Source organism: Micromesistius poutassou, assembly GCF_964030765.1.
Source record: "Micromesistius poutassou genome assembly, chromosome: 10".
In the NCBI taxonomy this organism is placed as follows: Eukaryota; Metazoa; Chordata; class Actinopteri; order Gadiformes; family Gadidae; genus Micromesistius; species Micromesistius poutassou.
The window spans coordinates 8,866,586-8,991,142 of NC_140280.1; the positions used below are offsets into that span (position 1 = coordinate 8,866,586).

A 124,557-nucleotide genomic window follows, 5' to 3' on the forward strand; every position below is an offset into this window, starting at 1 on the left:
TTAGAATTATTATTTAGCATTCAACTAGAAAACTGTCACTTAAATAATTTGGCTAAATCGTCACCTAGGGTTCAGAGTCGTTTGCACTCAAAGTTTCCATGATGAGTGAAGCCTGGTTCTCCCCAAACAAACACATTAGTAAAAAAAATAGTAAAAAAAATGTTTTATCTCTAGCTAATCCGAGAAGACCAATGATTTAGCCAAATGAAGAAATTGCCAACACTCATATACGTTATTCGTCCTCCATGCCACCTCCTATCTGAAAATGCGCAGGGGCTTTTATTATTGTCCATTGCGCTCCTGTGGTGGTCGTTACGGTAGTGGTACTGATGATGAGGCTGGGCCAGTCAGGAGATGTGTGATGCTGGATGTTTTTCTTCTTCAACCGCTGCCATTTCATCAGCAGAATCTCACGTAAATAGCAGGGAACTATACGCCTTTAAAGCGTCAATTCGAAACAAAGGTCCTTCCCCTTTTCGCGATCAACATATTGATAGGCTGTTAATCGTCTGTGATTCCCCGGTGGATGAATTAATCGCTACAGCAAGAGCATCCCCGTACAAAGGCGAAAGTGTTACAATGGGGATTGTTTTTTCCAAGGACTGATAAATAAGCTGTATCGTACACGAAGCAAGGTGGGTTCATGTACATTAATCTAGGCTAAATGTAGAAAGAGACATCGAGTGCGAAACCCTAGCTGTAGTGCAGTTTAGTTTTTGTTTCGTTATTTGAAGGAGAAGCTAGGCTACACCTGTCGGACATGTGAACGCTGACCGTGTGGCACACAATTCGATTTAAACTTTAACTGTTTGTATTTGTCGTGACAACGGATTTGTGTCAAGTGATCTAGTGGTGCTTTATTGGGGAGTCGGTTGGGGTCTTATTTCTACACGACCACTTTCGGGTCCACATGGGGGCTGCTGTTGATCGGGTTGGAGAGGAGTGGCTTCAACCTGCTCCGATTTCACGTCAACCCAGTAAACATTGTGGGCAGTAAACTGGGCGTCGAGTCCCGACGAGCAGCCTGGCATGAGACGACACGCACATGGTGCTATGGTGCGCAAAATGGATCATAATGAATCCACTCGTCTCGAAGCGTCGTGCCGTGTGGGCAGCACACCGCCAGCAGGTTGATCCAGGGTGGTGTTGTCGCCTGTCGACCGGCGTCGTGTTGGTGGCTGCACCACCACCACGTCATCAGAACTCCTTTACTCCTGTACTCGTTTTAACAAAGTATCGCCTGTCTTCTCGTTATATAACACGCAGACCCGGTGAGTTATGGAGACCATATGGCTTTACCAGTTCCGCCTGATCGTGATCGGAGACTCCACCGTTGGCAAGTCGTGTCTGATCCGGAGGTTCACCGAGGGTCGCTTTGCGCAGGTGTCCGACCCCACCGTGGGGGTCGACTTCTTCTCCCGCCTGGTGGAGATCGAGCCTGGGAAGAGAATCAAGCTGCAGATCTGGGACACCGCCGGGCAGGAGAGGTTTCGGTAAGCTACACGAGTGAGATGTGTTTTTTTGGTTTTGTAAAGACAGCAAACCCATCTTGACTATAACGCCTGCCAAACCTGTTTCACATTTTTGATGTGGAGATAATGACACAAGAGGAACTGCTTTAGAATGCTTTTGCTGTTGGTTTCCTACTTTGCTGCTGCACTTTGACTCTTTTACTCAAAGATCACCTTTGGTCTTTGATCATTCTTTAGGTAGATCTAAGACCTTGAGGTGAGTCATAAAGGGACTCATTAACTCATTAACCCTGTTGTGACTCTGAAAGCCATTACCTCACACACATAGAGGGGTGGGGATGATCACTAGCATAGTAGCAAATAAAGTGTCTTCCACTGAAACCATGGAAACCACTTGAGAAGGAACCCTCTGGTTGTGTCTTCCAGTAGATATCACACCAGTGTGTGTGTGTGTGTGTGTTGTGGTTGTTGCTCCGTTGTCTCCTGCTCAGGTCCATCACCAGGGCCTACTACCGTAACTCGGTGGGCGGGCTCCTGCTCTTCGACATCACCAACCGCCGCTCCTTCCAGAACATCCACGACTGGTTGGAGGAGGCCAAGAGCCACGTCCAGCCGCACAACATCGTCTTCCTGCTGGTGGGCCACAAGTGCGACCTGGAGGCCCAGCGGCAGGTGACCCGGCAGGAGGCGGAGAAGCTGGCCGGCGTCTATGGCATGCACTACGTGGAGACGTCAGCGCGGGACGCCATCAACGTGGAGAAGGTGAGTCCAGGGGTTCTTCATTCTAGCTCCTCCTAGCTTGAGTGTCGAGGTCGTCCCCGAGCAAGGCCCCTAACCCCTAACTGCTCCCGACGAGCTGGCTGTCACCTTGCATGGTTGACTCCACCGTCGGTGTGTGAATGTGTGCGTGAATGGGTGAATGTCAGGCAATATTGTAAAGCGCTTTGGATAAAAGCGCTATATAAATTGCTGTCCATTTACCATATACACTTCACCTGTAAATAACGTGTTTGTTCTATGGTCAGCACCGTCCCCAGACGGCCGGACCAGGACCTCTAACCCTGTGACGGTTGCGTTGGTCCTTCTGACCGGCCCGGCTGTGTCTGTGTCTGTTCTTGTGTCCCAGGCGTTCGTGGACCTGACGCGGGACATCTTTGAGCTGGTGGGCCGGGGGGACATCCAGATCCAGGAGGGCTGGGAGGGCGTGAAGAGCGGCCTGGTGCCCAACACGGTGCACTCCTCCGAGGAGGTCACCAAGGGAGACCGCCGCTGCCTCTGCTGATCCCCGATCGCCGCCCAACCCCCGCCCCCCGCCCCCCCCCCCCCACCCCTCATCAGGACCACTCCACCATGATGTACTTTACGTCCAGGAGGATGGACCCCTAGAGCTCAGTCTGCTCTGTGAAAAGTAGAAACGGGTGGAGTGCTGTTGATGTTGTTTTTTTGGGGGGGTGGGGGGCAGGGTTCCAGAAACGTGGACATGCTACTGAGGAGCTCCTGTGGGGTTTTGATGGAGACCATTACACTAAAAGGGCCCCTTATGTCCACCTTGGCTGAAGGAGGGTTCGCGGAGCCCAGGGACCCAGCCTTCATGAGGTCTCTTAGTAAAGACTGACTTCATGTTTCCATGGCCGGTGTTTGGTACACGGCCTGCATGACTGTGAACAGCAGCCCTGACCAGACAAAGAACCCGGTACATCATCTCCTGCTTCAAATTATATCTCACCTGCTGTACAGGAACACCTGGAGGTCCGTGACTCCCTCCACCAACCCCTGCACCTCCACATTCCAGCCCCATAGAAGTGAATAGAATTGATTGTACAAAATGTCCATACAGATAACCTATGATCGTGATTCAATTTAGATCTAAGCGCATCAAGATAAAGCCATGCTTCTGCCCACACACACATTAAGAATCAGATCAGTGTTACCACTTGTAAATATCTGACTGTTCTCTGAGATCAGGGTGGCTAGGCCCACTGAGCGTCATGAAGAATGAAGAACACCTGGGGTATGGATAGCGTCTGGAAAGGCTGCTGTAAGAAACACAACAAGGAGAGATATGATCCGTCTTGACTGCCTACCTGGTCAGTGCATGTGCATCCTAAGTATAGTACACATTCCACCAAGGTGTGTGTGTGTGTGTGTGTGGGCTGGTAGGAGTCGGGAACTGGTTCCGAATGCATTGTGAACTTGCCCATCATATTTGGGCAACATATTAGATAATAAAATGCCCATATTATAACTCAATATGACAATTGATGTTCCACTTCTGCCCCCCCCACCCCTCTCCATACACAAACACACAGACACAAACGGTTGCCTGTGTTCTGTGCTGTCTTATCATTGTACATTTACATTTACTTGTTTGTCTGATAGAAATCCAGTTATTGTATGCATAGTGTGTCCTTCCCCATAGATCCCAGTGTGTGAACCAGTACAGAAGTAGTAGCCATGGAAACCCTTGATGCTTCTGTTGCCCTGGCCTGTTGCCCTCGTGTCGGTGCCTTGCTAATTTTGCTCATCAAGTATCAAAGCATAGTCCCCTGAATTGTCACTTTTTAAGAGATTTGATTCTGATTCTCTGGGCATCTCTTCATGCAGATAAATTAATTAAGGATGCATTTAAGAACATGGACTTCAAAGCTAAATGAAAAAATAATCTTGATTAAACACTGCAATCTAAACCTAGATACTTTTGGTTCACCTCGCCCCTCCTCATTGCATAACCCCTGAACACATTTAATTATTCCAAAGAGATATCTTGTATTTTTGATATAGCATTATAGATAACCTTTACTTGACCACTGACATTACACCCATGGAAAGGAATAGGTTGGTTTAAAAGCGAGGATGGTTAATTTGTTAGTGTTGGACAATATGCTGACTGAATAGAGATTACAGATGAAGCTCACATCTTTGTGTATGATTTGAACTATGAATCCAGCATGCAGCTTTCCAGTGAGAAGGACGACTGCCTGAAATCCCAGACTTTTATCTGAAATAGTTGATGTGGTTTCATACAAATTGTGTTATTGTTTTTAAATTCCTTTAAAGGTACAACTCTGAAGCACAATGGGTCTAGTGATCCAGCACTGGGGAGGACTTGGTATTTATGCAAAACAGTTCCATTTAAATCGCAATAGAAACCGAACTACTAATAATAGGCCTAATTCAAACCAATTTATAATGCTTGTTATAAATCTGGAACCATACGGATTGATCTTTTATTGTTATGGCTCTGGGACTCGGACTGTCATACATATAGCACAAACTGTTACTAATAACCATAATAGATGCTTGGAAAGACTATTAAAACATGTGCATCGTACAAAAAATCCGGGGGGAATCCTATTATTGTGTCCTATAACTTCCACCGCACATTGAGTAGCGTGTTATGTAGGCGAGGGATCAGGAGGATGACTAGCCATTTTGAGCTACATCGCAATACATCCATGTGACGGTGCATTGCAGGACAGTCCACTAGCTGGAGGTAAGGTAGGCCGGATCAGATGTGAGGCCGGAGTTCATCTGCCATCATTGTGACGTCCCAAAGGAATATTTTGTACACATTTACACAGATATGTAAAGCGCAATCGGACAACAAACCCACACCCTGTATGATCCATTCTGCATATGGTCGATTTGACGACAATGTGGTCAAACCACCACTAGACGGAAGAGTAACACAACCAAAAGGCATTTAGCCAAGATAAACGCAGATTGGTGGAGTCCCTCATGTAGCATGTGGTGCATCCATTTTCCTATAGAATGAGGAAATAACATGAATTCATAGTGAGAAACAAACGCGTTGAATACCATTTTTGTCATGGGCACATTAATGACAGGCAAGTAGGTTTTTCAAATTGTAAAACAGTGGCCTAAATTCCTCAAAAGCTAGACCTTCCTCCATCAGCATTCATCAGGGGGTTTTGTGGACTTGCCCGGAGCGGGTTGAGTTTGGACTCCTTAAGTCCAACAGCCAGGCGAGTGAGTTTTGGGGAAACGGTGGAGTAAGGTCTCGCTGCAGCCTGTAGGACATGGACATCCAACGTCCAAGTGCTACCGTCACTCACTCACGTCCAGTCGCAAAGCGTGGTTCACGGGCGTGGAAAGTTTCAATCTCTTCTTTCAATCCCTAACCCTAACCACTACTACCCTATCCCTAACCCTAACCACTACTAACCTATCCCTAACCCTAACCACTACTACCCTAACCCTGAAAGGGACATCATTTAATAAACATCATCGCTGGCGTAAAACGACTTTGACGGTAGCAGTTGGATGTTGATGTCCATGTCCTACAGGCTGCAGCCAGACATTATTGGAGTGGTGGACTACCTGGCAACCGATTGAGCGCTCAAAGCATCTGTCTTTTTTATTGTCGCATTTTTGCCGCACAAGGAAACACCTCTGCATTCCTGCTACGTTCCACAGAAAGGGTGTAACACGTGTCTCCATTCCTGGATGCCTCAAAATGTCGAAAGACTTGTATCGATTGGGTCTCACAGATGGGAGGTAGAAACTATATTCAACCATTCACCTTACAATGATTGCAAACCTTTATCTTCCCGTTGTCTTGTATTCATATTTAACGTTTAATGATGCATCCCCTCTAAATCGCTAGTTATTAGCCTACTAAAGGACGGTCCGTACCCTAAAGGAGACAAGAAAGGCACCATTGAAGCACCTTTCCTTGGCATATCTCAATAGCTCTTATCATGACTACCACTTAGAAACGTTCAGGTCCTTTCACTCAGTTAGGAACGTTCCCAAGCAAAAAAGTAGTAGGCCTAAAGTAGTAGGCCTAACTTCGGGCACATCTGTCAAAATAAATGTTTTTGTCTCCCGAGGTGTTTACGATCTTTATTCATTCCTTGCGATGCGGCGGGGAATGCCGTATACGGACGGGCGGCGGAGGGGCTGCTCCGGTGGAAGAAAGATGTTTTCAGTAGACAGCTGTCAACTCACTTCGGATAGGCAATTTATTTAAAAAGCTGGCGCAGAAGATGGAGGAAGCCGGTGTCGTGCCAATGTAGTTACCCCCTATAAGGAGTGTATCATCATCAACATGCATTCACTACACACTACGCTTAGATTTCACCTAAGGCTGAATTAAAAGTACATGTTTTTCTAAATGTTGCTCATCAATGAGTTTGTAAAGTAGTAACTACGTTCTTTATTCATTCATTGCGCCGCGGCCGAACTGACTGAAAAAAAAAAAAAAATCTAATTTTTTTTAATATAATTTTTTCTTAGATTTTTTTTATCATTATTTTTTTTCTATTTTTTTTATTTTTTATTTTTATATTATTATTTTTTATATAATTTTATATATATATAATTTATTTTTTATATACATTTTTTTAATTTAAAAAAGAATTATCTACATTTTTTTAATATAATTTTTTTGGGGATTTTTTTTTATCATTATTTTTTTTCTATTTTTTTAACTTCTAAAATGAAGGCATGTTTTTTTTTGACCTGCGCGTGCATGTTTTTTTATTAATGAAATAAACGTGAAATATACATACACAGACTAAACTGTTGTGATAAGATAAATAAACAACTTTATTTATCTTATAACCAAGTATCATATAAAAAATAATTATGGCCTTGCTTTTTCTTTGCAGAATTTTTTTTTTTTGCAAAAACACCAATGATGATTTGTCAATCAGATGCTTATTCGTTTTCTGGGGAACAGTCAGCCTCCTATCAACTGTATCAATCATTAAAACAAATTGCTAATCTGCTAATCCTGTGTGTACAATGCATTTTGCTCTGGCGTCCTCCTTGGTCTGTTGTTGTTCTGGGATGCACTAGCTTTATTTGCACTCAGTGCAATCCTTGTCGGAGGCCTTCTGTACCTGTGAGGTAGAATGGAGGGGGTCCGATTTTTCTGTCTCTCATCCACTCCCGTCTCTCACTCAAACAAACGCGTACACACAGCTCCAAGTTGTCTCTATAGGCCTACTATATTTCTGCTCCTTTTTCCCGTCATAACAACATTACTGTATGTAACCGTGGCTATCTGTTGCCTGGCTTTCTTTATAAAACATTAGTATTCATTTTTAGTGTTTCTCATGTCACAGAAACCACAGTGAATCCTGTGTTTCTGTGCCCCGCTGTGGTGTCGACAGCACAGAGCTCCGGTACCATTACAGGACAGCGGTGGTTTCTTTCAGCTTGTATTGTATTCCAATTTTAGCGCATAAAATTAGCTTGAAAGAAAAAAACTGTTTAAGTATGCTTATCTTTGCGTGAATTTCGGGATGACTCGTCTGCCAATGACTTCAAGTTGGTTGTGTTTTAACCGGTGATTGTTGCGCCAAAATGTTTACAAAGAGACACTTGCTTGCGACGCAGCAAGCGCCTGCTAGTTGACCTGCCGGGCAGGACGATCAGTACTTCCCCACATAAAGAGCTTAGTTCTGATTGGATCGGTTCCCAAATCGTCCCGCTTACTTTTTCGTCTCGTTTTTATTTGTTAACGAAAGTGTCAAAAGATTTCGTCGTAGTTTTTGTCATCCTAAATAGATTTTTATTTAGTTATCGTCTCGTTTTTGTCAGACTGTAGACCCCCCCACCCCCAATGTTTTCTCACTGGATCTCCACGAATCACACAAGTGGCCAATTTTGTTTAAAAAACGGTGAATTTTTCAGAAAGGTGACTAGTTTGCATGCCTGTCTGATATTATGAATCTTACAGACTGCGTCGGGTTCTCCGCTGGTAGGCTACTTCCACAACAAGTAAACACTCCCATTATCTCGCCCATGGTGAGAAGGAATTAGGGGAAAATAACTTTGGCTTTAACTCTCTGAAGTCCAGATTGAAACGCGACATGGAGGTGAAAGCGATGTTTTCAGTAGACAGCTGTCAGTTCACTTCAGGACCATATAATTTCTCAGACACTCCATTGTTCCGACCTCTTATGTGGACTCCTCTGCCGGCAGAGCCAGCCCCTCCAGCTGGAGTCGGCATACGACAGAGAGGTCGGAACAATGGAGCGTCGGAGAAATGAGTAAACTGACAGCTGTCTACTGAAAACATCTTTCTCGAATGTAGGCGCCTGAGTTTGTTGTTGCTGGTGACGTAAAGAGGTCAACCAGTGGCTCTATTACCACTAGTTGAAATGGGTACAGTGCCACCTATCATACCGGGGAATGACATGCTTCGGCCAATGAATCAATTTACTTATCGCCATGTATACTCAGACAATTGCAGTTGTCCAATTGCGCAGCATAGTCAAACTATGGCTTTAATCGGATTAAGCTGTATGTAAACGTACTGACGGTTCCATACTTATTTACAATATTTTTGGTTTTTCATTGTTGTATCGACATTGGAGTATTTTTCAATGAAGAACAGTGGAAGGTCATATTAAGTGATAAACAGAAGTGTTTAAATCCAGCATGGTAATTCCTAGTCTTTTTAGGTCATTAAAATTATCAATAGTTATCGATATCGATCAATATGATCAAGTTCGTGATGTCTTTCAGCCATATCGCCCAGGCCTAAGTGGGATATTTATAAAATTTGATAAAAGCCCAAGGCTACCCTTTATGCTGATTAAAGGGCTTGTGCTGCCCACACATTGGTCCTCCATCATGAAATAATAATGCACAATAATGCACAACTCATCAACAACGCCTCAGAGGTACGATTTGCTTATGAAAGGTTAAGGCATATTGACATTCCTGAGACTTTACAGAGTAGACACCCCTAAGTAGAATCAGGGACAATCCTGGTGTCTAACAGGCTGAATGGAGGAGGTCAAGGGAATAAGAACAATATAACAATTACCAGTAGCAATAATGAATTTGTTTGTATTTTATATATACTCCACCGTTCATGCATAGCTTTCAGGCAAAAAGGCCTATTATTCAAACATGCACCTTGGTAGCCCATGTGACTTTAATACAGGGATGCATGCAGAGCCGCTTTTTTCACGGCTGTTTGGGTGACTTGTGTGAATCGTGTAGATCCGATGAGTTTTTTTTGTTTTTTGGGGGGGGGGGGGGGTCTGGGAGGGTCTGAGGGTCTGATTATAATTTCATCAACAGTAATTCTGTATTGCATCAACGGTAGATGCAATACAGAATTAAAACTGCGCGCAGTGATGAACGGGACCTCGCGCCGGCTTGCGGCCGCATCACGTGCCGTCCTAACATGTGTGCTGGCAAGATGTGCACATGTTAGGACCGCACGTGATGCAGCCGCAAGCCGGTACGAGGTCCCGTTCATCACTGCGCGCAGTTTTAAAAAAGCGCAGTTTTAAAAAAAATTTGCGCCGGCTTGCGGCCGCGTCACGTGCCGTCGTAACATGTGTGCTGGCAAGATGTTCACATGTTAGGACCGCACGTGACGCAGCCGCAAGCCGGCACGAGGTCCCGTTCATCACTGCGCGCAGTTTTAAAAAAGCGCAGTTTTAAAAAAATTTCGCGAATTTATGTAATCTGTAGAAGCAGAGGTGCCCTGTGGTGTCCTACTGATTGTTTTGACATTAACATGTAAGACCACATTTAACTGAATTACATGTTCATTAACCCTACATCAATGACCCGATAAATTCCCTAGGAGGAGTTAGTTGAAATACAAGGCGAAAAAGTGAAAGAATTCCATTCAAAATGGCCAACTTTGACAGCACGCCACGGCCATGCCCTTCAACGTACAGTCACAAATAACACGGCGTTGGTTGAGCACCATGTTTTGACTGTACTGACTAATTGTGAAGCAGATCCGATAAATACCCTAGGAGGAGTTCGTTCAAATACAAGGGGAAAAAAGCGAAAATAAGACCACAGAATTCAAAACGGCCAACTTTGACGGCACGCCACGGCCACGCCCTTCAACGTACAATCACAAATAGCACGATATTGGTTCAGCACCACTTCATGACTGTACTGACCAATTGTGAAGCAGATCCGATAAATTCCCTAGGAGGAGTTAGTTCAAATACAAGGCGACGGAATTCAAAAATGGCCAACTTTGACGGCACGCCACGGACACACCCTTCAACATACAGTCACAAATAGCACGATTTTGGTTCAGCACCACTTCATGACTGTACTGACCAATTTTGAAGCAGATCCGATAAATTCCCTAGGAGGAGTTCATTCAAATACAAGGCCAAAAAGTGAAAAAAAAATCAAAATGGCCACCGAGAGTGAAAATTAAAAATGAAAATAGCCGACGTCCTGTGGGGTTTGGAGCATGGGTCCAAGAGGCTTTTCTGTAGGTATTGCCAGGTTATACGTGCCTACAGATTTTCATACATATTGGTGAAACGTGGCGCAGGGGCTGCTTTTTAAAGTTCCTGTAGGGGGCGCTACAAAAAATAGAAACACGAATTTTGGTATGTGAGCTAGAGGCACCAGTCTACACGTGACCTGTGAATTTCATATTCATAACTATTACGGTGTCCGCAGAGTGATCGACCCTCCTCTGGCGGCCATGTTGTTTTTTAAATCGACTTGAATTTTGGTGAGCAGTTAGAACTTTGGTACCTAACGGCCATTGAGTTGGTCCCGCTCAAATCAAACATTGCGTCTATGAACTGTGGCTATTTTAGTAACGGGCCACGCCCACTTCGATGCCACGCCCCATTTGAAAAATTGTTGACTTATTCTTGTTCAGAATTTGATTATGAACAACTTTAGTAGAGAGGTCCAACACCATAGGAGTCCAATTAATGTAGATATGTGCAATTTACTATTTTTGGGGTGAAAAACACACCCCTTTTTGAACTCAATGGCTCATGGGTACTTTGAAATTTATCCTACAGACTAATCCTTAAGTCAGATTGAAGATAATGGGCCATAGATGATATGTGCCAAAGGAATTTTGTCAAACCTGGGATCCTTGGGGAATTTACTGTTTTTAACTAAATTCAAAATGGCGGGAAATCTGGCTAACGGAAGTGCTAAGTTAGTATCTGCAAATTTCTTCATTATGAGGATTTGCATATGTGTGCAAAGATTCATGAGTTTAGGTCCAACCGGTGACGAGTTATGCTTGTGCAAACGTTGAAATTTTGGCATAGTTGGTATAGCGCCACCTAGGGGCGAATGTGAATTTGAGGGCTAGAATATCAAATTTTTCACCAGTCCCACAAAAAGTGCCAAATAAAAATGAGTTTTCGAATATGTGCAGGGGGGGAAAAATGCAGTCGAAGATGAGGTAAAATAATAATAAGAAGAAACACAAGGGTTTCAATAGGGACCTTGCCATGTTTGGCTCGGTCCCTAATTACTGTTGATGAAATTATAATCAGACCCTCAGACGCGGCGCCAAACTCCAGGGTCAGACTACGTGAAAATCCTTGCAGCGCGAGATACAGGTGCGCGCGCCCTGCCGAAACAACTGGCTTCGCGTGCGCAGCGTTCTGTTTTCTCATAGACTGTATCTATGCATTTACTTATTTGGTAGATGATCTACCAATCACGGGGAGGGGGGGTTATTATCGATAATAGAAAATGCGGATCATTTTCTTTCTCGTGTGTCTCGTTTTTCGCCCGTGCCTAAAACCGCCACTGCTTATAATGCTAAAGCCCAGTTCAGACCAAAGATTCGCGACGCAACTGCTTGCAACTCGCGACTCCTTGCGACGAGACGGGCTGAGACGTTCTAAAAACGGGGCAGTTCACACTGCTGCACCGGGCGGCGATTATTTTTATTTTGGTTGAGAGTAGGCTAGAGTTGCTGTGTTTCGTCATTCTCCACTACTTCTGCATTGTAGTAATTCGCTGGAGCTTAGTTTGTTTAGATCCCGCTAGTTGGATACATTACATTCTTTCGTAGTGGCGACTTCTCTACTGCAAGGGAAGCTCGGCTTCACCTAAAATTTCGAAAATTAAATGGTCAGATATATACTGTTGTGTTAACATTTCATTGATTAAAAATGCGTTAGAACACGTCCATCTCGAAGACGAGTCCGTTCAGAATCAGCTGCTTATCGCAGGTCGACTGACTCGATTTCCTTCTCATACACTTACGTGTTTAATTTGCGTCTGTTTAGACAGATGGGCGCGCACACACACGCGCACCAAGCATCACCCGCATTCATTCATTCTATTAAATACTCACTCGCGGTAAAACTGTTTTTTCCCACGATCAAATACTCATCAATCCTAAAAGTAATGTGCTTGTACACGATGTCTGGGTCAAGAACATATGTGTTTGCTGTACGGTGTTTGCAGATGCATTGATTTAAGTACAACTTACCGCTGTATCAGCTGTTCTTTCCCAAATAACTTAAAACCAATAATAACCAATAACCATTAATAACCAATCATTTACCCTAAAACTAGATTTTGTTTTGGAAGCCTGGAATATACTTTGCTCGAATGTATTATTGTTATTATTATTATTTTAACGGATGGCATAGCCTACTATACTTCATTCATGTTCATTCATGCAGGGAAAAAATGTTTCCACAATCCACACGCTATTTCTATACAGTTTCACACGTATGAATAATCTTTGACATCATAATATTTAACATGCAAGTGTAGTGGTGCCTGGTTGCTGCGGGGGAAAATCAGCTTTGCGCCGGGTGCAAACTAGCAATGACACATGCGTCGGTGTAGAAAGTCAATTGCGCCGGGCGCAAGATAGGGCCCTTCTTCTGTTTGGCGCACATGGCTAATTTGCATACGCGCACAGGACTGTCGGAATGGGAACACGTCGGACTGGCAGCATTACGGGGGCGCGATTAGTTACATTTAAAAATCGCGTTCAAGTAAAAATAAATAAGAAAAGCGGAATCAATTTGTGGCGCTCGTTGTTCAATATTGGCCTATGTGTGGGAAACACTGGAGTGGGCTTATCTTATCAACAGGCGGCACTGCTTTTTTAAGGATACTAAAATCATTTAATACATTTTAATTGAGTCAAATAGATTGCTGAAGGTGGCGCAGGGCACATTGAGGAAAGGGGGCTGAGTGAACTACTTTGCTCTCCGTTATGATACAGAAAGTCTAGGGTGATCAGACGTCCCGCTTTCAGACGTCTGGTCGCGTTATGCTACGGTATGGCTAAAATATTCAACTCTTCATTTGCAGAATGAGAGAATTTGATGAGAGTGCGGCACTTACTGTGCAACAAGTGGATAAAGGATGTAAAACCAGTTGGAAGTGGCCTTGGCTAAAAGTTGAAACTGCAATTCAGATCAAGGCAGTTGTGTAAGTTATCTCTCATAAAACAACGGGCAATGTTGCTTCAGGTTTACGCTCTTTATTTCTCCGTGCGTGTTTCACATCAGCAGTAACTTACAACTACCGGAACTCCTTTCGCTGCCGTTATCAGTACATGAACTTGGATCACTGCGCGGCTGCGCGTATACACAAAACAGTCCCCTGAATACCACCTCATATGACATCTCCCCTCTTTTGAGTCATAGACATTAATGTATGCAAACAATAACTAAGAAAAACTGCAGTGTCTCTTTTCCTAAGAATTGTACAAACGAGGCAGGTAATGATAAGAGAGAATAGCAATTAACTTAAGTATGATTAATCTACAGTGTATGTTAGTGGAACACTCTGTAACTTAATAACATGTTTTACTTGCCAGCCATTTATAAACAGGACAAGAAAGTGCTGTAACACAACAGGAAGAGTAACACTAACAGTGCACATCTGCATTCAGTCTCTTCTTTTATTCTTTCTCTATTATTTCCCTGAGGTTATGGGGTAGACTGCCCATTCACCTCCATAGCTGCCGGAGATTATTCTGCTCCATTGTTAGCTAGCTATGTGTTAAGTACAAAGTCTTTAAATCTGTCAGGTGGACGGATGACTCTTCCACTGGAAGTCACCTGAGCCTGATCCTGTCCCCCAGGCTCCGCTGGAACAGTCTCTCTGACAGGTGAATCTGGATGTGAGCACAGGGGTGATGATGGTTGTTCACTCGCCTGCTTGCTCTCTGTCTCGTCTGGCTGCTGAACAGGAAGGAAGGTTGGGCGCAGGTGGCGCCTGTTCCTCCGCAGTGTTCCACGGTCCGTCTGGATCAGGTAGGACCTTGGTGTTGTGTGTGGTTGTTGGACTGTACCTGCTGTCTCCCATTTTGACTCTCCATCGAGCTTCACCACTACTCTCTCCCCTTTTCTGAGAGGTGGGAGTGCTTTGACACCGTGGCGCCTGTTGTAAGTGCGTCTGTAGTTCTCCTTCGCCTTGGCGTCAGCTTTACGCACCTTTGTGAAGTCAGGCCATTTTGGGGCGAGGACTTTGTCAACTGTGGGCACAGTTGTCTTAATCTGGCGGCCCAACATGAGCTGTGCAGGGCTGGCACCCGTGGCTTGTAGCGGTGTGGCTCTGTAGCTCATAAGAGCCAGGAACGGGTCGGCCTGTCGAAGAATCTTCTTCGCCGTCTGAACTGCCCTCTCAGCCTCACCGTTGGACTGGGGGTAGTAAGGGCTGGAGGTGATGTGTTTAAAATCATAGGCAACAGAAAAGCTTTGAAACTCCTTACTAGAAAACTGTCGTCCGTTGTCTGTGTGTAGCTCATCTGGACACCCCCACCTGGCGAAGATGTTCTTCAGACGCGCACAGGTGGTCCCACTGGTCATGTCGGGTAAGTGCGCTATTTCCAAATAGCGAGAAAAATAGTCAATGACAATCAGGTAGTTTCTTTTTTTATACTCGCAGATGTCGGCGCCGACCTTCTGCCATGGCCTTTGAGGTAGCAGTGTTGTCATCAGAGGCTCCTTCCTCTGTGTTGGTCTGATTTGCATGCATTCAGGGCACTTTGTCACCAGTTCTTGGATCTCCTTCTCTAGTCCGGGCCACCACACACTCATTCGCGCCCTCTCGCGACACTTAGTGATGCCCTGGTGCCCATCATGCAAACGGTGGAGTATGTCACCTCTCATACTGTGTGGGACAACAATTCGATCTCCATACAACAGAAGTCCCTTTGAGGTTGACAGGCTGTTACCCCATTGGTGGTATGCTCTGGCCTGTACTGGGACGCTGCCCACATGCTTTGGCCACCCATGTGTTACCAGTTTACTCACTACCTGCAGGTCATGGTCAGTGCTCGTCTCTCGCTTGATCCGCTCCAGCTTGGAGGGCGACACTGGCCATGCTGCGTGAGCTGCATCTTCGAACACTGAAACATCACTGGTTAGTTCTGATATTTCACTCTGTATTACAGATAGTGGCTGTCTGGACAGTGTGTCAGCTACTGTCAGTGTTTTCCCTGGCACGTACTCTGCAGTGGGGTTGTATCTCATCAGACGCATAAGCAGGCGTTGGCACCTCAGGGGAACCATGTCGAGGTCTTTGTTGTTGATCAGTGGAGCTAGTGGTTTGTGGTCGGTGTGCACTGTGAAGCTGTCTAATCCGTACAGGTAGGTGGAGAATCTTTCACAGGCCCAAACGACTGCCAAACACTCTTTCTCTATCTGCGCGTAGCGCCGTTCCGCATCGGTCAATGTTCTGGAGCAAAAAGCTACTGGTTTCAGTCCCTCGACATGGCGCTGTAGCAGCACAGCACCCAGCCCAAAGCTACTTGCATCTGCGCTCACTATTGTGGGTTTGTTTACATCATAGAATGCAAGTGTGGGTGCTGTGGAGATGAGTTGTTTCACCTTGTTGAAAGCGTTGATTTGTGCTGCGTCCCAGGTCCATGCCGCGTCAGTTTTCAGCAGGTCGTTGAGGGGTTTTATTATATCTGACAGGTTGGGCAAGTATCTACCCAAATAATGAACCATACCCAGGAACCTCCGGAGGCCTGGCATGTCATCTGGTGGCTGTAGCTCTGTGATGGCACTTACTTTTGAGGGGTCAGGGCGGATGCCCTCTTCATCGATGAGGTGTCCCAGGTAGTTCAGCTGCTTTTGGCGCAGGCGGCACTTTCTGTCATTGAGCTTCAAGCCTGCACTCTCCAGGATCTGCAGGACATTCTGGAGTCTCTCTTCGTGCTCTTTCTCATCCCTGCCGTGGACGAGAATATCATCCATGTACACCTCAACCCCTTCCTGGCCTCTGAACAACACCGACATCTCCCTCTGAAAAATCTCCGGTGCACTGGAGATCCCAAACGGGAGCCGCTTGAAGAAGTACCTCCCCATGGGAGTGATGAACGTGGTCAGCTTGGCTGTTTCCTCCTCCAGCGGGATTTGCCAGAAACCGCTAGCTGCATCGAGCAGGGAGAACACTCGGGACTCAGCCAGCCGTGGCAGTATGTCATCTATGGTAGGTAAGACGTACCTCTCCCTTTTAACTGCCACGTTCAGTTTCTTTAAGTCAACACAGATTCTCACATCAGCTGTTCGTTTGGGGACCGGGACCATCGGCGCGCACCACTCCGTTGGTTCAGTTACTTCCTCAATGACGCCACATTTCACCATTCTCTCCAGTTCAGCTTTAACTTTGGGGAGCATGGGTGCGGATACTCTCCTCGCAGTGTTCACACTGTACGGTACAGCATCATCTCGCAGACGGATTTTAACAGGTTTTATCTTTAAGAGGCCCACATCTGTATCAAACGTGCCTTGGACTTCGTCCACTCTTTTCACTAGTCCCATGGCCACTGCGACAGCTCGGCCCAAAAGGTTACTGCAGCTGTTTGTTTTGACCACATGTATGATGAACTTGTATTGCCGGCCTTTGTATTTTGTTAAAGCTGTGAACTGTCCTAGACCATCAAGTTTCCCCCCCGGGCTGTCAAAGTCCATGTCGTCGCTTGCTAACTGGGGTAGGTATTTGAGCTTGTGGTAGGTTTCATCTGATATCACACTGGCATCAGCGCCTGTATCTATCTTGAAGGTCACAGGAGTGTCTCTGATGGCTAGTTTAACCGTCCATGGTGTATTAGTGTCTGCAATGTAGGTGTACTTTGTTTTGATCTCACCTAGAAAATGTCTGCCACTGTGATCAGCCTCCTGCCTAACTGTGGTTACTTCATTCACTCTTGCAGAGCGACACACAACAGCGAAGTGTCCAGTCTTCTGGCAGTTCCTGCACTGTGCATTTCTGGCAGCACAGGCTGCGTGTTTGGGGTGATCCTTACCGCACCTGAAGCACTTGGTCTGTTTCCCCTCTCCGCCGCGGTGTCCCGGACCCGCGGTGTGGAAACTGCCGCGTCTGTTCCCCCATCCTCTGTGTGGATGAGCGGGAACCCCGCGTGCATGCGGTCGAGTCACTTCGCTGAGGTAGCTAGCATCGGCCGAGCTAGCTTTAGCCTGCTGGCTAATTTGCCCCTTTACCTGCTCCGACTGTCTCACAATCTCCACTGCTCTTTCCAGTGTCAAGTCCGCTGTCAACTGTAGTTTTTCCGATAACTCCTTGTCCACAATCCCGATGACCAGTCTATCCCGAATGTTCTCTATTTTCGCCGGACCGAACTGGCAGGTCTCAGCCAGCTCGTAGAGGGTACGGATATATTCCTCCGCCGATTCACCGTGCTTCTGCGCTCTGAGATAAAAACGAGCCCTCTCGTGGATAACGTTCACTTTTGGAATGAAGTAGGTGTTTAACTTTTCCAACACAGTCTCATATTCGTCAGCATCTTCATCCTCCGCGAACACGAAAGTGTTGAACACCTGCTCGGCCTCCTTGCCGAGCGCATAGAGCAGCGTGCTAACCTGCACGTCCCCGTCTTCCAGGTTTAGTTTCGTAGCCATACGGTACCTTTGAAACCGCTGCCGCCACTCCGGCCACTGCTCCGGTCGAGTAAAGTCCAGTTTCTCGGGAGGACTAAACTTCGCCATGATCCACGTCCGAGTCGCTTTACTTCTGACACCATGTGTAAGTTATCTCTCATAAAACAACGGGCAATGTTGCTTCAGGTTTACGCTCTTTATTTCTCCGTGCGTGTTTCACATCAGCAGTAACTTACAACTACCGGAACTCCTTTCGCTGCCGTTATCAGTACATGAACTTGGATCACTGCGCGGCTGCGCGTATACACAAAACAGTCCCCTGAATACCACCTCATATGACAGCAGTCAACGCAATTTCAAACTATCAGACTTTTTTTTAAAAATTGAAAAAAATGGATGTGCTAAATGCACTCTCTGCGTTAAAGAGATAAATTATGGTTCCAGAGGGCTGCATGCCCTGTTGGAACACTGCCAGAGCACAATACACACACAGAGAGTGGCCTCCATCGTATCTACCCAAAGTGTGGCCCAGCTCCTCTGTAAGGACAATCCTTTACCAGCTACCAGCCAGAATCAGGCCTCAGCAGCCGAAAATATCAGGGAAAGTGTAGTAGGCTACTCCCGAATCCAATGTACAATCGGATTGCCAATGGAGAGGTGAGTGTGTGTGTTGAAGACTAGTTAAACAAAATTAACGTTTTGTGGATTTTCATTTTAAGAATTTCAGTTTGCACTTTGTCTGTGTATAGGGTGGGCCGGGGATGGCAGAGGTTGGTGGAAATGTCATTATTTGATATTTGCTGCGGGGGCGCGGGCTTCGAAAATCTCTCTCTTTTTTGACCATAGGTCTGTTTGCATCCCTGTTAATAATACAGTAGGCATATTGATGATGTCAAAGTTGACGATACAATCTCACCCTCTTGCTGCCAAACCTTGGCTTTGGTGAATTGACACCACTGATCCTCTGGAAGAGATCCTCCGGTTAAGATGGTCTTCCAGCTGAAGATGGACCCTAGCTAGGGTCTTCCCGTTTAAGATGGACCCTAGCTACTAGGGTCTTCCAGTTTAAGATGGACCCTAGCTAGGGTCTTCCTGGTGAAGATGGCCCTTAACTAGGGTCTTCCTGGTGAAGATGGTAGGGCCTGTCAGAGCCCCAACTGTGCCAATTCTGTTTAGATAGGTGAAATAATTTGACCTGGAACACGTTGCCCTGAAAACACTGGGAGATTGTGCCAAGGGGCATGACACCAGTTCATGATATGGCCAAGCTGATAAATGGCAGTTTCTTAAGACACTAAGACGCTGTAAGCTCTTATTATCTATAGTAACCATTTCACAGTTTGCACCGCTCTTATCGGCTTTTGGGGGTGGGGACTGAGACTGCCTCGGCTGGTTCACAGCTAAACCACGAGCCTCATCCTGAGAGGACGAAGGGAGTAGGGGCATCCCAATCTGCAGCTGTGCTCTCAAGGACGTCACCCTGCTTTAACACTGGAGTGGGCCCCCTGCTCAGGGCTCACTTCAGCGCTTCAACCTTTTTATGCTTGACATGCCGAGAGGCCACTCTAAGCAAGACTACTTTTATCTTATACCTTTTTTACCCTTTTGTTTATACTATTCAGAGTTATGTCATCAATACAGTTCCAAGAATTTCAACCACACAGTTTTTATAATTTAGATAAATGCATGCATCTATTATTCTGGTAATTTAATTATGTTGAAATTCTCTTATGGTGTGTTTCAAGGGCTACAGGTGGGAGATTATGGACTGACAGGAATAAGATCGTAGATGTGTGTATGAGTTGTAATTGTATAAGTAATAACAGATGATCAGTAAATTAATTCAAAACACTCACTCTATAGGCTAGTTGATGTGATTGGTTGATCCTAGTGAATACATGAGTGTACTATGTGTGATTCTCCCATCCTAGCAGACCTCAGTACAAGCCTGTGTAAGAGTCGAGGAAGATGTCTGCATGTCATGCATATCTGCATTCAAGAGGTGTGGGAAGAACTGGTTAGGCTCCTTCCTCAGAGGCACAACTGTCAACAGTGTTGAGTCATAAAGCTTGACATAAAACCCTCATAAAGAATAATATTTCAGTTATTGGCAGCTATTGCCAGCCAATGTAAAACATTGTAGGCATTTTGCATTTGTGACATTTTATGGACCAGATTAGAAATATATTCTAAATGGAAAACAATCTACATTGAAATATGAATGGTAAAGCCAGGACCCATTTTGTATTCTCCGATCATACAGCAGCCACAGGTCATAGGATTGTAATGAGCAAGGTTTTATTCAAAAAGAAAAAGTACAGCCCATATTTGAACATGACAAAGATATTTACAAGATATTAAACCTATTAAGAATGAGATAAGACAAAAATAAAAATCATGGTGTTAATTTAAAAGCATGTGTGTGAGATAGGATTGTTATTTAAAAAAAAAAAAAGGCACAGAGGCTGGGTACGGTTCTCCGTCAAGCGCTGAATCAAACTCATCAGTGAGAAGATCATGAGATCGTATTGGACCATGTAACTGCAGAGCTATGGAGACCTACCTCCACACGGTCTGGAGGCTCTGATGGAGGAGGAGGGAGCGCTAACGCCTCTCCTACCAGCCTGAGTGCCTTTCCGAAGAACAGACATCGTTTTAGTTTAGATCTCGCTCCAGAGTTGGGGTAAAATTTGTTTTTTGTTCCCGTCCTGTGGAATCTCTGGCAAAGCCCAAGCCCATATACAGCGACGCAAATGATCTCCTGGTTCAATTCATGTCCACACAAACTACTGGGGAGAACGGGAGTAAGGCTTATGGCTCAATGCCATTCTGTCGCCAAAATTGATTTCCCTGATATACCAGGAACTTCCAGATTAGAAAAAATATATATAACACAATAATAATAATAAATATCTATTATTATTATTATTATACACCCCAAGCATTATACAAAAATAATACAGCTATACACAAATACTGTACAATCTACAGTAAGCATGGAGCTAAGGTAAAATCACAACAATTAAGCTAATCAACATAAATTATGAAGGACATGAATGTACAGAATTTAGAGACCCTTCTTTGAGCGGTCTCTCTGATGGGAACCCTGTGTGCTTTGTTTGGTCAAGTTGGGTTCACTTAAGTGTCGCAAAATCTATTTAACGGAAACCACGGAAAAATACATGGGTACGGGTCGAGAGGAGGGAGAAACTGTACATGTAATGTTTGAAGCACTCTGCAGGTGTTGACAATTTTAAAATATATCCCACGTTGATTTGCAGCAAGTTAATATGAAACACCAAAATGTACAAACACCTCTGAGCCGCGATCTTTGTATGTTAAAATATAACCATTAAAAATATGAGCAACAACTAAACAAGAAGAAAAAGTGTAGTAGTGAGTAGTCAAGGGTCACGTCTATAGCAACATAAATTCTAAAAAGATATATACATCTCCACAATCCACGCAAAATAACCAACAAGACGTGGATAGAGACAGACTCCGGGTGTCCGGGACTCGGGGTAGGACGTCCACACATTGTGTGGATGTCAGGCCTAGCAGCTGTAACAGACCGGGGATGTAAAAAAGTATGTGTTGCAACAACACCAGTAAGAAGATAAAAATAAAGGCCAGGTTGAGTCACGAGGGCCACATTTCTCATGAACGTCGCAAGTCCATCCGTTTACATTCAGACTGCGCCTCCTCTGGTCCGTTGGATGAACTGCACGTCCTGCCCAGTGGGATAATGACTGTAGCTGATATGAGGTTGATTCTCAATACTTCGGTGGTTACAGGAAATGCTAACGATTAGCAGCAGTTGCCATTTCATCCCAATTCTGTCCCATATCTCGCTTATTAAAAAAATTAAAACCAACAAAATAACTGCGAGAATATTTTTCATACCATGCGAATGGTACGTCAAGAAAACTTGGTTGTTACATAAGTACATATATGTATGGTTTCTGGATCATTTCTAACATGGCTTTCTCGAGGGGGGTTAACTCTTCAGGAGAATCAGGTCTATTTCTCATGTCGGATGACTTATGTTTACATTTAGGGCCTTTAGCAGACGCTTTTGTCAGCGACAACCATTCACTCACATTCATACACCGACAGAGTCAACCATGCAAGGCAACAGCCAGCTCATCAGGAGCAGTAAGGGTAAGGCGTCTTGCTCAGGGACACCTCGACACGCAGCCAGGAGGAAGAGCAACCTTCAGGGTACAAGGCAACCCTCTGTACCTCCCGAGCTGGTGCCGCCCTACTTGACTTAGTATAAGTTAGGATTTGCCAAAAAACAATGTATTATTAAAGTATTATGCAATGCTTTGGACACAGGTTTAGATGATCAACATGAGACGTGGACAGCGGTATTAACCTGGCGTCAGCCTAAAAACCACAACAATGACACCCTGTGTGTCTCCACACAGCCCCGCCCACTCGGGAATGGACCAGGACATGCCTTTTGGCCAAGTTAGCTGATTGGCAAACAGGCCACCTCTTCTCTGACGTCACCTCCTCACGTCTGGAGGTGAGCCGGTGCTGCTAGCTTTAGCCTTAGCTCTCAGCAGGTTTGCTCCGGTGCCATGATTTAACCATCTGGCCCAAAAAACCAAAAGGCACGAGTAAACAAGTAGGCACTAAAACTGTTCCTCCTCCGCCAGCGGCCCCTCCTCCCCCGAACTGGCAGAAGAGCGAGTCTAAAAAAAACAACTTACCAATTAAAGAGTTCTACCTAAGTTAACAAACAGCAGATTAAACCAAGAGAGAAGAGAGATAAGAGAATGCAGCACGGCGTCACAGCCCTTTGTAACAGGTTGTTTATAGCTTCTGGTAAGAGTTCATCCACGCGGGCACCGGGCACCGGGCCCCAGGGTGAAACCCTCAGCAGTAGGAGGCTGGTCACTACGTCCCCTGGTCTCCGCCCCATTCCAGTTCAAACTGGCGCCACCCCGCCACACCCCCTCCTCCTGTCCTCCTCTCCTGTTCACATCCGGGGTGCAAACAGCGGCATCAGTCGAGATTTCTCACTTCCTGACGCCTTGTACCCCCCCGCCAGCCACCCGCCCCCCGTCCCCCCCCCCCGTCCCTCCCTTAGAGGGAGCTGCCCCCCTCTGTGTCGCTGTCGTCGGGGGCCCCCCGGTAGATGTGGCCCTTGGCCTGCAGGGCCGGCTCGTGTTTGCGTGGAGAGCTGCGGCCCCCCTGGCTGCTGTTCCAGATGCCATAGAAGAAGTAGATGGCGAAGCCTGCAGGTGGAGAGGGAGATGTAGTGGGCTGTAGGGTTAAGGGGTTCAACACTAGGTTACCAGCTGCTGTCTGAGTGTGTGCCTCTCAGACATGTGTGACCACAAGTAAAAGGCACATTTCGGATTCACTTCCCTTTTCTTAACTTCCTGCTGTCAACTTGGCTGACTGGCTGTTTCCCAATGTGAAGCATGATCAACGGCCACCCTTTTACGGACACTACGTCATAGAACGCCGACAAGCAAATTGTAGATGGAAAGCGACACACATTGCTTTACACAAGTGAAGTTATTTGAACGTTTTCAGAAATATTTTTTGCTCTGTATTGCTTTTTATAGTATAGGTAGTATTATGTAAATACAAAAAAAATAAGCTTAAACCTGTGCGATTTTTTTCAAACGTTTTTGCAACTTAATGTTATGACTATATATTTTGCATGGATTGATTTGTTTTAATATGTACGTAGCTGGTGTTTAAACAAACTACTGACGCCAATAACATTAAAAAAAAATGAAAATATTACAATATGGACAGTATTAAAAAGCGGAAGCGGAAGCGCTTCCACACAAGCAACTCTGAACGCTATAAACACTAGGCAGCACTCTAGCCAGCTCTCTTGCCCCATCTCCATAGGACGTGACTTGCAAGGAAGCGTTCTAGCAAGGCTGCAGCCTTCATGTTGGGAAACCGCCTATGGCTACACATTTCTTCCTCGAAATATCACCACCTCAAGACCTCCAATACTTTATAAGAAGCCATATGTAGTGTGAGTGACTACTGCAGACCCTTTGACACTCTGTGAATGCATGCATGTGTGCGCGTGTATGTGTCTCTGTACGCGTGTCTGTCTGTGTCTTACCGAGGACCATCCAGACTGCAAAGCGGCACCAGGTGCTGAGGTCCAGCATCATCATGAGGTAGATGTTGACGAACACGCTGAAGATAGGCAGCCAGGGCAGCAGAGGGACCTGGAGAGGGGCCACACCAAAGACTCAGCACTACTCTATCACACACTGGTCGGTTCCTGGCTCCTGCCGGGTCATTGGTTGGGGGGGGGGGGGGGGGGGGACGACAGGTGGGAGGTTACCTTAAAGGTCAGCGCCTCCTTGCTCTGGGGCTGTCGCCAGATGATGAAGACGCAGAGGCCACAGAGCAGCGCCAGGACGACGCAGGCCGTGACCACGGCAGGGTGCGCTGCGATGAGCTCGGGGAGGTAAGTGGCCAGCACCACACACAGTATGGTGATGAACACCGCTGCCGCACAGGGAAACAAGTGTTAACCTTAAGCAGCCACACATTGGTATATGGTGGCTGGACGATTAACACGCTACAAGATCCATGTCGGAAGAAGCACACGTGATTCTTTTGGACTGTGTGAGTAGCATGCATGTTAGAGTCCCGCTGGGCCCGCCAAAAACAGCAGGGATTAGACAGGCTGCGCTCGTTTGACTCATTTGCAACATGCGCCGAACAACAGGCACAACCACAAAAGCCACCGCATTCAGAGACAGAAAGAGCCGAGTAACCAGGCTGGTCTCAAGGAGATTCAGAATCTCTAAGAAGAAACCAGCCCACTAAGACGGTACTCCCTTCTCGCTGGGACACTTACAGATGATGGCGGTGGTGGCGTAGACGATGTTGCCCGAGATGCGGGTGGGGCTCTTGTGGCTGGGTATGAAGAGCAGCTTAATGGTGAAGGCCTCCCGGGGCCCGTCCTCCAGCTCCCCGCTGTCCTCGTCGCCGCTGTCGTAGACCCGGCTCACCGCCACCTTCTCCCCGCCCACCAGCTCCACCAGCTTGTCCGTCTGGCTGGAGGAGCCCGGCACGGAGGAGCCCAGGCTGCCCGGCTGGTACCTGAGAAGGAGAGTTCCACTTGGTTTACCTTCAGGGACCGTGTGTGCGTGCAGCGTTTTCTACATTTCACATGTTCGCTCCAAACTGTATTTGGTGCTTGGAATGCTACTCGCTTTTGGTTTAATTGTATTTCTGTTTTTACTTTCCAAACGGAGCAGAGCAATACCAATAAACAACTTAATTCAGGATGAATAAAGTACCCCAAAAACAGTACTTAGGTATAACCTGAAACTCGAGGGCGGCCCTGAATGTGTAGGCAGGTAAAGGCAGGTGATGCTGAGAGAGACGCAGGACTAACCGGAGGATGAGGACGCAAATGGCCACCAGGGAGTACGCCAGCAGAGTCCCGATGGACATCAGGTCCACCAGGGCGGCCAGGTCGAACAGGAAGGCCATCAACGCTGCCGGAGAGAACAGAAACAAACATGCATCTCACATCTGTAGTATGAAGTTCTGTCTTCAAAAGTTCAGAAACGTACATCTCCAGGGGATCATTCTCTACTGGTGTCACTAGCATTGCATTTGGAGGCAACCAACCCCCTGTCGCAGTATGGGCCTATGTCACAGACCATCTTCTGTGAACATTCTTTTGAAATACATTTTAAAATGTATTCATTGCACTCTTTTTTTTTTACCGCCAGTGCCTCGTCATCTTTCCTCAGGAGCCGTCTCTTTGCGCTCCTCTTCCTCCCTCATCAAACATCTCTACGTTACCAATAATAACCGGCTGCTAATTAGGTTGTTTACTACAGTTACCATTCTCCTTCTCTTTCCTGTTGATCTGGCATCCAGAATAGTGTGTGTATTTGCTCTTCTAACAGCACTAGGGTGCAGCCCACCTTTTGAGCGGGTGTCTTAACTGGAACTTGCGAGCAGAATAGGATTGAAAGATGGTCTGTAAGCCAATAATAATAACCTTAATGTAATAACAGATATATCAAACACTCCAAATCAACCAAAGCACAGAGGAATATATAGGGGCGTACCAGCAACGATGCCGGACACGATGGTAGCCAGCAGGGGGGTCTTGGTGCGCCCATTGATCTTGCCGAGCACCCTGAAGAGCAGGCCGTCCTGAGCCATGGCGTAGATGACCCTGGGCATGGGGAACATGGAGCCCAAGAGACTGGGGGAGGGAGGGGGGAGAGAAGGCTTTATCAGTCACTTTATTGACGAATTCTGGGAAACACATTTATATGAGCTTTAACAGCAACCAGGCATTGTAATGGCAGTGCCTTGGTAATTGCAACAGCCACTGCAGGAATATTAACCCAGTATAACCCAAAAACCTTGTAACCTGTACAGTCAATACACCATCCAATATGAAGCCTGGCCAGAAGCTCAATTGTGTCATTGCAAATCTGATAGACAACTGCCGTCAACGGCACCGGCTGTAAATGCATGATAATCTTTGTATTAGGAGGGAGGGTAAAGTCGCCAAAGAAAGTTAAAGCCTGTTTTCTCTCAGCTTAATTATAAGACTCTTTTAGTTCCTCATTCAGTTTCCCCACCCAACGAGCATTCAGGACCAGGACTGAAGGGGCGGTGGCTGCTGCTCGTGCTGGCGTGTGGCGGTCTCACCTGGTGGAGAGGGCACACAGGGAGCCCACAGCCACGATGTAGCGGGCCGGGGCCCAGCCCACGTAGCTGAAGGCCTCGGGGAGGGGGCTCTGCGTGTTGAGCTGGTAGTAGGGCATCATCATGGTGAGCGCCGCCGACACGCCGAAGTAGGCGAAGAAGCAGATGAGCAGGGAGGCCACGATGCCGATGGGGATGGAACGCATGGGGTTCTTGGCTTCCTCGCCTGGGGGGGTGCGGTAGGGGCAGAAGATAGTTGCCTTTGGTTACGATGAATAAGTACGCAATGTCAGACCCGGGTGGGGGGGGGTGGTTTGTCAAAGTGGGCCGTTTGTCATAAAAACAACAATGAGGAATATGTGCAAAAGGCAGGCTGGTTTAGAAAAACAAGGATATAAATCCATTTCAGAGATGGTACACTTGGTTGGACGGTTTGTGTGAATGAGTAGCATGGCTATGTTGGATCTCCAGATTAGGAGACAGGAAGGCGACCACACGGCGTTCACAACCACTCACTCGTTGTAGCGATGCAGTCGAAGCCAACAAAGGCGTAGAAGCAGGTGGCGGCACCAGATAGGATGCCCTTAAGACCAAACGGAGCGAAGCCACCAACACCAAAGTCCTTCTTGACGCTGGAACATGAAGCAGAGGAGGGCGGCGTTAAACACACACACATCCACTCTCTTTCAACAGAAATACATTTCAAACACCTCACACTGACAATTCATTAAGGCAACACTTCATTGGGGGAGATTATATATATATATATATATATATATATACACGCAATAAAATTGGGTTAGGGTAGACTACTCCAGTGGTTTACTACACCAGTGGTTCACCGTTTCCACAATATTCCAAAGTCACACAGATGGAGCAGGAACTTATTATATGGAATAATTACAAATTCATGAAGCAAAATCCTAAAATGTAATTATATTGTAAAAAGGAAATAGATGACAGTACATTAAGCTGTCCTGTACCAAGAATATATATTTTGCTGTGTAATTCCAAGAACCTCCCAGCACACCTTGCCTTGCAGTAGGCACACTGGCTCCTAACCAGTGTGACCCGTCACACCGGTTAGGAACCACGGCACTACACAACAAGGTTCTACAAACAACGATGAAGGCGAGCGGCGTGTCGGACGGGGCAGAACACTGACTTCATGGGCTCTGAGAAGTTGCTGCTGTTGTAGAAGTGCTCAAAGTCGGCCTGCTTCAGGTCCCAGTTGGCCGTGTCCCCCTTAACGAAGCCCGAGATGATGACGAATCCCAGCACCACCAGGTTGATGCCTGTGAAGATCTTGTTCACCAATGCCGACTCGTTCACACCAAACGCCAGCAGGCCTGGGTCGTGAAGCAAGGCAGGAGGAGAGGGGGAGGTGGAGGAGAAGGAGGCAAAGCAAGAGGGACAGCACCATGTCAATAACAGGAACAGCATGGCACACGTTTCCTCGCGTTCTTGCATGAAATATGGGTGTGGGCGAACACTTTCAAAACATGTTCTCGCTAACACGTTTTAAATGTTCATAACTAATAATAACAACAGGAACAAAAACTTGCAAACTACATCAAACCAGTTGGGTCCACAGCAGCTGCAGGGTTGCCAGTTTGGCAGCTTATTACATTTTCAGTATATTAAGAAGGCCAACCCAGGAGGCCCTAAAAGAAAACAGATTAGCATTAAGCAGAATCGACGCCACACTCACCAGTGAGCAGCAGGATGAGGATCAGGGCGAACAGGTCCGGGTACTGGGCCAGCACGTTCCCGGGAACCTTCATAGCCATGGCCACCTTGAAGAACCCAGAGATCTTCTGCTCCACCAGATTATCAAACGTGGAGCTCCAGGCTCTGGCCACACTGGCAGTGCCTGGACAGAAACGGGACCCAAGATTGTTGTGATGAATACACCTACGCTGCAACGGACCCACCACTAAACGCCGCCACCCAACCCGGAGATGCACCACCACTCACCGATGACGTAGGAGAGGATGAGGTTCCAGCCCGTGATGAAGGCCCAGATCTCCCCCACAGTCACATAGCTGTACATGTAGGCCGAGCCCGTCTTGGGGACGCGGGCGCCGAACTCGGCGTAGCACAGGCCGGCCAGCATGGATGAGAGCGCTGCGATGAGGAAACACAGGACGATGGCCGGGCCCGCCTTCTCTCGGGCGACCTCGCCGGCAAGCACGTAGACGCCAGCGCCGAGCGTGGAGCCGACGCCGAGGGCGATGAGGTCTAGGGTGGACAGGCAGCGGGCGAAGTGGGTCTCCTCTCCATTGCTGTCCAAGACCCGCCGACGGAGCAGCGCCTTGCCAAATTGGGCCAGCTTGTCCGCCATTATCTTTTTTTATATGTGGGACTGTGTGTCTTTTATACTGTGGCGTAAAGTGTGCCTCGTGACCTGGGTTGAATTAGTGGATGTCTGTAAATGTAGAGGAGAAGCTACTAAAAACAGCTTGTCGGGCTGGCCGTGTTAGTAGGCGATGCGGTAGTCACGGCTCCACTACGCGCGAGGGTCAGACGTCACAGTACAGACGTCAGATGTCACACACTGTTTTTATGATCTATGAAAAACAAATGCAGAGAGAAGGGTTAGAAAGGATGCAATACAGACTCTGTGGTCATGATGATGATTATGCTGGTTCAGAGATGCCGCAGCAACACACCTCTCCTGTTTCCACTAACACAAGCTTTTAATAACAGTACTGTGAAAGGTTGCTTTCAGAGAACTGCCCCGTCATTTAGTCAGAAACATGAGTAAACCACTGTGTGCAAGTATGCTTCAGCACGGTCGGAGCCCATGGATGCAATTCAGAGACTTTCGAAGCCTGATGCAACGCTGCTGGGATGTTACACAGAGGCTGAACCTCATGTCAAAACACCAAGACCCGCTGCTCTCATCGGCCACATCTGGCCTGAACTATCTTTTCATTTGTAAAACACTGCTCGCACCACTGTAAAAGCAAAAACCAAACCCAGAGCCTCGACCCCCGGGCCATCTCCCGCAGAGCCGGGCCTCAGTAGGTGTGATGTTATCACGACGGCCGGAGGTAGGACAGGGAGACGCCTGGGAAAGGCTTCCAACGCTGATAGGAGAGTAGCAAACAAGCTTTGGTAAACAAAGAGTGGAGAAGAGCTTTATGTCCTATTGGGTCCCTACAGTAGACAATGTACTGGATATATACTACTAACACATTCAACCATATTTTTTTTACCAATGGAAGAAGGTCAGGACCATCTGTTTTAGTGTATTTAAATTGACAACATTTTATGCTAGTGTTGCAATAATTTGTTTCCACCAAAATAATCCTGGAGCACCAACCAAAAGTATTGTTCAAGTAGACTTCAATTGAAAATGTATCTCTGAATATGCACTCTAACAAGCAAAGAAACCACAGAGATTGATGCAAGAGCAAGGAATCGGGTTAGATGATGAACTACAAATAATGATGATTACGCCATGTTGAGTCTAAAAAGGTTGGACTTGCAAGTATCTGCATCAAACTTAAATATGCATGCAATCTACATATCCAAGTACTACAGAGGTAACAATGGGTTACATTGTCTTAAATGGCCAACAAACAATAAGGAAATACTAAACCAATCCAGTGCAGTGAGCCAGTGGCCGGTTCAAACTGATTTGGACGAGAGAATGTTAGGAAACTGAATGTTGTCCCAAGTTGGGTAATCTCTCCTTTAACCTTTTGTTCCAATACAGCTTGTAGGAAAAAACAACAGGTATAAAGGATCACAGTGATTTTGGAAACAGCCACGAGTGCTGACTTTCTGCTGTTTGTCTATGCAGATGGATGGATTTAAATTAGGGCTGTCAAACGATTCAAATTTTTTATTGCGATTCATCGCATAGTATTGGTGAGTTAACTCACTATTAATTGTATTTTTTTTTAATACTATTTTAAATCCACTCCAACTGAAGTTAAATTAGATGGAAATTACACATTATCATTCATAAGCTGCTTTCACATAGACGTGCATCCGTCTATTCTCCGTAGATTCTATGGTCGTGCCGTATATGTAAATGACATATCCTGACGTTGGACCTCCTGAAAAAATACTACCCCTGAGGTAGTATGTTCTCTGGAGGAAATGCTAATTACCTTATATGTGAATGAGCAGTAGAATGTTGGCATTTCGCACTTCACGTTAGTGGGCATGTGGTGGGAACAAAAAACACGCCAGGAGCAGGCTGCATATATAGGAGAGGCAAGGAGATATACGGCTCAAAACGAGAACGGCCTGGAAAGACGAAGAGGTTTTTCAGCTGCTTACTTTGAGGGCCGACAGTGCGGTGCACATATGAAGGGCACTGCGAAAGACGCAGTAATGTACGACCGTATGGTGAAGAAGCTTGCTGAAATGGGAATTGTGAAGGGAAGGACACAACTCATCACGAAATTAAAATCCCTCAAAAAGCAGTTCACCACCGTGGTAGACCACAACAAAAAAAGTGGGAACGACCGCAAAACCTGCCAGTACCAGGATTTGCCAGTACCAGCATGGAGACTGTCATGCCATCACCGTCCAGCTCAGAGAAATCTTCTGTCCCGGACACTCACGCCGAATCCGGTGATCAAAAATAACGGTGACGAATTGCCAGTTCAGAGGCAGCTGTTCTCGTGGCATTGTAATTGAATTAAACAACGCTCATTATCCATTGTCCATCCCCGTGCGGTCACTTACCATTAAATACGTTAAATTAAAATATAGGCTACTATACGGGACGTAGACCGACTCATTTCACGGATTCCTGTATGACCAGGTTGCCTTAAACATCTGTCGCATATGTCAGGTGATAACTAAATGTCAAGGGAAAGAGGCGGTGATTGAAAAAAGTATTTAGATCGCTTAATAAGTTCACAGGCAGTTACTTAGTACAATTGTAAACCAAGTTACTACACGTGTAGTTAAATTCAAATAAGTAGCACCACGGATTAAGAAATAAACAGGCTGTTACTTACTGCAAGTGTAATTGAATGTAAAGTAAGTCGAACTAAAAACAAAATTGAATTCTGATATGAATGTTGACATTCTGTGGGCAAAACCATTCAAAATCACAGTGTGTTGTGTTTTAATGCGTCAATTTTTATTAATCGTGTTAAAATAAAATTGTGTTAATGTGTTATCCCGCTAATTTTAACAGCCCTAAATTAATAGATAAACAGTCAAACAGCATCAAAAATGCCCCAGGTTAATTACACCCACGTTCAAGTCTAGATCACTTCTGTCAAGATACACATTTACACAATACACAATTTTCAAAAAGGTGCTGCTCTGTGTCATCAGCTCAGAAGTTAAAGAGTCCAATGGAGTAGGCCTAGTTCTGTGAGAAAATACAGACTTGACCTTCAAGATCTGGCAGTGATAGTGAACCTGCTACTTGGAAAGGGCTCAGAGTCTGAGTCACACTGCACGTGTGGACTGACTCTGGCTGCAGTTGGAACAATTCCTCCGTAGTTTAGATATGGAGACCGTCAAAGCATTACAAGAAGGGCCATACTACGTCCTTGGCAGTGCATTATCACCAGAGACATAGCCAAAGCAACCAAGCTGCTCTTTAGGCACACTTGAATAATAGTTTAACATGTGATTCTTTAGCCTCAATTCACTTCTTGTCTGACGTTAAACCAAGCCATGGAAACCTCTCATGGCCGTGCACCTTGGACGTTTCCTTTGAAACAAGATCTTGAATTGAAATATTGTGCTGTATTAATATACCTTCAGAACGCGCCTTTATATAAATATAGTGACAGCTTATTTAACACATCATGGCCTCTCTGGACACCCGGAGGCTGTGGTCTGTGTGTGGCGGGCGGGGTATCAGCTCACGGGTTGAGAGGTGACAGTGTGTGTGGCAGACACTGGGCTGACACTGGATCCCTGCGTGACTGCTGAGCCGGCAGCAGGCCATTCAAGGTCCGTCAGTCACCATACACTGGCATCAGAAAACACCAGGGACACCCGAAACTACACGCCCTTATGCGGAGCGCCTCACAGCCCCAGGTCATTCCCATCTAGCAACTAGCCAAACAGACTGACCCACCGGAGGGGATTTGCATGTATTTTACAGTTGAAAGATTAACATTGAGGCCGCAATTGAATAGTTTTTCTGCAGCAGTCTAAACCTTTGATATTCCATCTTCAACGCCCCGAGTGGGTCAGCCAGTTCTGTCCCGTCCAGTACCACCTTGCGTTGATACTATGCCTTATACAATGCCCCCAGTCATCACACTGGAATAAACACAGTATCCTATTAATACCATTACAACAACATAACCTACACCATCAAAGCGCTCCTCGCCCAAAAAAAGAATATCCTGTACACTATGGTTAGGCAAGAGAAGACCAACAGAGCTAAACAATGTAATGAGAAACAAAAACACAGAGTAAAGTGCGATAACAAACAGGCGTGAGAAGAGCGATGGGAAAAGGCTACGGGGCGCCTGGCGCAGCATTCCATCGGCCTTTACTGGTCCAGCAGGAACACAACGAATGGGGCATGGGGCCGCCGTGTTGGTTAATGGGTTGGTTAATGTTGGTACAGACTGTTCATGCTGTTCCAGCAGGGACAGTAATGCCACAGTGTTGTTGCCCCATGGCCGTGGTTTCACAGGCTTATGCATTTTTAACAGCTTTCAATTCAAATTTGTATGGTTTTGATGAAAAATGATTTAGACCTCAGAAACACTAGTGTTGACTGTTATGCTGTTTGTAAAAGGAAGAAGTAACCAAACTTTTCATTTGCCACCAATAACTACTTGCAGTGCAAGTAGTTATTGCACTGCAACAAGGTTTTTCCATGGAAACTGAATCCTTTATATAGGGCAAACATTGACATTAGACTTCAGGGGGAAAGCAATACCAGGAAGGTTTTGGCAACAAAAAACAAGCAAGGTTAAAGACCTTGCAGTTGGACTAGGGGTGGACATTAGGGTAGTTCAATTTAAAAGTTATGTTTGTTTAGTTCCCCACATCACAACGCAAATTTCATCTTTCCAACTTCAAAAAAGCGACAGTCAATTGAGAACATATAAAAAATACATATCAACATAATATATAATGTATCTGGAAAATGTCTGGAAAATCATTACAAAAAAAACTTGATCACAATAACTTGGCAAACTTTTGAATGATTTACTCGTTTACTGGAGTTCCCGTTGTCACCCCTACTCTCCTGAGCCTGGTGCTTCCCCTCTTTTCATCGTGTTCCCGTCCCCCGCCTGCTCTTCCGCCCATTATCTTTCAGACTTTGTTTCCCCATCATTTGGCGGGGAACTGGAAGCTTTAAAAACATAGCTCAACAATGCTGGTAATTCGACAATAAAATAAATATGTGTTTATGTTGTGGTTTGATCCCTTTTTCATTTTCTGGACAACATGTGAGCACCTGGCCTGGGGGGTCCAAAGGGTGCCAGCAGCACTGATATTATCGACCACTGCTTCAGAGAGGTTATCAGTGCCACGGTTAAGGCGTTTAACCTCTGACCTCAGAGGTTTCCAAAAGTCCCTCTATTTTCAAACAAGTTTTAATGTAACTTGGAGAGATCTCCATAAACTTTAGGTGGCAGTGTGAACAAATAAAGGTTTAAAACAGTACTTTATTGCACAACCAGCCACTCATAGCCAATAGAAATGAGGTCGCCATACATCACGATGGTGGTGTTCTAGCGATTCTTAGTGCTTTGCAATTGGTTCTATGGACATCCTTACTGTACCGACAGCGATATAGTTCTCATGACAAGTGTACTTACTGTAAGTCGCTTTGGATAAAAGTGTCTGCTAAATGCCCTAATTGTAAATGTAAATGTCTTCAAATAATGAACCACAGTAAACCGGAATGAAGGGGCCCTCTAGGGCCGCCATCCCAAGCTGCCTAATCCGTTCCTTGTGGTTTTCACGAGGGTGCCCCAGTACGTGTGAGCTTGTGTAATCGCTGCAGGTTTCAGCCAGGTTGCAGTGGGCGTGGCTGTAGCCTCCGTCTTAATACCCTGGGTCTGTGCTGTCTGCAAACCCTCCCACGTAACAACACGGCAACGCCAACACAGCCCAGCATGCATAATGGTGGATTAGCTCTTTTGGGCAGAGTCCATGTCCGGATTCACAGCCCTTTTTCCCTGTTGAACACAGTTTTCCCTGAGATAAGAACGGGAACATTTTAAGAAGGCAATGTTTTTTTACTCATAATTTGTCTTCCAAGCTACAACTTCTTGAGCTTTGAATGTATGGAGTGAAGTGTGTCACTTTCTATTCGACCAGTGCTGATTATAACAAGAGACAACAAGATAAGCCTTAATCTTGAACTTTCTAGGTTCCTTGAACTGGACAGCAGGTCTAGGAATTGATAAAGAGGGATTTGTGTAGGGCTACACTATTATCACATCAGATCAGTATAAAGTACAAGAACTTTTAAAGATAATAATTTTACAACTTAATTGCTCATTTAGAAACAAGGAACCTTGATGCATCAATGTAATCGCTTTGCTTGGTCAACGTAGCCATGAAGTGCAGCGTCTCCCTAGTTTGACACTGTTCCGTCACAAGATCATGTCAACACAGAGGATCAAAAATAATAAGACTTTAAAAGCTGTAATGATAATATTGATCATAAAGGCATTTTGAAGTGAGGGAAATGCATTTGTGTTGACGCTGGGAAGGTCAATAAAGGCAGAAAAAGGCCTGAAGAACTTTGTGTTCAGTTCCCTGGGTCCAACCTTTGTAAACCTGTCTGACCCTGTCTGTCCATCCGCACCACAGCAGCAGGCAGTCTTCATCTGTAAAGCAAGTTTCTGAAGTCCCAGACAATGGATGTCTAGCTGTTTGAAGTGCCGGAACCGTAGGGAAGTGTGCATGTTAGCCACAAATACACTGAAAACTGAATGGGGACTTACTGGACAATGTGCATATTTTACCCTGTGCTATGTGTGTGTATGCGTGCAATGTACCATTCCTATAGAAAGATCTATCGCATCTCTGCATTCGTACAGTTGTGCATGATTGCCTGGCCGTACTGCTGTGACTGAACTTTTAAGCTACCTTTTAATTCAACACCGCAAGTATAAGCAGTATACTTGCAAAGAGAAAATCATACAAAAAGTATTTTAGTTTATTTGTGCATTTAGAGTGTTGGTTATTGGGCATTTATTACATTGATTTATTTTATTAAACTGCATTTCGTCAGTTTAAAAACATTAACATTAATGTAAATTTTCAACACTAGTTTATCATTGCAGAAAATATATTACTAAAAATATGATTACTATTTTTCTGAAGCAAAACATTTTTCCAACGCTACCAGTTGAATTCTAGCATTCTGCCTTTGCGACAGGATATATATTTAATAAAATCTAACTATTGGGACGGAAATAACAAAAGAAAGCACATAGTATGTATTTTCCTGCCCTTCCTACTCACTCACTTACAATATGACACATCGCAGACTTGGACATTAACGACATTGCTTGAGCCCAGCGACCTCACTTCAGCGGTGCCACAGCATCACTGTGGCACAGCATCTCATACACTCGCTGTCACGAAGCATGCCTTTCACTCAGGTCTCACCAGAGCAGCATGCCTCACAGTCCAACATGTCCCACCAGTGTAACATGTCCCACCAGAGTAACATGTCTCACAGTCTAACATGGCTCACAGTATAACATGTCTCAGTGTCCCTACGTGGCTCTATGTAGTCTCGTGTGGAGCTACAGTACCACACGATGCTAGCTGCGGCTGCTAGCCGCCTCACAACAACACACAGAGTAGAAACACAACACACCACCACAGCAACACGACTAGATACCGTTTCTAAAATAACAATTCGTCACAATTTACGACAATTGTGCAATGGTTTGGTTCCGGGTACCTTAGTATTTGAGACTGTTTCCGCGCTTCTCAAGAGACCTCCGTGTATCCACTGAACAGACAATGAACCCACGTCCAAATTACAACAGTGTACACGTAGTATAAACTAAAAAACATTATTTGATATAGAACCTCAGAAAGCCGTGCCTTGTTCGTGTATAATCCCGCCAGCAGCCGTGACAACACATGCGGGAGATTGCGTCAGACTACTACAAGGTGAACCTCCCCACGGAAGCGGAGTAACACACAGTACAATAAAAAAAAAACACGCTAAACACCCGTCGAATACTGCCGTCGACGTCTTGAGACGCAGGATATTTACCTTGTGTCCTGGTAGGAGCGACCAACACCCCGAAAGTTACACACAATATGAATTAAAACCGCGCCGCCTCGTTGATGAAACGTCCCGCTTGGCGCGAGCGTGTGTGGTTTTGTGAGGGGTGGAGGGACGTGACGTGGTAAGCGTGTATAAACAAACCGTGATGTCAGTCCGAGGAGGGGCTTACCATTCATGAATGGAAACTTAATGGTTTATATAGTTTATGGTTATTCGTTTACGTGTTTTAGGAGAAATACATCAATTGGAGGTGAGGCAGAGAGTGAGGGATATTCAAAGTGAGGTAAGATTGTGTGTGTGTGTGTGTGTGTGTGTGTGTGTGTGTGTGTGTGTGTGTGTGTGTGTGTGTGTGTGTGCCCAAATATGGTACAAGAGCACCAGTCATGTCCCCTAAACAGCGCACCAGCCGCTTTGTTCATTAGTTACGAAAACAAAGAGGAAATATCATGTCCATCATCTCTCTGTGCCCCAGTGACCTTTATGTAGACTGTGTGTCGGGGTCAGCAGCTTCCAACCAGGTGAGGTGGTTTATAGTTGTGAAAATGTGTTATCAGCTTCAGCTTTATTTAACCTCTTTGATATGAAGTCAAATAAAATGTAATAATTAATTTGAGCTACTAGTTAAAATGGCAGGCTAAGTAAATGTAAGGCTGTGTGAATTCCTTAATAAAAAAGGAATTGAGCATATTGCATGTGCCCTCCACAGTCTCTTATATCTCTAGCACACGTTATTCTTAATTATTAAATAAATCGCTACTATAAATTACACAAATATATACCTATTTGTATCGTTTAATAATGGTGACATATTAAAGCCAAAAGACAAGGGTGCCGTTCAAAGGCCAACCTAGTACAACTATTTCTTTGATTCTCTCTCATCCTCTTGAACTTCTCTTTTCAGAGCGTTTGTCAGAGCGCTATATACACTTGTAGCTGAACGTTTTGTCCGTGCCCAGCGACGCTGCTTTGGGTTGCTCTTTTCATTTACTTCCACTTTATCAAACTAAGCAAACCGCCTGTCTTCCCCGATACACCACGCGTCAGAGCGCACTGGACTCCAGCCCTGGAGCGGCAGCGCACCAGAACTTAATCCCCCTGCTGGTGCAGCTTGGTCTGTCAAGTCCGCCTGCCTTCATTAATAACATCACATCAAAGACCGCGGTAACCCCTTTTTTTCTTTCTCACTAGTGTGTATGGTTTGTGGGTCAACTATATTGAAGTCAAGTTACCCTGTTACCCTGACTCCAACACCCGCTATTTGTTTTATGCGTTTTCCTGTACTGAATATAGGCTACTTGGGATGGGATTGATGCATTGCATATCAGTAGGGCCGAGCTCCGTGAGCGACCAACGACGTGCGTCGCGACGTAGGTCGCATTGGTCGCTGTGTTGGTCGCTCGTCTGGCAGCTTTTGGTCGCTGTGCGCGGGGGTCGCAGCGCTTTTATGGTCGCGACCTGGTCGCTCAGCCCGCCAGAGCCAGCAGCCAGCCGCAGCCAGTGGCAGGCGGCCAGGCGTGGCTGGCCTGTTTAAATGAAAGAGGCCGATTGCGTCAATAAGTTTGACTAAAAGAGCAAAAACGAATGTCAGTTCAGTGGAGAGAATCAAACAGGCAACACCTTGTTTACGAACCTACCGTCACTACCGCTTGTACCATAGCATTTGAAGACAACCTGTTACAATTATATTAAACTATATCACTCGAAGAAAACTATAACTAAGAACTTAGTACATAATATATCTTATTAGGCTTAATGACATTTAACAAAAAAATAGGCTATATATAATACATAAAATACATTATTTGAATACGCCCCAAATTACAACTAATATATTTTATTGATACTGATAAAGCAACGATTACATCATGTTAAACTGTAGGCCTACTTCAATAGAAAAATAGTAAAATAATATTAGCAATAAAGAGCTGTAGGTAGCCAAAGCGCATGGCTAGTAGGCTACTTCAACTGTCGCAGAAAAACCCGTTAATAACATGCAAATGAACTGATTAACGACCGCCCATAGACTTTGAGCGACCAAAGCGACCAAAAGCTGCCAGACGAGACGAGCGACCAACACAGCGACCAATGCGACCTACGTCGCGGCACACGTCGTTGGTCGCTCACGAGCTCGGCCTTTCTCTATCATATGCTGTAGGCCTAGCCTACACGCACAAGCACGTCTGTTTATCCATTGCCATGGAAATGCAATTATTTTCCATTTACAATCACGTCTAACTGGGGTGACCTTCACAGCATGACATTCCAGGAAACGTTAATCCATCACATTCCATGGCTAACCTTAAACAAAGGACAATCTGAATGTTAAGATGTAGTTTTATTGAGCTAAGAATTACAAATTTATTTCAGTGTTCTATCCAATTTCTTTCTTCCTTCATAAGCAAAATATCGACTTAGGGTGAACTGATACTTCAGCATATTTTGATTTAGAAGCCTTTTCAAATATTTATAACATTTGAAGTTCAATAGGGTTTATTGGGCTGACTCTTTACAGATTTAAACTGTATTCTTTACTATCCTATTTTAACAGATTTTTTCCATGCCCTCAATCCCTTGAAGCAGTTCTTCTGGTCAATGCAACCATTCCGCTTAAACAATGCATTCCATATGGATGGTGCAAGGTAATTACCGGAAGGAAATACATTAACCCGACTACGGTATACGCTAGGACAGGTCACCCCTGCGTTAAAACCCTTAAATTAAAAATAATATCCCAATCATCATTGATGTCTGTGATATCAAAGTGCAAAAAAAAAAGAAAAAGAAAAAAAAAAGTAGATTCTGTCATCCATTTAATATCCAAAGTATGGTGACGGAAAAGAATGAATGCCAAGCGCTAAAACAGCTTCCCACGCCTCCCCTGGGGGCTTCACGCTGTTCCCTGCAGAATGGAGCGCACATCGAGGCAGGCAGCAGGAACTTTATTGGTGAATAGAAACATGGGAGGTTGCCATGACTCAATGTATTAATATGATTTGCAATAACATTCATTAAAAATATATAAAAAGCTGAAAATAAGAGCATATACAGCTGTGTTTCAGGTCAATAAAGGAGATGTTTGTGTTCAAAATAAGTTTGTTGTCACAGTGCTTAGATATGGTGTTTACCTGACTCAACATGTCCAATAGGGTTTTTTTAACAGCCAAAACTTATGATTATACCAAGATGGCATGGGGGGAAACCAAAGAGGCCGTCCCAAACTGACCCCCCCTCTCTCTCTTTTTCTTTTGGAATGATTAAACAAAAACAAAGCAAACATTTGGATAAAGGTGGGACTCATTGTACTGTCTTATCTTTAATAATGCTACATGTCGCTCCACTTTGGATGGTATTAAATCAACAGCCAAGCTCTGACAGCGAAATGGAACAGAAAGACTAAAACAGGAATGGTTTTGAATACATCTGGAAACAAAAAACATTCATTACAATGTAATATTCATTGTAAAAACAAACATAGAATAGATTATAGCTGTGGTGGGATAACACAACTGTGTGGAGAATTCTCAATCCTGTTAAGTATAGTTCAATTTATGTATATAGAATGCCTAGTAAAGAAATATCATACGATTCATATATTTGATTTCCTACTTGCTTCCGACCAGAACAAATGGGAGATATCCGATATCTCTGACTCTCATCGTTTCTGGCATTACCACACATTGCAGCGCATGACACGATGTAGAAGATAATGTACATGGGTACGCCCGGCCATCCAGACGCTCTTCAAAGAGGGACAGAGAACAGGAGGGAGAGAGTGAAAAGATGTGTACACTCAAGAAATTCCTTCAGAAAATGCTTAGGGTATCAATACTAGTAAAGTATGTGGCATCACATTTCAGACCCTTGGGTGAACAGTGGAATTTGATCAAGCGTCATCTTTGTACATCTCCTTCTACTGTCCTAACAGACTGGACAGTGGTTCAGTGCTTAATGGTTTACAATGCGTTTTGGTTGTCATTTAGTTGCAGTCGTTGTTGATATGTTGATAAGCAGTGGCGTGTAAACACAGAATGCTTATTCTGCACTCAAATTAGTAAAGAAAAACACTCCTCCTAAACTCACCACTGGACTCATTGAATTGTTTCGCTGCACTCAGAATGATAAGACTGTCTGTAACGCAGACCGTCTTCATGCACAATTGTTACTGTGCACTTCAGTCTCAATCTGTGACATTGCACAGTGGGGTGGCAACACAATCGAGCACCATGGGAGCGAGCCACCTATCCAGGGCAGTTTGTATGTGCCTACTAATTTACAGCCATGGTAGCTGCTGAACACTCATTTGGAATATAATGGATGGCCAACTTAACCCACATTCAGAACATGTCTACACTGCGAGAGGAGGCGAGTTGGATCACAACTCATGGCTGATTTACACCTCAACATAGACAATGTCAACAATTAACTTGGGGTCTTCACAAATTGGCCAAATCCTTGAACACAGGCAGCATTACAATACCACAATGGCCTTCTTTACACAAGCGTTTTGGATCTCTTCAAATCGGATATGCAAACGGCCATGGCCCAGGTCTACTCTCACCCATAATGCATTCTGGTTGTGTGTATCAAAGGTTCTTTAAAATGTAATAACAAAGGTTGTCCTGCAACAACAAGTCAATATCAGCTAATGGTTAAGTATACATGATCCCTAGATAACATACCTGTACATATTAGTCACATAGCAAGCCACTTTGGGTCACAAAAAGATTACAAAACGTATACCTGGGGTTCGAAGCATATGGGATGTCAAAAATAAAGTAACCCTTACTTTATTCATACCTAAAAAGAAAAGGAGAAGATAATGAACAGAATTAGAGACACTTTGCACTAAACAACTGCAGTTTGCAGCAATGTTCATACAATATACCACTTTATTCACAGTGTAAACGCCCCCTGTACTCCCATGATAAAGCCCTAGTGTCTTACTTTTCCGGGAATGTAGTTGCGGTCAATGCCTTCCTCCTGTAGAAACATGTGAAGACACCGCTCATTCTGGGCCAACGGGTGACCGGCAATTCTACAAACAAACAAAAAAAATAAATTTTTACCAACAACACGATTTCAATTGCAAAGGCAGACTTGTGAGATATCATTAAAGCAAAATTCACAAATGCACTTCATCATTGGTCATCTTGAGATTGCAACCTAGAGAAAATATTAGTACAATTGCCTCGGAAATGGCCAGAATTGTGCAGGCCTCGCAGGAATAAACCATTTCATATTGTGACTCTATAATAAAGACTTCTTTAGGCTGCGTTATGTGGCATGTTCAGACAAGAAACTAGCCTGGGAAGAAGAATGGGTGTCTTGGCAGGTGAAATCAAGACATTTCACATGGCCCCTTTACTGGGTTTCTACAGACCTTTAACAAAAAAAAAAGTGCTGTGGCGTGCAATACCTGTTGATGAACTGCTCCAGGCCCACTCGCCGCTCCTCGATGAAGGATTCCTCGAAGATGCCCTCGTCTCCTCTGAACGGCAGCAGTCTTTTCAGGGCCTTACCTGGCAGAGGAGGAACTACAATCTGGAGGGGGAGTTGAGGGTCAACATGTTCAGATACATATCAACAACTCAGGGACACAAAAAACAAGGGCGGAGTCCTTCAGCTTGAAGATGGGAAGGTTTGTCTGGCCAAAGAGACAAGGATATCTTGAACTAACTTGGTTACTTTCTTCATTTGCATATAGATCCACAATAACAATTTCAAGAAAAATGTAAGACCAAACTTGTAGATCTCCTTCCGCTGTCCTAACAGACTGGACAGTGGTTCAGTGCTTAATGGTTTACAATGCATTTTGGTTATCATTTAGTTGCAGACGTTGTTGCAACTGGATCTACCATTCACGTTCATAAGAAATATATGCATTGTGTTGAGAAGGAACTCAAGGCTCACATCAGTCAACTCTGAAGACGATAACATTAGATGAATTATGGCAATGAATTTCTGTTGTTTCTCTATCATTACATTAAGAGTAGTTTATTAATCCTGCGGAAAATTGTTTTAGTGACTATTGCTCTGCTCAGGAAAGTGTGAAAGACAAAAGGAATGAGGAATATATAACAAAAACTACAACTCAAAAGAGATTAAAGGCTATGTATTGCACATACATGTAAAAAGTGACTCAGTCCAATGTATTTCAGAACAGCTTAAAAAAACGAGGAAATAGTAGTAGCCTTAAAGGATGCCAGCAATAATAGGCAACGAGAATATATATATACCAGTGAAGTTAAATTTCTATTTACCTAGCACAATAGACAGCATTTGTGAGCATGAGTAAAGCCTTTCTGCTTTAGATCATTTCACTGGGGATATCAGCAATTAGGCAAAACATAGACTCAACGCTGGCCTTGTGCTTTTACAGATAAGTAATTAGATTACTCATCAGTTCATGGTAACCATTAGCTGGCTAACCACACTGTAATCATTACCCTGAAATACAGCATTATCTTATCTCCCCCACCTTACTGTCTCGTTCCAACTCATTCTTCAGCCACTCAAAGTCACTGTATCTTCTTCTCACACAGGAGTCCTTCAGCTTGAAGATGGGAAGGTTTGTCTGGCCAAAGGGACAAGGATATCTCAAATTAACTTGGTTACTTTCGGCATTCGCATATAGATCCACAATAATAATTTCAAGAAAAATGTATAAGACCAAACTTCCAGTGTTTATAATATCAACTCATGTAGTCTCATGAGTCTACAGTGAAGGTGAATTGGGTATATGAACATATACTGGATATATACACAGGAGCAGACATCATTCATCTCTAACTCTCTCCTTGAGTTTGATATCTTTCTTACCAGCATTCAAGAGTACATTATTTGAATGAAAGGTATGGCAAGATTGGAGGCGTTAATATAAAATGTCTAAACATCTAAAAAAGTGTCTAATCAACCAAGTTATAGCCTATATTTCAGCTATATTTGTGATAAATGCAAGTTGGTTATGTAATGGACCGTCTTTATGGGGAAAAGGCTGATAAACGATATGGTCACCTGCCTTTTGCCAATTTAGTGCGGGGCTATTTAAACAATCACCCAACATATTTCATGTGGCTAAGTAAATTAACTTTTAATTTTAACTATGCAAGTTACTATATATACTATATAGTTCAATCATTGTATGCTAGAAATGTGATTTTCCAGCCCTTGTTTACAGTTTTGAGAAGGATAGGCCTTAAGAAGAGATTACAAGCTATGTTGTCAACACTAGGCTACAAAATAAGTCACTTGAGATGAATCCACTCTGGTCACTTTGAGCCTGAGAGGAGGCTGCTCAGGTCATGTACCTGAGGGCGCACTCACCCTAGGCCATCTTTACCGTGCCCGAGTACGTTTGCACCCTAAAGTCTAGATCGTTTGGCTAGCGTGAGCACGCCATTCATACTCAAGTACAGTTGAATTCTGTGGCCTCAGTACACTTCAGAGAGGTGTGCTCAGGCCACAGTACAGATGCTAATGAGCCGACACGTGCACACGCACAGATACACAACCTATATGTACAAGAGGCAACCGTACTCCGGCCCAGTTGAGATTGCCTAGTGTGAGCACAGGCCAGCGGCACAGTGTGTGTGGGGGGGGCAGCAATCATACTTGAGTACGGTACAGGGCAACTTTGCCTAGTCTGAGTGTGCCCTGAGAGGAGGCTGCTCAGGTCATGTACCGGAGAGGAGGCTGCTCAGGTCATGTACCTGAGAGGAGACTACTCAGGTCATGTTATAAAGAGAAGTTATCCTGAGAGGAGGCTGCTCAGTTTAGGTACTAGACAGAGAGGTGAGCCTGAGAGGAGGCTGCTCAGGTCATGTACCTGAGAGGAGGCTGCATGTTGTCAACACTAGCTTTCAAAATGAGTGACTTGAGGTGAATCCACTCTCGTCACTGTGAGGATGCTCATGTCAGGGATTTAAGAAAGACGTGATCTCACAGAGTGAGATATGATGTCACAGAGTGAAACTCTGTTCAGTAACGTCAGCCCTAGCGTGTTGTTCTAAATGGCGTGCAACTCATTTCCAATGACATGGAATGAATACAACCACCTCCTTCGGTATACATAAAACACTGAACAAAACTGAAATACAAGTCTGTGGGCATGTGTAAAGCAAAGACTAAGTGATAGACTTCATGGGGAACTAAAATACCTAAAATATGAGTAAAATCCGAGGCCACGGTAAATCCTGCAACTCGATTTCTCCCGGCCCGTCATCCCCTCGCCCTGCAGACGGCTAACGTCAAATTCTCAGCCTCGCTGAAAGTGTTCCCAGCATGCTAACTCAGCTAGCAAAACACGGTAATAGTTAGCGTAGCTACAACGCTAACGCTAGCAATTGTCTTCAGGCGTACGAACTGTCAACCTACCCTCATGCGAACTTCGTATGTTGTGTAACGGGTGCGCCCGACTCCCACAGTTTGTGGATCATAAACGTCAATTTCCAGAAAATTGCTCGGCGGACCGTAGGCGTCTGTCAGGTCCTGGGGCTTGGAATGCAACCGGCGAGTATCGGCCACCGTAGGCTCGGACATTTTCGTTTGCTGGACGGCCAACGGAGAATCAGCGTCAAACAAATGAAATGCACCAAAACTAAGAGATTTAACACGGATACATAAAGTTGTTGGATCAGCTGATCGCTTCAGCTAGGTGAGCAACTGGCTAGTAGCACCAACAACAGCTTTCTTGCGGGGACCAGCCACCAAGCGCCCTGCCCTTCTTCTGAGAAATGCGTTGACTCAGTACCGTGCTGTGCGGGACGCTCTGCTCCCTCTAAAGGAGGGTGAGCGCACCAGGGGGCCGCCCCCATACATGCTAGACTGACTCCACTGTAGGGCTAGGAAAAGTGGATAAAGTACAGCCGGTTTGGAGATGTATTTTTTATTCAAAAGATACAGAAAGGAAATCATACGTGTAAATAATACATGTTTTGCTGCTATATCTAAAAAGGATTGGCATACATTACCTTCTTGACTACTTTTTAGGCTAAAAGTATGAAAGTATTGTAAAGGCTTACACGAGGTATAGAGAAGACCAAAACGACAATTCAATTGGGACATTAAAGAAAAAACACAACAATAAATCATCAGAATATATTCATTTAAGCCACATTTTCACTAAAGGAGCGCAACATGAGACTACACCAACAGCCATAGGCCCATGTCAGCAAAGGTTAAAGGACTACTCAGACATCTCAGATAACTCAAACTAGCTAGGCCTCTGGTAGAACTATAGAGATTTAGTGACCAGTCACACATTTTCTCATATTCAACATATGGTTGTAGCCTGTGGCAGTGGGAATGAAATCCGATTAAAGGCTGCAAGCTATTTAGAAAAATCAAACATTTTGTACACTGTCACTATGTAGACTGCATTTGGTTTCTGACCGTATTGTTAAGTTAGAATTATGAGTGTTCCGTCTTTGATGAGGTTAAAATGTGAGTTAGCCAGGAAATTGCAAGTAAATATATTTTTTTACAGACTTTTACAAACTTCATATATTTAATATTGGCATTGTCTGCTTCAGCTTAGATCAAATGACTGATGCCAGTTGACAAGTTACCAAACATCTAATTAATTAATTAATTTCCTTTATCATATTTTTTGGAGGTTATTTTTTCAATTAGAATTTCAGCAAATTGTTATATCTCACATAGTACTTCCACATGAATGGAATTAACCATGATCTTTGACCTGCTTTGGCCATAAAACAACCCGAAACATGGACACAAGCACAATACAACCCTGACCTAAGCGGGCCCCTGCGTTCCAGCAGAGGAAACAGTAACAGTGGCGGCGTCACAGGCACAGGCAGTCGGTCCTGCAGGTTCATTCACGGACGGGGAGATGGAGCAGTTGGTTTGATCGGTGGTGACTGAAGATGCAGAGCTACCAGAGCTCTGGTTGGAGGAGCTCTGTTCCGCAGAGCTCTCGCTGGCAGACTGTGAGATACGGCTGTACTCACGAACAGAACAGGCCCGCTCGCTGTAGTTCGCCCTGAAGCCCTCCTTGATGCTCTTGGAGATCGGCAGCCAATCCTCCAGAATAGAAAAATAAATAACACCTTAAATATCATCAGAAACATATGACCTTTCCTCCTGTTGTTCTTAAATGATATGATTATTGGGTATTCCAGTGATGCATTACTTCTTTTAAGAACTATATACAATAAAATAAGAGGTTTTTTTTAATTTTTTAATTATCTGTTTATAGTAATATATTTTCTATAGATAGAAGGCCTGTGATGTTACTCACCTCTACATTTCCATCAGCCAGGATTTTGGTCAGGTTCTTTCCAGGGTCTGGGAGGATGGCTCTGAGCCTGTACACCAGAAGCAACATGTCCGGTCATCTTTGGAAATATCAATACAGGCTTTCTCTATCATACATTATTATTATTATTATTTATTATTATTACTATACCAAATATAGTACTCAAATCTTTTTTTGTTTTTTTTCTTGTGTTGCATCCAAAACATTTCTAAAGTTCTGAATACTTTTGCTTGAGTACATTCTGTAACAGATTATCAACTTCATAAAAAAAGATGAAACCAGTAGTTTCAATGTTAAAAGAGATCAACGCACCTTTCGTATCGCACAAGAAGGGTGACCAATAGAAGAACCATGGCTATCGACCCCAGAGCCCACAACACGGGGGACAACACGGACAAGCCTTCGCCTGACAGAGACACATTTGAAAGATTAAACCTGCTATTATTTATGCCATAACATTTTTTTGGACCCTTCTCAAGTAAGTTTGTAAATCCTTGGGAAGGTCTCAGATATTGACAGTCTTCGGAAAATTATATAGCTATAACTTTAGCTACAACTACAGCCACTAGAGGCTTCTCATGGAAGAACATACAAAGTGCAGCTTTAAGGTCTTTCATGAATACAAATTGTAGTTGAATTCATGCTTTAAAGACAACATCTTAATCATCTTCACATGATTTAACTAAATGGTATGTGTGCCTGGGTAGCCCTTAGAGAATGTAGTACTATAGCAATAAACAGACAAATTTATTTTGCTCTTGTTTTTACCTGTGCCATTGCTTTCTCTCATGGACCCCCAGAAGACCGATGGACTCCAGTCACTCCAGAAGTATGAGTATCCACAATATCTTTCTATGGTGCTCCTCACCTGCAGCTCATAGCGGCGTCGGCTGGAGGGCAGGTTAATGGTGTAAGTCTTTGTACTTATATTCAAGGGGATATTCTGGCCAGAATATGATGAACCACAAGGCAAAGAAGAAAACGAAAGGATTAGGAATATAGCCATGAAACAGGTTTGGAGAAGGAAGATATAATACATATCTCTGATGATTTCAATAAAAGACGATGCCTTCGAAAAAACACAAACTTATGAGGGAATTGCCCTAAAGAAATAGGCAAGTAACTGGTGCACCAAAACCTCATTATACTAATACCTTTCAACCAAGTTGTTGGACATATGGCTGTAAAAGCAATGATGGTATTACGGGAATGCATACGTTTCATTGTAAGATAGACACACACATTGACAGGTAACTTCATGGCATCATTCCATAATCACAATGTCTGTATTCATAAAAAAAAAAAAAGTTTTTACCTCCCACTCATTTCCTGTGATCCTGCGGCGAACTTGGCTCACAATGCAGCCGTTATTGATGCTGTAATTCCAGTAGTACCACAGGTTTGAGTCGCTTCCGTTTTTGACTGTCAAATTGATGGGGGCGTTCATCTTGACTGATGTTGACACAGAATACATATATAGTTTTAGGAACACATAATACTTAACATCTTCCCAAATTAGAATCAAAAGCTAATTTGAAAGGATTTTATTGTGGTTTCCTGATTGGGATGGTTTAGCTGTTAAGTAGATTGTTAAGTAGATTTTGTTAAGTAAATTATATTGAAAATAAAATATAATTTATAGATTTTATTAAGACAAAGTAAAGTACCCTCACAGTAGCCTACAGACATGTAGTTTTAAGAGTGACCTGGGAATCTGTCTATCCGTTGGTTTTACTGTTCATCATACCTTTATTGTTGAGATGGTGGATCTGCTGAAAGCTACTGTTCAGGATCACCAGTTTGGTGGTGAATGTTTCGGACCTTTCGATTATTAGATTCCCATAGTGATGATCACACCCCATGTTAGTGTTTTTCTCCAAGACATATCTGGCACACTTGTTGAACCCCTTATCAAACCTGAGGATGCATCACATTTCAACAGTGAACACTTTTGCATAACAAAAACAATGTGATGTTGACCATGACCAATACTGTAAAAGGCTGCATAGGTGTATCAGGAGGATACAAGTTGTTCTTTGAACATGCTGTGGATCAAAACCGTTAAGGAGATAATTTCATTTGACATCAGTTATGGCTTGACTCACTTGCTATAGAAAGTATAATTGACAGCTGGGCTTGCAGATCCGTGCCACACACAGTGAACATATTCTAAATTCACCACCAAACAGTCCACATCTGACATACAGGAGAGAATGAAGGGAAATGTGAATCAACCTATTGGATTTAAAAGTGACGTTATAGTATATTTTCAACGACCATATCACCAACAGTAGACCTTTGCAGAAGCCTAATAATTAATAATTAGTACATAAAAACAAAAGCATAGATTGGGGAAGTGGAGTATGAGTTGACGTTAATGAAAGTAAAGTGTAAGCTGAAATAGTATTAGTAGGGCCACATGGATTTTGTTTTGACGTTAATGAAAGTAAAGTGTAAGCTGAAATAGTATTAGTAGGGCCACATGGATTTTGTTTTAGCTTATTTATATCTAATGAATAGATTCCTATGTAACATTTAAAATGTATTTGGGATGTGTAGGAGGTCCTATCAGACCCCATAACACATGGGGATAGTCTTGTGCTTGAAATGACAGCATGTCACAGCATTGGGAGATGGTTACTTAAAGTTTGGTTACTTGCCAATTGACATCAATAATTTGATCTAGATTACAGCAGCAAAAAAAAAAGTGCAGTGTTCAGTACCGTTCATGAAGTTCGATTTTAGTTTGAGGTTACTGCGAATGTAGCAAAAGTAAGTTGAGGTATAAATACTAAATATGAGGTGCAATGATCCGTAATCATGGTTGATATGATTTTATCTTTGAAATAGAAGTGACAATGTTTCGACGAAGCATAAAATAAATGTTCACCTATTGCATGAAAATAAAACCTGGGTTTATGTTGTAAGTTAGATTCAGAGATACCTTCAAGCTGCTGGAAAGCCAAACAAAACCAAACCTGTTTAAATGTTCTAAATCACTAGTAATGAAGACTTACCAGGCCGTTCTTCAGACAATACAAGGCCAGTGAGGCAGAGGAGGAGTAGTCTTACCACCATGCTGTAACCTTAATAAGGTAGCCTTCTTCTCAAACGGAAAGTCTCATCTGTTCTTCACTTTGTTTTGACGTCTCATACTTTGCTGGTTTTTGGTTTCCTGTAAGCGGAAGCCAACCTCTATGTTCCTGAAGCATGTGCATCATAGTGCTGTTCTCAAACATTACATATATTTACACACCTTTTGATGGAACAGAACATTGGAATATTATTTATAATTTGAGCAAAATCCTAACCTTTGTTTTCTAATGCTACATACGATTCGAACTGTAACACATTGTGTTTGTCATCTTATATATTTTGTACTTTTTGGTAATCTTTTGTATTATTTTCTTTCCAGGGCACAATGAAGATTGAATCATTTCTCATCTTTTTATAAATGCTTATACCATAGAATTAATAAATACTTGATCCTGATTGGTCAATAATGTTCCAATAAATGTCAATGTTGATAAAAGCTGATCATTTTATAGATGATGGTAACTAATATAAAGTAATTGTTAGAAATGGTGGTATAGGTTAGATAAACCTATACCATAAACCATATACCATATACCATACCGATAAACCAATGCCAATGGCCAACTCAAGTTATATTCAATCATTGATCACTGTCTGTTTGTTAATGTGTCAAACCAAATCTTGCTCAAGGAGAACTCCAAAAATCTGAAGATTTCCTTTTGCTTTTAGAGCTGCTTTTAGAAAACTCTTTTGAAAAAGGTTGGACAACATTAGTCTGGGTACCAGACGAATCTCGCAAGCTCATGTTTAATTTGCTTGCAGATAAGGTCTGGCTCCCCTCCAATACAAAATATTTCTGCCCGGTAAGAAATAGACCAACCAATCACTACAGTTTATCTAAGATGAGGCACGATATAAGATGATAATGCAAAGGAAGGCCGTACAGGCATTCCCAACAACAACAAAAACGGTTTGTTGATTCCGCTTTCGAGACAGTTTTAAACTAACGGGACAGTATAATTTAAGTAAAAGAAGAACAAACAACCGCACTTAAAGCTTTTATTGGAAAGAAAGATGTATTTTCTGTCATTCAGTGCTGCCTCACCCACTTAGTTGCTCTGATCTGATTGGTTGTAGGCCTATCCAATTGTGTCCAGAGGCATGTCCAGACTAATTGCAGTTTGCAGTCCGTCTGGCGATGCAAGGCTAGGACTACCTAGTACGATGAAAATAAACACATAGCAATTTAGCAACATAATATGCAATAATTTCATAACAAATCCAAATTTTTCAGGCAAGCAATATAGTTCCTCAAGTCAGGAACGTCCATATTTTTTGATCCTGTTTGAATTGTGAAGTCACGAAATTCACAGTTTGTCATAAAACTGTGAAGTAACTAGGTTTCTGTGAAACTGTCCACTACATATCTCGACTTGCACAATACACTTCACCAACACCTTACCTGATTTATCCAGTGACTCTGCAGTGTTTTGTGGTTGAGGGCAGTACAGTTTCCATGCCAGGCGGTGATGCATCCTGTCAGAATGCCGAACGTCTTCACCCCCTGAGATGGAAGAGGGATAGCTTTTTCAATGCACGTTTGATTGGTTCCAGGTGAGGTCCTGATTGCTGAGGAACTTGAAGCTGCTGAAACCGAGGGTTCACTTACACTAGTTCTTCAGAACGGCTTAAAGTCCATCACAATCAAGGAGAGGAACCATCCTTTTTATAATAAAAGTATTATAGATAGTAGTTTTATAGACAGTAGTAGGGATTGTACATTAGAATGCATCATGGGATATTTGTTGGTGATACTCAGCCATATTAGGACTCACAAGAGTTGTATTACTATATAAACCTAAATAAACGTAATTATACAACAGTTAGTTCCGACCGGTCCCAACCGAGCAATTTGATTGGACAACGAGACATTCCATAGTGCTGATATACAGTATAACAGCACTGGGACTTTTCACAGACATAATCACTCCGCTGTACGGGCGTTCTAATAACCGTTATTAGCTAACATTACATCAGCTGTTAAATAGCCTATCTTAGATTGTGGCAAACTTTGCACGGTAAAGATGGACATATTTCCAAAAATAACATTTGATTTGAACTATGAATGGTCATCATCAGACTCGGAGGACACAGAGTAGCGAGCTTGTGTCTAGGAATGTTTATGTACTGTATATGTGTTGCCTGGCAACAGCCTAGTCTCCCTTCAGTTGCGGAACTATTTTTGTTGGCGGAGCCGAATAAATGATTACTAAACAAACAAATCATAATCTCTTGTTTCTTATTACTGTTAACTAATAAAATGTGCTCGTAGCACTGTTGTATAAAAGCAATATCACACTCGAGGTCGTGCTGTTGTACTGTATATCAGCACGGTGTGATTATCTGCGGCACTCGGCCTGCGGCCTCGTGCCTACGACCGAATCACAGCCGTGCTGATATACAGTACAACAGCACTCCCTCTCGTGTGATATTGCTTAAATATACCTTATCCTACGCTAATAAAAACTTAGTTTTGCTACGTCTTGCATGAGAAACGCTCCTGCTGTTTTCTCCCCATAATGACAAATAATTTCACAAAAGATTTGTGAACAATGAATGAAAATCTGTACTAAACTAACATAACTAACTAATTAACTAACATCCAGCGCTCTTCTGCTTCCAAAATGGAGGCGGTCATTCTGATGTGACGTCACCATGTACAAGCCCTATGGATGATATTTTCAACATGAATTTATCTTACGGAGCCTATTACTTAATGGTTTTTCATTAAATAAATTATTATTTCCTATTAATTTATTGTCAAAAAAAGTGCACGCACATGAATTATTTACATATTTATTAAACACGCCATAGGTTTGTTCTTTTATTTTGAAAAAACGGAAGTGCCAATGTTTTGATGGGTGCTACGGAAGAAGCTCTGTCCACTGGTCCAATGCAATCTTACCAATAGTCGTACGGTTTCTATCTATGTTGTCATTAAATAACCACTTAATGTAACCATCAACCGATAGCCATAATGCAATTCATATTCCAGTACCTTACCGGCGTTAAGCTGTCGAAGGCGGCCCTGTTCGTGCCTTGTCTCCTACCCGTCCTGCTAGTTGGGGGCCAGGGCACCGCGATGGACAACACTGCTACTGAAAGGATGGCTGAGGAGAGCCACCGACAGGACAGTGCCAACCTCCTGATATTCATCATGCTCCTCACACTCACCATTCTCACCATATGGCTCTTCAAACACCGCCGGTTTAGGTTTATCCACGAAACAGGACTTGCTATGATTTATGGTAAGGCTGTGGTAACTCCCGACCAATTTATAATTTCGATATGACTTAGTAACGTTATTACTTGTTTAATGAAAGGTAAACATAGCAATTAGACATCCTCATGGATTTGCATATTCCAGGTTTTCCTTTAAAAAGTCAGTAATGCTTTGCTTGCATTAACAAGCGACACCAAACTGACCCTTACTGGTGACCAGCGTATTGTAGTTTACACATGAGACCAATTATCTATTCTGTCTCCAACTAGGCCATACTATACTCTACTATACTGTGGCTGTTCCATGGAGATATCATCTGTCTCCATGCATTGCTGATGTAAGTTGGTTTATAAAAAAGATAGAGGACAAACGACTAACCTTGTTGTTTCCCCTCCTTCCCATTCAAACGTTAGGTGTGTTGGTGGGTGTGATCCTTCGGTTTGGGGTCCATGTGCCCCAGAACATGAACAACGTGATCCCGAGCTGTGCTGTCAACGCCAGTACGGCCACTCTGCTGGTCAACGTCAACGGGAGATTCTTTGAGTATATTCTGAAAGGAGAGGTCAGCCGGGGAAACGGCCATCAAGTACAAGATGACGAGATGTTGAGGAAGGCAAGCAAATGGACAAAGAAACCAGTGGCGTAAAATGATTAGAAAGATAGAATGGATACATGTCCCATGGATACATGCCCCATTACTGCAAACTCAAAATTAGACATGTATGAGTGATGATAATACATATTGGTGTAACAAATACATTGGCAGTCCTATATTTATGCTACAAATAAATTGACATTTGAGATCACTTTTTATCTAACATTTACTTTGTTTCTTTAGGTGACCTTTGACCCAGAAGTGTTTTTTAACATTTTGCTACCTCCAATCATCTTCCATGCTGGTTACAGTTTGAAAAGGGTAAGCTGGACCAATACACTACAGGCAATTCTTCTCCAGTTTCCATCAATGATGAATAATAAAGTAATATGAAGGGCCCCTATTTCAGCCCCAGGTCTGAGCTTGATAAGGCATTATAAGCCATGCAAAATCCACCCACTCAGATGTATGTTAGGATCTTTCATCCCACTCTAGGGGTAGCAGGACGCAACATACGAGATTCAGTTCTAGCCCTGTCACTGAAGGTCCATCAATCCACGCTGGAACCAGTAACTGTCAGTTCACACTGATAGGTACCGGTTACACTGATAAGATAGCTTTTACTCTCCACCAAAACAGAATTATAAATCTTACAAAGAAAAAGTGCAAATACATCTTGGGGCCGTAACATGGATAGATAAATACAACTTACAGTTTATACAGTCCACCAATCAACTCCTTCCAGCTGGTTAAAGACTCACAAATTGTGATGTCAAGAAGGGATTTTGAGGTTATTAATTGGGTGGTAATAGCTCGTCAACATGGAACCGAACCGAAATGAACCGAAAAGTGTAATTGTCAATCTATGTGATTGATACATATGATTATGATGATATTACCTAACAAACCAAACAAATTTAATGATACCTTTGTATTAGGTATATCCAATTTATATACAGAACACAATAGAATATTTTTATTATTTGCATTATTATTTATTTATTTATTTATATATATTTATTAGCATTATGCTGTAGAGTTTGTTTATGAATTAGCAGTAATATATAATTGCTCCAATCTATTTCTCTGGTCTTGCTCACAGAGACACTTCTTCAGGAACATCGGCTCCATCCTTACCTACGCCTTCGTGGGAACCGTCATATCCTGCCTAGTTATTGGGTAGGTTTTGTGCGTGCGTGTGTGTGTGCGTTTGTGTGTGTGTGTGTCGAATCAATATGTCCCGTGTGGCTAATGCATCTGTCGACCATTGCCTTGTAGGTTGACCATGTATGGTGTTGTGACCTTCATGAAGGTTGTGGGTCAGTTAGGGGGAGATTTCTTCTTCACTGACTGTCTTCTTTTTGGGGCCATCGTCTCAGCGACCGACCCAGGTAGGTGTCCAGACACACAGAGGGACAGACAGACGTGCAGTCAGAGGGACAAACGGTTGATTATGCATGCTCTCCCCGTGTCCTTCCCTGTGGGCATTAGGGGTTCTTCACATCCTCATAAGACGTCAGGTCAGGGGACTTGCCATGCTTCTGCTGAAAACAACAAGCAACGTTCATAAGACAGCAGTTTGATTTAAGAATGCAGGATTTCTTAATGCAGCATCAAAGCGATGTGAGAATGCAGTCATAGTGTGATTTTAGAATGCATTCATAGTGTGATTTTAGAATGCAGTCTTAGTGTGATTCTTCTTGATACAACCTTAGGTGGTCAACACACGATGAGGCTGGCTATTAGGAGGAGGAAAGCCAGCTAGAGGACGGGGGTTCAGAGAAATTAAGAATTGGTTTTAGAACATCCATCAAAGCTGTAATCTGATTGGATGCACCTCAAGGGTCACCATAAAATGGTGTCAAAGGTGAAATGGTTTTAACTTTGAGCACAGCGGAACATCCGGGCGAAAAGTCTGCTACGATCAAGGTGGAGCCTGCGTTGGTTGGTCTTCAACACTCAACACCATTGGAGAACATTGTCAAAGCTGTGGCTGAAAGCTTATCATGTGTTCAAAGCTTAAGTGTGATTCCATAAAGCAGCCTCAGTGTGATTTCATAATGCAGCCTCAGTGTGATTTCCTGATGCAGCCTCAGTGTGATTTCCTGATGCAGCCTCAGTGTGATTTCCTGATGCAGCCTCAGTGTGATTTCCTGATGCTGCTCTGTGTCTGGCCCCTCTTCCCCTTGCAGTGACGGTGCTGGCTATCTTCAACGAGCTGAAGGTGGACGTGGACTTGTACGCTCTACTGTTTGGAGAGAGTGTCCTCAATGATGCTGTGGCCATCGTCCTCTCCTCGTAAGCTTAGCAGCGGACACAAACCACAAGGGACTTTCTCTCCCCCAACACTCACATCACATCATCATATATATATATATATATACATATACATCGTAATATTACTATTATTATTAAGTCAATAACATCAGGTATATTATGCACGGTTCCACATGGATTGTGGATGATAATTATATTGTGACTATAAAAAGTGTTCCCCTTTCCTGGGGCCCATTTCAAGTAGCTGGTTGGGATAGGCTTGATTGGCTTTTGGATACAATAGATTTGGATATGACCTTATAAAGTTGTCTTTTGCAATGAGACCATAAAATAAGTCCCCATCAGTGAACGGGGTAACTCAGAGCTAACCTGCTATGGACCAGGTTTTCTCCAGGTTAGGCTCACAGCATGAGTTGCCATGGTAACTGAACTGAGAGTTGTCTAATCTCGGTATCTGAAACTGAAAATTCTCGCTTCCACCACTAAAATAGGAATTTAAAGGGAATTTCACTTTATAACACTGCTAGGCTCATTTGCACACCTACCCCCACTTTTGTGTGGACCCCAGACAGGCTTGAGGTTGTTTGGTTCAATATTTAGCTATATTATATTTGTGTAAGCAATAATCCACACTGTTAAGGTGGAGAGAATATAGTCGCTAAAATACATGCCCCCGTTGCTTCTCTGTTCAGGCTGCACCAAAACTGCCAGCACCACCCATGCACCAGTGGAGCTTGTTTCCAGCTTTTTCAATTCTCTGAATCAATTACTGCCCTTCTACACCGGTTGTGTGTTGTTGCTTTTTACAATCACAATAATAGACTGAAGCTGTGTGTGTTCAGGGCTGAAAGTCCAGAGGTCAAACAACCGGACTGATGAGTGTAGGATTATGTAAGGACGAGTAATGACAGCCTTAATGGGCATCGTTAGACATTTACAGAAGCTTAAAACCCCCTTCTGCAACGTTATCCTGTGCTACCGTCTCACCACTCAGCTCACAGCTAGTACACACTGTGGACCACGTTGGCTGAACAGGAACGAGGTTCACCGCACTAACCCCGGTGTGGTTTCATTTCACTTCCTGCCATGCTACAACCATCGTGTCTTGTGTGTCATCAACGACCGTACGTATGTACGTACGTATGTGTGCATGCAGCGTTCTCCTGCGTTTCGACAAGCAGGCCCGGCACGGCGCCACGCGCGCCGCCGCCCTGCGGCCCTCCCCCTTCCAGGGGGCCAACGCCACGGCCTGGCCCCAGACGGAGGACGCCTGGCTGGGAGGGAACCAGACAACCGTGCCTGGGTCGGTCGGGTGGGGGGGCAGGGTGCAGCGGGATCCACTTAGGCTGAGGGTTGCAGTGCTTTGGTTTCCAACCCCATTAGTAGCCGTAGTCCCCTTTTGATTTGTTTTACTGTGATGTTAGAATGCAGCTGTAGAGTGATCTCTTGGACCGGAGCCCATGTTTGACTTTAGCATGCAGGCTTCGGTTTGATTGGAGCATGTAGCCCCCCCGCTTCCTCCTCTGCTGGCGATCAGCTCTGCCCCTGAAGCCCTCGCATCTGCGTCCCGCCGGGCTGTGGATGACGATGGGACGTTTTAGGTCTGGGCACAGCCCAAAATATTCAGATATTTGAATATTTGGTTTTCAAATGCTTTTGATGCTACTTCTTCCCCTCCCTGCAGTCTCATGTAAAACAGGAACGGCTTGCAGGAGCTCAACGAGGTACCAAACAAACAGAACTGAATGACATCTTTCTAATGTCACCGAGACATTCATTTGAAATATTAAAATTCGGTCAGCAGAAAACTGAATAGCCATATCGAACGACAAACAATTTGGATATTAGTTCATAAAATAACTTGTATTTGAGCTTGAGGCTTGAATCATTTAGTAATAATTGAAAGGAGCATGGTGACTGGTCAACAGCCTGCAGTATCCCGGCTTCATGTTCAGATCCGTGTTCAGGTTGTGTCCTTATTGAGCCAACTCCATTAGAAGCAGTTGGTTGGGTTGGTCCTCCTGGTAGCTAATCTAGTGCTTCTGTTGCCCAGTGTTCAAACCCTCGCCCCGCCCTCTGTGTGAGATCCCAAGGCTACGTGTTCACGCCTGCCCCGCTGCTCGCTGGAGGAAAACAAACTGCTGTATGTTAGAAACACATGAGGTGTGTTCAAACCACATGCAGTTTAATATATATATACTAATCTCAGGAAAAGCAGTAGAATAGTGACTGCTGGTCTTTGTTAGTGTGCACGTTTGTGTTAGTGTGTGTGTGTGTGTGTGTGTGTGTGTGTGTGTGTGTATGTGGGATGGGGGGGATCCAGAAAGGCGCTTTGTAATCTTTGCCAAAAGATTTTGTTTGTGTGAGACATTTGCACAGATAGGCGTTCTCAGACTTTGGTCTGTTTCCACAAAAGGACGTTGTGATGTGAAGCATTCAGCATACACATTCCCTCCAGAGAGCCAGCGGCATGGAGGCGTGAACACAGCCTCGTCCACTGGCATGCTCCCCTCTCCCCCTCTTGTCCCATCGTCATGCAAAAGGAAAGACAACTCCAGACTCCACATACCCCCCTGCTGCCCCCTCTTCTGGGTCAGGCTGCATGCACCTCACCCGGGGATGGAGGTTTGGTAGTTGTTGTTGTTCATTTGTTCTGAAGGACACAAAAAAACCTCCCTTTTCTTGTTTTTCTTGTTTGTAGCGGTTTCCATTCAGATTGCCAGCCCTCCTCCTCCACACTTTTCTCACTGCCTTTTCCGTGTGTGTGTGTCTGTCTGTCTGTGTGTTTGTTTGTACACGTTTTTGTTCGCTTTCTCTGTTCCGTTTGTGTCTCTCCTCCCTCTCCTCCACCTTCCTGCCTGCAGCTCCATCGTGTCCTACCAGCCCGCCGGGGACAACAGCCACAGCTTCGAGGCGCTGGCCATGCTGAAGTCCTTCGGCGTGTTCCTGGCCGTGTTCAGCGGCTCCTTCCTGCTGGGGGTGGCCACTGGCGTCATGACCGCCTTCATATCCTTCTTCATGAAACGCTGCTGTTATTACACGGCCCGTACCAATTGTACCTTCCTCCACCGCCCCTCATTGGTCTGTAGTGGGGTGGGATTTGGTTTCAAATCAACCAATCTGTCCCAATCTGGAAGGGAGCGATCCAATGGCAGGAGTTGATTGGACTCTCACTAGTGATGTCACAATCTGTGAGTGGGAAAGAGTTGATTGGACAGTCACTGGTGATGTCACAATCTGTGAGTGTCCAGTCCTCACGGAGGAGTTGATTGGACACTCACTAGTGATGTCACAATCTGTGAGGGTCCAGCCAGCTGGGAGGAGTCGCTTGGACAGTCACTAGTGATGTTGCAGAGGTACAGACCATGAAAGGCCTTGGTTCAATGGCCACCAGCAGGACAGTTGGTGGGGGAAAAAAGGCCCTTTAATGATTGTATATTGTATTAGTCAGTGAGGTGAAATATCATTTTTTATCAGTGACTATCCTTAAGCGTTCAGTTTGGTCTTATCACTTATTATTTTGTATCTGTTTCAAGTGGGTAGCAAGGGGATACAGATTGATAAATTATCTCTACACTTCCTGTACTGCTGCCTTGACTTCCTGTCACGTGACCAAATTCACCAAACTGAGGGACTTCCCTCTGTTAGAGACAGCTCTATTTTTTCTCATGTCCTGGAGTACCTTCCTATTGGCTGAAGCCTGTGGGTTCACAGGTACCTGTTCTCTCTCTCTCGCACACACACACACACACACACACACACACACACACACACACACACACACACACACACACACACACACACACACACAGTCTTTCATGACCCTTATCTTCTCCCTCAGGTGTGGTGGCCGTTCTGTTCTGTGGAATAACTCAGGCTCATTACACCTACAATAACCTCTCACCTGAGTCCCAGGAGAGAACCAAGCAGGTAACACACACACATAGCTACACACACATGTGGATGCGCATGCTGCTGACATGGTCAATGTTGGATCCATGTTTGCTTCAGTAACAGCGGTGATTCATTAACACCCGTTTGAAATTGTTAATTGAATTAAATTTCTCAAAAACTAAAAAAAGTAAAAGTAAGAAATATAAATGTCAAAGCTCCACGTGCCTCCAGAATACCATTACTTTTATCAGACTATTCTTGAACTCCGGTTGTATCTCTACCATTTGACATTTTTTTGGCGTTAATCATATTCCTCTGTTTTCTTCTCCCAGCTCTTTGAGTTACTGAACTTCTTGGCGGAGAACTTCATCTTCTCCTACATGGGCCTGACGCTTTTCTCCTTCCAGTCCCACGTCTTCAACCCCCTCTTCATCATCGGAGCATTCGTATCTTTTACACACACACACACACACACACACACACACACACACACACACACACACACACACACACACACACACACACACACACACACACACACACACACACAAGCGTGTCAAAATGCTAGAACTCTTTATAACAAGGTCCAGTCATGGTCATTTAGAAGCCCTTAGTTTAATCTGAACTGATCATTAACAAAACATTAATATAGTTTGTAGATGATTAATGACTTATGAACAAACATCTTTTAGGTTCAGAGATGGGGTGAACATCTCTAGACAGTGCAGGGAATCTTGCTTGGTTCAGAGTGTGTCATGTGGCTGTGCCCCTTGACTTCACTCGACCATCGTGTAGGTGGCTGTGTTCCTGGGCAGGGCAGCGAACATCTACCCTCTGTCCTTCCTCATCAACCTGGGTCGCAAGCACAAGATCCGCTCCAACTTCCAGCACGTCATGATGTTCGCAGGTACTGTGAACATGCCGCTACTTAATGATGAGCCTTGATGTCTGTCTGGTAACTACAGTCTAGAAACATCTCTGATCATCTGCGTCTGTGTTACAGACCCACTGGAGTAAGCCTGGGCAATAAAACAATGAATTATCGTATTGTGATAGACTTTTGATCAATATCAATATAAAACACGTTCAATATATATCGATAAGAGACTGGACCACCGAATCTAGCAGCTGGGTTTGTTAAACAAACACGGTTCCATACTTATTTACAATATTTGAGTGTTTTTCATTGTTGTATCGACATTGAGTATTTATCAATGAAGAACAGTGGAAGGTCATATTAAGTGTAAAACAAGTGTTTAAATCCATCATGGTAATTCCTAGTCTTTTTAGGTCATTACAATTATCAATAGTTAGTAAAAAAGTTATAAAGTTATATTGTGATATGTCTCTCAGCAATATCGCCCAGGCCTACACTGGAGCACTCTCAGGTGATTAGGGTCTGCCTCAAAGCCCCACATCGGGCCTCTATCGCTGTAGTGTGTTCCTGGTGCTCAGTGGTTATATAGTAGTAGTTAAAATAGTTAAACTTTTCCCAGAAATCGCCCAATACAATGCTGGCATCCTGGTCAACAATACCATGTGGATGTATTGTCAGTATCTGTGGGGTTGGTACTATAATGACTATGGTAGCCGCTCTCTGTTTACTAAAATATGACCAGTTTGAAGTAAGATTTGATGAGACTGAGGGGTGATGTACATGCGTATTAGGGCTCAGGCAGAGGCTGGAGGGACACAGAAGTTAGGCAACTCCTGAGGTCTTTAAACTGACCACACATCGCAGTGACTAAGATTGACGAGCATGCCTATTCACTCTTCCTAAGGTTCTTCCAACCTCATGGTATACATATGGCCCACTACATGAACCAAAGACTCGTGTTGCAGTACTAGAGTGCTGTGCTGAGTACTGTACAACAGTTAAACTGATTTACATAGACTGTATATAGGCAGTACTACAGTACTGGCCCATGATGAGCAGGAGCCATCGCTGTGCTTTCCTCTCCGTCTGCGTGGATGTAACGCGACGCGGCGTCTGTTCCTCCCATGCTCTCCCTACTCCCAGGTCTGCGCGGGGCCATGACCTTTGCCCTCTCCATCCGGGACACGGCGACCTACGCCCGCCAGATGATGTTCTCCACCACGCTGCTCATCGTCTTCTTCACCGTGTGGATCTGTGGCGGCGGGACCACCCCCATGCTGTCCTTCATGAGCATACCGTAAGTGTGTGTGTGTGTGCGTGTGTGTGTGCGTGTGTAGAGTAAGCTCTGAGTCTGCCCGGGGTCTGCACTGAGGTTTTGCAAACTGACATTTTTTTCACCTGCTCTCCTTTCCGCAGGAGAGAATATCAAGCACAAATAAATATTGTGAGGCCTTCTTATAAAACCTAGGTGTTCTACTCCTAAGATGAATAGGCCGGCTAGGCCCCATCTTAGAAGAGGACTCTTATCAAGAACCCAACAGTGACTAGTTCACTTATCTCACTATACAGTGACTAGTTCACTTATCTTAATACTTAAGGCATAAAGGACATACAGTAGGTAGGTGTACGGGACCCCCTCAGGCACGGCCATCTTCCCTGCGTATCTGGGACGCGTGAATCGCTCTGATCCCACTCTTAGTGCTTCTAGTACTTCCTCACCATTTCCTCTTTGAGTATTTTCCTCCTCCACGGAGGCCCAAACCTTATCTCCTACCTGAAACGGTTCAGGGTGAGTCCCCCCGGGATGTGGTTCTGGCTGTTGAACAGGCTGATGTTATCACGCCAGGCCACTGAGTGGCCCAGGCCCTTGGGTTATTTTTGATTCCATTACAGGAGCTGCTTTTACAGCTCGTACAAAGCCTTTTACATCTCCTGTTTTGGACCAAGTAGTTGTCCATGCTTGTATATTACTGAGGCCCACTAAGCCTGGTCCCATGCCCCCCCTACCCCCCCCCCCCCTCATCCCATCTGAAGACTTGCCTCGTTTGGGGGGTAAGGTCGGGTTGGGATTTGGCTTTGGGGTTTATATTTCTTTAACCATTATGTACAAATTTGTGGTTGAGGTCAAAGAACATCGACTCTGAAGTTACCCATTGGCTATTTAGGGCCCTACTGCCCAGAAGGGCTTGCTTATTAGCTCCTGAGAGGCTAGCTTGTTGGGATAATTCTAGCTAATTCTAGAATGGACCTAGTAGAACTGGAGTACTTTTCCTGAGGGATAAACTTCTGTTCAGAGTGTCGATTGTGGTTGGAGTGTCAAAGTATTTACATGGGTTAAAGGATCCTATGTTCTGTATTCCAGGGTTGTTCCTCCTGGGGTCAGCAGTATAGTATACCCCCAGTTGTTCCTCATTTTCCCTTTTTCCAGGAGCTTGGCTTCCTTCGTATGCTCCCTTGTTTTCGTGGGTTGGTGTTGTTCTCAGTGGTTCGGGGCCTTTTAAGCTCAGTTTTTCCAGCTCTGTTAGTTCTTTGAGGTACTTTTCTTCCACCTCTTGATTGATTCAGGAATGGCGAAGCCTTAATATCTTAGTTTGTGGTGAACCCTTCTTTAGCCCTATTTTCTTTGTCCTGACTTTTTTTAGTCCTGACTGCAAGTCAGTTAATTACCCGGTCTCTCCTTGCGTTTCCGTTGGCTAATACAGATCATCAATGTATACTGTCACCCGAGATCAACCACCGCAGTGGACGATGATGAAGAATTAGTTTATAAAGTGGAATATAAGCCGACCTTGAAAATAAGCCGCACAGGAAATACACAGCTTTGCCGACAACCCAAATTCTTCTACCAAGGCCCATTGATTGATACCATTGATTTCTGTTGGAAGACGGAAAGGGGGGCTGTTCGTTTGGTGGTAGTCTTTTGGCTCGGTTCTAGCCCTACTGTTGAGACAGAGAACAGAGTGAAAAGACTACAACCAAACGTAAACAGCCCCCCTTTCTGTATTCCAACAGAAACCAATGCAAAATGCCAAATAAAACAGGACAGAAACTGTATTTCGCTATGATACTTGATTTGGAACATCAACAAACACCACTAACCACTTTTTTTCACCACTAACCACAGTTGCACATTTCTGAAAACTAATGTTTAGGGTTGTTTTAAGGACCGGTTTGTGAAGGCCCGTAGCCAGCCGTTCTGAAGCAGGCAGGGGCGATTCTAAACAAGCCAAATACCAGAGACAGAACCAATCGTCAAAATTTCAGTGTCAACTACTCTATGTGTCTGACGATGCCTTCCCCGCAACAATGTCAACCAACCCATGTGGCCAGAGTTAAAGGAGATAAGACTCTCCACTTCCTGTATTTGGTCCTAACTACCATAGCCAGGTGACCTCATCAGGTCTGTAGGGCTGGTCTTCAGCAGTCTACAGGGCTGACCGAGGCCAAGGGAGACCTCTAGAGGTCAGAATAAGAAGTGCAGGTCTAGGGGTGGGCAGTGCATTTTAGGGCTAACAGTGGTGTGACTCTTGACAGAGATGTGGTGGGATCTTGTATGAGGGGAAATAGCAAAACTAAAATGATTTTGAGGTTTTTGAGGACTTGTTTTGAAGCATCTGTGCACCGTGTATGGATGTGAGCTTCAGCAGTTATTACCTCAGGTTCAGCTTCCAGGAAATAGTGGGTTATCTACAAACCAAGGGTATAAAGGGTAGACCATTCGCCTCAAAGGGCTGAACTGGCCCACTGACGATCTGTCCATGACCCTGGGATGGATGCCGGTTTGGAGGTGTTGGATGTGTGGTTTCCGTTATGGCCTCTTTCAGAATACAGTCATCTGATGAGCAGGTGGTTTAACAACTGCTTTGCATTGCTCTCCTCAGGGTGGGTGTGGACTCGGACCAGGACAGCGCTGTACGTAACTATGGACCACTTTTGTTGTCTCTAATGTGTGAATAATGTACCACACGTCTACTTGCGTCTGGGATGGTTGAATATGTGGGGTGCAATGTGGCACTAGCTAGCCACAAGTTACCTGCAAACTGGCCTCAGCGTGTTCCCCAGATTCAGACGGGTTGCTAATTCCTTCATTGTGCGTCCAGAAGGAGAGTTCACCGGGTGAACTCTGTTCCCGTTAGCCACTTCCATTGAGACCCAGAGCTACAGTAGCTTAGCTCCTGTTCATGTGTGGGAATACACTTTTAATTACTTTCCAAAGATGTCCAATGTTTTCTGAATAGTCGCAGTAAAACCACAGCGAGATTTGTCTACAAGCAGTATTCTCGCCGCTGGGATTTTATATTACAGCAGACAAACTTCAGTCTTGTGTTTTGTTACTGGCAGGCGTTAAGGAGTGATTCTTCTGAAAACAAAAAAAAGTGAGGTCTTAAGGAAAGTAATTAGGCTTATTCCCATGAACAGGCTTTGTAACAAATCACTGGACGCGTCTAATGGAAATCACATTTTAACCCAGCAAACGCCTTCTGGACACACAGGGATGGATCTGGGTTTTAAACGTGTTTTAAATGTAAAAGTCAAAGAGTTTTAAATATAAATCCTGAAATACATTTGTGAATCCTTCTGTGTGCATTTATTTCTAATGATGTGTGTGTGTTATAGTCATCATCACCAGATGTGTGTGTTATAATGTATTGTCCTCATATCACCAGATGTGCGTGTATCGTAAGCGTATCAGCAGATGTGTGTATTGTCCTCATACTATCAGATGTGTGTTATAATGTATTGCCCTCATATCACCAGATGTGTGTGTGTAATAATGTATTGTCCTTATACCACTAGATTTGTGTGTGTTATAATGAACTGTCCTCATACCACCAGGTGTGTGTGTTCTAATGTATTGTCGTCATACCAACAGGTGGTGCTGGCCGATGGCTCTCAGCGCAGAAGCACGAAGCACGAGAGCGCCTGGCCCTTCCGAATGTGGTACAACTTTGACCACAAGTATCCTAAGTACTGTTCTGCCATCGAGGTGTGTGTGTGTGTGTGTGTGTGTGTGTGTGTGTGTGTGTGTGTGTGTGTGTGTGTGTGTGTGTGTGTGTGTGTGTGTGTGTGTGTGTGTGTGTGTGTGTGTGTGTGTGTGTGTGTGTGTGTGTGTGTGTGTGTGTGTGTGTGTGTGGGACAGAGCTGTTTATCTGTGAACACTAGGGGGCACTAGAATCTATAGCAGTCAGAAAGGCACGGTTCAAGTGGTTCTCTTAGGGAATGCAGAGCCAAGTTCCTCTAATTGAACTGCAATATCGAACTAGCTCGTTTACCAACAACAACTCGGTAACTTGTATTCTGGTCTCAGGATATCAATTTTTAATATTGACGTTTAGAATAACCCAAATCAGTATATCAATCACATACACACGGCCCTGATCTCAGCCGCTGTGCTTGGAACAGGTAAATAGCTTGTTTGTGTTGTGTAGAAACACACATCATGCTGCTGTGTGTTACGTGTTGGTCCTTCCACCAGGTGAGCGCAGTACACCAGGCGCTCTGGCTGGACTGGCCCTAGAGAGATCTTATCTGGGTCACGGTGAAACAAAGACTCCTAAGTCTGGCAGCAGAAAGGGAACGACCTCTCGGCGAGGCACTCCCTTCTGCTAATATTTACAAGCGCAGAGAGACTAGCTCCGCTCCCTTTGCTCAGCAGGCGGTAGGCTGCTGGATGTCGGCCTCCGAGCACGGGGAGCCTCTGAGTTGTTAAGCCCTTGATTCAAGTCGTCCAGCTACGTGAAGCCCCTGCTGACCCACAGCGGACCCCCGCTGACCGCCACCATGCCCGCCTGCTGCGGCCCGCTGGCCCGCTGCCTCACCAGCCCCCAGGCCTACGAGGTGGGGGACGCTCGCACGCACGCACACGCACGCACGCACGCACACGCACACACATGTAGGTGGCGTTCTTCCTTGTTGAACGGGGAGCGTTCTCTGTGTTCATAGACCTGGAATGACCTCATTGATAAGCCCTATTATTAATTCACCCATTTCCTAAATGAGTCTCCGTCAATCAATCTGTGACTATGATTGGATCAGCGCAAAGATATTCAGACTTTGCCCAGACTTGTGGGAACAAACCCATTCCCGTTTGCTCTGAGATGGAAGATCAGCCCTGCCTGGCTAGTTTATTGATATGTGCGAACTTGAAGCTTGCAAGTTAGTTTGAGCTGTCAATAGTTATATTTATCACTCAGAAGAAACACATACTCATTACTTTCTCACTGTCATCATTCTCTCACACTCTCTATTTTCAGAACGAGGGTCGTCTCCACGACGACGACATCGACCTCATCCTGAACGACGCCAACGCGGGATCCATGTACGCCGACGTCACCGTCAGGACGGACGCCTTCGGGGCCCACGGCGCCGACAACAACAGCAGCAACAGCAGCGCCCGGGGGGTCCCCGGGGGCCCCGAGGACCCGGACCGGGAGCTGGCCCTGGGGGAACACGAGCTGGTCATCCGGGGCACCCGGCTGGTCCTGCCCCTGGAGGACCCGGTGGACCCGGGCCAGGCCACCTCCCCCTCACGCAGACACCGCTTCTGACCCGGCTGCACCGCTCCTTAAGGCTGGGGGGGGGGGGGGGGGGGACCAGTGGCACCAGTGGGCTACTGGGCTCTGCTGGGGGGGGGGGGGGGGTTCCAGTATGTGTTGCTTCAAGGTACAACGGAGGACTTTACTTTGGGTAGGATTAGTTCTTATTACCGTGGCAACGAGCCCTACGAGCACTTAGCATGTCAAACGGTACATCAGTTGGGGCTGAGATGTAACATTAAAATAACCTCCGGAGTCAAAGAATCTACCAAAAACCTACGTCAGGGATTTATCCCCCAGGGTCGGTAGTATATACTAAATATTGCAACAACGGCATGAATATCATCCAATACAAGGTATTACTTTATTCCCATGTGCATCTTGAGTGTTTCCGCTTCCTCCAAACCAACATGAATGCTGATCTTTTGTTTTGGTAGGGGGGGCTCGGTTGGTCGATTGGTCTCTTTTCCTGCTCAACCCCGTGGGCATTGTTGTCAATGTGAGGCTCAATGGGTCAACGTTGTGTTTTGCTCCAGATAAACAGCTTTGGGTTCCACAACATGACAGCACTGAGCTTGTTGTATTCACTAGGGGACTCCATCCCATTCCAAGGAGGACTTTGAAGTTCAATCTCACGCTATTGGCTGTAGTAATATCCTCCTGTTTGAAGCCAATGGGTCGCTGAGAACGGGGTTTGGGATGCATATTGATTGTGATTTGGGTAAGGACATAATAAGGGAAGATCAATGATTTTTAGAAGAAGTCAACTAATTAGTGAACACTTTAACTTCATAATTAATGATTCAACGGTACAATTTGAACTCCTACCTTCTACTACGTTTGACTTTCACTACTGATTTATTTATTTATTTCTCGAAGCAAATGAAAAATTCTATATTTATTATTTATTTAAGGATTTATTATTTGTAGTTTGTTTTTGTGTGTGTGTGTGTGTGTGCGCGTGTGCGTGTGTGTGTGTGTGTGTTGTTTTGCTGTGTCACTTTCTAATGATCATTTGTAATATAATAATACTGAAATATCCATACTGTAACGTGTTTGAAAGCCTTCTCTGTTTTAGCTGAAAGAGAACAAACTAAAGGAGGAGAGTGAATCACCCCTCCCACAACGGCTTTGATTCAAGGTAAACGTCCGCCGAGGCGTGTGGCTCCTGTAGCAGTACTGAGTAGGCCTACGCTCATCGCTCATCGCTATCTCCTCTGACTGAACGGAAATGAATGAGTGCATTCTTGTCTGAATCAATTACAAGAAACGTGTTACATTTGTTTGGATTAATGTCTTGTTTATTTTTTATGTTGTTTTTTTCCCCCTGTGGTATCGTTTCAACTTTTCCCTGACTAAGCAACTGCCAAGTCTTTGCAAAGTGTGACTTCAACACACAACATCTTGGAAGACGACTTTGAGGGCTGATCGGACTGTTTAGATTCAAAGTGCCTCTGTAGAAAATGAAACTATTTAGACATGTACATATTTGGTTGGCTCATGTGTAGTAAGCTGTCCCTTTATAACAAAGATTCACGTGTTCCTCCATAGATGCTCAATGATTTAGCTCATTTCTTTAAGGTGTTACCTCAAACTCGCCTCATAAAATATGTTCTACTGTCCAAGGATCCTGTTTAATATCCCTCAGGTTATTAGCATTTTAATTCAGTGGCTTCCAAATATGGTCCTATTTGTATTTATTTATTTTTGTTTCAAATATAGGCTATTGAATGTGAATATCAATTTATTGTATTGAAACGGTGGAAAGATTTTAATGTAACGTTTTTTTTCTCGTTCCTATCGATTGGAAAGGAGGATTATTTTATATCAGATATTGGCTGTCCCAATATCATGGTCCCAAAAAGTGACTAGAAGGGGAATTGTACGACACACAGCCTGTAGGCCGATCCTGTAGGCCTTCTGCTCCTCCATTATTTACGTTTCTCTTCACCTCAGCTTTGTGTTCTGTGGTCAGTGAACCCTCCATCGTTCCTCAGAGGTCTGTTGGACGCATGTAGGAAGAAATGTTCAAATGAAACTAAAGACGAAAGAAAAGTCTTTTTTTTTTCGTCAGTCACTTGAAAGAGATTATAACTTAAATCTCTTGTCATGACCATCGTCACATAAACACTGTTGTTAAATTTAAAAAGTATGCATTTTGTTGTGAATGCCTTTGACTGTTTGGAACTTTGGTGTCAACCTCTGCAACATCTGAATATCTTTCATATCTGTCCTGAGTTAGCCATGCAAATGAAAATAAATCCATCTGACTTACATTTGAATTTGTGACCGTGTGAATAAAAGTGGAACTTCACTCTATTGTTGAAATCATTATCACTTAAATGTAGTAAACTCTTATATTAAGGTAGGTTAAGTTAACACCCCCTTATTTCATATATATATATATATATCCCTCATTTAGAAAATAAATGACCTGTGTAAGACAGGCTGAAACATAAACTTCATGAATGTTTGAGACAGATCTAAAGGACCACAATAAACCACATTAAACATTATAGGCCTACACATTTTTCCACATCCTGAACACGAAAACATCTCTTAGTCTGTTTATAAGGAGCTGTTTCTGACTCCTCACTTCTATTGGTCCGGGTTTTTAGTCACACTGTGAAAGGGGGGAGGGAGTGGGGGGGGGGGAGGGGAGGAGGAGGAAACCCTCCCGTCGGACGTCCCATGCACCGTGGACCAGAACGCGAGGGAACCTCGTCAGACCAACTTACCTGGCTGTCATCCTTCTTTCGGTAAGTGGGATGAGATATTATATCTTGAAGATCCGTATTGGTTATAATAACGCCTCTTTGATTTAGGTTCGACACCGGCCCATAAGGTTGGAGACTTCTGTCGTACATGTTTCCCTCCGAGGTGTCTAGTAGTCATCATTAGGAGCTGAGATGGTTACAGATTAAACCAGCCCACCCGTGTGCTCCGAGTTTGGATTCAGTCTTTATGAGACTAATCACAGGATTAAAAACATGGGATCTCACAATGAAATGTCCAGCACGTTAATGCGTAATATCTGTCTGTCTGTCTGTCTGTCTGTCTGTCTATCCGTCTATCCGTCTATCGGTCCCTGTACTCCCACACTTTCTCACCAAAGCTCAACGAGAGTTGAACACGGTGACTCCTGGAAGCCTTCTCCTTAAATCTGTTTTCGGTTAATAGTTTTTTTTCTCTTCTGCAGAAATCCGGGGAAAAAACAGTGAAACCGAAAAAATGCACAGCTAAAAGCCTGGGCTAGTATTTTTCTCAAAGAAAGAAGTCTCAAACGTTAAGTTTATGTATATGGCTCTGCAACCAGATCCAAATAAAATGGCAAAATATTCAGTGTTAAACGTTAAAACAACTAGTTTTTTCAGTTTCTTAATAATAAAGTGACTTGAAAGGCTTATGAAGGCATTGTCAATTCACAGCAACAGTAAAGGAACCCTAAGTTACTCACACTTCCTCTATTTACACAACACACACACACACACACACACACACACACACACACACACACACACACACACACACACACACACACACACACTGTACAATCACATACGCTCAACTAATCACCATGACCTCACCACATGATGTCCCATAAAAATGCATCAGTGTGTTGTCTAATGCCATGGTTACTGCGTTATGTTTTGTCTCTAAAGTGTCACATTGACTGCAGAAGCAGAATGAAGGTTACATTTATTGGTCCTGGCCGTGTACCACCGCACACCACCACTAGGGTGGAGAGGGTTTAACACTTAATTTACAGTTACTGTTTCTTGATATGCAATCAAATCAAACAATTTTCCGTGTTTGGGCATGTGATGTGATGTCACATTCCACCAATATGGTGAAACCGAGCAACGCAAGACTGTGTGTGTGTTGTGTGGATGTTGTTCCTCAATGTTGGTTAAATTCCTAGTGGTGATACTGTGTGCTCAGCACTAACAAACCACACACACACACACACACACACACACACACACACACACTTAACTGGTCATAGATTATTTCAAAATTGGTCCATATGACTCCTTGTCAGCTGCCCTTTGTGACTGATTGACCTCAGTATGACACTGAGACAGAAGGAGTGACCTCAGTAGAACACTGAGACAGAAGGAGTGACCTCAGTAGAACACTGAGACAGAAGGAGTGACCTCAGTAGAACACTGAGAGAGGAGGAGTGACCTCAGTAGAACACTGAGACAGAAGGAGTGACCTCAGTAGAACACTGAGACAGAAGGAGTGACCTCAGTAGAACACTGAGAGAGGAGGAGTGACCTCAGTAGAACACTGAGAGAGGAGGAGTGGTGACCTTAGTGGCACATTGATCCCTGATGGTCTGCAGTCTTAACCTGTAGGGATTCTTGAGCAGGTTGCCTCACCCCTACCAACCCCTCCTAAATGCATTCACTGCCCGTCACTGCTTTGGATACAACGGTCTGCTAAATCACTTAGAACAAAAACAAGAAGGACCATAAAAGCATTCTTTGGTCTGTCAGGCGAAGAGTTTCCCAGTAACACTGTTCTATTTTGGGTTGTTCTCATTGTTTGTTTGCTTTTATTCCTAGATTACAACACAATCAGTTGATTCTGGGGTGACAAATAGAAAATAAGAAGTTGAAATGAGTTATTGATCGTTGTTATGATTGCTGGGTTATAATGCAATGATATTGCTATCATTCACTTGAATGTAAGGCGACATCCAAACACTTGGCTGAAGGCTTTTAAAAAGTGTTATATTTCACAACAAGAAGCGTGTGGTGTTAGGGTTAGACGTCTCTGCTTTCATGAACCCGGTTTAAGTCTGCAGACTACCAGACAGACAGACCAGAATCTTCTGCTGTTCCATTGGACAGAATCAGACCTTACATTAACAGCAGGAAGACTGGGACGTGGATCCTTTAAATGAGATTAGCATCACAAGCACTACTACACATGCTTTCAAATCACAGATCAGGGGAAACCTGTGTGTGCGTGCAGATATGCAAGTGTGTGGATGGGTGGTTGTGTGGGCTGTGCCAACTCCACCATACTGGAAGAAACGTCCTGTTTCTCGTCTTTCCACTAAATTCTTCTGCAATAAGCTATTGCCAACCCACACAAACACACGCATGCACGCGCACACACACACACACCCACCCACACACACACACACACACACACACACACACACACACACACACACACATGCACACACAGTCTCAGTTGCACACAGTGTTGTATGTTGCCTCGGCTTGCATAGAGCTCTCTCTCTCTCTCTCTCTCTCTCTCTCTCTCTCTCTCTCTCTCTCTCTCTCCATTTTCTTCATTCTCTATTTTGTGAAATTTCTAGACAGTGTTTGTTTGTTTTAATGGCTTTTCCCCCCATAGTTCAGTGTGTCTCTTGGCATTCAGTTTATCTGACAGCTTGAGCAGTCCATCTGCTGGTCAGTCTTTCCTTACTGTATATGTGAGTCTTTCTTTCTTGTCTGTCTCCTCTAGCATGTTGAACACGTGTTCAGATTCCTCCACGCCAAATGATGTCAGCCATGGGGGTTTTCTCTCCTCGCAGGTCTTTTTCGGCCTGTGGTTGCGAGGAGGCATGTTGTTGCCGTGGGTTACTGGTGGTTGGGAGGAGCTGCACCCTAATCTTTATAATTAAAAGGGTCCTGAAAAGAAAGAACTAGGTGACATTTAGGCTGGATCAGCACTTTAGTTTGTAGTTTGCTATGTACAAGATGAATGTCTTATAGTGCACTGTCTCTTGAAATAAATCAATTACAATTACAATTACAATAGTCTCAAGCTCTGTTGTGACTAGAAAAACTGTGTTGATCTGGTATGAATTATGTACCTCTGCTTTCCTCAACATTGTTCTTTCATTGTTCTTGTTTCGATTGGTAAAAGTGTTTAGTAACACATTACTAAGACTACATTTCTCATGCAGCCAATAACCGTTACCATGGTGATCTGGAAAGGTCTTGTTTACAGAATGTGGCAGAAGTTGAAACCTGCGAGCGCGTTGTCTTCAGACCTCCCCAAAGGCTTGTTCCTCCTATCTCTATGGTCTGCTACGCGTGTCTGGACCGGCGGCGCTCAGCTCCCCATGGCTCATTGTTTGTCTCCAGAACTCATCAGATAACGTTCACCACGCCGCTAGACAGGTTGGGATGAAAGAGGCCTCCTGCTCCGTGGCTCTAGAGACAGACCATGTCCCACACACATGTCCCTGCTATCGGCCCCGGGTCAGAGAGGGCCCCTCTGAGATCTGATTGAGAGAAAGAAATCAGAGGCGTGTTTAGCTTTATATTTCCTGAGCCAATAGGGGTTTACAGGTTGGCATGACGACGGCCTCTTGACCTTATACATCCATTTCCGTCTTTTTGGAAAAAACAGGAACTTATTGAGCAAGTGTGACATTAACTACATGCAGGAAGTTCCCTTCAAGTGTTACTTGTTAACATTCGATGGTGCTGTGTTCCTTCTGACTTCCTGAGTATATGGACTGCATGGGTCGTAGGGTTTAGTGGCCCTGTGGTCGTGTTGATGTTGGAAACATCATGATTCATCAATGGAGCCTTCTGTATTTTGACATGTAGAATGATACCTTAGCTTATTCTAAGTATATTCTATGGCAGACAGAAGAAAATGTATTCAATCAGTGCAGCTTATTATATACCTACATGACAGTTTGAGTCTCAATCTGATGGGAGGGCAGCCAGACCTCACCAGACCAATTCACAAAGGCGTATTAGTCTCTCAGTCCAAGGGGCGTCATCACAGGCCAGACCAGAGGCCTCTGAAGACAAGCGAACAGACCAGAGCCACGAAGCGTGGAATGAAGGGCTGGGCGCTGCCCTATTGAATCATTTACATTTACAATATGGGCATAGAGCTGACACTTTTATCCTGATCAAAAGTTTAACCAATCATTTACACTTACACACGCTTTTATCAAGAGCAAATGTTTTACTACTCCTGCCGGAAGCGGCAAACGCATCATTCTTATCAGGAAAAGCTTAAAGTGCAATTGTTTGACCTTCTTCCAGAGAAGTCCTTCCAGTTCGTTGAGTACTAGCAGGGTAGCAGATTCAATACACTTGGTCATCTAGCCATCCTTTCCAGTCCACCCATGACAGATAAACGGTTCTGATTGGCCTGACCCGGGCCAGTTCCGCTGGAAAGGAGGGGGACAGACAATCTGAGTAAATAAAACAGGAGCTTGCAGATTCCCAGCACAAGGCAGGGTATTGATGGAAGAAAATAATAGAATCATGTTATATTATAATTTTTAAATAACATTTTACAAAGATATCTGAAAAGGGATTGACACCAGAATCTGTCTAGGATTGTTTTAGTAGAGTGCATTTCTTTTTGTGTGGGGCGTGTAACTTAAAATATCTAAAATGGGTCAAACCAAAGTCCCATGTTCAGTGAAAGTACTTTTTATTTTCATTGTATAGGATGTGGTTTTCTAGGGAGTGGTCGTTTTAAAAGTGTGTGCGTGTGTGTGTGTGGGGGGGGGTAATGTGTAGGGGTTTGTGGGTGTGTGGGTGTGTTTCAAATTTTTGTCAGAGAGCTGTCAACAGATCCAACAGCATTATTCATTCCTCTTGTACCTATTCACCTCCATGTGGCAGAACACACACACACACACATATGGTTTTCACATGTGCACTTCCCATGCACGTTCCAGAAATTCCACACGGTAATTAAGCGGAAACCCTAAAGTGGAAATAATCGTAACCGAACCCTGTTACACAATGTAGAGCACACACACACACACACACACACACACACACACACACACACACACACACTCCAAACATCCCAAACTTCTGTTTCTATTTGTACGAGCCACTAACCAGCATGTTGTTTTTATCCAAACACACAAAATTATAATCCTATATCTTCTGAAGAAACCAGGCACAAGGATGCTCTGCATCCGGTTCCCAAACCCCTCAATGCCAAGAGTGTGGTCAACTATTCCTGAGTGATGTTTTATCCAGGCTGCTGTGCAGGGATTGACACTCTCTCTCTCTCATTCTCTCTCTCTCTCCCTTTCCCTCTCTATCTCTATCTCTCTTTCTCTCCCCCCCCTCCAGCCGTGACCCCGCCCCTCCTGGTTGCCATGGCGGACACCACCCGCTGCTTCTACTGTCGCGAAGACATGGGCGGTAAGCGCTTCGTGCGGAACGAGGGCCGGGCCGTCTGCGTCCGCTGCCATTCAGAGTTCTGCGCCAACAGCTGCACCGCGTGCCGCAAACCCATCGCGGTCGAATCGAAGGTGTGTGTCTGTGTCGGATTAAAATAAAGTCTGCGCCAATGTAGTTTTGTAGACCCTAATCTCAGTCAGTCTCACAGGGCGTCACAAGGCCCAGATGAGACCACACCAGCCCACACTTCTGCGTCATGTGAGTGATGACCATGTGAAGATCCTAGACTCACGTCTACTCAGGCATCGCTGCTCCACACAAACACGTGCAGCCGTCCCAGAGGTTCTCCACTTGGGGTTGGAGAGGCTACACTGCCCCCTTGTGGACGCATCATCATGCTGTGGAAGAGGGATCCCTCAGTCCTTTCAGTGGTTACACATTTCTTAGTCTAAATCTGAATTATTTCATTGACCCCTTCACCAACATCCAACATGTTAAATGAGAAAAAAAACTTTATTATTATTATTATTATTATTATTATTATTATCAATGTTATTATTATTGTTATTATTATTGTGTCATTATTGTTATAATAATAACATAATACATAATCATTCCTAATATCTCCATTCCTCTGGGCCTGTCCTGTAGGAGCTCACCCACAAGGGCCGCTCCTGGCATGAGAGCTGCTTCCGCTGCGCCTCCTGCTACAAGCCGCTCGCCAAGGAGCCCTTCAACACCAAGGACCAGCGCATCCTGTGTGGGAAGTGCCACTCCACGGAGGACGCGCCCCGCTGCCACGGCTGCTACAAGGCCATCGTCGCCGGTAGGAACCCCCCCCCCCCCACCCGGAACGCTGCTGCACGGACAGGGGGCTGACAGAGGTCACGCTCACTGGGAGCCGAGAGAGGGTGACACACACTGGACTCGCCCTGGTGTCTCTCTCGCCCTCTTGTGGCCTTTACCGGTAGCGGTGGCGGCGTCAGCTAAGCAGGTAGAGGGGATTGGCTGGTAACCAGAAGGTTGCTAGTTCGATCCCCGGCTCCTCCTAGCTAGGAGTGTCGCGGCGTCCCTGAGCGAGACGCCTCAGCCCGACAAGCTCTCGACGAGATGGCTGATGGCTGTGGGTTGACTCCGCCGTCGGTGTGTGTGAATGTGTGAGTGAATGGCTGTAAGTCGCTTTGGGTAAAAGCGTCTGCAGAATCCCCTAAATGTAAATATAAATGAGGAGGGGAAGTGATGTGGGATGAGATCAGGTGAGGGGGGATCAGGTGGGGTGAGACGACAGAGGGAAAGGTGAGAGAATAAGGGGAGGTGAGGTGAGGGGATGCCAGAGAAGGTGAGGGGAGGTGAGAAGAGAGACGGTGAGATCAGGTGAGGTGAGGGAAGGTGAAGTAGCAGCAATAGGAGATGGTAATATTGGGGATTTAATAATGCTGTAAAGTATTATTTTGTTATTATTTTGTACACGATTGTGTTGTTCGTGGTTTGTTGGTTTATTGTATAGGATTCCTTGTTATCTGTACCTTTAATGAATAAATAATCAAACGATTCAAGTGTTTCCAGCTAATGAGAAGGAGTTTTTTGTCTTTCTGTCCCAGGCACAGAGAGCGTTGGGTACAAAGGCAACTCCTGGCACAACGAGTGCTTCACCTGCTGCCAGTGTAAACGGCCAATCGGATCGCAGAGTTTCCTCACCAAAGGAAGTGATGTGTACTGCACCCCGTGCCACGAGAGGAAGTTTGCTAAGCAGTGTGTCGCCTGCAAACAGGTACTTTGCTCTTTCAAACAGGGAACACGACGGTGTGGTTCAGGATCAATTGCCTGTTATAACTTCTGTATGTAAGTAGATGGAAATGTAGACGGCCATGGTTATGACCGTCTGGTTATGATCCAATATGAATAATTACCCCTCTTCCTCTGTTCTCTCATGGCCCATCCTCTCCTCCTCTCTTCCTCTCCTCCTTTCTCCTCTCTTTCCTCTCCTCTGCTCCTCTTATCCTCTTGCCTCTCCCCTCCTCCTCTGCTCCTCTCTCCTCTTGCCTCTCTCCTCTCCTCCTCCCCTCCTCCTCTCTCCTCTCTCCTCGCCTCCTGCTCTCCTCCTCCCCTCCTCCTCTCTCCTCTCCCCTCCCCTCCTCCTCTCCTCTCTCTCCTCTCCTCTCCTCTCTCCTCTCCTCCTCTCATCTCCTCTCTCCTCTCTCCTCTCTCCTCTCTCCTCTCAGCCCATCACCACAGGGGGATTGACCTACAAGGAGGAGCCCTGGCACAGCCACTGCTTCGTGTGCAGCGCCTGCTCCAAGACTCTGTCCGGCGCCAGCTTCTACCCGCACGAGGGGAAGAACTTCTGCATGGACTGCTACAAGTCCTGTGTTGCCCAGAAGTGTGCTGGCTGCCACAACCCCATCACAGGTATGGCCCCCTTTATCTTACTATATATCTGTCTCTCTCTATCTCTATCTCTGTCTATCCTTACCTCTACCCCTATCTCTAGCTCTACCTCTCCCTCTATCGCTACCTCTATCTCTAGCTCTACCTCTATTTCTACCTCCATTTGCATATATATCCCTATCTGAATCACTTCCTCTAGCTCTATCACTCTGTATCTCTCTCTCTCTCTCTCTGGCCGCCTATATCTCTAGCAATCTATCTCTCTGCCACTCTACCTCTCTAGCCTACTGTCTCTCTAGCCATCTATCTCTCTAGCTGTCTATCTCTCCATCTCCCTAGCCATCTATCTCTCTGCCATCTATCCATTGGTCTGTCCAATGGATAGATTGGACAGTCCGTCTGTCTCTCTAACCATACCTAACCCAGGACCTTCTCCCGCCAGGGTTGGGTAAGGCGACGAATGTGGTGAAGTATGAGGGCTGCTCCTGGCATGACTTCTGCTTCACCTGTAAGAGGTGCTCCATCGGCCTCGCCAACAAGCCCTTCGTGCCCCAGGGGAAGGACCTGCTCTGTGCCGACTGCGCCAACAAGTGAACCCTGCATGCACATCTAGTGGGGCTCTACTATAACATCTAGTGGGGCTCTACTGTAACATCTAGTGGGGCTCTACTGTAACATCTAGAGGGGCTCTACTGTAACATCTAGAGGGGCTCTACTGTAACATCTAGTGGGGCTCTACTCTACATCTAGTGGGGCTCTACTGTAACATCTAGAGGGGCTCTACTGTAACATCTAGTGGGGCTCTACTCTACATCTAGTGGGGCTCTACTGTAACATCTAGTGGGGATCTACTCTACATCTAGTGGGGCTCTACTGTAACATCTAGTGGGGCTCTACTTTCTTGTATGAGCTGATTTTTAACTCATTTGAATGGTTGTCTTTTAAACATTTTAAACAATGGTTGTCTTTTTAAACATGTTGTGAAACTACCGGTATATGTTTTTGTCTCATTACTGAGATCCTTATATAAATCTTTCTGCATTTTCCCAATGTAGGACTATGCTTGCTGCAATTTCTTAGCACTTTGCGTCACTCTTGATTTTGAATTGCTAAACAGGGAATAACTAAATATCTAAAACGATGCTTTTATAAAAATATTAAAAAAATCTATTTTTTCAATTATCTTTTAAACTAAAATAAAATGTGTCACTTATGTTGTTGCCTCTTTTATTTTAGTTCTGTTTACATATTGATACATGGAGGATGAATTAACTAATTAACTAATCTCACTGTTACTTTGGCATTACAGGTGGGTGAATGATAAATGTTTAGCCTAACGAGGTATAGCAGCAGAACTACTGATTAATGGGATCTTATGAACTTCAAGATGGATGCCTTATTTCTTGACTGTTACACATAACATATAACACATACCACATAACATATCATTTCAGAAATACTTATATTTGTGGAGGGTTGAAGGGGAGGGATTTAACTTGTGTGTTAAACACACACACGCATGCATGCACACGCGCACACACACACACACACACACACACACACACACACACACACACACACACACACACACACACACACACACACACACACACACACACACACACACACACACACACACACACACACACACACACAGGAGGATGTCCAGGCTGGACTTATTTGCTATCAAACGCTGGATACAGTTTGTGTTGAAGAGAGGTTTCACTATAACACCTGTGTCACTAAACAACACCTCATTGATCCGGATAACCTGCAAAGGAAAAAGATGAAGTTCTAAAGGCGGACGACCACTTCCTCTCAATTATCAGTCAATTATCTCAGTTATTCTAGAAAAAATACAATTAGGTAAGTTCCATTTTTTAGTTGGTAGTAAAAGTAGGCTATCTCTCAAATTCTATTTAACATGTTGATGTTCATGTACAATATATATATATATATATATATATATATATATATATATATATATATATATATATATATTATATACAATAATATATAAAGATTTTATTTATTTATTTACATAATACAAATCCATTGATACGTTATTAGTCAAATTATGCTTTGACTAAAGTCTTTCTCATCAATAACGTACATTGATCTTATGCATGAACAAGAGTACACTGGACTGTAATATCTCTTGTGGATGTATATGTTGGATCTTTCATTCAGCTGGTTTCTGAAATGAAAGATGGTTTGTTTTAGCTGGGATGAGCCTGCAGGTCGCTCTCCTCTTGTTCCTCCTCAGCAGTTCCATCTCCTGCCTGGACAGAGGTTTGAGAATTATCACCTTTTATCACCAATTATCACGTTTCATGACCTCTATAATGCTTATTAGTTATAAAGTACCCACAATTATACATTGTGGCCATATTTGCTTATAATGATTTTGTCATCAATTACCTTAAAACTATTTTTTAAGGTAAAAGTTACATTAATTCATTTAAAACTATTTTTAAACAATTATTGGACCTCTCTCTCTCAGAAACAATGCTCAACATAAATAAGGTTTAAAAATGCAAATCCATCTTCCGTTCAAAAAAGATATACCTTATCACTGAACGTTTGCTTAAAGGGTCACTCACTTTACAACTGAAGTTTATATGTTCATCAGCTATTTGCTGAGATAGTTGACACTGGACAACAGTCTGTCATACTATCTCTCTGCCAGACCAATTATCATGTTATTGACAGTAATACGTCTGCTGTGTGACTTCTGGTGTACATAGAGATGTTGTTTTGTAAACCAATACCATGTTTTGGTTATGATGATGCTATCATGATACGTTGAGCGTGAGAGTGAAGGCCAAAGTTGTTTTACATATATTATATATTTCAAAGAGTCATTTGCGCACCTTTTGCAATAATGCACATCTTTCTGTGTAATCAAAATATTGAATGAAAAAAATTAGCAGTGAAGCAGAATTGATGACAAAAAGAAGTACATTTAGGTTAGAAATGTAGAAATGCTTTGTATACATGTTAGTGTTGACATGTAATAATGTTTCCATACTCTGCCTTATGATAACGATTAATTCAATAATCTGTTATTATGAGAACCATACTGACCAACATAAACGTTTTAAATGATAGAAGAATCCGTATTTAAACAAGACTGGAACTTAATGATAGCAGTGGCTTCAGCGCAGGCAGCCTGTGTCAATAACAATAAAGTGACACTTTATTTGCATGCCTGGTGAGTCAACATTCAAGATGTGCGAGGGTTCAAATACAAGGGTAAAATACAATCAATAAAATATAAAATATGTTACTTTGACCAAAGGGAGGATTTGACAATTTGTACCTTTGTACTTTTGTAGCTACTTTGATGCTACTTTTGTATTTTTGTAGAGTTGTAGCAGAATTTAAAGCTATATTATTCCATCCCACATTTACCGTCATCTGATATTTGGGGTCGGATGAGGTTCAGAATCAAATCATTCATAGAGAAATGCTCCCTGGTTGGATCGACTGAAACGTTAGATTATTTCCTCCATTACACTGTCTTCTCTTCCATGGAGCGAGCAGTATATGTAGATAGTAGTATATAGTAGCGTAGTGCAGGTTGAGTAAGGTACTCTAATCTGTGGAGGCTCCGGCACCAAGGAGAGCCTTTGGGGGAAGATGGCCGCCTTCTCTGAAGGCTGCACCCACTGGAGGCTGAGGACGGAGATGTCCCTTCCTGCGCTGGAGGAGTTTACCGTCTGCATGCATGTTCAGTTCCAGGTATGTTCCTATGGGTCAGTCAAGGTCTAATGAGGTGATTATCAATCTATGTTCAGAGTAGCTGGCACTAGAACATATCATTTGATAATGGGTTATATCAAGAATAGTTATGGGCATTTTATTGTTATTATGTGTGTGGTATGACAAAAATCAAATGATCTCTCAATGTTGTGTGGGCTTATTGAACCAAATGTATTCCTATATTTGATATACAGTAGCCCAGAGTTCAAACCGGGGGGCCATAGATGACTTACTGACATGTAAACTTACAAACATTAGATCATATTAGATCGTATTGACCATAAAAGGTAGACATGACCTTGTATAACACTTGTTTTGAAATCCCCTGTATCCATTCATCCTCCTCCTCCTCCTCATCATCACATCATCCTGGTGTGTCAGGAGGAGGCGTCCTCCCAGTGGACTGCGTTCATGTATCATGCAGGTAGGGACTGGGATCAGCAGGGACCACTCTGGAAACATGTGAAACACAGTATTTATATTTAGCGTGGTTAACATAAGGTTTAGTGTGGTGGTTCGGCTACGCCATTGTTCTTTAAATTAACATGGCCCTACATAGCAGAACATAGTGGATTGAAAGTACCATCAGGAAATGCCAGGAGTTCCTTTTTGAGGCAACCTGAAGATACAAGTTCTTGCAGAACCTCACATCATGAATCGATTCCTCCCCTCCCCGCTCTAGCTGGAGGGCAGCGGGCAGAGCTGGGCTTGGGAGGCACTCATGACCATCTAGTGGTCTGGCTGTATGGAGGGGAATGGACTTCAGCCTCACCGGTACCGCTGGCGGGCGGGTTGTGGTACTCCTTCTGTCTGACCAGGTCCCAGTGGAGCCACCGGCCAACGCTCTACGTGAACGGAGAGGTGGTGGCCCTCGAGGCAGGTGTGTTGAAGAGGAAGAGGAAGTTGCGTGTTGATGTACATCTCATTTGGTCTCATTGTTGAGACCAAACTGTGACCAAACATCACTGAGACCAAACATAATTTGACTGTTAAAAGAGTTGGAGAAAGACCTTGAGGAAACACAACATTAATCGAAATGGTAATATGTTATATTAAATCAGACACCAGGGCATTCAAATGACTGCTCCTCCTCCTCCTCCTCCTCCTCCTCCTCCTCCTCCTCCTCCTCTCCTACAGTGGTTGTGCAGAGACCTGTGACTGTGTTCTCCTCCCGCTCTGGTAAAGCTCAGGAGGGAACCCTCACCCTGGGCTCCTCCCACTCTCTGTCACACGGGACGCTACAGGTGGACTCCATCGGCCGTCTGATTGGCAAGCTGTCTCTGTTTCGCATCTGGGGCCGCGAGCGCACCGCACAGGAAGTGACCTCACTAGGCTGTACGGAGGGGGACCTGGTGAGATGGGAAGCGGGGGACTGGGATTCTCCTGGCTGCGTTGATCGTCCTGAGAGCCGCCTGTCCTGTGGTGAGCTGAAGGAATCACAATCCTGTCCAAGTTCTTTCATATGTCCTCCTCGCCTATTTGATTATTCCAAAAATAACCTTTAATTGATGTGGTTTATTCGTTATTCCTCACCTGGCCCCAGACTGATGGACTGGCTGGGTGAGGCTGCATACCTGTTCATTGCATTGAGCGATCAATGAACTCAGGTTAAACCAGCCATCACCACACACACTCAGGGAGATATCCTGCATGGCAGCATGGATCACCTGCTCCATGTTCCTTTGTCCTTCAAACTCTACAGAAAACTTGCTTTTAACGGCATCCTCGTGTGATGGCTGGTTTAACCAGCGTGCATTGCTCAATGCACAACAGGTGTACAGCCTCACCCAGCCCCGGAGTCCATCAGGGCCAGGTGAGGCTGCTTCAACCATCCAGCACACACACACTCCACATCCTTGTTGCTTGACCTCTATGAGGCTCATTCACTATATATTCATGGAGACAAGCTACAGCATTTAGCAATAGGAAAAGGGCAAGATGGATTAAAGGCAACGTCGACTGTCTATGATTTGGTTTGAATCTCAACCTTACACAATCACCAAAATAAGAAGGAGGACATAGGAAGTATGTTTTGGAATGCAGCCATAGTTAGAAAGTGCTGTGAGAGTGGAGATATATTTTCCAGACTGTTTGATGTTCCCTAACATTGGATTATTTCTGTGGTGTTTTTCTGAGTGTGTGTGTGTGACTTGTTCTGTGTGCTGTTTCCCAAGCCTGGCATGATGTTCATACTCTGTGACTAATATCATCTTTATGTGGAAAGAAGCGCATCTTGATGGCCGTCTGCGTTAATGTCCTCTGTCCGCAGTTTAAATATTGATGATGCCCTGCTGTCCCAGGAATACAAACACAAGGCGCTATGCACTGTAATCGATAGCTCGCTGTTTCAGGACCAATAGCTAGCTAAACCAAACCCTTGCCCTGACCCTAATACACTACACTACAATCTACACTAATACTACCTCTACACTACAATCTCTACACAGAACATGTCTAACAAAGTAACTGCTTTGTCCTCAGACCATGTACAGACAATAGTACCATTACCATCCCGTGATAACATGGAGCCAGATAGAACAGCAGAGAACAGCAAAGCATCCTTACCCAGGCCGGCGGAAACAGGGCGCGGCATTTCTCTTTATTAACCTGCTGATGCAACAAATAATAAATAAGAAAAAAAAACAGAAAAAAAGATGCTTATGCACCTGCTACTCATTATTGTCGGGAGCTTCAGGAGGTAATCTTCCAAGGGTTACACAGATAAGAATGTAACTTGTCTCCCTAACCTTTGGTGTGTGTGGTGGACAGAGTGGTCTGTGTATGAGGTCAGACTGAGGTTCCTTATAGGGCGTGAAGACGGAGCCTTGACCGAGCATTACAAAGCCCGGGACGCCGCTCACTGCTGGGTATGGCCTCCTCTTTGTGTACACAACCTTTCCCATCATAATCCTCAGTGTTAACGTGTCAAAGGTCCTCCACAGGGCCCCCGAACCCTAGTAAAGGTGACCTATTATACCACCAGGTTCGAGTGTGATTAGCCGTTACAAGCCGTTTTGAAAATCTGCCTCTTCTGCCATCACAAGTGGGCGTGTCCACCTAGATGTGTGCACGCCCATTTGTGATGTCAGAAGAGGCCGTTTTTTAGACATAGCAGGCTCTCTCCTTGATGTATATGTTCACTGTTTGCTTGTCTGTTGCTTCAGCTAAGAGACGTGCTGGCTAGCACCATCTATCTAAACAGAGTGTCTGTCTCCAAACTGAGGAAGTACGACCACACATCCATCATGAAGTCCTCTCAAATGCTTTGACATATTACTTAGGAAAAGTGTGTGTTTGAACTACAAATTGAACAAAGAATTGTAATGACACAGATTACATGAACAAATTCTCCCTAACAGGTCGCAGTCTGAAGACACATCTAAAAAGGTAAAGAAACATTTATTCACAAATGTTTCTATTGCAGCTTTTGTTGAATCATATCATTAGATATGATAAACAGTTAAAAAGTGACCTCATTTATTTTCCTTATATTCCTCAGGTGTGGTGGGCAGGTAATTTCAGCAGGTGAATGTCCTTTAAACGATAGTCCATCCTAATTCGCCATTTAGCGAAAAAAAAAAAGAATAGAGATGTTTAAGCAATATCACAGGAGAGGGAGTGCTGTTGTACTGAATATCAGCACGGCTGTGATTCTGGGTCGTAGGCCGAGTGCCGAAGATAATCACATCTTCACATCTCCTGCTTGCCATGGAAGTGTGTGTTGACAGACAGCGGGGCTGAAAGCAGGACTTGAGTTGTGTGCCGGTCCTTGTGCAGGTTCCACTGCCTGGCTCACCTGAACGTGATCCCCAGCCAGGACGTGGCCAAGGTTCAGAGGGACATCATCATGCTCCTGAGTGCTCCGTACAACAAGCCAGGGGTTCATATACTGGCGGAGCAGGACAGCATCTATACCACCCCCATTGGTAAAGCAACAACAACACACATGCACATGGAAGCACACATTCACATATTGTACATGATTCTGTTCCATCCCATTAACTTATTTTGCACTTATGTTATCAACACTAAATTATCCAGGCCTACACACCTTTACGTTAAGAAGAGGACAAGGCATTTTAGGTTTGGTAGAATGGAGAGGAATCTCAGTGGATCCAGTTTTTTTGCTTTGCTTCCATGGCTGAAGCATGCTGGGTTTGTATGCCAATCAGTTTCATATCTGGCAACCAGTGGTACTCAATGAACAGTGAATCATCAACAAAAACAAACATTACATTTGAGGGGACAATTTACTGGCTTTAGCATTGTTCCAGGAGGACCCAGTATTTCCATTTAGCATGTTTCCTTAATCCCTGATGACATATCATGGTCATTTTTGATTTTGTACAGTACATTTGTTACATATCGTACCTACGTATCGACTTTTTATCCTGTGATATTTAATATGTGTGTTTTATGAATGTACTTGCTGCTGGTCAAAGGCTGAGACTCTCTGACCTGTAGCCAGAGACAGAGACTGTAGAGAGCCTTTCCATGATGGACAGACAAACGTCAACCATGGAGAGTGGCTGTCCATGATGGAAAGACAACGTCCACCCTGCCTGGGGAGGTTTTAAGGTATTTATTTAAGACTGGATTCTACCTTTCCTCCGCAGACTCCTTCCCCTATGCCTCTATATCTCCCCTTCTTCCAGAGACAAACTCTTCAACCTCCACAACTAGCACCTTGAAGACCACACCCTCCACTCCCACCTCCACCGCCCCCCCCACTACCCCCAGCAGCCAGCCCTTCAGCCCAGTAGCCACCAGTAACTTCAGCGATGCTCTGACAAGAACTTCTACCAGTGCAATACCAGTCACCACCTTGATTGCACTGTCTGGTATGACCAATCATTTGTCCATCCATCCATCTGTCCATCTATCTATCTATTTATCCTTAATCATATTCATAATGGTGAGAAAAATTGGTTTCAATAATGACATTGTGTAATGTCCAATCTGGTCATTGTGTGTACCAATCTGGTCACGCCAGCCATCCGTCACACAGAGGATGAATATTTAGCTCTTTGTTCTTGGCAGAGCTATATTTCGATGTCCAAGCGAACGTCACTTTGACTGGGGTCAGCAATCCTGAGATGTTTCTCCACACTTGGGTTTGTGTTCTTCTCAAATACAAAACCTTTCCAACCAAAAATGTCCTAAACTAAGTAACTAAAGAACCTCTCCAATGTCCACAGCTCAAGAACACACTTCCCAAGGACAGGATGAGCGTGCTGAACTTTGAGCTTCTTCTCAAGACCTTAAGGTAGGCAGGCAGGTAGACAGGTAGGAGGGCAGACAGGTAGGAGGGTACACAGGTAGGAGGGTACTGTGGCAACCCGGCTCAGGGAGTGAACCCGCCTTCCTCAAACAGCACACGATTCTCTGGGTTGTTAAGCCACAAAGGCACTTTTAATCAAACATAAAGGATCTTTTTTAAAAGAACAAAAAGATAATCTGGTGGCACAGCCACGACGGCTGGACTCTCCTTGCTCCCCAGTCAAGAGAACCCTGAATGCACCTTCGAGCAGGCTTTTTAAGTTCTGCTCTCCTTTGGACCTCAGGTGCTCTGCATCACGTTGATTGTCACGGCCGGGTTGCCACAGTACACAGGTAAGTATGTAGATAGTTGGCAGGCAGGCGGGTAGACAGGTAGTCAGGTAGACAGGAAGGAGGATACACAGGTAGGCAGTAGGCAGTTGGTAGGCACGCAGGTAGACAAGTAGGTAGGTATGTAGGTAGGTAGGAAGGTAAACAGGTCGGCAGGTAGACAGTTAGAAAGGTAGGTAGGTTGATGGATAGACAGGTAGGTAGGTTGATGTATAGACAGGTAGGAAGGTAGGAGGTATGTGATGGCTAGTTAGATGGGTAGATAGGTGACTATATAAACACATATATATGCATACATTTAAATTAATTTATGAAATTAAAAGCCATTTTGCCTATGAAAATAATAATCACATACATAATGAATATTATGTTTCAGACCCCATTCTAATCCTCCAGAAAACATCCCAGTCTCTGAAGTGGTAAGTAACGTAACTATTAATACAACAGTACTTCACACTGTAGGATTATGATATTAAATATTTAAGTTGTTTGTCTACTTTTTCAGGCAATCTCCTGGAGCCAGTCAAGGTATTGGATTTTAAACATTTAACATTTCATATTTTATATATAAAATATGAAATGTTTGTTTTCAAGGTTTGATAAGAATTTCATATTTTATATATATATATATATATATATATATATATATATATATATATATATATATATATATATATATATATATACTCCTGTCTATAGTGTTGATGTGTCTTTTAGCAAGGCATTTAGCTCCAAACTCTCGATAGGCTGCTTGTTGCCTTCCATAGGAGGTGCTGGCCACGATTTAGTGTTTCACATGTTCTTACCAGGCTTAGTAGGCATTGGCGTTTTACATGTATATGTACACGGTTCAATTAATGACATTCACTTTTTTTTTGTATTATTAGTAGCAGTATTATTTATTATTGATGTAAGCTGACCAAACCTCTCCTCCTCCTCCCGCAGAGAGAGCTGCGTGTTTCAGGTCAAGGTGATGGCGTCACCCTCCAACACCATGAACACTGAGGAGCTCCTGCGCCGCCTGCTGGAGACACCGTACAACAGCAGCTCCGTCGCCATAGTAACCCGAGACATTAACATCAGACGTATTTGTAAGTCAGGATCAGCTCATACGTCACCCACTGTGTGTGTGTGTGTGTGTGTGCTATGGTATTGAGTATACACATGGTACACTGGGTGTCTTGTCTGTGTGTGTGTGTGTGTGTGTGTGTGTGTGTGTGTGTGTGGGTGTGTGTGTGTCCTTGCTACGAGTCCCACTGTGTCCTGTGAAACACACAGCGCCCCCATTACCCGTACAGCGCGTACATTTCTACAACCATACATCATCACTAGGTTAAGGTCACCAGATGCCACTGAAACTGTGACCTTTGGCCGAATAGGTGTTAAAATCCCAGACACAGATCCGTAAATACAAGCACTGGCGTGGAGAACCAGGGTATGGCGAGCAAGGCGTCAGGGGGGAGGAGAGAGCGTCACTGTGTGTTCTCCACTGCAGACATCGTGGAGTGTGAGGGGCTGAGCCACCAGACGGAGAAGGGCCTGTTCCGGTGGCCCACCACCAAGGCCCAGAGCAACGCCACACTGCCCTGCCCGGGGAACGTCCAGCGCAACGCCACCCGCCACTGGTACTGAGGGGGGGGGGGGGGGGCAGACAGACAGACCACTGGTGGTACTGAGGGGGAGGGCGGGGCCACTGGTACTGCAGGGGGGGGGGGAAAAGACCAGGGGGGGTTATCCACTGGTACTACATGGGGGACAGACAGACAGACAGACAGACAGACAGCTTGGCAGGCAGACTGACAGATAGGCAGGCAGACAGGCAGGCAGCAGACAGACAGACAGACAGACAGACAGACAGACAGACAGACAGACAGACAGATAGGCAGGCAGACAGGCAGGCAGACATGTTAGTCCATCAGAGCAGACAGCAGGTGGTCCTTGACTCCTGTGCAGCTGGTCAACCTTCCAGTTTTACAGCCCCCACGCCGCCTGGTGGGGGACCCTAATCTGTTTGCTCTCTGGTTTCAGAGCCCCTGATCTTATTGACCGCAAACAGAAGACACTAAAGACATTAGGCCAACAAACACTGTCTCACTGTCCTGTGTTTCCCTTGGCCAGAGGAAAGCCTTGTGCATGTGTTGACCTGTGGTATTTACTCACTGGGTTTATGACCACTAGGCAGCAGCGAGGCTGAATCATAAAAAGGGACACTTTTTATGATTCAATATTCAATATGAAAATTAAAATTAGCTAACTCAAAAATCAATAAATATATGTCTGCCTGTCTTGGAGTTTAAACACACACACACACACACACACACACACACACACACACACACACACACACACACACACACACGCAGGGTTGGATTTGTGTGCGATTAGGGACCGGACAAAATATCTGATATCTGATCCATCCAATCTTCCATATTATGACCAACAGTAAACTCTGCCTCAGCACTCATTGGTCGGCTCCAGACACCAATCAGTGCCTCCTAGTGGTGGAAACTATTCCTGACCTGGACCACATAGACGTCACTCCTGGTGGGTCCACACGCTGCACCCTCTACACATCCTTTACCATTCTTCTTACAGGTTTTCATCGAATATCAAATATGATTAAATATGAAAATAAATTAAATTGCAGTTGTGTTTTTTATGGACCAGTGTAAATGTATCGTATAATGACATAGATTATTATATAACTGATATCACTGTGACCTAATATGAATCTGTTGCATGACTCAATCTGCCTGTGGTGTAATGACAGAAAGGCTGTTCCTTTCAGTATACACCATTACAGAACAGGCTACAAACGATGACCCAGCCTGACCCCACTGCTGTAGCTTTGTATGCTATGCTTGTCGTGCACTCCGCCAGATGAAAGTGTCTGCGTACTCCATGTTAATGACATGTATCGTGCTGTCGGGGCCCTCTTCCAGAGAACAGCATGGACGTGGTGGAGTTGATCAAGAGGTTGCTTAGCGACCACTCAAAGCTGACCTATCCGGAGCTGGTGACCGTGCTCAACAAGCTGAAGTCTGTGCTGAACGTCAGCGTGGTCACGCCGGAACTGGGCCTCGCCCTCATCTCCATCATCTCCGAGATCCTGGAGTCGGACAGCGACCTGACACCCTTCACCAACCTGTAAGGACCACCTCTCTGTCCCAGTTCACTGTGGAGTCACTTAGCAGACACCTATGCTATGCTAGTATGCTAAGTAACTTACAGGGACATTATTTGTAGATGTTCTTAATGAGGGGGTTCAAACCCAGAACCTCTCTGCTGAGTTCCCATGACTAGAACCTCCAGGGGGTCTACATGGTTCAGTGAAACCTCCGACATGTGAAAGGTGACCTTGCTTGCAGCCAGATCATAACGGAGCAGAAAAGAGAACAATTTAGTTTTTCCCCAAAATGTTTTTGTTGCAATTAAAATAAGATAAGATAAAATAAGATGTGTTTTTCTTCTCTCTTGGTTCATGGTTATTACACGGCTCACTGTTTAAATGAGCACTAAAAAGAGCAGGCTCATACGGTGGCAAGTGGACACCAGGGAGAGAATAAAAGCCCTGGGTTTTGATCTGAGACCCCTCATGTCATGGTCTCCCTGCCCCCCAGGATCCTGGAGATCACGGAGGCGGTGGGGGACAGCCTGCAGGGCCACAGCAGCCTGGTGACGCCAGCCCTGGCCCTGGCGGTGGTGGACCTCCCCGAGGGACCCTTCAGCAACCTCAGTTTTGGGGTCTCCTCCACGCAGGGGGTCTTGAATCCAGAGGTACCACCATGAGGATTATGATGAGGATAACAATAAGAATTAGATTATTATTATCAATATCCTGATATTGTTATTATATTATATTATTATATTACATACTGTATATATATATATATATAATATCAATATCCTGATATTGTTATTATATTATTATATTACATACTGTGTATATATATATATATATATATATATATATAGCCATATTGAAGCTGCTGTAGGTAAGAGTTGAGAGTAAAGAGTAACAGTAGAAAACAGTGGAAGATTTGTGAAACTGAACAACCAGACAAACGCCCCCTCCCTCCTGTTCTCCGCCATTGGCAAGCGCTGCATTTCCTGCCCCTGTGATTGGCAGGTGAGGGTTCCCTGAATCAAACAGGAAGAGCTGCCCTGGTCAGAAAAGCCATGAACGTTTTAAACATTCTAAATCTAAACTGTCTTCTGCAGAGGACAGCAACACTGAACGATATTCAGACATTATACTCAAAAAATACTTCTTACATACCTACAGCACCTTTAACCTACTTTTTAAAAAGATATAAAATAGTATTGTTATTATTATATTCCTTTTTTACTATTTTACTATGAATATAGTATCTTAACACACTTGACATTTGCCATAACAATAATGGATGAACATTTACACCTTTCAGAGTGCCATAACGCCATAACACCAATGATGTTACAATGACAATGTGTGTAATCCTGTACACCGTCGGCAAACGTTCTTCACACGGTGCTTGTGTCTGCAGATACACATCAACACGGTTCCCTTCCTGGGCACCGTGGCCTTCATCTCTCTGCCTTCTGCGCTCAACAACAGCTTCCCCGAGCCAGACCCCCCCAGCCTGACCCCACCCAGGGTCCTATTCCAGTTCTTTGGCAGCCAGATGCTCTTCAAGGAGCCAGAGGTATGGCTCTCCTTGTTATATTTTAAATATGAGATGACGCTAAACTGGGCTTTCTTCAGTTCTGTTCTTTGTCTGACTTGGGCAGGATGAGAAACCCTCTTTAACTTAACACAACTGGAAGCCACTTGGAACCAAAAGGGAACACAAGGGTATTTATATGACTGTGGTTTCGGCGTTAATTTTTTACTGAGACCACGCCACAACTCATCCCACATGTTGCGACATGTCACTCTTCACCAGTTTAGCGTGTTGGTAACATAGCTAGCCGTTAGCCGCGAGCCGCTAAACGTCCGTATTGGGATGATTCTGCCAGAGCACTGAGCGCCACCAGCGGCTCAACACCTTCGTGGTTGCGGCCAGCGTGACCAACGCCAGCCGTCCAATCACAGACCTGGACCAGGATGTGGAAATCATGCTCCACCATCTGGTGCCCAATAAGGTAGGTTCATCTTCTGTGTCAGTGTTGCTGACCCAGAGAATATCCCTACAGTTGTAGTTGTTTGTTAATAGCAGAGACTGTATCCTAAACTTCTTAACCTACAAAGGTGTTGTTTCCCTCTGTCAAAGCTCAACAGCAGCGTGCAGTGTGTCTACTGGGACTTCAACAGGAACAGTAGGTCTTTCTACCAATATATATATATATATATATATATAGGCTAATATAAACTAAAAGGAGGAATAGTATAAATATCAACTACACTAAATAATGAGGTTAATGATACATTTATGTTTGTAGTTGATATACAGGTATATAATGGGTATACAGTGTATGTATAAATCTAATAATAGTGGTTGAAACATCTTCAATAGAATGATGTTTTGGGATCATCAAGACAATGGATAAGTCCTGATTGGTCAGGGTAAGATGAGGATGACGAGGGTGATGATGATGATGAAGGAGAGCTTCATGAGGGGTGTTTCTGGGTGCAGAGGGGCGCGGTGGCTGGGACAGTCGTGGCTGCAGGACACACAACACCAGTGTTGACTACACCACCTGTCTGTGTGATCACCTCACACACTTTGGAGTTCTGCTGGTACGTCACACAAGAGTCACACACCAGTCACACACAAGCCAGTCACACACACCAGTCAAACACCAGTCACACACCAGTCACACACCAGCAGGAAGTACCTAACACCTTGTTGCTATCAAAGGGGTCACCCGGTGTGTGTTTGTTAGGACGTGTCCCGGACAGAGCTGGACCCCCACGATGAGATGGTGCTGACCTTCATCACCTATGTGGGCTGCGGTGTCTCCTCACTCTTCCTGGGCGTCACCATCCTCACGTACACAGCCTTTGAGTAAGAGCTGCTTATGGTCTTGGTTCATCACCATATGGTTCATTACGGTCATACCTGGTCTTCTGTGGGGTGGTGAGGCTCTGGGGCCAGGTAATGCAGTGGCTACGGTGTTCTGGTTGTTGGCTCTTAGTCAAAAGGTTCTGCGTTCGATTCCCCCCATGTCTGCATCCTCCCCATAGGCATTCTTGAGCACGACGCTCCTTATTAATGACATGGATCTGAGCTCACTGCAAGTCTCTTTGGGACTTCCTCATTTTCAATAAAATATGATTAGACTATTAATGATTATTATTATCTAGGATTTATTGAGCCTAGATTCCAATTAAGCAGTCAATACATGACGAATTATACATCTATTCTTTACTTTCTGTAATTGAGTGTTTATATTAAAATATGAACTTTAACACTAATTTCTAACTAATAATATCTTACTAATAATCTCGTGCTCTCACTCTTTCTCTCTCTGTCTGTCTCTCTCCCCACTCTCGCTCGCAACTACCCCTCCCAGATCCTCAACCTGTCTCCCACGCTCTCTGCTAGAAATCTGTGTCGTGACTACCCCTCCCAGATTCCTCATCAACCTGTCTCTCTCCCCGCTCTCTCCTAGGAAGCTGCGTCGTGACTACCCCTCCCAGATCCTCATCAACCTGTCCCTGGCGCTGTTCTCCCTCAATCTGGTGTTCCTGCTCAACTCCTGGCTGTCCTCCTGGGGCGTGTACGGCCTGTGTGTGGGCGTGGCCAGCGCCCTGCACTACTTTCTGCTGGCCTCCTTCACCTGGATGGGCCTGGAGGCTGTCAACATGTACCTGGCCCTGGTCAAGGTCTTCAACGTCTACGTGCCCTCGTACATCCTCAAGTTCTGCGTCCTGGGATGGGGTGAGCGAGTGTGTTTGAACACTCACTCATGCAGTGTGTTATTCTGTCTGAATTTAAAGTGCATTTTTCTAAATGCTGCAAATGCGTAAGTGATGCGATGTATTTGTATTATGTAGTAATTAACAACTCCTGTCTAATTAGGTGCTGAAAGCCACGCCCCCTTCACAAATACACAAATACTAAACTCAGGTTTTTGATGAATAAAGATAGGAAATGGATTGGTGCCCTCTGTGCAAACTTTCTGCGTATTGAGAACGCCAGTATCTATGAATATGAAACACCCCCATGTCCTCCATGCCCTCCGAGTTGGACTCATTTGCATACATTTGTGTATCGGACTGTGAACAATGTGTTGTGTGCCTGTCTTCGAGTAGAATTAAAAAAAAAAAAGCACACACTTTTGTGTTCAAATTACCATCTAAGAATCGTAGGAATGTGGAAAGTGCCCTCTGGTGACTCATAGCGGTGGTTATAAACTCATCTGGATAGTCAAAGGAATACTTCTGAGATGGAAGCTCAAAGCATAAGGCAAACATCCAACTTCAATAATAACCAGAAACTTTTACTTTAAAGGAACATTTCACATGAATATTTCACAGTAAAGACTGTTAGGGGTTTCACTGAAAAATCGCAGACGTCGAGGCTTTGAGCTCAACTAGGCCATGCTGCAAATTGGAACACATGTCTTTGCTCCCGCCATACTACTGGTTGATCAAATATTGTAGGAATGGAGGAGAATTTGTATGGGAGATGATGGTTGCAATGGTGTGGGTGTGATTAGTGATTAGTGCTGTTTGAAAATAATTCCTTCTCTGTGCCATAGTGACATCACAAGTGGGAGTGTGTCCACCCAGATATATGAAGGATAGATGAGCAACATTTGCTACAGTCCACTGGGTAGGCTGGTAGACTGATCTATCCAGCGCACATCTAGGTAGACACGCCCACTTGTGATGTCACTATGGCACAGGGAAGGAAGGATTTTCAAACGGCTTGCACCAGCTAATCACACCCACACCTGGTGGCATGACATGAGCCCTTTAAAGAAAAAATACATTTGCCTGAAATTAGGGAGTTCAATTTGACTCCTGACTGAAAGTCCCTGAGTTTATCCTAAGGTCCACAACTTACCTGTAGACACCTGTGAGGTGTCTAACCCCTACCTGCTTCTAATGGATTAATGATCTCAATTCACTGTGGAAGAGCTTTTGATTAAAGCCTTAATAGTAAGAACAGTTGTCAGAAACAAACCAATGATGTCCAGGAAGCAGTAGAACATCTGGGCAGCTTGTAAATAATATCTTTACATTATTTTTGAGGTTGCCTACATTATCATTATATAACAATATATTGAGGCTAGCTACATTACATTAACATTATATTATCATCCTCACTATATTCCAAGGTATTCCCCTGGTGGTCTGCGTGCTGGTGCTGGTGCTGAACAAAGATGCATACAGCAACCACCTCTATACTGATACCAAGGCAGACGTGACGTTACTGTCTGGCTTGTGAGTTTGTACTCATATTATTATCACATTATACACTTTATTCATCCCAGGAGGTTTGAGGAGTACTATGATGGAATGACATGAAGATAAAAATTCTAATGGTATGACAAAATGATTGAATGAACAACGGATATATTATTAAATATTGTGCCACACTCACTGTACAGCAAATTAAAAATAAAGATGATCATCATAATTTGTGTGTTTTGAGCATCCCAAGCTTCGTGGTTGAGGCATTGCCTCATTGCACCAATACTGTAAACTACCTCTTCTGTCCAACCAGCTGCTGGATCCAGGATGACATCACCTTCTACGTGACCGTGGTGGGCTATGTGGGTCTGGTGCTGCTCTTCAACCTGGTGGTAAACACACCCGTCTTGATCTTCACAACACCCCCTCCTTCCTTGTTTGGACTAACAATGAGTATTTTAGGTCTACTAGATAAAATACAAGACTTATATATTAGTGTATGTACTGCTGTACTTCATTCACAGATCATTCTCCAATCAGACACTCTCTCTGCAGGTGTTTGGAGTGGTGATGATGTCTCTCTCTCTCTCTCTCTCTCTCTCTCTCTCTCTCTCTCTCTCTCTCTCTGCAGGTGTTTGGGGTGGTGCTGATGTCTGTCTCTCTCTCTCTCTCTCTCTCTCTCTCTCTCTCTCTGCAGGTGTTTGGAGTGGTGATGAGGTCTCTCTCTCTCTCTCTCTCTCTCTCTCTCTGCAGGTGTTGGGGGTGGTGTTGAATATCTCTCTCTCTCTGCAGGTGTTTGGGGTGGTGCTGATGTCTCTCTCTCTCTCTCTCTGCAGGTGTTTGGGGTGGTGCTGATGTCTCTCTCTCTCTCTCTCTCTCTCTCTCTCTGCAGGTGTTTGGGGTGGTGCTGATTTCTCTCTCTCTCTCTCTCTCTCTCTCTCTCTCTCTGCAGGTGTTTGGGGTGGTGCTGATGTCTCTCTCTCTCTCTCTCTCTCTGCAGGTGTTTGGGGTGGTGCTGATGCAGATCCGTCACATGCGGGCCAACCGGCCAGCGGGCATCAGCGGCGGTCTGCTGAGGGACCTGAAGGGCGTGGTCAGCCTCACCTTGCTCCTGGGACTCACCTGGACCATTGGGTACTTCACCTGGGGCCCCGGCCGGGTGCCTCTGCTCTACCTGTTCTCCGCGCTCAACAGCCTGCAAGGTCCGTCCCTCCCCCCAACAGCATCCCCTCTCCCTCCCTTCCTCCCAGACCCTGGGAGGGAGGGAGGGGGGATGCTGTTGATGGGATCGTAATCATCGTTGTAAAGGATCAGGATAGAGAGGTGGCGTTAGGGTGGTGAATCTCCACCCATGTTGAGAACGTACGCTCCGATTAATAATTCATATAAAAAGGCTTTTTCATGTATAATTCATTTGCTGTTTTGGTTTCTCATTTCCATTCCAGGGCTGTTTATTTTTATCTTCCACTGCCTGATGAGGGAGAACGTCCGCAGGCAGTGGAGGGAGCATCTTAGCTTTGGCTGCCTTCGCCTGGAGGATGACTCTGGTACCCCCGATAACATTACACTGTCTCAGCCTGGAGGTTGAAACGACACACAAAGCACTTTGAGCTGCATTACATGCTGTATTGAATATGCTTTCCAAATGTATGTTATTGTTATTATTACTACTTTGGTAGCAGTCACACACATCCTACTGTAGCAAAGTAATCAGAGGTGAGGAGACAAAAGACGGATGGTGATAGGATGGTGATAGTGTGGTGATAGTTTGGTTATAGGATGTGGATAGTTTGGTGATAGGATAGTGATAATTTGGACTGAGGAACGCAGGATGGGCACTCGCCTTCCCCTTTACTGAGTCGAGTGAAGAGACTCTCACCGACATAATATTGCTGTTTTTATACTGTGTATTTGTCTTAGTGTGTATACAAGTGTGTATTTATGTACCTGTTAGCCAGTAATGTTAGCCATATACAGTATGTACCTGGTAGCCAATGTGTGTATTGGTAGCCAGTGTGTATTTGTATTGTTTCACCAGTGTGCAGTTTTACCTGTGTATATTGTTTTACTGGTGTGTATTACCGTTTTGCTTCCCCAGTGTGTGTGTGTGTGTGTGTTTGACCAATGTGTGTTTGGTCCTGCTCAGAGTGGAGCCACACGGTGTCAGTAAGGGCCGGTCGGTCCAACCCCAGCCCGCCAGCACCTCTAGACCAGTCCTTCCACTCGGTCAAGTCCAGCGCCTCCAACAGCACCTCCAGCACCTCTGCCTCCTCGGAGCAGAGCGACCCCTCCACCCGCAGGCCCCACCTGGGTAGGCAGGTCCTACGGACAACCCTGTTGGGTCTCCAGAGATCCACCGGACCCGTTTCCCTCTCACCTTAACAGACTGGACAGTCGTTACGTGCTGACCTTTCTCGTTGATGTACCGTCCCTCTCTTCCAGCGCTGCTGGTGAACGGTTTGGCGTTTCCGCGGGCCCACCCCGGCTGCTCTCCCGCCTCTGATGCCCAAAGACCCGGCGTGCCGGACGGACCCCATGCCAGCCCGCCTCCTCTGTAGACCTCCAGGCTTACACGCTAGACATGTTCAGCTGTAGACCTGATGCTGGTGTTTCATGGCCGTTATTGCAATAAAGCATCAATGCCAGATCTTACTGGTCGCATTGCATTCAAATGTGCGTAATTTTAACAAGAGTCATAATAGTAAGCAAGTAGGCAATTATTATGGCCACCTGCTTGGCCATGGATCCCATCTCAAATATAGAGTATGATCCATCCACCTTCGCTTGCAACGAATGTGAAGAAATGCAGGGATGAACTTGAAGCATCATTATGAAGTGGACCACGTCTGCTAGGCACTTGCAATTCAACATTGATGCGATATTGAATGACCATGTGCAATGTTAGGCTGTTGAATATCACTAGTTCATACACAAATAGCAAAGTATTTGGTTGCCAGGCAACAGGTCGGCGAGACATGGCACTGGAAAATTAAATCAGAAAAAAGCCAACACTGATTATGAACGAGAACATATCTAGAAGGCCCTGTGATCTTCCTCGTTCTCTCTGTTTAAACATAAAGCAGACTCCCTTGAGAGGGAGGCTCCATGTGATAATTTAGGACGGTGGGGAGTGTAAAGAACGTATCACCATCGTTAGTTTGCGTCTCACGGCCAGAGCTCCACCTTCCAACTGCCTCAGAAAGAGTATTCTTCTCTCAAATATCCCAATGACCAAACTTTGACCTTGTTATGTGTCATTGTTACACAATGCAGACGTCACTTCCTGCAGCGAAGTGACGTCTAAAATAAAAGCGGTGATGCATTGTGGTGTCATCCTAGTGTTATATTTTGATGTTTACTGAACCGTTGTGGTCCACTAGAGGGCTACCTCACATTGCAGAGAGCCTTCCACTTCTAAATGTTCAGGTTGGCTCTTGCTTTCTCCTATGTTTTAGTGTCAAACCTTCACTTCCCTTGATCAAATATCTTGCCGCTCAGACACGACATCCTGCAGCCCCAGGAAGCTCATGGAGGCAAGGGCTCCGGCTGGATCAACATCTACTGCAGGTGGGAACGAGGAAGCTCAGGTAGGTGGAGGCCAGGGATCTGGCTGGATCAACATAAGACTGCAGTCCAGACGGGAGCTATTTCACAGGAAATACCTGATCATACTGCTCTGTTCTTATTTAAATACAACCTGCATCAGTTCTTAACACACATCCAGACTCAGTTCTTAAGATACATCCGCATCAGTTATTAGGATAGATCCAGACTCAGTGTTCGTGAGCATTAAATAAAAAAAATGAAGGACAAACTCCAGTTAACCAGTGTAGCGCTATTTATTACCACCTCAATGAACCAAAACAACACAACCAATCAACAGATCAACAGATTATTTAACAGTAGCAGCACACTACACAACCAAACATTAGAGAGAACTCTGAGGGGGGTGAATAATAAAAGGGGGGGGGGGGGGGCTGGGGTCAGAGGTCACACACTGAAGCAGTCCACGAGGTGCTTGGAGTTCCATGGGCCTGCCTGGGTGAACAGGAACTGCTGGTTGACTACATTCTTGGCTCTTTGGTAGGGATGAGCCTTCATCTGAACACAAACATAAAGGATCAATTACCACAGCTCCCCCCTTCAGTTCAATCAGGCATTTCCATGTCATTCAACCCCAATCCAAGCCCCATTCCTCTTATTCAAATACATGCACACAATTTACAAACATGTGAAGGAAATATCCCTCACAACAATATGAAATCCCATTTAAGATCATAGTTTGAGGGAATCAGTGTCTAGTATTTAATGGCATCTAGTGGAACAGATTATAGAATATAACATAAGAATTATATTATATATCTAATATCAGAATCGAACGCTGGCCAGAAAGACTCCACACACACCGGGGCGGTAAACTACAAGGGTCCGAGATGCCTAACCCTCTCTCAGACACGCCTCATAAAGGCCTAGTGAATATACTTAGCCTTGGGAATAAAAATATTTAATGTATGCTATGAGGATTCAATTATAGACAATATAATAATAATATAATTATTTATCCAAGCATAAAGTAGTGTGGCAGATTAGAGTAGTTTGTGGATGAGGGGGATATGGTGAGTGGGTGTGCATTCTTGATTACCAACAGGGTAATCAACAGGGTCGTTTCCCTGTTGATAACTAAAGAGGGCTGCCAGAAGGCCAGGCCGAGGAGTCTGTGCACCGCTACGTTCATGAGCGTGCTCCTCACCTTGACGTCGTGGTACGTGGGCGGCTGGAGGAGCTGAGGGAGGCCGGCGCGGCGAGTCACGCGGACAAAGTAGCTGTACAATGCTCTCTTACACAGCCTGCTGCAGAAACTAGGCCCGCTCACCGCCGGAGAGCTGGAACACAACCACACAAGACACTCAGTCCTGCAGAGCTATGAGGGAGAGGCTTAACTGGCTTAATTCACACCAAAAGCCAAGCGAATATTCATGTTTTGAGGCATTTTGGAGGAGGAGGGGCTCTCTTGAACAACAACGTTTATCTACGTCAATTCGTTCTCAACGATGGCTGAGATAACCACCACTACGAGTCTTGACCTGTTGTGGAAGTACCAGAGACGTTGGAGAACTCAACACCATCGTAGGATTCATAATATCTGCTTTTGGACGTGATATTATATATTCTATAGATATCACAGAGCTCCGGGAGTCGGCAAACAGCAACAATCACTTTCTCCTCAATGTTGCGGTTCAATCTGGACTTCAGGGAGTGAACGCTAATAGGCCGTCACGACAAAGCATCATGCGAAATATGGGGAAAAGTTCAAATATTTAACCTTGTGCTAAGCGGTTGCGCAATATTTTTATATCTGTATAAACCAGGTTTCCGCACAACCCCATTCATCAATTCATCAATCTGATTGGGCCACGGTCATATGTGGTCCTAAAATGGATTTAGGTCCTAAGTCTGTTTTTTGTGACCTCAGTCTGTACAGTCAATTTATCAGAGCAATAAATCTGAATGGAGCACTAGGACTGGCAATCTGAACGAAGCCCACGGTTTGAAATGGTCAGGAACTCTGGAACACTGTGTCCTTGGTCTGGAGGAGTCCAAACTAAGTCACCCAGGTGGCGTGTGGCATGGACATTTGCTACACCTGTATTGATGATGGATGCTATGACCTCACTACTGTTCCTCACAGCAGATTGATGCTATGACATCACTACCGTTCCTCACAGCAGACTAATGCTATGACATCACTACCGTTCCTCACAGCAGACTAAAGCTATGACATCACTGCTGTTCCTCACGGGAGATGGATGCTATGACCTCACTACTGTTGGGGTTAGTCATCGTGGTTGATTGCCATGACAGGACTCACCCATCCACGATGTAGCCACTGGTTCCATCCAGCACCTCTACCTCCTGGTCCCCCATGCACCAGTTGAGGCTGAGGTTCTGCTCAGGTGACAGGGGGGTGAAGAGCGCCACTCGGGCCCCACACTGGACCAGGATGTCCTGCCTCCTGTAGGGCGCGGCAAGCTGCTGCTGCCAGTCCTCACCCAGGTGCCTGTTGATGACATTAGAGACCTCCTCCGCAGAGTGGATCTTGCTCCCTGCAACGTAAACCGGATCTGAGCAACATCTCCACAACACGCTGCAGTGTTCTGAAGACGGCTCTGAAGAACATTTCCACAACATTACTTCAACGTACCCTTTCATCGCAGGTCCCTCCCCTTCAACTCTCAATCAATCCTTATGCATTAACATGGGTACATTTTACAACTTGAGAGATGAGTATATATACATACACATCTCTCATTCTTGCTGGTCACTGTTTTCATTTAGACCTGTTGCAGAGTGTCTAATTCCTCCCTGCCAGCACGTCAGATTTGATTCATTTTGTTGAGCTGCCCAATTGGAGAGCCATGAACCGGCTTCAGCTTCCTCTGCTCCGGAGCTCCCCATCTCAACGCTAAACCCTGCACCCTCAATGCCATGGCAGTTAGGTCCAACACATAGCCAAGCAGCAAACCTCTCCGAAACACTATAGCATTAGGGTGACGACGTCACTTACACCATACAAAGACTATGAGTGAGTGAGTGAGTGAGTGAGTGAGTGAGTGAGCTCACCTAGCACCATGCTGGTGATGTAGATGGGCTGGATGAAGTGGCTCAGGAGCGCTCCCTGCACCCCGGTGGCCGTCCAGCGGCACAGCTTGTCGCTGGGCGACACACAGCAGACCCGTGCCCCCCAGACGCTGGGGTCCAGGCCGGGGGCGGGGACCTGCAGGCCCAGGGCCTGGTACTGCAGCGGGCTGGTGCCGTGGTCGCTGCCCACCGAGCGCTGCCTGTGCGGAGACACGCCGCTGCATTAAGGGAGGGTCCACACGGACACAGACGCTTTGGGATAAAACATACTTTCTTTGGGTTAGGGACTTCCGTCTACATGAAATGTGGGCATGAATGTGAAGAGGATAATAATAAACATAAAGTATACTTTAATTGTTCTCACTCCGTGAATGAAAGTTCTTCCGGGGTTTGACTGCCTTGCAGGACTAGGTCTGTAGCGACTCATTCTACATACATCACTGGGTTACGGAAGCAAGTTCAAGTGACAGGCTCCATACAAACACAGGCTTAATCTGACCGTAACATTACACAAGGAAACAAGGAAAATTGCACATTCCGGAGTTCTAAAAAAAGAAAACAAAAACATTGAATGAAGCCTTTCATTAAATTAATAAATGTATGAATGTACGTTTGACTGTGGTGTAATCAGTGTCGGTACAGCGGAATGAAACGTGTACTAATCTTAAGCAGAGCGCCGACCGTCTTAGAAGGTCGCTGGCAAAGATTGTGTAGCTAGTATTTTAAAACACAAAACACATATTTTGAAGTAGAGTGTATATGAAACAACCAGCACCAAGAACATTTCTTTAACCTAACCTTTATTGGACTTTATGAGCAAACCTTAAAAAAGGTTCAGTAGGTAAGATTTAAGAGCCATCATTTGAGTGTGATTGGTTAGACACTCAAATAACGTCTCAGTGCACCATGTTCCTTTAGACCACCTTGTAACATCTCAAAACTGTGCTCTTTATTTCTGAACAAGCATACTCCCATAAACATTGCAATTCGATCTGCCTTTCATTCTATGCTCAAAAGGATGTGGTGCAGGCTTTCATGACTATTGCATTGCACTATATGCAATAATCCGTGAGTATTCCAACATGCTAATAATGGCGAGGCTAATGCGCAAGCGCTGCAAGTTTCAAGTCCCTGGGCCGCTATAAAGCGGACTTGTGATTGATCGAACATTGGGGCTGATCGTTTTTGTTTGATCGCGAGTTATGTCGCTAAAGAAGTACTTTACTTTTTGTTAACTCCGCCTCCACATGAAGGAGCGGAGTAGACTTACTGGAAGTAGAAGTTCTTGGCGCTGGTGTTGGTGGGTGGGTTGCTGAACAGGTGCAGGTGGATGTTGGGTTTGAGCTGCAGCTGACCGCTGTCCGCCCGGCGCTCAAAGATGCTGGCCGCCCTGGCCTTGGGGTTGATGTGGAAGAAGACCAGGAGCTGCTTGTACAGATACCTGGAGAAGAGAAGACAGTGGAACACCTCCTCCTCCCCGAGTAGACAGATGCATCGCTAGGGCTGCCATAGACACATAGTGTTGTGGGGATGGGGTGCTCTGCCAGGGACCTGAGCAGAGATGCATGCTGGGATATGGTGCCATGAGGAGGGTTTAAATGTGCAAAGGGCAAGTAGAGGCACGTCTTTTCAAAAGGTTTAACTCGAGCCTCACCAATAACCCATTCTCTCCATGGTAGTACTGAACGACAGTATCTCTGTCCACAGATGGCTCTCACAATGGGCACAGGGCAGCAGATGAAAGCACACAATACTACATTGAATAAAATGTCTCTAAGAATACATTGACAATAATGTCATGTACGTTGATGTGTACATGATAACTTCCAGTACAGGTACGACCTCACCTTTTGAGGGCGCGCCTGGCGATGGCGATGGCGCTGCAGTCCTGGACCATGGTGCCGCCGTAGCAGAGCCACTTGTTGACGCTGGACTGACCCGAGCCCAGTGCCACCACGCCATATTGCTGGACACGTCGCCCAGCCGTGTCCAGCACCTCTGCAGAGAGACAACACACACACACACCTCTTTGTGGCGATCAGAAAGGCTACAACAACAAGGTGTTGAAATGCTTTCCTCCTTTCTGGTGGGTTCCTATTGATCAGCGGCTGGGAGTCAACTCGCTATCTTCATATATTGGGAATAACTAAGCACCATGCCTTTCCCAACCAAACCGAAAACCCTACAAAGGGTTTGTTTCTGTTGATTCCCTGCGGCCCGGTGCTCACCTCTCTGCAGGACGAAGGCGGCCATGTGACTCTTACAGCTGTGGAACTCAGGGTAGCTCCTCAGCAGGCCGTCAAAGTGCTCCCCACTCAGCGCCGCCACCTGACACCGGTGCCATTTACTCTGCCACACTGCAGGACATGAACCAGGAGGGACAGGGGCGTGTTTACAGGCTCACAGAACATTTACTCTGCCACACTGCAGGACATGAACCAGGAGGGACAGGGACGTGTTTAGAGGCTTACAGAACAGCCTTCCCTTCTTCTATCACAACAGCCGGTGATCACTCATCTGCAGTGATTATACGTTTGTAAAAGACACAATATGAATTACTACGCAAGAATGCCAATAAGGCTGACCGGCTGCCTGAACCGGGTAACAACCATTGAGATTAAAAACAAGCTCAAAAAGGTGAAAGGTTAACTGAACCCACAAACCCCCTCCTCATCTGAACCTATAAAATAAGGGCCTGACCAAAAGGGACGCAGGGGTACCTTCAGTGTTGCCGGGGCTGCCTGGGCTCCTGGGTTCCCTGCGGGGGTCCAGGAACAGCTCGGGGTCCAGCAGAGGCAGGGAGGAGTCGGACAGCTCCTCCTTCTGGAGACAGAGAGGTTCACGAGGTTCATCTTTGCAGTGGAACTAGTCTGTCTGCCATGGATGGTGAAAGTGACAAAATGACAATGTGACAAGACTCCCTCGCTCTCATTTAAGCCATAAGAGATGTAGTAGGGTTGCTTTGACGACAACACTTTCACAGACCATTGACAGGTCTTGTGTCGTGTTGTTGATGTGTGTACCAAAAGCTAAACCCCTTTTGGAATCATGCAAGATCATGACTTAAAGCAAACCCAAGCAATCCAACGTAATACCCTTACCCCATACTTCTAATGCATTTCAATCACTACTTGGGGCGGCATGTGGTTCAAGAGGCAGAGCGGGTTGGCTGGTAACAGGAGGGTTGCTAGTTCGCTCCCCAGCTCCTCGGGGAGCGAAGTGTCAAGGTGTCCCTGAGCAAGACCCCTCACCCTAACTGCTCCCAACAAGCTGGCTGTTCCAGACGAGTTGCCTTGCGTGGTTGACACCGCTGCCAGTGTATAAATGTGTGTATGTATGGGTGAATGCCTGAATGTTAGGCAATATTGTAAAACACTTTGAGTGGCTGGTTAGAAGAGTGCTATATAAATGCAGTCCGTTTACCGTTTACGACACTTATCTGAGAAGAGGGAATGGGAATGTGGGGGACCTGGACAGCCATTGACTGTGTAGCTTCTGTGTCTTGTGCCAGTGCATGAATGATTGTGATGGTGATCAATATCTACACAGACCGTTAGAATGAGAATAATTAGCATTTTATCTCAACTCAATCATCCTTTGATTTTTTTATTTATTTGTGATCATTATAACGTATCTGGCAGATTTTTTGATGTTCAAACCAAGGCCAAAGCCCTACCTAGAAGCTCTACCTACTAATGATGGGTTGTAATAGACATGATTAGAAAAGGTAGAGATATTTTTTAGTCTTTGGTGATCTATCATCTACAACAGCCATGTGTTTTCTCTCTCTGAACTCTAACCATTATTCAAAGCTTAAACAATGTATTCAGGCCAGGTCTAAATGCAGGACATTTTCTTCCGTTTGAGTGTTAAATATCGAGACTGTTCACCCTAGTCTTTATATTCTTCTGATAACATGCAATCTGCTTTGTGAAGCCCAATACACCACCACCATGTGTAGGCTATCATAAACCCGAATAAGCAGAAAAGTAAAGTGTTACTGTTAACCTTTGTTTTCAGAAGAACATCCACTGGTCTGATCCTCTTCACACCGTGACGGCATAGCTTGTTACTACTAGTCTACTAAAAAACTAGATCCCAAATACATTTACATTTAGGGCATTTAGCAGACGCTTTTATCCAAAGCGAATTATAACGGTTAATACACACCAACGGCGGAGTCAACCATGCATGGCGACAGCCAGCTCGTCAGGAGCAGTTAGGGTTAAGTGTCTTGCTCAGGGACACATCGACACTAGGAGGAGCCGCGTATCGAACTAGAAACCTTCCGGTTACAAGTCAACCTGCTCTACCTCCTGAGCTAAGCCGGCCAAATATTGCTCTTCCAGTACGGACACAGGTGTGGGTCGGGTCTGACGTAGAGGATTCCAGTGATGAGGCTCTGCAGTATCGGGACGAAGTTGCTGCTTACATTGATTACAAAACACCTAAAGATAACTCTTTTGGTGTGTTGTCGTGGTGGGGAGAGCACGGTCGTTCATTTCCCAATATTGCTCAGATTGCCAGATTTATCCTCGCCATCCCTGCTCAGTGCATCCAGCGCAGCAAGCCAGCGAGACTTCTCCAGTGCTTGATATGATATTCAGGAGCGGAGGAGTCAACTAAAACCGTCAACAGTGGCCGATGTGCTTTTTTGCACAGTAATCTAAAGCGCCACGCCAAACACCAGATAGTGTATTTCCCAGGCGTTCCATCTAATGTGTCTAATTTTCCTTCGGGTGCGGGTCCGGCGTCGGTATCAATTTATAGCGGATCTGGTCGGGTGCGGAATGTAATTCGCACTACTGTCGGAAGTATTGCGCGTATGGGCGGTTGCGGGTTTGCAAAATAAGACCCCTACAGGACTCTGCTCTGATTATCTCTCTCCGTCCCGCTCTGCCTCTGGCTCACACACACTCTGCCCTGGCCCCGCTCTTCCACTCACGTCACTTTTTAAAATCCCCTTCAGAGCGAAAAATGTCCACCAAACGCATTTGCCACATCTTGCTCCGACTGTTTTTGACTGACTCATTTTAAAATGTTTAGCTACCCTGGCCTACACCCAAATTTAGGATTAAGTTTGCAATCAGCAAGGCAGGTTAGTGAGCACAGCGACTATGAATATGATATGAATATGAATATGAATATGACTTTTGGTCCATATCGCTCAGTCCTAATACACATATATAGATAAGTGATTAATTAGCATTTTCATATTATTGGTACACTGTAGAGGGCAGAACCAGCCTCGGTCTGTTCATTACCTCCTCATCGAGGGAGCAGTCAAGGCTTTCTGAGAGGTTGGGCTGAGGCCAGCTAGGTGACTCTGGGCTGCTGCCGAGATCTTCTGATGGAGCTTGGTCTCTGGACACGAACTCTGGGCTACAAAACATTCAGAAGCACAACCTCTGGGCTACACAACATTCAGAAACACAACCTCTGGGCTACACAACATTCAGAAACACAACCTCTGGGCTACACAACATTCAGAAACAACCTTTGTGATACACAACATTCAGAAACACAACGACAGGGCTACACAACACTCAGTAACACAACGATGGGGCTACACAACATTCAGAAACACAACCTCTGGGCTACACAACATTCAGAAACACAACGACAAGGCTATACAACATTCAGAAACACAACGACAGGGCTACACAACACTCAGTAACACAACGACCGGGCTACACAACATTCAGAAACACACCTCTGAGCTTCACAACATTCAGAAACACAACCTCGGGGCTACACAGAGCATTATATTAGTGTTGGGCGATGGTCTCTTTCTTTATTATGTCCAATGGTGGTTATTCTAGTTGCCGATTTACGACCCGATCACCAGGGAGTGGTGTGAGGAGGGATGGGGGGAGTTACAACATTTGATTAAAATATTCATTAAAAAAAATATTAAAAAATATAAGATATTGAATAGCAATATCTTCTATCAAACAACGGCTCCCTTTTAAAGTCTATGTGTCTGATTGGTGCGACAATATCCCAGCAGCATGTTCCGTTTAACATTATCTTATCTTTAGTATCCCAGTCCTAATCAAATCCATAACGGCAGCTGCTCTTAAGGAGTGCAGAGCCAGTCTTGGTGAGCAGCAGGCGTGTGGAGAACGGAGTGGGTGTCAGATCATGGAAAAGAGACCGCAAACTGGTTTTGAAATCAAATCATCCCCCGTGCTGATTAACAGGACTAATCGGGTGGACCTTCTGCTCCACCAGAAACCTCTCTGAATGCACACAATTCTAGAGATTGGTATCACTCTACCAACAGAGATCCATCTGACCCAAGCTCTCTGTTTCCTGTCCATTACTGATCCAGTCAAAGAGCGGAAGATCTATCTATCTATATATATCTATATCTATATCTATATCTATCTATATATATACCAATATCTATCTATCTCTATATATATATCTGGTCGATAATAATCTGTGGCCGACCAATCATCATCATACATCAATACTAATCAAATATTGTATGTGCTCTGCATGGGTTTGTTCTGTCCTTGCTACAGTCAGAGTCAAGGCATCATTAATGCTGCTATTTATGGGTTCCTTCTCCAGCTGAATTAACCATGAAATGTTATTATTATACATCTCATATTCATTCATTTCATCAAGCCCTAGCATAAGTTTTCTGTACACAGTATTCTGAGTTAAACACAGATGCACATTCACAAGTCAAGTTTACATGTTGGTAGTACAGATTAAAGACTTCAGCATCAGAGCTGCTATGCATTGCTTGATGGCACTCAGGCATGAAATATGTCTATGGGGAGAACCAACTCGTAGTGTAATGGTGGCGGCGTGCTTCATTACCTTGGCTGCCTTCCAGCAGCAGCATCAGGACTGTCCTCCGCTGCAGAACTGTCCTCCAGATCCGACATCATTCCCTCCTCAAACCAGCCACCAGAAAAATTTATCAAGCAACAAAACAAAAAGGAGAAAAGTCATTTCCGGGACCAATGTGTGGTTTCATTAACATATATTGGCCTACTGGCATGCTCCATTGAGTACCACTAAATTGGGTGGTCTACCAATAACCACCTGTATAGGAAGCACCATTTTCTTCCAGAAGGGGGATCAATACATCAAGGACAAACCACCAGATGACCTCAAGAGTTGTCCATCCCCAGACTACCTGCTCATGACACATCACAAATCACTAACTGCTGAATACTGCAGGCGTGGTCAGTACTTGTGAATCATTGATTTATTTCACTGCAGTAGGCCTACGACCGGTAGAGCATCAAGAGAAAACAGGAATGTGGCATCACGTTTTTATTTGAATAGCAAATGCGTGTTTGAGGAGCTTTTTAAAAGGGCGGATTGGGATATGGTAATTAAATTATGATTTGGCTAAGTAAAATATGGGGAATTTAAATGTGTTAATTGGTAAAACAATCGACTCACTTTCTCACTATCCGAGTTACATTTCATACCCAATACATGTGTAAATGACAAAAAAGATAACCAAACGTGATGTTGACGAATGTACCAGTGTTTAAAGATAGGTCTACTAACTGTCACTCCATCACAGGTTGTGATTTCACGGCTAGTTAGCTTGTGCTAGCTAGCAGCCTCGATGGACTAATTGTAGGCTAACAACGTTAGCCTACAATTTTACATTGATTTCATCATATACATATAACCAGATTGTAGCCATTTCGCTTCATTATAAAAACTGCTTGTGTCTTGCTCAACCAGTTCTCAATGTACAATGAATGAAAATACACAATTATTTGGTAACTTACAAACTACTAGACGGATCGTTATTCAAGTTCGCGGGACAGCTGGTTTTAGGTCAGCTCTGATTGGCTGAGAGGCTGCTCTATCGCCCCCAGCAGTACATCTAGAGCAGTGGTTCTCAAACGGTGGTACGCGTACCACTGGTGGTACGCGAGCGTTCTCTAGTGGTACGCGGAGTATGAACGATTATTTTTTTAAATAAGTTGAAGCAGAGCTGGGTTCACCGTGGGTAACTCTCACGGGTTCACCGTGTGACACACGCTTTTGCCTGCTTACACACACGCCACACATCCAACAACAATGACAATCCTGATCGCCCCCCCCCCCCCCCCCCCCGTCAAAAATCCCGATCGCATTGTTGGCGGTTCATTACATAAATGAACTGGCTACAACAATGAAACAATAAATGATTTACAATGCTCCGAATGAGCACATGTGTGATGGCCGTGCAGTGTTTCCCACACATAGGCCAATGTGTGGCGCTGCCACAGATTGAACAACGAGCGCCACAAATTGATTCCGCTTTTCTTATTTATTTTTACTTGAACGCGTTTTTTAAATGTAACTCCGCCAGCCCGTAATCGCGCCCCCGTAATGCTGCCAGTCCGACATGTTCCCATTCCGACAGTCCTGTGCGCGTATGCAAATTAGCCATGTGCGCCAAACAGAAGAAGGGCCCTATCTTGCGCCCGGCGCAATTGACTTTCTACACCGACGCATGTGTCGTTGCTAGTTTGCACCCGGCGCAAAGCTGATTTTCCCCCGCAGCAACCAGGCACCACACTTGCATGTTAAATATTATGATGTCAAAGATTATGCATACGTGTGAAACTGCATAGAAATAGCGTGTGTATTGTGGAAACATTTTTTTCCATAGGGCTGCATGAATGAACATGAATGAATGGCATAGCTTACTATACGTAAGCTATGCCATGCGTTAAAATAATAATAATAATAATAACAATAATACATTCGAGAAAGTATATTCCAGGCTTCCAAAACAAAATCTAGTTTTAGGGTAGGCCTAAATGATTGGTTAAATGATTTGGGAAAAGAACAGCTGATACAGCGGTAAATTGTAGGCCTAGCCTACTTTTAAATCAATGCATCTGCAAACACCGTACAGCAAACACATATGTTCTTGACAAAGACATCGTGTACAAGCCCATTACTTTTAGGATTGATGAGTATTTGATCGTGAGAAAACATAGTTTTACCGCGAGTGAGTGTTTAAAATAATGAATGAATGCGGGTGATGCTTGGTGCGTGTGTGTGTGCACGCCCATCTGTCTAAACACACGCAAATTAAACACGTAAGTGTATGAGAAGGAAATCGAGTCAGTCGACCTGCGATAAGCAGCTGATTCTGAACGGACTCGTCTTCGAGATGGACGTGTTCTAACACATTTTTAATCAATGAAATGTTAACAACAGTATATATCTGACCATTTAATTTACGAAATTTTAGGTGAAGCCGAGCTTCCCTTGCAGTCGAGAAGTCGCCACTACGAAAGAATGCAATGTATCCAACTAGCGGGATCTAAACAAACTAAGCTCCAGCGAATTACTACAATGCAGAAGTAGTGGAGAATGGCGAAACACAGCAACTCTAGCCTACTCTGTCTCAACCAAAATAAAACTAATCGCCGCCCGGTGCAGCAGTGTGAACTGCCCAGTTTTTAGAACGTCTCAGCCCGTCTCGTCGCAAGGAGTCGCAAGGAGTTGCGAGTTGCAAGCAGAATCTTATCTTTGCGTAGCGAATCTTTGGTCTGAACTGGGCTTTAGCATTATAAGCAGTGGCGGTTTTAGGCACGGGCGAAAAACGAGACACACGAGAAAGAAAATGATCCGCATTTTCTATTAACGATAATGCCCCCCCCCCCTCAACAAATCCGCCACACATTGCTACCTGGGGTATTCCATCAACCAAGCTAAACCCAAAGCCGGGCTTATTTTGCTTAGCCTGGCTTCTTTCAGCTAGAGTTGCGTTCCATTAATGTGGCTTAAAGGTGTGTTCACACCGCACTTCGCCCCGCGACACGTTTCAATGTTAAGTGAACGTGTAGACGCGAATCGGGCGAATCTTTTTTTCGCCGATACGCGCGACAAGATTTGATTGACAGCGCGAAATTTTTCCTCGTGAACGGCGAGCGCGTTCACGTGGATTCGCGCCGCGAATAATTCGCCCCGCGAATAAAGTTAAAATATTTCAACTTCTTCGCGGCATTCGCGTTGAAACAGCCAATCAGCGTTCACTCCCTGTGGGTAACGTGGGTGAAGTAACGTAAAACAGCCAATCAGCGTTCACTCCCTGGGTGACGTCACGTAACAGCCAATCAGTTCACTCCCTGGGTGAAGTAACGTAAAACAGCCAATCACCGTTCAACCGTTCAGTGAACCGCAGCTTGGAGGAGAAAGTGATTGTTGCCGTTTGCGACTCCCGCTCTATATCTACATATAATATATAAATATCTATATCATATAATATATACGATATATATAATATCACGGCACAAAGCGGTGTGCGCCTCCGGATTATATTATTAACCCATAAACGACGGGCTCTCCCTCTTCCACAACAGGTACAGACACACATCTCGGCCATGGTTGATGAGAATGGCATGAATGACCGTTGCCAGGCAAAAAAAAAAATTCGCCCCGCGAATAATTCGCCCCGCGAATGCACACAAAAATGCACAGCGACAGATTATGATTTGTCGCGCGGCAACATTCGCCTATTCGCGCGAATAGGCGAAATGGGACAAAGTGCGGTGTGAACACACAGTAAAGGTGTGTTCACACCGCACTTCGCCCCGCGACACGTTTCAATGTTAAGTGAACGTGGAGACGCGAATCGGGCGAATTTTTTTTTCGCCGATACGCGCGACAAGATTTGATTGACAGCGCGAAATTTTTCCACGTGAACGGCGAGCGCGTTCACGTGGATTCGCGCCGCGAATAATTCGCCCCGCGAATAAAGTTAAAATATTTCAACTTCTTCGCGGCATTCGCGTTGAAACAGCCAATCAGCGTTCACTCCCTGTGGGTAACGTGGGTGAAGTAACGTAAAACAGCCAATCAGCGTTCACTCCCTGGGTGACGTCACGTAACAGCCAATCAGTTCACTCCCTGGGTGAAGTAACGTAAAACAGCCAATCACCGTTCAACCGTTCAGTGAACCGCAGCTTGGAGGAGAAAGTGATTGTTTGCGACTCCCGCTCTATATCTACATATAATATATAAATATCTATATCATATAATATATACGATATATATAATATCACGGCACAAAGCGGTGTGCGCCTCCGGATTATATTATTAACCCATAAACGACGGGCTCTCCCTCTTCCACAACAGGTACAGACACACATCTCGGCCATGGTTGATGAGAATGAATTGGCATGAATGACCGTTGCCAGGCAAAAAAAAAATTCGCCCCGCGAATGCACACAAAAATGCACAGCGACAGATTATGATTTGTCGCGCGGCAACATTCGCCTATTCGCGCGAATAGGCGAAATGGGACAAAGTGCGGTGTGAACACACAGTCAGGGAATCTCCGCTAAGTAACCATGGCAACTTATCCGACCAAACAACCATCAAGCTAAACATAAAGCCGGGCTTCTTTCAGCTGGAGTTGCGTTCCATGAACGTCACTTAAGGGAATCTCCGCTAAGTAACCATGGCAATTTATCCGACCAAACTAACCTGGTCGGGAGCAGGTTAACTGTCAGGCTAACTTGAGCGGTGTTTCAGAGAAATCCATCTGTCAGCAACAATTGTACCATCAGAAGGTTCCGCCAAGCCCAGTCCTCACAATTTTGTCATAAATGTACATATATGAAGTAGGCCTACAAACAGCGTATATTTTCACTAAGGGTCTAAGATTAAATGACGCAAATGAAATAATTCAATGAATTTCTATCTATTATTACTGTGGCTATTTGTTCAACACATTTTTACACAAATCTATGTATTAGCCTATCGCGTTATCAGTAATCAGCGGCTGGGTGAATGGTCTAGCACTTGCCCTGTGATACGTGCGACCCGAGTTCTAATGTGTAGTATTCTTGGCGTTGGCTTCATTTTGTAATTCCCTTTATTAATTTTATTAATTTGATTAATTCCCTAATTAAGAATATTCAAAGAAATGGCATGAAAAGTTATTTGATTTCTCTAGTAATGCTTCCTATATTAGGCCTACTTGCGTGGGGATAGAACCCCGGTCGACCGGGTACAAGTCCGACACGTTAACTCGAGACTATCTCCCTGCTGTTAAATCCATGGTCAATATTAAATTAAAATATGTTACGCTTAATACTAGGTTATATGCATTCAACAGATCGCCGATTTTTGTGCCAGGCAGCCTCCCTGTTTCTATTAATGGTTACGGTGTTCCCTTTTTGAGTTATTATATGCGTGTACTCCTCATAGACCTCCACAAGCAGCTTCTGTTCGCCGCTGGAAAAGATCCCGCTCGGTCCTTTTCGGACATTTGACCATGATTCGACATTCACGGTTTTGGGCTGGTTACATATCTCGTGAGCGCGCGTAATCCACGAAAACGTGAGCCTGGTTTGAACTAACCTGAGCAATGCGCGGCTGAACTGCGTTGATATAACGGCTTTAGCCTCAAGTGGAAGTTGGCGCTAGTTCTAACCAGGCTTAATCAACTAATCGCCGCTTTCGTTAGCGACTTTGATGGAATACCCCCCTGGTCTGTGGGAAACACTGCCGTGATCCAAATGCAATCGCGGCTGCGACGTGAATGCACGGTAAAGTTGCGCAAAGGTGGAACTTATTGACACAACATCATGAACCAAGTCTTAGGCTAAAGCTAACCTCAATCGACCCAGACATCACAGAACTCTGTTCACAGAGCCACGCACACCCCTCTCACTAAGCATGATAGGCCCAGAGTCGCCATTACCAATTTCTTTTTTATTATTATTCTTATGGGTACATTCCCCAGGATTACTTTGAGAAGGTCACAGTAGGGCCTACTATTCTTAATTTTCAATTTGTGCCTGAGTAGGCTACATTCTCCTTCAAACCTAAACATTATATTCTGACCTGCGTTAGTATTGTCTCGTTGCAAGTGTTTAAATACAATACATGAGTTTACATAGTCTACAGTTGGTTGTTCAGTCAAGTAAAGTTATGTGAATAATAAATCATATTATTAATATTAATGCCTTCTTTGTAAACTTTATTTTAATTCCGGTGGTACTTGGAGAGCCAAATCATTTCTAAGGTGGTACTCATGGTAAAAAGTTTGAGAACCACTGATCTAGAGAATATCCTGTTTATTCTTGTAATGCTAATATTATATATATATATATATAATATTAGCATTACAAGAATAAACAGGATATTCTCTAGATCAGTGGTTCTCAAACTTTTTATCATGAGTACCACCTTTATAATATCCCACGGACATGGAAGGGGAACTGTAAAAAATGTATTCTTCATGAGTAAATTAGTAAAGTAAAATAGGGGAAATGGCTCAACAATTCCATTGTATTAATCACATCCACCCATAATTGTGTAACCGTGCTCCTTACTAGTGGATGATAGATGTGTGGATGAAAGGGGATGGGAGAATAAAATATGTTATAGACGTTTGACATGCATATGAATTTGCATCTCTAGCAAGGAAGCTTGCATTGTGTGTGTAACCGGGCCACCCACTCATGACTCATTATGCTGAAGGCCCTGATTGTCATTCGATTTTTGATTGAGTGGTCAAAACAGGGACTTTTCATGAGGGGGGTCTGCCATGTTTAATGGATGAGCAAACTTAATGAGGAAATGTTGGAGAATGGTTTCATGGTTTCCATGAATTTTAAATAGTAGAACAAACACACACACACACACACCCACAAACAAATAGGTGAATACACATATGAATATATTCAACACACATTCACAGAAAACACATTCACAGTAAATAAATGCACGGATGTGTGCCCGGACACACACATGGCTGGGCTACTCTGCTGCGACACAATGTGGTCCGAAATATTGATATCATGTCTACAAAATGTCCCTCTGTGTTGATTCACACCTCGACTGCACACTTTCTGATTGTCAGGATTGCTTGAGGACACATGAGACCGTCATAAGAAATCTGTGAAACATAACTGTGTGTATGTGTGTGTGTTTGTATTTCAGAGTGTGAAATTGTAACTTATTCTCAACACACATCATCACAACATCTTTCGTCTGTCTGTCGCTTACTTGTCATATACCTCATCCAAGCTCCTCTGCGTCTCACACACACACACACACACACACACACACACACACACACACACACACACACACACACACACACACACACACACACACACACACACACACACACACATCACATTCATCAAACATTTCTTTCCACGTGGTATGAAGTGTGTTGGTATAAATGTGTGCCAGTGGAAGAGGTGTAAGACTGGCAGTTTATGATTTGAAGCAGCAATCAGATGTCAACTAATATACTTTGTAAATTAGTATTGAGAATTAGAGTATTGTGTATCTGAGTGTTTTCTAAATGCACCACTAGAGGGAGCCTTAATCAGGCCTGTATGAACAAGAGGCAGCATCAGCGACTGTTTAGTTTAGCATTGTTATAATCAATTAGAAATGAACACAAAAATATATCAACATATTTTAAACACAAACATATAATCCTTATGTAGAATAAAGGGTTAAAAATACCAATCTTGTATATCCAAGGTCTTAACAGGACTGGCCTTCTGCTCTTCTGTCTGTTGCTGCCAGCAACACTGTGTTTTAATAAAGTGAGTGCCCAACTGCTCAAGCTAAAGATCACTACATTTGTGAGAGCCACAGTTTATTTTTGAGTGATTTCTTACATTCCGTCAGCATATATTATTAAAGTACTGTAATCCTTTTCTTCATAAATCATTTTAGGTTTTCTTACTATTCAATATAATGATGACTATGATGATGATTACTAAGCTGCTATTGTTTGCTCTTTATGTTGGCCCCTTTATTAGGGTCAGGGCTTTGCATGTGATGCTTTTCTGCAATGTAACACTGAATTTAAAGAACACCTTTATTCCACTACAATTATTTATGTGTAAGCCTTTTCACAGAGTCCTCTTCACACACACACACACACACACACACACACACACACACACACACACACACACACACACACACACACACACACACACACACACACACACACACACACACACACACACACACACACATAGCCTCAATACATCCATTCATTTTCTTCACCTACTTATTCCAGGTGAAGGGATGCTGGGACACCTCGAAGTGACCATAAGGTGGGGACAAACACACCCGGGGTGGGATTATGGGCATCCTGTCACATATTACTCATCACCAATGACAGACCCGCCTTCCCAGAGGAGAGCCTACAAACAAGGACAGAACATGTGGCTAACGTTTCCCCAGGTCTCCGGAGGGGTGAGAGCTGCAACGCTCCTCCTCAATGGGTCTTTGTGCCACTGAGCTCCAAGCATACAGCACAGGTTCACAGTCAGAGCTGGAGACATTACAGCTAGCATGCATAGACAGACACGTAGATAGAGAGACAGATAGATAGATAGATATAGATGGGAAAATAGAAAGAGAGAGAGAGAGAAAGAGATAGATATACAGAGAGGGAGAGCGAGAGAAAGAGAGACAGGTGGATTTATAGATAGATCGATAAATAGGTGATAGATAGATGATAGATTGATAGAGAGGTAGACAGATAGAGAGAGATATTTAGAGAGATAGATAGATAGATAAATATATATATATAAAGAGAGAAACAGATTTGATGTGATTTAGATGTGATTTGCACTCTCTATTTTTCTCGCTTTCATCCTCAGGCAGACTCTCTTACACACACACACACACACACACACACACACACACACACACACACACACACACACGTGTGCGCACACAGGCTCACCTACGGTCACCCGGTCTGCCCTGGCGGATGGTGCCTCATGCATCTTTAAAGATGGAGGAGAGAGGATGAGCGGAGGCACCACTTTCTCACGCCATGTATGACGGGGGAGGTCAGGGGAGACCAGGGGGAGAGACATGCGGGGGAGAGGGGGCGGGGTAGAGCCAAAGCCATAAGAGCTACAGGGGAGAGATAAAAGGTGGAAAATACGAATCAAATGAGACGCATTTAGAAGGAAGATGTGCGCTGGTTCCTGCACGGTGATCGCTTTCTGAGCCTGGCAGGGTGTCGTGTTCTCGGCGAACAAATGTGCTCACCGTAATTATTCCCACACAAGCATCCCAGTCACGAACATCTGCCTCTCCTTCTGTTGACCTTCCCCTACCTCCCCCCCTCCCCTTCAGTTCTCTCCCACCGTACCACAACCAACACCCCCCCCCCACCTCCCTCCATCTTTTCTTCTTCTGTCTGCCCACTCACATCCACTATTCCTCTCATCTTCTCTCTCCCTTCTCTCTTTTGAACTGGCCTCTCTGTCCTCCTGCTTATCTTCTCATGTATTATTCTTTATTCCTCTCCTTTTGTTCCTTTCCTTCATTGCTTTTCTTTTTTTCCACACTCCCGCATCATCATCTCTCCTATGATGATCCTTTCTCTGTTTCTCTCTTGTTCTCTCTCTCTCTCTCTCGCTCTCTCTCTCTCTCTCTCTCTCTCTCTCTCTCTCTCTCTCTCTCTCTCTCTCTCTCTCTCTCTCTCTCTCTCCCTCTCTCCCTCTCTCTCTGACGTTCTCTCCACTCCATGTTTATGCGTCTGCCCTCTCTGTAGTTCTGTGTATTCATCGCTTCCTACTATGACTTGCACATCTCCTTATTCAGGGGGATCACGTACAGATGGACCGTACCAAGAGATAACAACAGCAGAGTGCACCTCTTCATGGGTTACATCATTGGTGTGTTCCATTGGAAAGAACTGCGCAACAGAAAGGAGAACAGGGTTTCTCCCCGGAAGTGCTCCAGTCTGATGAGTGATGTCCTTAAACCCTGACCTAGCACCGAGTATCACAGGCACATATCACACGTTTTTTGTGGCAAATGTTTCTATTGTTCGTCGTCACTGCGGGACAGAGGAAGAGTGAATCTTTTTCAATGTTGAATAAGCTCATCAAAGGAGCCGTGATCAAAGTGATGCTGGGATTTCAGGTTTCCATTCCTAGTCTAGCTTATGCAAACAGGCAGCAGGTTCCATGGCCTTCTCTGGTGTTACACTAGCCCCTGCTGCAGGCAGACCAGGAGACACCCAGACTTCCCTGGTCTATACTAGCCCCTACTGCAGGCAGGCCAGGAGACACCAGGACTGAATGCTAATGCAGAGACAGAGGGATTTGGGTCAGATGGGTTTTAGGAGTCATCAGGGAGAAATACCTGAAGAGCTGTGAGTGCATGAATATTCAAAGAGCTTTTATAATTGTTTTGGCGGAGTATGTGAACGTGTTAACCTCTGCTTTTAGCAGGGGATTGTGGTTATGTTTTATTGAGGGGATTGGGACTTGTACTATATCTTATATGGCGTAGTGCAGCCTCACATACAATAGCATTGCACAAAGTAGCATATGAGCAATGGCCGTCTAATGCGGGATCCTTGTTGAGTGGACCTGCACTGACTATTAACAATGTCTAGCGATGGCTTTTTAGGAGACTGCAACACAGCCTCCATTTTGGAGCCTCCTGTCATCGCTACACCCTGGCCATTTTGGACGGTGCCTGCTGTCTGCCTCCCTGATATTTACGACATCCAGCCCATCCCCTCCACTGTGGAGCAACATTCAGTCCATTTACCATTTGGACAACATTGTTAGCAACGCAATCAGGTCAGTGTTTAAAGATAAAATAAGGTGAAGAGGTTAAAGCATAAATTACATGACATATATAGAGATAGGTTGGTCAATAATGTTACAGAGGGTTAGTATAATACAGACATTGTCGAACCAAGGGTAGAGCTGGGAACGGGCTGATATATTTTGTAATTCACAGCAGGGAGATAAGCAATAGGCAGAATGATTTACTGTATGAACACAATGTGTTTATTTATGGAACACCCTCCACAACACACAAAATCTTTAGGACTTTGTTTCTCTAGGTCAAGTATTAAAATGTTGATGGTGTAAATGATTGAAAGACATGCTGGGGTTGTAAGTGTTTTGCTGTTTTGCTAAATTCCTAAATTGTAGCTCAATGTGTCATATTATTCACATATTCAAAAAGCTTTACAAGAATAAATCTGTCCTTGAATAATTTGACATACATTATTACTTGTGATGAAGTTAACTTTAAGGTGTTGTGAGAGCTATTATTTGAGTTTAATTTGTTTAAAAAGGCAGAGCCATCCGTCAGCTATTAGTGAATGAAATGCGCTGTGACGATATCTGTTCGTAGTTGACTGCACCTGCCTCTGCATGAGCCGATCTAGGAGGTACAGCCCCCGGCTCCTTCTGACCAATCAGGGCATTTCTTCCTTGATTGGTTCAGGGAATCCATTTTGCCTGTCAATCCGAGGTGCACGGAAATTGGTTTCTCAATGGTGGAGAAATGCAGGGAGGGAGGTAGCAGGGAGTTTTATTGGTTGTTTATTGGTTAGTTACAAAATCCTCTTTCTGCTCTCTCTCTTTACAAATCTCAAATGTTATCTACCTACAAAGCCCTTTACCTGAACCATTAATATCAGAACATGTTTCTGTTCCATCTCCCACACCAAATCAAAGGAAGGTGGTCTTTGAACTCATTTCCCATTGTCTTTATAGGGTGGTGCTGTAGGCCTCAAGTGAGTCATCAGTCATCCTCTGAAAACCCTCTCCACCTAGTCGGAATGTTTTAGGATGGAGGCCACCGTGAGTATTTCTAGTCCCATCGGCTCTCCTTTCTTCCTTAGTGAATACATTGAGGAATACAGGTTAAATTTGGCAAAAAAAGTAGCAGAGAAGTGTAGAGAAAATAAAATGCCATGCATCCACACTAAGAGGTAGACAGACAGCAGCAGCATCAATAAGATATTGCTAGCTAGCCCAGATGCATCAATAAAACATCAGTGGCCATTGGGGCAGTGTTGCACTGAGATTGCAGATACACTTCTAAAAGTCAAAAATGCAACCCAGTTTTTCTTTCAGGATTGTTTTAGTTGGATGCCAATGGGAGAGAAGAGATTGTGTGTGTATGTGTTTCTGTTTGTGTGCGTGTGTGTGCGTGTGCGTGTCTGAGTGTGTATGTGTGTTTCTTCGACAAAGAGTGTGATATAGATGGATGTGTGTACACACACACACACACACACACACACACACACACACACACACACACACACACACACACACTAGGGTCTTTCCCTAGAGCAGCTCTGTTCCTGTTCCTCTCTAAGGTGACGTGTGTTTCCATGGCAGCAACATCAGCCTAGCATCTTTCTAATACTCTCTCCCCCACCAAGCCTCTCTCTCTCTCTCTCGCTCTCTCTCTCTCTCTCTCTCTCTCTCTCTCTCTCTCTCTGTATTTCTCTGCATACATCAAACACCATGGTACGCTGCCTATCAGCTATAATTTTCAAGGATCTGCTGATCCAAGATTGTATGTGGAGATGTGACATATAGCATGGAAACCTGCAGTATTCCTGTTTAAATATAGGGATCACTGCCAGTTCCCTATGACATATACACCATGGAGATCTGCAGTATTCCTGTTTAAATATAGGGAACACTGCCCCTTCCCTATGACATACGCACCATGGAGATCTGCAGTATTCCTGTTTGAATATAGGGAACGCTGCCCCTTCCCTATGACATATTGCATGGAAACCTGGAGTATTCCTGTTTAAATATAGGGAACGCTGCCGCTTCCCTTTGATTGATAAATCTTCGTCCCTTGTCTTCCTGGCTTTGTTCAATGATTTAATTTCAGTTCGAGTTTACATTGTCTGGCAGATACACAAAGAATGAAGCATATGCAAATACATACTTGAGGCACAACAAGAAAAAAATATTCTATCTATTCTGAAACAAAAACACACAAACACACAAACACACAAACGCACGTGTGAACACACACACACACAGGCATGATGTTTGCTCCAAATGTCATTGAGCAATTCACTAGGATTGGGCCATTGGTCATGAACATAAATTGACGATATGTTTGTGTGTGTGTGTGTGTGTGTGTGTGTGTGTGTGTTTGTGTGTGTATCTGTGCACACTCCTATGTGCATATGCTTCTGCATCACCTGCAATCTGCTTTCATCCTATAGTTGCCACATTCACAGCTTCTATTGATAGTATCTCTGCCAGCACTAATCATCCTCTGGAGTGCTAACAACGCTACCGCTTGAGCATCATATCCAACACTTGGAGATTCAAGTCTCACTTCTATGTAAAAAATGAAGCCCTGCAATAACAACAATAATCCCAACAATCCTTTCCAAAAATCGATACACACATGGACTATTCAAATTACTCTATGAAAGCAGCAACACACACTGATGTATTTGAAAGAAAACACTGCTGTCTTTGGTACTTTGTGTTCCTATTTATTTTTCTCATAGAGGCTTCTGTGAAAGATTGTTGCAGTACCTTTCATTTTATACAGCCCTTTTTTTTTTGCCTTTGCAGTTTTTTGTAACAAAACAAATTACAAAAAAGGCAAACTGCGGTACAGTAATCAATACAATACGTAAACTCACATACATACAGTCAAATAATCAAAACCAAACAAAGTATCTAGGGGATTGTAAGGGATGGGGCGGATGGGTCCTGCCTTCTGCTTGGGTCTGACCACATCACCTCCTCTCAAACCATGTCTTCCTATTCACAGCGGGGAAAATATCCTCAATGTCTGGAAGTCCTGTAACACTTCTATGCTCCCAGCTCAATCGTCTCCAGCTCCGGCAGTGAGAGTAAACTCACGACACTTTGCAGCTGCATCAACGTCTGGGACTCTCTGCATACACTGAACCATGAATACGGTGTAACGTAAAAACACAGTACTACAATGTCTACAGTTTCACACAAGAGTGGGGGCGCATACTGAATCATTCTAAATGTACCCATTCAGTGTCAATAGGACACAGTGCCTACTGCCATGCTGTTTTACAGTGCAGAACAATGAGGCTAGCTTGCTAACGTCCCAGTGAAGCGACGTTGACTCTCTGCAGATCCTCTCCAAGGAAAACTGTACGGATGCTCCTCTTAAGATGCTGTTGACTCAAGGCACGGCAGGGTATGACGCTGACACGGGGGACGTGGTTCCCTGCTGTGTGATCTCTGTGTATTTGCTCTCGTGGGTTGGTGTGGGTGGTTGCTTCGCCAACCCTGTATTGACCGTGGGCCGTTCCTGGACCTTCCACGCACAGCAGGCAGTCTGGCACTTCTGTAGAAGATGCAAGAGTATGATGTGATAGGTGAGGTTCTTTGTGACGTACTGTACCGCCATACGCCGTCATTTAATCGGCACTGCTCTCACTGACACACACATATTGTATTGTATTTTATTGTATTTTGCACGACTGTCGTCTTTATTTCTTTATTTTCTTTTTTTTGCACTATCGTCTTTGCTCTTTGCTGCTGTAACACTGCAAATTTCCCCACTGTGGGACTAATAAAGGATTATCTTATCTTATCTCTTATCTTACACGGTAACATCAACACTTTTATTCTATATTATAGCTTTTATATTATAGGTACTTCACAGCGCTGTGCCTGTTGTTCTGTTGTTCACTGAGGAGCATAGAGCTTATATTGTAGGACTACATGTATTGTGAAATCTGCATAGGTACAGCCTAGCGTGGAAAGTTGAAGACAAAGTCTAAATGTATTATGTATTGGATGCTGCTGTGGGGTGGCTCAGTTTGGGCTGGAGGCTCTGCCCAGCATCCCTCAGCGGTCATGATTTATGACATGGTCCACCCCAGTGGCCCTAATGTCGTCGGAGGAATGTCTCCGTCTACTGCCTGTTCCTCTTATTTGTTCTTGTCCTCATCGTCCTTTCTCATCCTCTTCCTCTCACTTCCTTTTCTTCCTCTTCCTCTCTCTTCCTCTTCCTCATACTCCTCTTCCTCTTGCTCTCACTCCTTCTCTTCCTCTTCCTCTTACTCCTTCTCTTCCTCTCACTCCTCCTCTTCCTCTTCCTCTCACTCCTCTAATTCTTTCTCTCCCTGCCTCCATGTTTGCAGGCTACT

The 124,557-nt window shown here is 44.5% G+C and overlaps 8 protein-coding genes across 10 annotated transcripts; 4 read left to right on the top strand and 4 right to left on the bottom strand.

Moving 5' to 3' along the window:
* The first annotated feature begins 496 nt into the window (after positions 1-496).
* Positions 497-4,754, top strand: LOC311354166 (ras-related protein Rab-39B-like). Of its 2 annotated transcripts, none has more exons than XM_084473962.1 (4): positions 497-635; positions 1,267-1,493; positions 1,964-2,234; positions 2,599-4,754. In XM_084473962.1, the coding sequence occupies exons 2-4, from the start codon at positions 1,279-1,281 to the stop codon at positions 2,752-2,754; spliced, it is 642 nt and encodes a 213-aa protein (XP_084330088.1). In that variant the 5' UTR covers positions 497-635; positions 1,267-1,278; the 3' UTR covers positions 2,755-4,754. The 2 variants fall into 2 exon arrangements, with proteins under 2 accessions (XP_084330088.1, XP_084330089.1); XM_084473963.1 differs by lacking the exon at positions 497-635 and adding an exon at positions 779-1,056.
* A 15,650-nt stretch (positions 4,755-20,404) lies between these two features.
* LOC311354310 (cationic amino acid transporter 3-like) lies at positions 20,405-37,070 on the bottom strand. The gene is made up of 12 exons (XM_084474124.1): positions 36,960-37,070; positions 28,733-29,325; positions 28,467-28,628; positions 27,921-28,104; positions 27,272-27,387; positions 26,759-26,981; positions 26,164-26,303; positions 25,476-25,578; positions 24,933-25,177; positions 24,411-24,577; positions 24,183-24,291; positions 20,405-23,325 (listed from the first exon to the last, which is right to left on the bottom strand). Exons 2-12 carry the CDS (start codon positions 29,097-29,099, stop codon positions 23,174-23,176), a joined length of 1,968 nt encoding a protein of 655 aa, XP_084330250.1. The 5' UTR covers positions 29,100-29,325; positions 36,960-37,070; the 3' UTR covers positions 20,405-23,173.
* A 2,822-nt stretch (positions 37,071-39,892) lies between these two features.
* snx12 (sorting nexin 12) lies at positions 39,893-45,738 on the bottom strand (the record flags this gene model as incomplete). Of its 2 annotated transcripts, XM_084474729.1 has the most annotated exons (6): positions 45,348-45,738; positions 43,453-43,548; positions 42,391-42,515; positions 41,919-42,009; positions 41,715-41,771; positions 39,893-40,713 (listed from the first exon to the last, which is right to left on the bottom strand). In XM_084474729.1, exons 1-5 carry the CDS (start codon positions 45,510-45,512, stop codon positions 41,766-41,768), a joined length of 483 nt encoding a protein of 160 aa, XP_084330855.1. In that variant the 5' UTR covers positions 45,513-45,738. The 2 variants fall into 2 exon arrangements, with proteins under 2 accessions (XP_084330855.1, XP_084330854.1); XM_084474728.1 differs by lacking the exons at positions 39,893-40,713; positions 41,715-41,771 and having other exon boundaries at positions 41,907-42,009.
* A 112-nt stretch (positions 45,739-45,850) lies between these two features.
* On the bottom strand, positions 45,851-50,381 carry LOC311354957 (cytokine receptor common subunit gamma-like). Its single transcript, XM_084474818.1, has 8 exons — positions 50,268-50,381; positions 49,356-49,446; positions 48,998-49,167; positions 48,566-48,702; positions 48,019-48,193; positions 47,563-47,656; positions 47,233-47,299; positions 45,851-47,015 (listed from the first exon to the last, which is right to left on the bottom strand). The coding sequence occupies exons 1-8, from the start codon at positions 50,326-50,328 to the stop codon at positions 46,728-46,730; spliced, it is 1,083 nt and encodes a 360-aa protein (XP_084330944.1). The 5' UTR covers positions 50,329-50,381; the 3' UTR covers positions 45,851-46,727.
* Positions 50,382-53,220: 2,839 nt separating this feature from the next.
* Positions 53,221-67,778, top strand: LOC311354142 (sodium/hydrogen exchanger 6-like). The gene is made up of 16 exons (XM_084473940.1): positions 53,221-53,594; positions 53,983-54,182; positions 54,408-54,485; positions 55,267-55,343; positions 55,443-55,555; positions 56,357-56,462; positions 59,306-59,447; positions 60,050-60,155; positions 60,283-60,371; positions 60,668-60,781; positions 61,131-61,242; positions 62,356-62,509; positions 65,094-65,124; positions 66,086-66,171; positions 66,945-67,050; positions 67,467-67,778. The coding sequence occupies exons 1-16, from the start codon at positions 53,324-53,326 to the stop codon at positions 67,758-67,760; spliced, it is 2,079 nt and encodes a 692-aa protein (XP_084330066.1). The 5' UTR covers positions 53,221-53,323; the 3' UTR covers positions 67,761-67,778.
* Positions 67,779-70,421: 2,643 nt separating this feature from the next.
* LOC311354303 (four and a half LIM domains protein 1-like) lies at positions 70,422-79,453 on the top strand. Its single transcript, XM_084474119.1, has 6 exons — positions 70,422-70,507; positions 75,836-76,017; positions 76,538-76,712; positions 77,488-77,657; positions 78,109-78,295; positions 78,717-79,453. The coding sequence occupies exons 2-6, from the start codon at positions 75,862-75,864 to the stop codon at positions 78,866-78,868; spliced, it is 840 nt and encodes a 279-aa protein (XP_084330245.1). The 5' UTR covers positions 70,422-70,507; positions 75,836-75,861; the 3' UTR covers positions 78,869-79,453.
* A 2,463-nt stretch (positions 79,454-81,916) lies between these two features.
* adgrg4b (adhesion G protein-coupled receptor G4b) lies at positions 81,917-98,551 on the top strand (the record flags this gene model as incomplete). The annotated part of the gene is made up of 26 exons (XM_084473726.1): positions 81,917-82,018; positions 82,421-82,463; positions 82,722-82,919; positions 83,225-83,461; positions 84,809-84,906; positions 85,539-85,543; positions 85,817-85,965; positions 86,695-86,798; positions 87,238-87,305; positions 88,595-88,734; positions 89,145-89,274; positions 90,093-90,193; positions 90,592-90,796; positions 91,270-91,426; positions 92,176-92,334; positions 92,657-92,773; positions 92,902-92,947; positions 93,265-93,368; positions 93,515-93,636; positions 94,244-94,512; positions 95,918-96,023; positions 96,307-96,385; positions 96,994-97,195; positions 97,439-97,540; positions 98,140-98,304; positions 98,436-98,551. 26 exons carry the CDS (start codon positions 81,917-81,919, stop codon positions 98,549-98,551), a joined length of 3,324 nt encoding a protein of 1,107 aa, XP_084329852.1.
* A 1,426-nt stretch (positions 98,552-99,977) lies between these two features.
* On the bottom strand, positions 99,978-109,537 carry adad2 (adenosine deaminase domain containing 2; the record flags this gene model as incomplete). Its single annotated transcript, XM_084473878.1, has 10 exons — positions 99,978-100,094; positions 100,744-100,876; positions 101,863-102,097; positions 102,615-102,832; positions 103,903-104,073; positions 104,480-104,630; positions 104,861-104,989; positions 105,353-105,455; positions 107,897-108,014; positions 109,467-109,537. 10 exons carry the CDS (start codon positions 109,535-109,537, stop codon positions 99,984-99,986), a joined length of 1,440 nt encoding a protein of 479 aa, XP_084330004.1. The 3' UTR covers positions 99,978-99,983.
* Between the last annotated feature and the right edge of the window lie 15,020 nt (positions 109,538-124,557).

Coding starts and splice junctions, on each gene's coding strand:
- LOC311354166 (XM_084473962.1), top strand. CDS start 1,279: ATGGAGACCATATGGCTTTACCAGTTCCGCCTGATCGTGATCGGAGAC. Junction 1,494..1,963: donor GCCGGGCAGGAGAGGTTTCG/GTAAGCTACACG, acceptor TCTCCTGCTCAG/GTCCATCACCAGGGCCTACT. Junction 2,235..2,598: donor ACGCCATCAACGTGGAGAAG/GTGAGTCCAGGG, acceptor CTTGTGTCCCAG/GCGTTCGTGGACCTGACGCG.
- LOC311354310 (XM_084474124.1), bottom strand. CDS start 29,099: ATGGCGGACAAGCTGGCCCAATTTGGCAAGGCGCTGCTCCGTCGGCGG. Junction 26,304..26,758: donor CTGTGTGCCCTCTCCACCAG/GTGAGACCGCCA, acceptor TCCCTCCCCCAG/TCTCTTGGGCTCCATGTTCC. Junction 25,579..26,163: donor CGTGTCCGGCATCGTTGCTG/GTACGCCCCTAT, acceptor TCTCTCCGGCAG/CGTTGATGGCCTTCCTGTTC.
- LOC311354957 (XM_084474818.1), bottom strand. CDS start 50,328: ATGGTGGTAAGACTACTCCTCCTCTGCCTCACTGGCCTTGTATTGTCT. Junction 49,168..49,355: donor AATTATACTTTCTATAGCAA/GTGAGTCAAGCC, acceptor ATGCATCCTCAG/GTTTGATAAGGGGTTCAACA. Junction 47,657..48,018: donor GAGAGAAAGCAATGGCACAG/GTAAAAACAAGA, acceptor TGTCTCTGTCAG/GCGAAGGCTTGTCCGTGTTG.
- LOC311354142 (XM_084473940.1), top strand. CDS start 53,324: ATGCAATTCATATTCCAGTACCTTACCGGCGTTAAGCTGTCGAAGGCG. Junction 56,463..59,305: donor GTGGCCATCGTCCTCTCCTC/GTAAGCTTAGCA, acceptor TCCTGCCTGCAG/CTCCATCGTGTCCTACCAGC. Junction 65,125..66,085: donor ACTCGGACCAGGACAGCGCT/GTACGTAACTAT, acceptor TCATACCAACAG/GTGGTGCTGGCCGATGGCTC.
- LOC311354303 (XM_084474119.1), top strand. CDS start 75,862: ATGGCGGACACCACCCGCTGCTTCTACTGTCGCGAAGACATGGGCGGT. Junction 76,018..76,537: donor CCATCGCGGTCGAATCGAAG/GTGTGTGTCTGT, acceptor CCTGTCCTGTAG/GAGCTCACCCACAAGGGCCG. Junction 76,713..77,487: donor CTACAAGGCCATCGTCGCCG/GTAGGAACCCCC, acceptor TTTCTGTCCCAG/GCACAGAGAGCGTTGGGTAC.